At 37.2% G+C, this 121,896-nt stretch overlaps 1 protein-coding gene across 5 annotated transcripts; it reads left to right on the forward strand.

Moving 5' to 3' along the window:
- Window positions 1–15,715: 15,715 nt before the first annotated feature.
- MMS22L (MMS22 like, DNA repair protein) lies at window positions 15,716–121,530 on the forward strand. 5 transcript variants are annotated; one of them, XM_079781505.1, is made up of 25 exons: window positions 15,716–15,833; window positions 16,384–16,564; window positions 17,633–17,758; window positions 19,131–19,180; window positions 22,686–22,773; window positions 22,870–23,047; window positions 26,510–26,600; window positions 28,427–28,557; window positions 31,835–31,948; window positions 38,490–38,666; window positions 42,249–42,311; window positions 45,065–45,184; window positions 48,299–48,522; window positions 51,130–51,633; window positions 84,569–84,762; window positions 89,472–89,622; window positions 93,393–93,544; window positions 94,404–94,546; window positions 98,227–98,386; window positions 104,110–104,279; window positions 106,887–107,095; window positions 109,987–110,150; window positions 114,292–114,388; window positions 115,808–115,975; window positions 116,403–121,530. In XM_079781505.1, the coding sequence occupies exons 2-25, from the start codon at window positions 16,401–16,403 to the stop codon at window positions 116,512–116,514; spliced, it is 3,750 nt and encodes a 1,249-aa protein (XP_079637631.1). In that variant the 5' UTR covers window positions 15,716–15,833; window positions 16,384–16,400; the 3' UTR covers window positions 116,515–121,530. The 5 variants fall into 5 exon arrangements, 4 of the variants coding, with proteins under 4 accessions (XP_079637631.1, XP_079637634.1, XP_079637633.1 ...); XM_079781508.1 differs by having other exon boundaries at window positions 116,669–121,530; XM_079781507.1 differs by having other exon boundaries at window positions 15,789–15,825.
- Window positions 121,531–121,896: the final 366 nt, after the last annotated feature.

Genomic DNA, 121,896 nt, shown 5'->3' on the forward strand with positions numbered 1-121,896 from the left:
CTGGCTGAGCTTATTGTCAGTGCTGCATTGTGAAATTAGAATTTCTAATAAGTACTGCAATTTTTTTAACCCAATTAACACAGAGAACATCTTGAGACTGATTAGTACAATAAAAATTATTACCTTATTCTTTTGCTTCACAACAGCCAAATTAAATACTGTACTTAATTATGCAGCATTCATTCCTTCTCTGCTAAAAAAAATACCCTATCATTTTAATAAGAGTTCTAATATTTGTATGGGAGCTAAAAATATAGCACATGCATCTGTAGCTGTCTCTTTACAAAGTTTTTTTTAAGAGTCTAAACATCAGTATTATATCAGTGGTGGATTATGATGACACTAGTCTATTCTTAAACCAAATATTTTTACTAAAAAATAAACAGCACACACAGAATTGACAAAGTAACTCATCTCCCCAAATTGAGTTAAAATATATTGTATCTCTGCTTTTTTCTGGGCTCTTTAGAAGCAGATTAACGCAGATTTGCCCCCATTATGCTGGTTGTGATAGAGGCTGAAACATATATTTAAGAAAATTGAGTAGGTCTTACCTCAGATGCTCATTTAGCACACAGTGATCTGTCTCACTCCTGCCAGGCAAGTGGGAAAGTCCAGTTTATGCTCGGCATGATGATCCTACGCAGAGAGTGTCTGCTGCCATGTTAAATAAAGAAAATGATCATTTAAACCAGGGCTTTTGTCTCCCAATATTTCCTCCTGCTGCCCCTTTCAAATTAAAGCCCAGAGAGGCAGGCACATCTGGCGGCAGTCCCTGCCCCTGCCCGCAGCTGCTTGGAGAGCTCCCCTCTTCCTTTCCAGCTCCTCTGCATCCCCTTCCCCGGGCAACTTCAGCCCCTGAAATGGGGGAAAAGAAACGATGACATTGCAGGCAGAATATGAGATTGTTTGTTCAGCCTCTGTAGCCACCTCCTTCCTGTCTAGATATTTTACAGAAAGGGAATGAGAATGGGAAACAGCGAAGGTGCTCTGAAAATCAGTCAGACACAATGCAATAGGGAGATGGAGAGGAGGGAAAGGAGAATGAGAGAGCGAGAGTGTGTGTGGGTAAGGGGGGTGGCTGTCAGTGCAGATAAATCTGCATATGGAAATTAGGGTTATCCTGGGTACAGTTTTATTTAACTATGATCTACTGATTTTTTAATTAAACCAGAATTTTAGCAAAGGACGGAAAGAAAGAAAGAAAGTGAGTCTTGAAAGCAGAGAGAGCAACTTCTAATTCAATACACTTAAAATTTCATAGCAACTGCAAATAGAAGATCCAGAAGTTGTAGGAAAAAGAAAAGGAACCCAAGAAACAGGATGTTTTTTGGGTTTTTCCTTTGTTTTATTTAATATGCAAGAAGACCCCTCTGTCCTCCCAAAAGGAAATTGGGATAAGAATGTAAAGGATTTAAAAGGAAGGAAAAAAGAAAAAATATATATATACCTTTCATCATCTGGGTAAATTTGTCTTTAAATGATAAAAGAATCATATTAGACAAAAACATTGTCAAATGTAGGTAAGTGGCATTATATATGGAAACCAGTACAATACATTCTGCATTTTAATATCAGAGGTGTAAAATGTTTTTTCCTTAGAGAACACCTTTTACAGCTCTAACCCATGGCAAAATGCTACTTACTCGCTATAATCAGTCTGAGGATGTCACTGACACCAGCCAACTACTCTTTTGTGGTGCTGAGAGTTAAATAATGAGGCAGAGTGACTGAAAACTACTGGAGGTGGGCTGGTCAGCCCTCCACTAGAGGTGCTTGCAGGATAGCGATTTTGACCAAAAGGAAGTATGAGTTCATTCTATGTCTATAATCTGTGGTGGGAAATTTCATGGACTAGACTAGTATTTATTCACTCATCAAACAGTTATCAAACATCTATAATGTGGCAAGCACTGCACTAGAAAGGAGACATAAGATGAACACTGCATGGTTCCTACTCTCAAGGACCCAGAATTCAACGGGAAATTTTAATTTAAAATGAAATGACATTGCACTTTTATAAACAAAGGAGTGTTTGAGATAGTCTTGATTTGAGCAGTATCAGCCGATGTCCATCCCTCAAAGCTGAAGTCTCTATCCACTTGGTAGACTGAACTCTTCAAGACCAGCTCAGGCACTCTAAGCAAGTGACTTTGTCCCTTTGGACTTCAATTTCTTCACTTTTAAAATACCTGCTTTTAAATTTGCAATTATATGAGATAATAAAAGTAAAACAATACCTGTTCTCTGGCTCATGATAATTACTCAAAAAATAGCAAACAAATTTTCAGTTCAAATGGCACCTCCTTTGTGAGTCCTTCCCCAATATCTGAACAGGCTCAGAGACTCCTTCTTCAGTGTCCCCACTGCTCCCCATTATATTGTGTCATTGTAATTTTCTGCATGTCTGTCTCTATATGAATGGTTCTCAACCAGTGACCATTTTGTCCCCTATGGAACATTTTACAATATCTGGAGACACTACTAATGGTCAGAACTAGAGAACGAAGGATGCTAGTGCCAATCCCAAGAAACCAGATTTAGAATCAGCCTTTTGTGCTAAGATCCCTAGTTTCTTTTATTAAAAACCAAGATTTGGGTGTTAGCTGTGCTCATTGCCACACTATTTAACAGCCAATTTTCTCTGGACCTTCCTATACAAAACAGCCCAGCCGGCGTGGCTCAGTGGTTGAGTGTAGACATCTGTACCAGGAGGCCACGGTTAGATTCCCAGTAGGACACCTGCCTGGGATGCGGGCTCAATCCCTAGTGGGGGGCATGCAGGAGGCAGCTATTGATGATTCTCTCTCATCACTGACGTTTCTTTCTATATCTCCCTTTCTCTTCCGCTCTGAAATTAAAAAAAAAAAATTCAAAAATAAAACCAGAATACCTGCTCAGACATTCTCTAACCCTGATCCTAATTTATCTTTTTATAGCACTCACTTATATTTTGTATTTGCTTATTATTACCCAGCTGCCCCCCATTAGAACTTAAGCTCCATGTGGGTACAGCCTCTTGTTATTCACTGCTCTATCTCCAACACTTACAAAAATACTTGGTATTTAGTAACTGCTCAAAAAATATGTGTTGAACAAATGAACATACTTTTTTTCTAGGAAGATCGTTAATTCCAGAATTTTGGGGAAGTTCTTTTTTCCCAGTCCACATGCTTCAACCTCTACCCAACCTCAACATAATGTTTTTTCATGCTATGCCTCCCATTAAAGATAAACTCTGAACATGGTGTTAAAATACTAGATTATGCTTTCTTAGAGCTGTTTCATATATGTACAATCCCAACTATCTCTTTCTTTTCAGTATGACAGTTTACCTGTGATGTTGGTTTCCTATTTAGGGTGAAAATCAAATATCTTAGTTAATCTAGTTTAAGGAAAATGGGATAATTATTATACTAATACATAATTGCATCCTTGAATGTTGATAGACCACAAAAGGTACCAGAACTAGGAAATTTAAAAACCTTAAGGAGCCACTCAGCTCTTCTCTCAGCTTACTTTATTGTTTACGCTGTCTCATTTTTGCTATATTTGATTTCCTTTTCTCTGCCCACCTGGTCTTTCATTTGTACTTTTCTGTGTCTTTTTCTCCCCTATCTGTTGTCTGGCTTTCTCTACTTATTTCTGTATGTGAGAGAAGTTAGTTGTCCCACAGCTCCTGAATCAGAATAACTCAGATGAAGTGCATAAGCCAAAATATGCTAGGCCTTTTCAGTCCTCATACAAATCCTCATGAGAGAGAACCCTTTATCTGACCAGGGAGGCAGGGTCTTTTACCAAACACATGACTGCCAAGGACCTGGACTTCTGGGAAGTAAGGGAATAAGGATGGGGAGAGTAATATTCTTTTTTTAAAAAATATATATTTTATTGATTTTTTACAGAGAGGAAGGGGGAGGGATAAAGAGTTAGAAACATGAGAGAGAAACGTCGATCAGCTGCCTCCTGCACACCCCCCACCGGGGATGTGCCCGCAACCAAGGTACATGCCCTTGACCGGAATCGAACCCTGGACCCCTCAGTCCGCAGGTCAACGCTCTATCCACTGAGCCAAACCGGTCAGGGCAGGAGAGTAATATTCTTAAAGAAAGAAGGTTGTAATGAGCTGTGCAGACAATCACCAAAGGTTTCCACTGCAGCTAGAAATCAGATGTAAATAATCCAAAATCTCTGAAGTCTAATCACTGGCTGGAATTTTTAGAGTCAGGAGAATTCTTTTTTTCTCTCTAGATTGGTTTGGTAATTTCTAATATTCAAACAATATAAACATATGTAGAGTTAAAAACAAAAAATAAAAACAAAAAAAGTCCTCTCATAGGACCTCTTATAAATATATCTTACCTATATCTTATAGAAGGCCTGCTTTTCTTGACTAACAACTTATCAGTGCAATAAAAGCCATTCATGTATTTGGAATATAAGTTTTCTTTCTCCAAAGACCTTTTTCTTATTTCTTACTAGTAGCCCTGTGCATGAATCCGTGCGCCAGCAGCTCTCTGCGGGGCCTGGCCACTCTGCGCCCACTGCCCAGAGGCTCTCCGCTGCCCAGAGGCTCTCCGCGGCCCAGAGGCCCATCCGCGGCCGGGCGTGGAACGCTTGCCTCATTGCCAGGGCGACGAAGCAAGCATTCCTCCAGGTGGCTCAGGCTGCCCGCTCTCAGTGGCCGCCCCCCGCAGGACTGGGGGACTCTGGCGGGGCTGAGAGGACTGGGTGCCGCCATCTTGTGGCTATGGGCGCTGCCATCTCAGCGATGGAGTGACGGTTAATTTGCATATTACCCTTTTATTAGATAGGATTGTCCTTCAATATCTTTTTAGGCCCAAACAACAACAAAAATCGCAATCTACCTTCATTCCCATTTTCCAAATTTTAACTAGTAATTATTTTGGTGTGTAATCTCTGTGTATCCTTACACATATAACTTTTGTTGTGGACCATAAATGAGTTCATAAAACAAACTTTAAATGACAACTTAAAATATATCTTAAACAAGAAGTAACAGCAAGGTGGAATTATCTCTATTTAATAAATAAAGACAGAAATTAAATAACAGGCTGTTCGTATGACAACAGCTACTGCCTCCTTGATTGATCTCTGCATCCTCTTATTCAGTGTGAAAATTATGTTTGAGCCCTAGCTGGTTTGTCTCAGTGGATAGAGTGTCGGCCTGTAGACTGAAGGGTTCCAGGTTCAATTCCAGTCAAGAGCACATGCCTGGGTTTGGGGCTTTATCCCTAGTGGGGGGTATGCAGGAAGCAGCCCATTGATGATTCTCTCTCATCATTGATGTTTCTAACTCTCTCTCCCTCTTCCTTCCTCTCAGAAATCAATAAAAATATTTTAAAAATTATGTTTGACAGGTTCACCTATGGTCCACTGCTGGCCAAGAGTAAGCACCCTACAGCCCATCTTTCCAACCCACTGCAACTAAAAACTCCGAACAAGCAAATACCTGAGGATTCTGAAACTTAAAGAATTCCATGCAGAATAAAGAGGAAAGTCAAAATTTAAAGACCAGTGGGGTGATCATGAGATTCCTATTGTTTTTCCTTTATGTCCCACCTTTGCCCCAAGTGTGGACTGAATTGGGGAACTTCATCATGGGAATGCACAGCAAAAATGCATGAGAAACCCATCTTCCTTGCTAGAAAAGCAGGAAAAGAGGCCCCTTCTCAGCCCTTCTCGAAGCGCAGCCATTTTCACAGAGCTGTATTGTTATGGTGGAAGAAGGGTGAGCACCTAAAACTTTGAGTGAAAATCTATATCTTGGAATAGAAGAACTAGGAAAAGATGCTTTTATTGTGCAAAGCTAGAAAAAGAAAGGAAATTTACAATGAAAGCAAACAGAGAGAAACAGAAAATAAACCCCTAGCTGGTGTGGCTCAGTTGGTTGAGCTAACTTCTTTCATGTACCAAGAGATCTCCAGTTCAATCCCTGATCAGAGCACATGCAGGGGTTGCAGGTTCGATCCCCAGTAGAGGGCGCACAGGAAGCAGTTGATGGATGTTTCTCTCTCACATAGATGTTTCTCTCCCTCTCCCTTCCTCTCTCTCTCATCAGTAACAACATATTTTTTAAAAGAAAGAGCAGAAATTAATGGAATTGAAAATACAAAAGAATACACACAAGCCATACCCCAGGAGAAAATTAAAAATCATATACAGATTGGGGCCAAAAAGTAAGTTTATAGTTGCTTATATGGAAAATAATACAATAACTAATAAATAATAATACAAGAATAAACTCTGTGTTTCATGTACTTACAACTGTAAATCCTTTTGCCCACCCCTTCTATGCTAGCTGCAACAGAAGCAGCCCTTATAAACCATGAGGTGAACTTAAAATAGAGGCCACACATCGCAGAGATACAAGATAGAAGGATCCTGATTTCCTGACACCAGGTCTAGACCAATTTTATGACTCTCATGTAAGATGGAAAGATGCTTTTTGTTGTTGTTGTTAAGCCATAGTTATTCTGAGTTTTATGTCATTTGCAGCTTTGTCCAACTCAAAATATTGTAAAAATGTATGATAATATTCTCATATGAGAGGTTTTAGCTAAGATCTCAAGGATGAAGGGAGCCAGGCTTAGAAAAATCAAGAGGGGAGAAAAAACAGCTCTGGAATTAAGGCACAGCTTGTACAAACATTTGAGGCAGGAAAGAATATAGAGTGTAGCTGGGCTGGTGTGCGTGGCTCGATGGTTGAGTGTAGACCTATGAACTGGGAGGTCATGGTTTGATTCCTGGTCAGGGCATATGCCCGGGCGGGTTGCAGGCTTGATCCCTAGTGTGAGGCATGCGGGAGGCAACCAATCAATGATTCTCTCTCATCATTGATATTTCTATCTCTTTCTCCCTCTCCCTTCCTCTCTGAAATCAATAAAAATAAAATGAAAAGAATATAGAGTGTGAGAAGAACTGAAAGAAGGCCAGCATAGCTGGTAATTTGTGAAAGTGATGGAGTGGTACAAGGTAAGATTTTGGACAAAGGAAGGGGTCAAATCGCAAATGTGAGAGGTTTAGATTTCACTCTAAGTACAGTAGAAGGCCACTGAAGGATTTTAAGCAAGAGATTTGATCCAATTTGGGCCTCCCCTTCGCAGCTGCTAATGACTGCCCCCTAGGGTGTGACTTCCAGTGGCCCTTGTCTAGCCTCTGTGTTGATGTCACCTGAGCCCTCCAGGCATTTTCTTGGACAAGTCTCCTTTTAAGACACCTCAGGTCTGGCTCCCTCCATCTGGATCCACACTATTTATTCACCACAATGCCTGTATAGCTCTCTCCACAGAAAATATCTTGAGCTAAACAAAAAATTACCCAAGTTTTAGAAATAAGGCTAAGGATCTATAAGATGGATGGGCACCAGAAGAAAGGGAGAACCTGGTAACTAAAGAAAAAGAAGTTGTCTCTAGAAGCAGAGCAGGAAGCACTACACTGTTTTATCAGTGGGGTGAAATCTTTCTCCCTGGAGGAAGCTGCTTCTAAGATATAGGCAGATAATCCCAGTTCTTTTGCTGTGACACATTAAAGGTGAATACATATTATTTATTACTTATAAAAATGTAAAAGAGAATAGTTGATTTTTTTTGGAAATGTAGATATTATTCATGGGTGGCAATGGAGGTGTCAGCCACAGCTGGCAGTAATAATGCTACAAGAGTTTAGCCATCTTTGAAGTTAGGAAGCAGGCAGTCCATACAAGGCTACCCTCACTTCTGACTCCAATTGCAGGTTTGTGGGTTTTAAAAACTGCCCTCAGTTTTGATAATTTGCCTTAAAGATTCATAAAACTAAGTGAAAGATATTATACTCATAATTATGGTTTATTACAGGTAAAGGAAACAGATCAAATTAGCCCAGGAAATTATGCTAGGGTAGAGTCTGAGGAAGTAGCAAATGTGGAGCTTCCATTGTCCTTTCCCAGAGGAGCCAGGCCACTTTACTTTCCCAGTGTCAATTGTAACAATATGCATGGAGGACCACCAACCAGGGAAACCTGTTCAAGCCTCAGTGTTCAGAGTTTGTTTTTTTAGTTCAGTTTTTAAAAAATATATTTTTATTGATTTCAAAGAGGAAGGGAGAGGGAGAATGAGATAGAAATATCAATGATGAGAGAGAATCACTGATCGGCTGCCTCCTGCATGCCCCACACTGGGGAGGGAGCCTGCAACCCGGGCATGTGACCTGACCTGGAATCAAATTGTGACCTCCTGGTTCATAGGTTGATGCTCAACCACTGAGCCATGCTGGCCGGGCCCAGAGTCTTTATTAGGGCTCCATATCTAAGCATGATCCAGTGACTACCCACATGGTTGATCTCAGTCCCTAGGTTGACTATTACCACATGACTCAAAGGCTCACCCTAAATTACAATGTTGGTCTTTTGAGTGTGACCAGTTCCACCCTACACCATATTATCAGACTATTCAGTATGACCCAAGGTCCCCAAGCAAAAAAGGACACTCTTATCAGATATAACATTCCAAAGGTTACTAAAGATTACTTCCCAGAATCCAAGGGCAAAGGTCAGACCCATCTGTTTTTTTGTTTTACCAGGTTAAATTCTACATGTCTATCAAGGCTTTGTCATTTCAAGGCTCTCCTGGGGATAATCCACTTCCCAAACTCACTCAAGTGGTTGTTAGCAGAATTCAGTTCATTGTGGACTCTTGGACTGAGGGCCACAGTTCCTCACTGGCTGTTGGCCAGTCTGCCCTTAGTTTTTGCCACATGGTCTTCTCTAAAATGGCAATTTACTTCTCAAAGTGAAGAAGGCAAGTGAGAGTGCTAACAAGATGGAACTCACAGTATTTTGTAACCTAATCATGGAAGTGATATGCCATCACCTTTTTCTTTATTCTATTCATTAGTAGTGAGTCGTTAGGGTTAACCCATACTCAAGAGGAGGTTTCACAAGGGCATGAATACAAAGTGGCAAAATGATTGGGACCCATGTTAGAAGCTGCCAACCACAGTAAGCTTAGGGAAAGAAGACAGGAGATAGGGGGAGATTGATGGTAAAAACAAGAGGGGTAATTAATGAATCAATTGAGAACACATGCAGGAGGGGAGGATGCTAAACATACCAAAAAAAGAATGAGGATTAATAATGGAATTTTCTTGGGTTCAGTGCAGTTGTTAAAGTTCCATACAGTGTATTACATTACATTGTTAATTACCCTGAACAGCTGCATGAACATTCCTTTTACTATATAGGAACGGTGCTCCTCAACTAACTCAGCCTCACCATTGCTACTGAAGTAGTTATTTGAGTCATGATATCTGTGCAGGGAGTAGTACTTGGAACATTAGGATTTCATTATCTGTTGCTCAAAACCAGTGTAATAAAATAATGTGGGTTAAAAGAAAGTTAACTGAAGGAATTGTATACACACTTGCAATAGATATCTCATAGATATAACCTAATATTTTCAATATTGGGGCTAAAAATCATAAATGAGTATAACTATCTCAGTGTATCCTCAATGATGTCCAATTATATAAAAAGATAATTAGAATTGGATTTGATATTGGTCAGATTTTACTAAAATGCTCAATCCAATTCTGGTTTATGAGCAATTACTATAAAGAGGTAAAGTGATCATTGGTTTCATTTAAGGTAAGAAGAAATAGTCTTAAACCTTAAATAAGATCTCAATTAAAATGATGATAAAGTTTCTGAAATTGAGGATTTCAATCTTTGGGATATATTATATTTAGTTGAGTTTATAAAAAATTTCCCTACTCAAAGCATGACATTCATATTAAATTGTTTGATTTTCAGCGTGATAACATAATACTAAATAACATAATACTTATCAAAAAGATGGTTTGTAAATACATTTTTAAAAATCTTTACTGTTGAAAGTATTAACTAAGCCTCCCTCCCCCCCCCCCCGCCCCCCTGCCCCATTGACCTCTTCTAGCCTGGCCCTACCCCCACCCCAGGCCTTCACCACCCTATTGTCTTTTTCTTGGGTTATACACATATGCATACAAGTTCTTTGGTTGAATACATTTTTTTAAAAGTCAGAATGGGTTCACTAATATTAGAGCATTCAAATTCTATTCTATGTTCTGCCCTACTGAATGCTGTTGGAGAAAATCACAAAGCTATGCTAACTGAACTCTTAATATATATATTTTGAAAATAACAAATCTCAAATAGTCATTCAACAGTCCCAAACATTCCTACTACACTTTCCTAGTAAATGCCCTTTTCTACTTGCCAGTATGACGACACATCTTTTCTCTCCTCAAATCTCTAACAATCACTCTTTCTTCTCCTTTCCAGTTGATTTATCATAGAGAAATAGATGAAATAAAACAAAAACTACCTCAACTTCCAACCACTCAGTTCACCAACTTAAATTATCTTTATCTACATAATTTTCACTCTTCCTGTTACTGAAAACTTATCCTTGATCCTATTAAAGGGCAATATATTATCTGTGTAGTGTACAGCATTCCCTCTTGTTCTAAGACCTGCAGTCCTGCAATCACTCACCTTCTCTTCAGTATCATCATTTCCCTTTATAATTTATTTATATATTTATTCCTTTTATAACTGCCATAACTTCAAATACATGTTCTAATATTCCCTGTCTTCAAAACATCATCTCTTGATCCCCACATCTCACTCCTGCCATAATTTTTTGTTTTGTATTAAATAAAATTCCTGGGTAAAGTTTCTATATTTGCCGATTCACCTCCCATTTTCAATCCAATCCATTCCAACCTAACATTTTCCCCAACTACTCAACTGAAATGGCTTTTATCAACATTAGTAATGATCTACATCTTGCCAAATTCAATGGTCAATTTGTTTTATTATTCCACTTATCAGTGACATTTGATACAGATTATCCATTATTTCATAAAACACGTCTCTTTTTAAAAAATATATATTTATATTGACTTCAGAGAGGAAAGGAGAGGGAGATAGAGAAACATCAATGATGAGAGAGAATCATCGATTGGCTGCCTCCTACACAACCCCTACCAGGGACTGAGCCTGAAGCCCAGGCATTTGCTCTTGACTAGAATCGAACCCAGGACCCTTCAGTTCACAGGCCAACACTCTATCTACTGAGCCATCCGGCTAGGGCATGAAACACATCTTTTGACCTTCATGACAGTCATTACAAAACAGTACACACACTTTAGTTTTCTCCTGAAAACTGACCTTACATCTTGCCTTTCTTCGCTGGCATATCCCTGTTTACTAGTCGTCTGAGTATCTAAGTTTCATTGTTTTAGCACTTACCTAGGTTTATAATTTACATTTCAGGTTTATAATCTATATTGATTTCAGTTTTGTAAATAGTGTGATATAAAGGTCAAACTTCATATTTTAGTGTATCAGTATCTAATAGTACTAGCATCATTTGTTGAAAAGACTATTTTTTCATCATTGAATATATTTGCCAAAAATCAATTGACCATATATGTACGGGGATCTGTCTGTTCCTGGACTCTCTATTCTGTTCCATTGACTACGTGTGTCCTTGACCAATACTACAATGTTTTGATTATTGTAGTATTAGCTTTAGAAAAAGTCAGGAGATCAGGTACTTCGAATCTTCCAACACTGCTCTTATTCAAAATTGTTTTGGTTATTCTTAAGTCCTTTGCATTTCCATATAAATTTCTGAAAACATTTTTAAATTTCTTACAAAAGAATCCCATTGATTGGCATTCCATTGAACTTCTGGATACATTTCAGAATAAATCTTAATAATATTGAGTCTTCCAATTCATCATCATGCTACAACTTTCTATTTAATTTTTTAAAATTTCCCTGAGCAATATTTTGTAACCCTCAATATCTTGTATCTATTTTGTTAAGTTTATCTCTAAGTATTTTTGATGCCATTAAAATGGTATTGCTTCTTAATTACAATTTTAAATGTTCATTACTTGTCTAGAAACATACAATGTATTTTTTACATTGACATTGAACACTGCTACCTTGTTGAATTCATTAGTTCTCTAGAAACCCGTTTTCATAGATTTTTAAGGATGTTCTACATAAATGATTATATCACCTTGGAATAATGACAGCTTTCACTTCTTCCTTTCCAATCTGTATTACTTTTATTTCTTTTTCATACCATATTGTATTGGTTAGTACAATGTTGACTGGAAGTAGAAAGAGCAGACATCCTTGCCTTGTTCTCAATATTAGGATGAAGGCATTAATTTTCATGATATTAATAAACTTGGCATAGTTGCCATTTATCAGGTTAGGGACATTTTCTTCTATTTGTAGTTTGCCAAGAGTTTTTTTCATGAATGAAGGCTGAATTTTTTAAAGTGATTTTTATGCATATTGAAATGATAATGTGGTTTTCCTTTTACAGTGTTGATATAATGAACTACCCTGATTGTGCTTTGAAATTTGGACTAACCTTGTATTCCCAAGATGAACCTAATTTTCTTAGTATATGTCATCCTTTTTATGTATTGCTATATTTTGCTTGGTAAAAATTTTGCCTCTAGTTTGCATGTGATATTAAATTGTAATTTCTTGTCTTTGTCAAGCTTTGCAGCCAGTTTAATAAGCGAGTATATATTTTATGAGAAACAGAAGTTTTTAACTCAAAATGATAATTCCTAAGATGAATCTAGGCTATTCAAATTATCTTTTTTTTTCCTTTGGCAGTTGTCTTTCAAGGAAATTTATCCATTTCATCTATTTCATTGGCATTAAAATTTTAATATCCTTATCATTTCAATGTTTGTAGAATCTACAGTGATGGCACCTCTTTAATTCCTGATATTGGTAATTTGTGTCTCCCCTCTTTTGTATCTTGATTGGTCTGGATAGAGGGTTTTATCAATTATATTGATCTTTCAAAGAACCAATGTTTGGCTTCATTTATTTCTCCTATTTTTTTTGTTTCATCCCATTTATGTCTACTCTTTATTATTTCCTTCATTTTGCTTGCTTTGGTTTTATTTTGCTGTTTTACTTCTAGTTTGTTGGAAGTTTAAATTATTATTATTTTTTAAAATATAATTTTATTGATTTCAGAGAGGAAGGGAGAGGGAGAAAGAGATAGAAACATCAATGATGAGAGAGAATCACTGATTGGTTGTCTCCTGCACAACCCCCATTGGAGATCAAGCCTGCAACCTGGGTATGTGCCCTGACCGGGAATTGAACCATGACCTCCTAGTTCATAGGTTGACGCTCAACCACTGAGCCACATCAGCCGGGCTAGAAGTTTAAATTACTGAACTGAGTTCTTTTTCTCTCTAATGTAAGCAGTTAATGTTATAAATTTTAATGTTTTTATTTTCATTCAATTCCAAATATTTTCTAATTTTCCTAGTGATTTCTTCCTTGAATTAGAAGTGTGTTACTTAATTTCCATATATTTAGAGCTTTTTCAGGTATCTTTCTATTATTTATTTCTAGTTTAATTCCATTGTGATCAAACAATATCCCTTGTATGGTTTCAATCCTTTTAAAGTTGATGAAATTTGTATTATCACTCTGAATATTGTCTATTTTAGTGAATGTTTCATGTGTACTTGTGAAGAGCGTATTCTGCTATTGGGTTGAGACACCTGTAAATGTCAATTAGGTAAATTGGTTGGTAGTGCTGTTCAAGTCTTCTTGAATCCAAACTAATTTTCTGTCTACTTGATCCATTACTTACAGACAAGAATGTTGAATTCCTAGTCATAATCATTAATTTGAGTATTTCTTCTATAAGTAATAGTATTTTTCGCTTCCTGTATGCTGATTATCTATTACTGGATATGTACATATTTAGTATTATGTCTTCTTGATATAACTGACCCCTTTCTTTTTTTTTCAATATATTTTATTGATTTTTTACAGAGAGGAAGGGAGAGGGATAGAGAGCTAGAAACATCGATGAGAGAGAAACATTCATCATCTGCCTCCTGCACACCTCCCACTGGGGATGTGCCAGCAACCAACGTGCATGCCCTTGACCAGAATCGAACCCGGGACCTTCAGTCCGCAGCCCGACGCTCTATCCACTGAGCCAAACCGGTTTTGGCTAACTGACCCCTTTCTGTCAGATTCTCACTGTATCCTTCTTTAGCCTGGACTCTAACCCCTGAGGCTGAACTTTATAGATTACATCCTTGCCCTCTATTTTTAGTTCAATTTTGGCCAATGAAAGACACCAGTGGGACATTGGAATGTGCAGGGAGAGGTTTGGGTACTTAATCCTTTCAGTTCCTCACTGCTGGGTAGCAGGTTGGCAGTGGTAATGTTTCTCTATGAAGGCACTGTAGGTAGCTATTGGGTAGGTAGCTGTCTCTTACAGCACTAAATCCTCCTTGGGCTTTGGTAAATCCCTCCTTCCCTGACCCCTTAGGCCTAAGGGTCATAATGATTCTCTGATTAGTTCTGGTTACTTCACCATCACTTTTAGTTTTCGGGTAACTCTGTCCACACCTTTTAAATGGCTCTTTCAATCACCTCTCTCCAGTATGCCATCTGTTACCCGCTAGGGATTCTTACTGATGTAACATCTTATAGTACTTGCTTATTTACAGAGAATTTATGTGGTTCTTTCCATTTAACTCACCGGTTCAACTTAAGTGTGTCATTCAACATCAGGCACTTGAAGAAGGAAAAAAAAAGGGTCCATCTGGATGTTTTGAATGGAAGAAGACGTAATAATGACTATGCTGACCCAGTTCTCCTGAACTCCGGGCCAGGGCCCAATATTCTCCTACTGAGGCACTATTTCCTAGGCATTGCTGTAGATGACACCGTGTGTCATGCTAGTGATTCCCATGGCCATGAGCTTGGGCTACAGTGGTCCCCCAAAAAGCATGTCTCATGGTACATCAGGTGAGCATAACAGACCCATCACAGCAGCCCTAGGTTGTAATCAGAATAGAGATCATGCTGTGTTTTCCCCCACGTTATCCCATTTGTCAGGAAATTTACAGTATCTGGTTTGAACAGAGGAAAGAGTGATGGTAGGTTCCCGATGCAGGAACTAAACGCAGGACAAACTGTATTGTGGAGGAATGTGCCCTGGGGAATACTCAAATTATAGCAGCACCTATGAATGAGAGATTCTCATGTTTTTCTGGACTCTGTAGACAGTGATATACTGAAATGTGTTATCTCTGACTTAGAGGGAACAGTCTTCTGAGGAGTAGATGTTACAGAACACTTAAAAATGTTGCGAATGGGCTGTAAGTTTACGTTAAACGACTTAAACTTGTCCGGCTGTGTTGCAAAAAAAAAGTGGAGCAACAGTTTTCATACCAGTGTTTCCAGAGGCTGCATTAGCCTCATTCTTGCACTTGCCTGGTTCACAATCCAGGAGCCACAGGCATCCTCGATCTCAAGGAAGAGTTGGTGGCACCGCGCGGCTCCGGGTGTGAATGGCACCCGCTTCGGACTCACTGGAACCCAAGAGCTTTTCACAAACCCCACCGGGAAGACAGCCGCTGTCCCTAGGCGTGGATCACCTCGGCGCGGGATCGCGTCTGTTGCTGCGTGAGGCCCCGCCTTCCGGGCCAACGCACCAATTAAAAACGAAAACGGGGGGCGGGGAGGGGGCGAGAAAAAGAAAAGCCGCACGGAATGCTTGGCTGGAAGACTCTCGCGAGAACTCGCAAGCGCCGGCGGCTCCCGCGGAGACCTCGCGAGCGGACCTCGGGGGCGGGCTCCGCCGTGGCCCCGCCCCTCCAAGCGCGCGCGCTGCGTGGCGGGAATTTCACCTGTTTGGGTTCTGGACCGCATGGAGTCCGGGGCTGTGCTTGGGACCGCCGGGGCGCATCTCGGGGAGTGCAAGTGTGAGTAGGTACGACGAGCACCGAAGAGGGGGTGCCCCGGTGCGCAGGACTGTGGCTCCTCTCGCCAGGCTCCTCCGCGTGGATTCCGGGAGAGACTTGCTCCGCGACCGGGAGGAGTGGGGGTTGGCGCGGGGCCCTCCAGATCCCCCTTCCAATCTGCAAAGGAGCTTTCCCACGACACTGCGGGGCAACTGGCGCGGTGCGGTTTAATCACGGAGCGAAGGGTGCCGGTCCCGGCGGGCTCGGGAGGGGAAGCTGTATCTGCCCCGCCAACATTCCTTTCCTCTTGACCCTGTCCCGGGCTGCTGCAGGGTCAGACCGGCAGGATTTTAAGTTCCCGACACAGCCAGTCGTGGGTGCTTTCTGCGTAAGTCCTGACAGCCTTGATCTTGGGGAGTCGCTGGGGGAGAGTTGTTGGGAACATGGCTTCTCTGTTTTCTTTGTGCTGGAGAGGGGGGCGTTTTGGTAACTTTCTGACGTCACCCGCCCCACCTCCAGGAATCTCCTCGCAACTTTGGAGCCCTTAATGATCATTATAATGAACCTCACAGGTTTCAGGATATGAAGTAAAAACAATGGATACCTGTTCTGCTGCGTCGACGTACCTGACCGACAGCTTGGAACTGGAGCTGGGAACCGAATGGTGCAAACCCCCTTGCTTTTCTTGTGCTTTTGACCACAGAGGAGGAGGGAAACATTTTTCTGGAGAGTCCTACCTTTCCAGTGGAGCCCTTAAGCGGTAGGTAAAAAATCGGAGGCTGTTTAACCCTCATCAGATTTTTCCTTAATTCGTTAGGAATGTTACTTAAGATTTCAGGCAACTAAACTTTTATGTTGAAACCATCTTTTTTGTAAATCGGCTTGGTCTATCCGACAGATGCAAACTATTAGCTCTGTTGTTGGTTTTCGGGTTCAGCGAATACCTGAAAGATTTTGGATATGAAGGAGAACTTTCTTGCTACCTGATGTTCTCTTACTTAACTGCTGCCTCAGTTTGGCGGTATGGAGCTGGGTTTTAATTTTCCTTTTACTTAAAATGAATCCTGAACTTCCTGGGCTTTATGAAATGATGTTTCCTCCTAAAACGTGGAACAATATTTTGGAGCTTCTTAGTAATTCTAAGGAAGACATGCACATCTTTTGTTGCCCCAGTTCCTTCTAAGCCTGTGTATTGTTACATATAGAAGTCTTACTTAAAAAAAAATTCTTTTCTAATAAATGCACTACATTGTGTAAGTTCACAGGAATGTTATTTCTGAAAGTTCTTGCCTTGGGCAGTTAGTTATACCCACATTGCCATAAAACTGCTGTTATTGAAATATTTTGGGAATGCATTCTGAGGCAATTTCAGTCAGAAAGGAAATAATTTTTGTGGTTTTATAGTTGCACTTTGAGAGACCTAAAAAGACATTACCCAGTTTGATTATACTGTTCTCCAGACAGGGCTCAGAATAACTTTTAGCTATTTTAAAAATTAAATGTCCCCTCAAAGGATGAATTCTACATCTGAAGGCTACGGTTCAACACGGACAAAAGTATGTTCCTTAGACTTCTTTTTGTGTTTTACACATAAGTTACATTGCTCTTTAGTTATACCTTTTTATTGTATACAGGACTGGATTTTTAATATAGTCCTAGCTTTAGTATGCCTTTACTAGTATGGATGGTACCAAGGCATATCCTGACTTTATAATATCATCGCTGGCATGTCATGTGTAATAAGGTTTCCTAACATGTCAAAAAAGACATGCTATAGTATGGGACTTAGTATACTTTTCATGAGACTTAATCATAGTTTTCATTTCAGATTAATTTTGAATCTTGATCCTTTACCAACTAATTTTGAAGAGGATACAGTGGAAATATTTGGCATTCAGTGGGTTACTGAAACAGCATTAGTGAATTCATCTAGAGTGCTGTTTCATTTATTCAGGTATGTTTTTTAAATTTCCTTGGAGTAGAGATGCCATTGTTCACTTTTGTAAGTTACATTGCTGTGTGGTTTCTAATACTGATATTAACAAAAGCACCAGTAGAGTTGTGCTTGTTATTCACTTGATTATCTTACCAATAATAAAATTAACAGTAACATTTTATGGAGTAATGGTTTTAATGAATTGTTTTTTAGTGAATCTATTCTTTTCCAGAATCTTTATTTAACATCTTGTGTTCAAGACAAATATTTAAGGCTTTAAACTATATTATAGTTTTGGAAGAAAACCAAAGTACTTTCATTGCTTAATAGTCATAGTCTTAAATGATTTTGAGAGAATGAATTTAGACTTTCCAAATATATTTCAGACTGTATAATAGAAGTATGATTAATTACAATGATAAATTTGGACAACATTAAAAAATTTTAATGAAAAATTTCAAACATACACAAATGTAGAGAATAGTATAATGAACCTCCACCCCCTCAGTTACAATAAACATCAAGGTTTCATCACATTTCCTTCATCTGTCCCTCCCCTCTTATTTTTTTGCTGAAGTATTTTTAAGTAAATTCTAGGCATCATGTTATTAAATATTTCAGTATAAATTTTTTAAAAATACCTTTTTTCAAACATTAACAGTTTCATTATCACAATGAACACAGTTGAAATAATGTTTCATTTAAAACCTAGTCCATATTCAGATTTTAGATAATGTTGAAATAGAGTCAGTTATTGAGGGCAAATTAAATGTATCATATATGGTACCTTTAAATGAAAATGGAAAGGTGCAGGGATTTCTCCTCCTACCCTCATCCCATAGACCTTGGGAAGAGACATTCACCGTATGTGTGCCATGATGTGTGTTTTATTGGGAGACCAGGCTGAGTGAGTGATTCTCTGATTTTGAACATTATAGAATAAGTTGAGTCTTTATCTAGGATACAAATCTTTAAGGAGTTGAAAGGGAACTAGGAAGATGGCAAAGGAAGATTACTCTCAGGAATTAAGGTGGAACATTGTAAATAGAACTTTTCCTGATAACTCTAGTGTACCTTATTCCTTTTTGAACTCCTGGTGTGATACAGTTTAACATTTTATTATATAACTGTTAACCTAGGATATTTTATGTAAGTATCTTAAACTTCTTGAAGGTTTAAACAGTATCTCATTGATAGTGACATTTATGAGCTTTGATATAATTTCTGAGATATATGCAGCTTTTAATATGTTACTTTTATATTTTCTCAAAGTCTTTGCTACCTGAAGCTGATCCTCATAAACATTCATGAAGTATTGGGAACATTATCCATGTAATTATTACATGCTTTAAAGTAATCTAAAATTCTCACTTTACTTTTTTTAAATTAGGCAACAACTCTATAACTTGGAAACCTTATTACCGGCCAGCTGTGATTTTGGTAAGTTGTGTGTTTAAAGGCTAATTACAGTGAATTGCACGTGAGTTTTATGATGCATAATTGGGATATCATAATAACATAGAGGAATTGTTAGGTCAGAAGCTCAGGATACAGTGTATGACACTTTCTGAACACAATACAATTTTGTTGTAGCTGAGATTTACAGTATTTTTTCAAATCTAGGTAAAATTGATTTAAGGCTAAATATCTCAGAAATGAATTAGTAACAAGCTTTGGAGGTGGGGAGTGGGATAGGAAATCATAAGAGAAATAGTACTTGACCTTATACTATCTTCTTGCTCTTTTCTGCTTTCTGGTTTTTGTTTGTTTTTAACATTTAATGGATTACTGATTTGGGGCTGGGGGTTGGGGGGAGGCATTGATTATAGTTAAGGTAGTGAAAAAAATTGAAGGGCAGTCTTATAGTGCAAACCAGCTGCTGCTCTTTTCTGGCAGTTTTGGTGCAGTTTGTATTTAGAATTATGGCTCTGTAGTCAGCCTGAGTTCCACCCCAGGCTAATTGTGGGTCTCAAACCAGGTAAGACTTCTCACCTCATTGAGTTCTTGTGAGAATTAAATGACATAATGCAGGTTAAGTGCTTAGCCTAATATCTTATTAGTGATGTTTAGCAACTAAAGATTACCTGGAACACACTTTTGATCAAAGAAAGGTTTAGTGGCTTACTAATGCAAAATACTAAAACAGAACATCCTCCTCTTCCAGCTAACATGATTATTGCTTCTTAACTAAGTAGAACCCTCCCTAGACGCCCTTTATTTGTCTTGCCCTCTGTATAAAAATTAACATAATCATCAAATTGCCACTGCTTCTTAACAACATCCAATCCAGAACAAAGTCCTTAAACTCCTCCAAAACTCAGCCGGCACAAGCCCAAACCCTGTTACAATCCCCTCCCCACTCCCTCTTGTTGAGAGGCCCGAACTGTTCATGATGTAGATTTAATCTTTGCAGCTGTATCAGGGCTCTCTTAATAAACTCATGTAGCCAGCTTTGGCCTTCAGTCCTCACCAGAAAGCCCTTAGGTAGGGACACTTAAACCGAAGTGTATATGTTCTTTTCATTATGCTACCCGAATAGCTTTCCATTTGAGGCAGAAGAAGAAACAAAATAATGTATGTTTTACTGACCCCTGTTGTTAAATGTAGCTGTTGGTGTTATTCCTTTTTTAGAGAATGTTTGGTGTTGTGTGTTTTTTTGTCTACAGACATTATATTTGGATTTTTTTATTTTATTTTCTATTGCTATCCATATTTTTTTAAAAATCTATCTTGAACATAACGAGTATGTATGTGTATATATACATATATATATATGTGTGTGTGTATATATATATATATATATATATATATATATATATAGCTGTTCTTTTTAACTTTGTTGACTGTATATTCTTTCATCATTGTCATTTCTGGGCCTGTTTGTATTGATTGATTTTTCTCTTATTTCTGTGTTACAGTGTTCTGGTTCTTTGAAAATCTAGCAATTTTTTATTGTGTGATGGACATTGTAGATTTTACATTGCTGCTTTCTGGATTTTCGTGTATTTCTCTGGCTAGTATTAAACTGTATTCTGGTTTGCTGTTAAGTACTTATAATCCATTGGACCTTTTAAATCTTGGTTTAAATTTTGTTAGGACTCTTAAAAAGTAGCCTTTAGTCTAATGTTAAGTTAGCTCAAATAAGGCTTCTGAGGATTCTTTTTAGTGTATTATGATTTTTTAAATTTATTTCTGGAAGGAACTTGAACTGTTCTCTGGCATGTGTAAGCTTTGTAGGAAATTGTTTTCTGATGTTTTTACCTGGTCTTGGGTTATTTTTTTCTCATGCTTGAACAGATCAGTACTCTGCCAGAGATTCAGTGGGACCCTCTGTACATTTCCAGAGCTTTCTTTTATTTTTTTAATGTAGCTTTTTTCTTCTTTGGTACTTTTTCCCTATAAATTTAAACCTTATGTATCCTCAGCTCAGTGATTTGGGCTCTGTTTGGGTTCTCTCTCCCTGTGCTGCAGCCTGGAAATTGTATTTGGGTGGGAAGCTGGAACAGTCTTAGGACTTACCTTCTCTCTGGGATAGCAATCCTGCATTGCCTTGTTTCTGGTGTCTGAAAACCTTTTTTTTAATGTTGATTTTTTTGTTTTTTTTAGTTAAAGATGGGATATGGGTAAATCTGATTCCTTTTTCTCTATCTTGGCTGGATGCAAGAGTTCACAGCAATTGTTTGTAACAGAGTACTGCCTTTATGAACTGTGAATTGTGAAACTGAGGGATGATGTGACGTTTGTAGGTGAAATATAATTAAGCTATGAAAATGCCCTGTACTGTTTAACATGGAGATGTTTGCATAACATATCCTGTTGGTTTTGACAAAGCAGTGGTCATGTTTACTTATTTAAGTTCAAATTTAGAAATAAGTTTTGCTTTATGTGTAATAAGGTTGAGAATTTGTTGTCTTAATTTTCATCTTTTTTTTTCTGCTTTTGTTTAGTGATTGTCTCTTACTCATTTTTCTTTTAGTGATTGTCAGTGTTATGCATATAGTAATGTTCCAGGTAATTTTTGCTGATGTAGATGTTGAAATGAGGGGAAGATGGCATGGGTTGAAGTTGTGAGAAAGACAATATTAATACATCATTCGGGGCCTTATAAATCACTACAAGAAGTCTTTATTTCCTTCTAAATATAGTAGATAGCCTTTCATGGGGAAGGAATTGACATATATTTAAAGCATATTTTGTACTTAGAGTGTAGAGGGACAAAGGAGGAGAATATGGGAAGACCTGTTAGGAGACCTGTTGGAATAATTTAAGAGATTATAGAGAGATGGATAGTTTGAAGGTATATTTTGATCATAAACTTAGTAGGACTCTGATGAATAAATATAAGTTTTAAGGAAATGAAAGCAGTAAGAATGAAATACAGGTAACTGTTGGCACCAGTTGTAGTGAGTAGCAAAAACATGGGCATGAACAGGTTTTGGAAGAAATTATGGATGTATTATTTGCAGTGTCTGAGCAATCTAAATACAAGATGTTAGGCAATCTGACATGCAAGGTCTGGAGTGCAGAATAGAGATCTGGGTTATAGGTAAACCTTTTCAAGTCATCGTTTTGAAATAAAGGAACTGATCATACACACAGGAAAAGAGAAGAGGACTCAGGACTGAGTCCTGAGGAGCCCCCATACTAGTGGTAGGATAGAGGAGGAGGAGCCAGTGAAGGAGAGGCAAGAGAAAGAACACATGAAGAAGAAAGAAGACTGGCACTGTGGTGTCAGTGAAGCCAGGTGTAGTCAGTGCTACTGAGGGGCAAGTTACTTGTGCTCAGGTGGTATCCATTGATTAGGTGACCTTAATAATGGATTTTTGGGGCGGTGGTAAGAATTACATAGAAATCAGTGGACAAGATTAAAAGAGAATTGCTGCTTGTATGTCACTGCTAACTGATTAATTATTTAAGCTATGATTAACTTCTGTTTTGGTTTCAGGGAAGATATCAACCCTACACTGCAAAGCAGACAATATTAGGCAGCAATGCGTAACATTTCTTCATTATGTTAAAGTTTTCATCGTCAGGTAGGACGTCAGTTGAGTCTTTTGACTACTGCGTGAATTTTTGAGTATGTAATCATCCAGACTCTGGTGGCTTATTGTATCTAACTGTTTTTTTAGGTTCCTGACAGTACAGAATACTGAGAATCATGGTCCTGTTCATCCCTATGAGGCTTTGGAGGCTCAGCTTCCCTCACTATTGGTTGATGAGCTTCACGGATTACTCTTGTATATTGGACACCTATCTGAACTTCCCAGTATTAATCCAGGAGCATTTATAAGTCAAAATCAGATTCAGGTTTGCCTTATTTAATTTTTAGGTTATCAGTTTTTCTTCTTACAAGGATTATTTATTCAAGAATGGAGGAAATTAGTAAAGAACATAGCTCTTCCAGATTGCTTGAGTTGAAATTCTGGCTCCTCCTTTTATTAACTATGTGCCTTTGGGCAAGTAATACCTCTTATCTCATTCTCCCCATCTGTATAATTGGCATAGCTTCCTAGAGTTATTGGGAGAATTAAATAAATTAAAATGAATAAAGCATTTAAAACATAGTATACACTAAATCTGATAACTTCTCTATTCCAATTCATAACAGTGCAAATGTTTAAAAGTTTCAAATAAAATAACCTTTATTTTCTAAAATATGTGTCATCTTTCCTTTTTTTTAAGATTTTAAAATTGATTTTTCGAGAGAGAGGAAGGGAAAGGGAGAAAGAGAAACAGTGTGAGAGTGAAGCATCGATTTACTGCCTCCTACTCGGGGATCAAGCCCACAACCCTGGCATGTGTCCTGACCAGGAATCCAACCAGCAACCTTTCAGTGCACAGGACAGTGCCCAACTAACAGAACCATACTGGCCAGGGCTCCTTACTTTTTTATTATAGTAAAATTCAAGAAGATTACCTTGTAAAAGTTACACTTTCAAAACCACATTATTTTGTCTATTCTGACCTTTGAGACTTCCAGAATATGATTAAGATGGGTTTTTTTTGTTTTGTGGTTTTATTTAAATATGTTTTTATTGATCTCAGAGAGGAAGGAAGTGGGAGAGAGAGAGAGAAACATCAACGATGAGAGAGAATCATTGACTGGCTGCCTCTTGCACTCCCCCCACTGGGGCCCGAGCCCGCAACCTGGGCATGTGCCCTTGACCGGAATCGAACCTGGGACCCTTCAGTCCACAGGCCGACGCTCTATCCACCAAGCCAAACCGGCTAGGGCTGATTAAGATGGTTTTGACTGCCCTGGCCAAGTGCTTCTGTTGGTTGGAGTGTAGTCCCATACACCAAGAGGTTGTAGGTTCAATTTCTGATCAGGGCGCGTACCCAAGTTGCAGGTTTGATCCCCGGTCAGGAGGCAACCGATTGATGTTTCTCACTCTCTTCTCTCTAGAATCAATAAAAACATATCCTTGGGTGAGGTTTAAAAAAAGATTGTTTTGACTAATGCCCCTTTACCCCTACCTTTTATTATTCCATCTGAAGTTATTTTATTTTTTTTAAATTTGTATTGTAGCACAACCCAGCTTCCTGATATAATTAACAAATTCTCCAGAGAATAATGTGAGTTTAAGTGGATGACAAATTATGCTTCCCCATTGATTCCCTGAATTTTTAACCTCTTCCATTCTATTTGACCTCATCAATTTGAACATTTAGTTTTTAGTAACATATTTGTCAAAATGTAAAGTACAATTAAGTGTTTATATATTTCTGTGAAATTTAACAACAACAAACAAATATTGACTCTTTATAAGGGGTCAATATATCTAACAATAAAAGTAAATAGGGTTTCAATTGAACTCAGGTTTATATGTATAATCCATAGAAAGCATATAGGTAATTGCCTTTAATTATATCACTTAATAAAGACTCATAGGTAGATCTTGGGGGAGGGATAGTTTTTCTTCATTTTAGTCTTTATAAATTCAAATCATTTTTATTTTCTGGACATCCATTAAGTGGTTAAGAAAATAATATATCTAGGAGCAGAAATAAAGATTGTGTGCTCCGGTCCTCAAATTAGGTTTTGCCCTTCATAGGCTTTTCAGTTTAGCAAACTTGAAAAGATAGGTTATTTGAAGATCAGAAGACTGAATTTTTAAAGCAGGAGAATGTAGTCTTCAACACATAAAAAATAAATTATGCACTAAAATTCTCTTCTAAAACAACAGCAAAAACATCTTATACAATAAAAAGCATCTTCCAAGGTTTTATATATTTCTTCTATTTTACCAGTCTTATATATGAAAAGTATTGATTTAATTGGTATTTTCTGTTGAGTATGTTTTATTTAGTTTTTGGGGGGAACTTTTTAGAAATATTATTTGGGTATTATGTATTACAGATATTTTATCTTCAGCAATTAAGCTGACTTACTAGGTTAGATTGAAGTTTTTTATATAGTTATTTTTTCTTTTGTATCTGTGCTGATGTTAAAAATATACTTGTTTTTACATTTATCTATTTGATTTATCTTTTTTAAAAAAAATTCTGTGAGGTGGGAAATCTAACTTTAGTTTCTTACAAATGAATAAGTTAATTCTGTCTTATTAAATGACCCATGCTTATCACACTGATTTGGATACCACATTTATCCATTTCTCTTCCCTATGTTTGCTGTTTTTTATTATCTATTTTTGAGCCAGTATTATTTATTAACGTAGTGTTTTATTTTATTTGCATATTTGATATGGCAAGTTCCTTCTGCATCATTCTAGTTGTTTTACTAGAACATGTATCATTGTTTTTATTTATATATATTTTTAAAACATATTTTTATTGATGTCAGATAGAAACATCAATGATGAGAGAGAATCATTGATCAGCTGCCTCCTGCACTCCTCACACTGAGGATCGAACCCACAACCCAGGCATGTGCCCTGATAGGGAATCGAACCGTGACCTCCTGCTTCATAGGTCAACACTCAACCACAGAGCCATGCCAGCCAGGCCTCATTGTATTTATTTTTATAGTGATACTAAATGCTGACTGGGAGTAGGTTATTGATAGCTAAGAGCACTGGCTTTTTAGTCATAATTAGATTTGAATACTAATGTGAAAATTGAGAGATAATTTCTTTACCTCTTTTAACTTAAAAGGCATGACAATAATGTCTGCATGATAGTTTAAAGTTCTCTTGTTAACATTCTTAATAGGAGTTCCTGGGTATGACAGTTTTTAAGAAAATATGTTTTTATTGATTTCAGAGAGGAAGGGAGAGGGTGAGAGAAATAGAAACATCAGTGTGAGAGAGAATCATTGATCAGCTGCCTCCTGCATGCCTCCTACTGGGGATTGAGCCCACAGCCTGGGCATGTGCCCTGACTGGGAATTCAACCGTGACCTCCTGGTTCATAGGTCTATGCTCAACCACTGAGCCACACCAGCCGGGCTAAAAACATATTTGCTAACTAAAGTCTAAAACAAATTACATGAAAATAAGTGTTTTTAAAATTATTTACTGCTTTGCAGCTTTAGTAGAATCAGAAGTTGGTTGCAAGGGTCCTTTACAAATCTATTCAGCAGCCCCAAGGTGGGTCTGTCTTAAATTAGATGAAAATATAACCTATCCTGCTTTCAAAATCTCTAGTGAAAGGATCTTCTAATGAACAAGATAAAGGTTTTCCTTAAACTTAGTGGTAGATTAATTGATACTTTGTCATGGTGCTGATAGAGGGTTGTTGTGATATGCTATCAAGTACCTTGGTAACATATTATGAATTCTCAGTCACAGTTGATAATGTCATTCACAGCTTTTCCCACCATCCTGGCATTTATTACATCTCCACTTGGATATCCATTGGCTGGTGCTAGAAATTCTTCATATGCTTGGTGTAAAATTGAGTAAGTCCTTTTTCTAATCTAAACTATTATTGTTGTGGTTTTTTTTTAATTACACAAGTAATAAGTGCTTTCTGATTTTTAAAAATCAAATAGTAACCTAAGTAAAAAGTGAAAATCTCACTCCTTTTTTTCCAGAGATAACTACTGGAAACAACTTGGTCTGTTTATCTTTCTATACTTTCTATTAGTATATATATATATATATATGGAAACTCATTGGTAGGATTTTTGTTTTGCTTTCTAACCACAAATGCTGCTGTCATTGTTCTGTGTAGCTTTTTTTAGAGATTTGTTCATGTTCATGCATATAGTTTTACTTTATTCATTTAAGGGCTGTATGTGAAGGGTCTATCATAATTTATTTAGCCAAGTTTTTTTTAAGTATTTTAATTATTTCCCTTTTTTGATATTATAAATAATATTAAACTGACCATCCTTGTGTGTGTGTGTGTGTGTGTGTATATATATATATATATATATATATATATATATATATATATAATGTGTGTGTGTGTGTGTATATATGTATATACACACACACACACACTATATATATATATGTGTGTATATATATATATACACACACACATTGTTCAATATGTATACAAGTTATGCTGTGGAATAGATTCTTAGAATTGGGGTGGCATATTGAAGTTTTAATAATGTATATGCTCTATGTTGCTGTAGAGTAAATTTCCCCAATTTGTACACACTGTCTGTGAGCATTCCTTGCCTCATACTATTTCCAGTAATGGATATTATCAATTATTTTTCTTTTTTGCCAACAAATATGTGAAAAATGATACTGAATGATACTTTTGCAATTTCTTGATTACCGGTGAAGTTGAACATCTTCACATAATTTTATTGTCTCTTTATATTTTCTTTATTACTTAGTTAGTCATGATCTTTTGCAAATTTTTCCTTTTTTTATTAGTATAAGTTTATAACAAGATAGTAATCTTTTATTTCATATGTTGCCTGTTTATTTCTTGGTCTTGCTCTTTGGCATGTTTAGGTTCTATTTTTTTTTTAATTTTATTTTATTGTTTAAAGTATTACACATAGTAGTACATATATCTCCTTTTTTCCTCCCGATTGACCTTCCCCCCCAGTCTAGGTTCTCTTTTTAAGTTTAGCAATATTCTGGAAATATTTAGTTGTAAAGTAATTATTTAGGTTATAAAGACATCCATTACCTCAATATCTGCTTTTTAATTAATGAATAAATACAAAAATACATATATGTATTTATCTATGTATACTTATATATACATACACACACACACACAAATATGCAACGATGTACACAAATACATAATTTTTTTCTCTCAGGTGAATTCTGTATTTTAAGTATTTTCTTAGAGCAAACTCTGGTGGACTTACTCTGCTATAGGTACAAATTTTGGTATCTTACTTTTGTTTGCTTTACTTCATGCATTTGGATATGGCTACTTTATCATTGTTTGTTAAAAGAATAATGTTGTACAGGCTTTATTGGTTAGAAATGAAGGTGAAGAATTTCTAGTGTTTACCTTCTTTTTCAATTTACTTTTATTTTTTTCTCTTAAGTAATCTTGCATGGTTACTTTACAAAGATGGCCACATTAACAATAGAGAAGCCTATTGAATGGTAATTGGTAGGATTGAAACTTTTTTACATGATGTTTATCAGTGTTCATATAAGAAAGGAATTGTAAAATTTAACTTCTGCTTGCAAAAATTTGCTTTTAACTATATGTTACAGTCTTGTTATAACTTAAATGTGTACAGTAATTTTTCTCCTACTGTAGTTTTAAATAAAATTCATTTTATTACATTTTTAGAACATGTTGTATATGGTCATCAGTTTATGAATCTGGCAGGTGACAATTTAACCAATGTCAGTCTATTTGAAGAGCACTGTGAAAATCTCCTTTGTGATTTAATAAGTTTGTCACTCAACAGGTATGACAAGGTAATGCTTTAAGAGTTTATTTGTATTTTTGCCACTTAATGGCAATAGTCCTTAATCTATTTGATTTAAGCTTTAAGAATTTAATCTAAATTTAAAAATTATCTGAGAGTTTAATGGGAAAGAATTGATTTTAAACATTTAAAAGAGGCTGGAATTAGTGTTTTAGAGCTGTTTTAAGTCTTTTCATCTTGTCAAAAATAAATGAAAACAGGATGTTTATGATAATGACTGGAATTTAACTTTTGTTTACATAGGAGAGGCCAGACCTTTAATGATCTAGTATATTGCTATTGCATAATGAAAGAGATGAGTAATTAAAGTTAGTTGACAAGCTTAAAAGGTGGTTTTAGCCCTAGCTGGTTTGGCTTAGTGGATAAAGCATCAGCCTGAAGACTAAAGGGTCCCGGGTTCGATTCCGGTCAAGGGCACATGCCCAGGTTTCGAGCTGGATACCCAGTAGGGGGGCGTGCAGGAGGCAGCCAATCGATGATTCTCTCTCATCAGTGATGTTTCTATCTCTCTCTCCATCTCCCTTCTTCTCTGAAATCAATAAAATATGTATTTTTAAAAAAGGTGGTTTTAGTTGACAAATTTTAAGGATAGTTTTCATGAAAGTTCTGGCATCACGGTAGAAATTACTTGTTTTTACTAAATTGTATTTATATATAGTGTTTGATACAGACAGATTTAAAGGTGTTACAGTACACACTTATTTTCAAGTAATGGAAATATATAGATTGTCATCACTTATTTCCAATTACAAGCATAAACCTTACTAATAGAAAATCAGGATTTATAATTTTTTAAAATGTAGATTGTTTATATATTATCAATATCTTAAATTTAATCTACATGTTTATAATTAACAGGTATATATTAATCAGATATGATATAGTAATATCTTAATGTATTATGTTAGAAATGTGTATGTAATGTATGTGAAATAACATATATTATGAGTTTTAGAAGTTTAGCTGTTAGTATAGACAATATTAATATTCTCTGCATTATTTAGGGTCATTGAGGATACATTTTTTATAAAAATGGTAAAGCCCGGCTAGTGTGCCTCAAGGTTGAGCATCGACCCATGCACCAAGAGGTCGCTGATTCGATTCCCTGTTAGGGCACATGCCCTGGGTGCAGTCTTGATCCCCGGTGGGGGCCATGCAAAACACAACCGATCGATGTTTCTGTGTCATTGATGTTACTGTCTCTTTCCCTCTCCATTCCTCTCTCTCTAAAAATCAATTTAAAAAAAAATAGCAACAGCTTTAAAAAGAATATGGTAAAATTGCTTAACTTTTATATAGCCCTAATAATTGTATTTATTCTGACTTGTGACTATTTTTAGTCTCAACAGTGAATCAGAAGTTATTTTCTAACATTTTTTTTATTACATGTCTTTTTATTATGTCTGATGGATTAGATCAAAGTTAGGAAACCATGAAGCTGAGGTCAAATCTAACATACCCCCTGTTTTTGTAAATAAAACTTTACTGGAGCACAGCCTCATCCTTTTTTTTTATGAATTGTCAGTGGCTGATGCACAACAATGGCAGAATTGAGTAAATATACAAAGACTATATCATGAATAAAACTTCAAATATTTATTACCTAGCTTCTTATATACAGAACTAGAGGCCAGGTGCATGAAATTCGTGCATGGGGGCCGGTGTCCCTCAGCTCAGCCTGTACCCTCTCCAATCTGGGACCCCTCGAGGGATGTCCGACTGCCTGTTTAGGCCCGATCCCCGGAATCCCTCTCACAATCCAGGACTGCTGGCTCCCAACTGCTCGCCTGCCTGCCTTCCTGATCACCCCCTAACCGCTTCTGCCTGCCAGGCTGATCACCCCCTAACCACTCCCCTGCCTGCCTGATCACTCCCTAACCACTCCCCTGCCAGCCTGGTCACCCCCAACTTCCCTCCTCTGCTGGCCTGGTCACCCCTAACTGCCCTCCCCTGCAGGCTTGATCGCCCACAACTGCCCTCCCTTGCATGCCTGGTCCCTCCCAACTTTCCTTCCCTGGTGGCCATCTTGTGGTGACCATCTTGTGTCCACATGGGGCAGGATCTTTGACCATATGGGGGCAGCCATCTTGTGTGTTGGAGTGATGGTCAATCTGCATATTACTCTTTTATTAGATAGGATAGAGGCCTGGTGCATGGGTGGGGGCCAGCTGGTTTGCCCTGAAGGGTGTCCCAGATCAGAGTGGGGGTTCCCTTGGGGCGTGAGGCGGCCTGGGCGAGGGGTTTTCTGTGGTGGTTTTCAGGCCGGCCACGCCCCCCGGCGACCCAAGTGGAGGCCCTGGTATCTGGGATTTATTTATCTTCTACAATTGAAACTTTGTATCCTGGAGCAGAGCCAAGCCTTCTGCTCCCTCTGTGGTGGCAGCCATTTCTGTTGGGATTTATTTATCTTCTATAATTGAAACTTTGTAGCCTTAAGCAGAGGCCAAGCCAGGCCAGGGTGTGCGGAAAGCTTGGCTTCCTCCATCGCCAGAAGCAACCCTAGCCTCCTGCTCTCTCCAACTCTGTGGCTGCCACCATTTTTGTTGGGATTTATTTATCTTCTATAATTGAAACTTTGTAGCCTGGAGTGGAGGCCTCCGCCAGCTAGGGTGTGAGGAAAGCTTGGCTTCCTCCATCGCTGGGGAAACCCAAGCCTCCCTCCTTCTTTCTCTCTGTGGCCACAGCCATCTTGGTTGGGTTAATTTGTATGCTCGCTCCTGATTGGCTGGTGGGCGTGGCCTGTGGGTGTAGCGGAGGTGTGGTCAATTTGCATATTACTCTTTTATTAGATAGGATGTTTGCTGAACATTAGACTAGATCAGTGATGGTGAACCTATGACACCGTGTCAGCACTGACATGTGTAGCCATTTCTGATGACACGCGGCCGCATGCCGAGGATGAAACAGTTGCTGCTCCTGAGGATGAAACATTTGCGACTAGAGTCTTGGAGTTAGTTTTTTCCTCAAAGTGACACACTACCTGAGTTATGCTCAGTTTTTTGGCGAAGTTTGACACACCAAGCTCAAAAGGTTGCCCATCACTGGACTAGATAATTAAAGCAGAGGGTTGTTTAAGTTAAAAGTAAAATTCTGTACATTTGGTTTTACAATGGGAATTTTTAAAAGTTCATGAAATGGCATGTTTTTTATAAATAATTTTTTGTAAAGCATAAATTTTAAGACATCTAAATAATTATTATAAAATATTTAGAAAAATGTGTGGCATGTAAAATTCTGCTCTAACTCATTTTGGTTATTTTTTACAGGTTAGGCCTTTTGAAGCATTAACGAGTGACCATTGCCCATGCCCATGCATTAAAGAATTATGGGTTCTACTCATTCATCTTCTAGACCAAAGAAGTAAATGGTCTCTCTCAGAAGTAAGTTGTAAAATTGATGTATTAGTTATTGTAACTAATTATATTAAATTTATGCAGTGGTTTTGGCCAAAAAAATCTACAACATTCCTTCTTTATAAGACAACCAACACCACCAACCAGAGCATTAACTGAAGACTAAATACCTACTACATTTTTAACCCTAAATTGATAATATGAAATATCTAAGAGAAGTGTAAAATATGGCTGTCTTATTTTCTTAAGAGTTTTTTGGGGGGTTGTTGTTCTATCAAGAATCTGTTAGGCTAAAATACTTACTAATCCCTTCAGTAACTCAAGAAACATTTCAGTTAGGAAATGTGGCAGATTTAGATTTGGGAAGAAATAAAACAGGTTTCTGTTAATCAATTTTTCAGTATTATTTCATGGAGGGATGAAGAAAAGCACAAAGAGGAAGATAGGACATTTTCTTTCACTTCATTTTGAGCAAAGTCTTCATAATGGGGCTTTATTTAATTTCAAGTATTATCGATTAGGAGAAAAAGAGAAATATCCATAGGCAGAAGTAAGTATAAACAATTCATTGTGAAATGATACTTAAAATGGTTTATGTTATATGAATAAGTACTTTTAATATTTTATGGGTCTTTTAATTTTCCCAACTTTTTGCAATTTGGGGTTTGGTTACTGCTATCTAATTTTAATAATAACTATTTTTGCAGATTTACAAGTACTGTATTTATTTATTTATTGCTTTTTAAATCCTCACCTATGGTTATGATTATTGATTTTAGAGAGAAGGGAAGGGAGAGAGAGAAAAGAGATTTGAGAGATAACATCATTTGGTTGCCTTCTGTACGTGCCCAGACTGAGGATCGAACCCGCAACTTGGGTATGTGCCCTGACCGGGAATCGAACCCGCAATCTTTTGGTGTATGGGATTATGCTCCAACCAACTGAGCCACCCCAGCTAGGGTCCACATACTGTATTTATTCTGAGTTATTTTAGCAGTAAATTTACTAAATATAAGTAAAATAAAGTAAGTTTACTAAGTATAAATTTCTTATATTTTTACTTACTTTTGAGTAAGAAAATTTTTTTTCATGGTATTTTGAATTGTTAGTATAGTTCAGCTTTCTGCAAGATTTAAATATTACAAAGTCTTAGGGAATTTTTCCCCCCTTTGATTATTTGCCCAGGGTATTTTATTTCAATGACATGGTAAAAATCAATTTTCTCATTTTCTGCAAAGCTTCTTATCTTTATTATTTAAGAATTTTATATTTTTTAGAATTGTTCTTATTTTATAAATTTCAGACTTGAAAGTGTGAACCACACGTAGTGTAAGCATGTTTATACTTGTTATTAGAATTTGTCTAGATTTTAAACAGAAAAGTAGACATAATTTAAAATGTTAATTGTAGAAATTTGCGTAGTAACATATATAACCTAAATGATTTGTATGCTCTTCATTTTATGTAGTAACCATATTTGTTTGTCTGAAGCCATTTTCTTTTTAAAATACTACTAAAATTAAGTTATATTATTCTCAGATTTCAAGGCCTTATTTGACTTGAAAGTCAAAGTAGAAGTTTATATTCTTGATAGTAAGATAGTTTTATCTTCCTGTTAAAAAATATGTAATCTAGCATAATGCTGGGTATCCTGTATGAACCATTTTAAGTGTGTCAGTGAGCTTGTAGAAAGTAAGAAGTACTAAGGCCAAAAACTAAATATAGATGGGAACTCAGGTCAGTTGAACACTGAAGCTGCCTTGTCAATTTAGAGGCAGTTGCTGAATTGTATAAACTTGAACATTAGCTTTCATACATTATAAGGTACAAGACAATAAATCTCAAGAGTTTACCCAAGTCAGTACCCTACTAATAATATACCACTATTCTTAATTCTGAGTTCCCAAAAGAATGAACTCAAAACTCAAACTAAATTTGTAAGGAAAATTGTCTGTCTTTAGCTGTGGTGTATTGCAGTTTAAAGTTACGTATTTATTACTGCAAGCCAGTGAGTTCATGATGCCTTAGATGGTAATAAAAATTTCAAGCCAGTGACTTCTAAACCAGTGACAGTGTCTAATAGCCATGGAGAAGAGGTGGATGCTTAAACTCGAAGCTTCTATTCTAACCTCCTCCAAACCATAGAATAGCAAGAACAAATAAAACTACACAAAAAACATGTTGATAGCATAACTACAAGATAGGGATATTCAAAGTTGTAAATTAAAAGTAAAAGCCACCAAAGCTCTACTACAAAACTTTCTAGCAAGCAAGGGTAGTCAGAAAAATTGCTCAGAGGAGAGAAGAAGGGAGCTAACAGTAGTCATAAAAGTTGGTCTAAAACCATTGTCAGAATGCGAAAATAATGAAAAAGTTTCCTGATAGATCAGAGAACTGATTATAGGATAGGAACATTAAGAGTGTGTGCATTACATGAGGAGGCAATCTTTGAAGGTAGAGCTTCTGGAGAGTACAAATGCAAAAAGGAAGTGCCTCCTCTTTGCTGATTGAGTGGTGACAGTGACAGGAAGTAAAAGCAGAAAATGTAGGGTCTTGTAAAACAAAAGAGAAACAAACAAACAAAAAAAAACTAAAAAAGAAATAACTGAAACCCAATAAAGAATGGAATTTCAGTACATTGACAAAAGAGTGCTCCACTGAACTAGGAATCTTAAAATAGTCCAAATCTACAAAATGAAAGGAAGGAAACGAAACAGGTCTTTCTGAAGTTACTATAAGAAAATAGAATTGATATACTTTAGCCCATGATACCCTTTCTCCCAGAAATAACTATAAAGCAGAAGAAAATTGTAAGACAACACTTCAGATTGAATTTAATAGATAGCATTTGGGTCTGTAAAAAAAAAAAAAAAAATCGCCTTGAATGAGCTATTCCATTGTTGAAATAAATGACCAAAAGCCAGGAATGAATGGAGTAAATTAAATGCAGGAGAGAAATGGAAATAAAAATCATTTAGAATTGACTAAATTATAAGGTCCCTAAGGAGGATAGATCAACTGAAAATTTAATAAGGGGCATGTAAGAAAAGCAACCAAAGGAATAAAAGTGAGATAAAGGAATATAAAGGGTTAGAGAGAAAATGTTTGAAGTTGAAGATAGGCAAAGAATAACCGTCTGTTTAAATGGAGTCCCTGAAGAAGAAAAAGCGATGGAACATAAACTGACATTCAAAACAATGAGTGAATCCAAGAAAACATTCCAGAAATAAAGAACTAAGTCCACATATTGAGAAAACCTACTGATAACTGGAAAGATTAACTCCATGTAATCCATGCTAAGACATATAGCCTGCTAAAACTCTGACCTCAGACATAAAGAAAATGTCTTCAAGTCCTCTAGGAAATCTGCGAATCTTCCAGGCAAAAAAGACACAATAACTTATAATTGCAAAATAATGGGACCTGCACTAGACTTCTCAGAAATGACATTTAAAAACATGACAACTGTGGAACATGTAAAAAAACTCGGGAAACATTCCTCCTTAGGAGGACAGAGGCAGAGTCGGTGATCCAGAAAAGATCATCTGAGCATGCTGACACCCTGATCCCAGACATTTATCCTCTAGAACTGAATGGATTAATATGACACAACAGAAAAAGCCTCATCTTAGAAGCAACATGGTCCCACCTTTTACTCTGTGGAGATCATATGGACAACTATGAGATACTCTCTTAATAAAAAGCTCAGGACTAAGAAAAAGGGACAAAACCAAAAGGAAACAAAAATGTCCTAAACCAACAAAGAAGCAAGTTAAAAATTACTCTTTGCACTGACTATCTGACATGCAGTGGCTTTAGGGACCAATATGGATATGGATTAGCCAAGAAAGAAAAACAGAAAAATCATTTGAAAGCTTCAGAAGGAACAGGGAAGCTTCTATGTTTCATCTGCCTGGGAGTTCATGGTATCACAGAATGCTGATAGTAAGCTAAGGCTCATATAGGGCCATTCTTAGGAGGTCTCCAGACAGCTGAAAACAGATATTTCCTTTTTTCTATCTTACCAGTATACAAGGATTTAAAACATTCACAGTGCGACAATGCTAATTTATACAGTATACTCAGTTTGTTTTTAAAAAAAGAAATCATATCTGTGTATTTGTGTGTACACTAACATTCTTGCAGAGAGAAATATTTAATTCTCCCTACCCCATCCCTGGAATGAAGGCGGGAAATACTGAATGAGATTTGAAGTTTTCCCACTGAGAAAGGGACATTTTCTGCAACCAGACCAGTGTTTAAAAGATTAATGCTCTAAGGAAATTATCCAAAGGGGTGAGGCAGTTCAGGGTTATTAAGTTATTTCAGATGTCTGGGCTGCTTTGTGAAGGCAATAGGATGTTGCTTTTCGGTAACTCAGGATAAGAAGCAATTGGAGAAGTCTGTGAGAGGCTTAGGAATTTTGGGAAATTCACACCCCAAATTATGTGGGAACTCTTAAGAATGAATATAAACTAATTTAATCAAGGACATACTGTGTCCCAGAAAATATTCTAAACATGTAGCTAATACTGGATGTATCTGTATGAGTGTTTTCCTAAAAACCCAACCCTCATTATCCAGTAGATTTCAATTAGACTTCAATTCAATTTCCCAGAAGAGAAGGAAAACTAATTATTCCTTGAGTGATATTGCTTATGTGCCAGAAAGCAGAATGGGTGTGAGATTAAGTAAACTGTTCAAATAACCGTCAGAATATATAAAGGTGGGTTTCAAATGTAGATTTATTTGATGCCACAGCCCATGTTTTTTTTTTGTTTGTTTGTTTTTTGCCACATGATTATGTAAGGAAGTGCACGTTTAAATAGTTAGAAAATGAAGGAATAACTGAAATAATTTACTCTTTTTTGGGGGAAACAGACCTACATATATTTTATGTGCACTCTCATATTCCCAAAAGTGCCATGAATAGGTAGGGGACACCTGTGCTATACTTTGTGCAATATGATAAGAGTTTTGGGCCTGTACACATTATATTTCAGCTGCCATGAATATGTGTATATGTATATATGTTGCCACCTTTAAGCATCACAAACAGAATGTTGCAAAAATTTTCTGTAAAATACATAAATGCAAACAAAAAAGACTCAAAAAAGTTGAGATATTGTCAACAACCTTATGCCTAATGTGAATATATAAAGTGGACAAATACCTAGAAAAAAATCTTACTAAAAGGCATCAAGTGTTCAATGGTAAAGTAGGCAAATTGTTTTATCATATAGTCATATATTGGAAAATTCTGTTGAACTCTGGTTGCCCCCATTAACTTGGATGTATCTCAGAAACACAATGTTGAGAAAAAGGGGCAAGTTACCAAAGAATAGAAACAGACCACTTAATAGACACTTCTCCAAAGAGGACATAACCGATGGCCAATAGACATATGAAAAGATGCTCAATATCACTAATCATCAGAGAAATGCAAATTAAAACCGCATGAAATATCACCTGACACCTGTCATAATGGCTATCATCAATAAATCAACAAACAAGTGTTGGTGAGAATGTGGAGAAAAGGGAACCCTCATGCACTGTTGGTGGTAATGCAGATTGGTGGGAAGCTGTATGGAGTTACCACAGAAAATTAAAAATGGAACTGCCTTTAGACCCAGCCATTCTACTTCAGGGAATATATCCAAAGAAACATGAAACACTAATTCGAAAGAATATATGCACCCCTGTGTTTATTGCAGCGTTATTTACAATAGCCAAGATTTGGGAGCAGCCCAAGTGCCCATGAGTAGATAAGTGGATAAAGCCGTGGTATATTTATACAGTGGAATACTATTCGACTATTAAAAAAAAGGAAGTCTTACCCTTTGGTACAGCATGATGAACCTGGAGAGTATTATGCCAACTGAAATAAGCCAGTCAGAGAAAGACAAATACCATACCATTTGACCTACATGTAGAATCTACTGAATAAAATAAATAAAATAGAAACAGACTCAGGTACAGAGAAGAGATTGACAGCTGTTAGAAGGAAAAAAAGGTGAGGGGATTAAGCAAAAATACAACAAACAACACACAGACAACAGAATGGTGGTTATCAGAGGTAGAAGAAGGTAAAGGGGGATAAATGATGGAAGGAGAATTGACTTGGGGTGGTAAACATACAATACAATATACAGATGATGTATTATAGAATTGTACACCTGAAATCTAGATAACTTTATTAACCAATGTCACTCCAATAAATCCAATTTAAAAATAATAAAAACATGCATTAAAAACACACACAAAACAACTGGTGAAGCCAAAAATAACATGATTTGGGCTTATATACCCATGTGGCAAAACTTACAAAAACAGGGAAATGATTTATTATGAAACTCAGGATAATGGTTACCCAGGTTGGGAAAAGAAAAATACTATTTATGTTCTAATTCTTAACATGGGTATTTTTTTTTTTATTCTTTAAGTTTTATATATTTTATATTCTCTTTTGCATGTATAGTTCATTATAAAAATGGAGGGAAACACCCAAGTCAAAGGTTATTGTATCAGTGTCTATTTTAATTGAATCATATTACCTCTGTTTCTATAGTCATTTTGGAACTGGTTGAATAAACTACTTAAAACACTCTTTGAAACATCAAGTGAGCAAAGAAGAACTTCTGTGCCTGCAATCCAGTCCAGGGATCCATTAGGTTTTAGTTGGTGGATTATTACTCACGTAGCATCACTTTACCAATTTGATCGCCATGGAACACCAGATGAAATGGTAAGATTTTATTTTTTTAAAAATTTTCTTGTATGATCACTTAATACATATTTTTGGTAGACAAATTAGAAAGTAAGTGAACAGAAACAACAGCAAAAATCAGGTCATTAGCCTATAGAGATAAATTCAGTTTCTGAATCTAGAAGCTGTAGACCTTCCTGTAAACATCTTGAAAAAGCATAATCTTTATGTTTTTATTGTTTAAGAAAAGCAATTTGTAGAAGAGTTGGGATCTAGTCCTGGTTCTGCTACCAAGTAGTTGTATGACCTTCAGTGAATTACTTAAAACTTTCTGGGCCTTTGTTTCCTCATTTAGAGATCATGGGAATGGATTTTTGAAAGATTCCCTCTATTTCTAAAATCTGTAAGATTGCCAGAAGGAAAGCATATTTCTCCAGACCTACCTGTGAGGTTTTTTAAATCCAGATTTCTGGTTCTTAACTCTGGAGGTCCTGACATGTTTCTTGTTGACAGATTTTCTTCTTTTTGGAATATCAAACAGAGTCAGCTGTGAAATCTTCATGGAATCTGAGGGGCAGTTAGTGTTGACATTGTGTCAGAGAAATGGAAAGGGCCTCACGAAGTCCTCTAGATGATCCCCCTAGTAAAAGGCTTGTTAAGGGGATCTCAAGATAAAGTAGAGTCAGAAAGTGCTCTGAGAAGTTCACACAGCTTGGTATCAATGCATTTAAAAATTCTACCATACATTGAACAAGGTCAATAGAATGAACTTCTTAGAGAAGAATTGTATGTCCTTTGTTTCTGTACCTGAGTCTTTACCATGCTGATACACAGTAAATATTCAATAAATGTTAACATTTACCATTACTATAGTATCACTTTTATAGAGTATGTTTGTGGAGTAATAATGTTTCCCATCTTTTAATTACTAGAATATTAGAACAACATTAAAGAACTCAAAGACTTACCTATAATTCTAAGGTCTTTACTTAGCTTTTTCATTTCAATATGGACTGTGAAATTATTTGGTGTGGCCCTGCCAAGGCATTAGGAGTGAGTTAATTAAATGTTTGACCAAATATAGCAGGGTAATTTTTAAGTTGATAATTTTGTATGGCCCGAGAATGATGTTATAAATATCCAAATGACCCTTGGCAGAAAAATGGTTCCCCATCTCTGAACTAAAGAATTATCTAGGGTGAGAGGATGATATGAAGTAATAATGGTTAGTCATATGTTCTGCAGCAAAGAAATACCTCTGGTCTTGTGTTAAATATAGAGTTGTTTTCAGTTTTAAATGTGAACCATTTTGCCCTGAAGATGAATGTGAAATCCTTTACATTTTAAATAGGTTTCAATATAGTTAATTTTTTTATTTTAAAAGTTACTGTAAATGGACTTTCGCTATATGTGGATTTAAATCACAAAACTTGCCAAGTGTTTAATATAGGCCTATAAGGAAATTTGGTATCTCACTTCTCATACTAGAGGCTTTCAGTTTTCTTGTATTTCTGTTTTTCATGCTTTTTTTTCAACCTGGATGAGAGTATGCTATCCTCTTACAATCCAAATCATCTGTTTTAAAAGCAAATATAATTTACTGAGAAAAAATACCTTTGAGCATTGTAAGCTTCAGTTTAACAGAATTACCCCTTGCTCATAACATAGTATAGTCAGTCAGTCCAGCTGATGCTTTTCTTTGAAACATCTGAAATGATGAGCAGATAAAAGGTGTGAAATGTAACTTTAAAATGAGAGTTATACCAAGTTACCTAGTTCACTGGAAGTGGAGGGTGGGGGCTCTTTTACATTTCTGGTTCGTGGACATATCACCTAGGCCAGTGGTCGGCAAACCGCGGCTCATGAGCAAAAAATTTGGCTCTCAAAAGAAATTTCAATTGTCGTACTGTTGATATTTGGCTCTGTTGACTAATGAGTTTGCCGACCACTGACCTAGGCCGAAGTTCAAGTTGGTGTTTAGTTTTGATAGTGGGCTAAGAAATGTAAAACACAGTCCCAAATCCATGACTCCCTACTTTTGTTTTTTCCTCAGTGGAGTTATGTATAACTTAGTATACAGAAAAATATGCTGTAGCTGTTGAAAGTTAAGTTTTTCTATGGAAGAAATATCGGTATTTTGAGACATTCTCTTATTCAGATGATTTTGGCATGATATAGTTGCCATTCTTTCCTCTGAATTATAGCTTATTTTTGTTTTAGAGTATAACCACAATATTGATCCATAGAGTTGAAATTCTTTGGACAAAAATTACACTCCTTTATAATTCATGTGATTCAAATGCCTTGATAGAACATAATAATTGAAATATACTCATTCACACTATCAAATTGTGAAGCTAAAAACATCAACCCTGTCATGTTCCTGCCTGTTTGGGACTAGTGATACTGTTTTCTTAGTACAGAATGATAGAAAAGTAAATTGCTCAAAGCTGGGGGAAGGCTTGTTAGAAAAAGAAAATCAGTTGCTGATAACTTGGTATAATGGAAGGAACACTGGCTTTGGAGCCAGACCAACTTGGATTTGAGATATTTATATATATATGATCTTTCTGAGACTTAAATTGTGTTATCGTTGAAATGGGTAAGGTTTTCCTGAGGAAGTAATAATGTAAAGACCCTCCTTTTTGAGAACCTTTTAGGGCCAACTACTAAGCTTGAGGGGACAGTCCTTAAGGCTGCTCTCGTTTCTGACACCAACTGCAAGCTCAGGAATTCCCAAAACTATATCATTTACTTGGACTTACAGAACTTACTGAATGCTATTATACTCACAGCTATGGTTGTTACAGGGAAAGGATTTAAATTAAAATTAGCCAAGGGTACATAATGCAGAGATCAAGGAAGTACCAGATGGGGAGTTTCTGTTTTCCTCTCCCCCTGGAATCAAGACATGCTAGTTAGTCTCCTGGCATCACTGTTGCAGTGTACAGACTGAGTGTCAGTGGACTTAGTATCCTAGGAGAGGTCTGCAGGCTTTTTTGTTGGAAACGTGGAGTCCCTTTCAGTTTCTAGCCTTTGTGAAATATTTTGGCTCTGAGAAAGTTCTTTCTGGCTCTCTTCTTACTTCGGAGAATCTTGTAGATAGTTGATGTTTCTAGTAAATGACCATTACCTAAATAAGAGCACTGTGTAAATTTTTTCTTTATTTTCTGTAAATTTTTTAGTTACTTGTTTACTGGAGTAGACTGTCTTGAGGTTGTTATGCATAAAATGAAGGAAAAATTCTCTGGTGAGTAAAGTACCAGAGGAAGGAAGAACACTCAGGGAATAAAAACTCCAAAAAAATAAATAAATAAAAGCTTTTTTTTTTTTTCCCTGTTAGATTACATCTGATAGCAAAAATTAAATATTTGTTAAAATATAATTTTATAGAGGAACCACTGTTTAATGAAACGACTTACAAGGACTCTATTGAATTGGAATAGTTGTAAATTTTTCTACTGAGTCTCAACTAACTCTGCCCAAGTAATTTTAGACATTCAAGAAGTTGTAGTGAGGTCTGATGTTGGACAGAATATTTGTACTTCACACTATATCATAATTTTAATTTATAATTATAAGTTACTACTTTTGATGCAATAATATTTTCTCCCTTCCTAGAGACAAATGGAATCAAATTGGAATTTTGTAGAAGAACTGCTGAAAAGGTCCATCAATGTACAGGTATGTACTCACTTAAAATGAGACGATTTGTAGGCTTTGCTAAATTTTTATGTTACAGAATTTATTTGTAAGGACCAAGCAAACTTAACATGATTTAAATAACATACTTAGTTTACTTACTAATAACCTGTGATAGAAATCATCATTCTTTATCAATGAAGTATCAACATATAATAGTTCCTATTAGTGACTATCCTTTGAAGGTTTTTTAGTTTTAACACTGAGTTGCCCGTTAAAGGACAAAGATAATTATCCTAGTTGGTGACTTGGACAAAATGTATTTAAGAAAAGTAGTAGATGCTTCAAAACTCTAAGCCATTTCTTGACTGTATAATATCAAGTCTAGGAAACACGATGAGGGAGATAGCCAGTGGCATTGGAAATTCAGCTCTGTTCTCATCACAGCAGGAAGGGGACTTGCCTTGCTGAGCAATTTGTCTTACAGGCCTGAATCATACTCTAGCTGATAAGGTCCTAGTTTTTGAGCCTTCATTTCATACCTTATCATTTTTCTTTCTGCAGAGCTGTTAATGTAGTGCTTTGTGGCCCACAGGTCAGATTTGACCTCCTTTTAAAATAGTTTTAAATGTGCTGTTCATCACATCTTTAAACATACTGTATTGTAGTTCTATACAGTTTTGTCATACAAATTATTTATGTAAGAGTTTAAAGAAAAATTTTAGTAAAGAATTTTTTAAATTTGGGAAATAGATTACTTTTCGGTTAAAAATAAAGATTGTTAAAACTTGAAAAGGAATAACAAGAAAATATGGTAGTAAAAGATTGCTATATACATAGCACTCACACAACACACAGACATATGCACACACATTTATTTTATAGCCATATCTTTGAGAATCATTTTAATAGCTTGACATTTTCTTTTCTCTGTTATCTGTTAACTCTTAATATTTTTAGGTGAAACATATAAGTGCATTTAGTTATAAATTTTCTAAGTATGAGCTAAGATTTCTAGGTTAGAAATCCAAAGACCTTTACATACTTCAGTTGTATCAGAAACAAAAGAGCTATTATCCCAATTATTATAAAAGTTTTTGTTTATATTTATTTTTTCTGTCATTTTAATTGGCTTTATTCTTTGTTGTTTTTAAGAATATACTGACTTAGTAACTCAAGGTTTCTTGCATGTATTTTTTACTTCAAGAATAGGGAATCACTAAAAATGGTCATTGTTTTTTACAAAAGCTGTTAATCCAATCTTAATGCCTTAGCATAGGTTAGAAACCTCATAAGCTTACTTTCAGCTCTAACAGCATTCCTTAAAAGGCTGTAAAGGTTCATATGGATAAAAATCCATTTACCTATAGTGGTCAGGGACAGCAGGAGAATTTATCATCATCTTTTTTCCATAGAAAAGTTCTTTCTCCTGCTGCACTTCCTAAAAGTTTAAAATATATATACTCTGCCAATCCTCTGGTTTTTAAACGAGCAATTCTTAGCCTGGCCGAGGTGGGTCAGTGATTGAGCGTTGACCTATGAACCAGGTCACGGTTCCATCCCAGGTCATGGCACATGCCCGGGTTGCAAGCTCGATCCCCAGTAGGGGTGTGGAGGAGGCAGCCAATCAAAGATTCTCTCTCATTCATGTTTCTCTCTCTTTCTCCCTCTCCCTTCCTCTCTGAAATAAAAAAAAAAAAAAAAAAATTTTTTTTTAAAGAGCAATTCTTGTATTCTTACAAAGAATTTTACCTAGCCTGGTTGATGTGGCTCAGTGGTTGAGCATCATCCCATAAACCAAGTGGTAAGGGGTTTGATTTCCTGTCAGGGCACATGCCCAGGTTGCAGGTTTGATCCCCAGCAGGGGGCGTGCAGGAGGCAGCTGATTGATGTTTCTCTCTCATCAATGTTTCTCTCTCCCTCTCCCTTCCTCTCTCTCTAAAAATCAATAAAAACATTTTTTTAAAAGAATTTGACCTAGTACTTAAGTATGATCTTGGGATTTGTGTACATCTTAATTATTAAATCATTTTTGTTACCTCTTTCTGGTTTGGGTTTCTTTTCCAATCTCTGGGTTTCCTACACCAATCATGAAAGACCTATTGTAATCTATAGTAATAAAAGGGTAATATGCTAATTAGACCGGACATCCTTCAGGACGAAACCGGGGCTGGAGAGAAGCTGCCTGGGTCCCGGGTGCCTGCCGGCCCCGGAGGGAAGTATGGGTCCTGTGCTGGAGCAAAGTCAGTGCTGGCTGCTGGGGGAAGGAAGGCCTACTCTTGCACAAATTTTCATGCATCTGGCCTCTAGTTTTTAAATTGAGTTAAAAATAAAATTCAGTTATATAATTTCCATGAACCGAATATATTAACCTTTTGCACTCGGATGTCGAGTGTGACTCGACACGGTTAGCATCGGTAGCCGCTCTTTTTATACTCTTTGAATGTATCAATAATTTGAAATATAAAAAAATCCAAATAAATAAGTTTGTATGAAAAGAAACTCCAGTTTTTTATTCTACTGCCACGCTTTGTAAAATCTGGGGTATTTAAAAAATTAAATCCCGAGTAGAATAAAGGAATTGAGAAAAAAGCAAGCAAGTGCAAAGGGTTAATAGTCACTAAAGCATTTTTAGACATATACCTTTCTGACTTAGACTTTCTGGTCTGAAGATAATAGTGGGTATGATTTGGTGATATGTATTCATATTCTTTTTAGAAGCAGGTATCATGTAATAATAATATTCATGTTGCTATAGTCCATTTACTTCTTCACAATTTAAGTTTATTTTTTAGGATGGTATACTAGAAGAGCAATTACGAATGTATCTTCACTGTTGTTTGACACTTTGTGATTTCTGGGAGCCAAACATTACAATTGTCACCATTCTATGGGAATATTATAGTAAGAACCTGGTGAGTAAACAATATGAATTTGTACCAGGAATTTGAAGAATTTGTTCATGATATTTGAGGAATATTTTTATGGCTTAATTATGAATAGTTACAGATTTTTCTTAAATAGTTAATTTTTCAAAGTAGATAAGAATAGCTCAAGAATAATTTTATCTTTCACAAACATTATCTAGAGCATTGTCATAAGGGAACAGAGCATTTGGTGTCTCTTTTCTTAAGAGTGACAGTAAGCAAAGTAGCTGAAATTACAAAATCCGCCATTATTAACCAGTATACCAGAAAGATGTTTTTTTTAAATCCTTATTTATAAGTATTTTTTTAATAACTGGATTGTTTGCAACACATTGAACAATTAACGCTGTCCTGACTAATATGCAGTCTTGGCATTTGAGTAACCTATACGCTATTTGGACAAAATTGATAATACCGTGGAACTCCAGAAAAGGGAGTATCTGATCCAGTGTATGGACTTTTGGAAGACTTTATGAAGTCATCATTTTAAACTTGGCCTAGGGAATGAGTGGAATTTTCCAAATACGGAAGTAAAAGAGCATCCAGGCAAAAAGAAAGTATGAACAAATGTATGGAGATATGAAAAAAAATATGTTTATACCAGGTTTAAGAGTTCTGAGTGCTGGGTCTGAGATAACTGTGGAGAGAGAGAGGAAATCAGGACACTAGAGAGAAGGTAGTCAGGGGCTAGAGTATGAAGATACCATCCAGTTGAATTGTAATTTATTTTGGAGATATTAGAGAGCAAGAATGTGGCATACTAAGTATGTGTTTGAGAGTTTTTCTGAAAAATGGTGTAAATGAATTGGGGGCGGGTAAGTTATTAGTCCATTGTAGTAATGTATGCAAATAATGCAGTAAGAGACCTAAAATACAGATAATTGATTTAGAAAGGAGAGGATAAATTTTGAAGATAAAAATTTGAAAGATATACTTAGAGGATTTAGTTACCTGTAGTGTGTGCAGAGATTTGGAATGTTTGGTTTTCTGGATAAATAAATAGTGAACCCCTCAAGACAGAAAATAGAAATGGAATATTTATAAGTAAATTATAACTTTGGGTTGTACATAATGGAGCTTAATAAAAATGAGAAAAAAAAACTTTCTCTGAAGCATGATGAATTGAATGACTGAATCTAGTTCTGAGGCAGAATGTGTAAAAGGTGAGTCTAGGTTAGTATTTTGTCATAACTGAAAGGAAAAGGTATCAAAGTAAACTGGAGTCATGTCAAAAGCACACAGGAGCCAGCTTGAGGAGCTCTCATTACCCAGCGCTGGGTAAATTTGGGCATAAGAAAGAGTAATAACTGCTATGTATTAAAACATATCAAATACATTTAAAACCTTGAGTTTACGATGCTTTAGAAACATTCTGGAGAACAAAAAAGCCCTCATTCTGAAAACTGTAAATAAAGGAAAATGTTATATATATATATATATATATATATATATATATATATATATATATATATATATATACACACACACACACACACACACACATACACACACACACACACACACATACACACATATATATATATATTTTCTTTTAATATGTTTTTATTGATTTCAGAGAGGAAGGGAGAAGGATAGAGAGATAGAAACATCAATAATGAGAGAGAATCATTGATCGGCTGCCTCCTGCATGCCCCCCACTGGGGATTTAGCCAAGGAGTGATAGAATTAGTAAATCACTATTTTGTCCATCTGATGAAATACAGCATCTGGGCAGTGGTCATCAATGGCTGCTGAAACTGTTAATTACTAGTAAAGGGCTGGAAGGGATCACTAAAGTGGACAGACCAGGCTGACAGTGTGATCAGTCTTAGCATCAACAAGAATAGGCAGAACCTATGTGCCTTTTTACTAACTGCAATAGGAAGTACCTACTATTACCAGTGAAAGATTCTTAAAAAATTTGACGTGATCTAATCCTCTAGATACAGCCACCAATTCACAGAAAAGATAGGGGATACAAGAATACATTAAATGACACTAGGGAGATACAAGTGGCTAAGTTCAGAATATAGGAAATTATACACAGTAAATGATCCTATATAATAAAGAGGTAATATGCAAATTGACCATCACTCCAACACACAATATGGCTGCCCTCGCAAGATGGCCAGCAGGGGAGGGCAGTTGGGAGGGACCACGCCTGCAAGGGAGGGCAGTTGGGAACAATCAGGCCTGCAGGGGAGAGCAGTTAGGGGTGACTGGGCTGGCAGGGGAGGGCAGTTGGGGGGAGGGGGGGACCAGGCCTGCAGGGGAGGGCAGTTGGGGGGAACCAGGCCTGCAGGGGAGGGTAGTTGAGGGCGACCAGGTCGGCAGGGGAGGGTAGTTAGGGGTGACCGGGCCACCAGGGGAGGGCAGTTGGGGGCAATCAGACCGGTAGGGGAGGGCAGTTGGGGCAATCAGACCGGCAGGGGAGTGGTTAGGGGATGATTGGGCTGGCAGGCAGAAGCGGTTAGGGGCAATCAGGCAGGCAGGCAGGCAGGCGATTGTTTGGGAGCCAGCAGTCCTGGATTGTGAGAGGGATATCCGATTGCCTGTTTAGAAACATCAATAATGAGAGAGAATCATTGATCGGTTGCCTTCTGCACGCCCCCCACTGGGGATTTAGCCAAGGAGTGATAGCTTTATTAAGCTCCATTATGTACAATGGGCAGTTGAACATCTCTCAAGGGGTCCCAGATTGGAGAGGGTGCAGGCTGGGCTGAGGGACACACCCCCCCAATGCACGAATTTTGTGCACCAGGCCTCTAGTTGGATATAAAAATAAATGGTATGACCAAAGATTGGGAAACTTACAGAATAAAAGAGCTTTACATCAACCAAATGCAATGTACGGATCCTGTTTGAATCCTAACTTGGACAAACCAATTCTTAAAAAGACATTTTGGGGGATAATCCAGGAATTTGAATATTCCTTCATGTTCTGTGCTTTCATGGAATTTTTATTTTGGGGGGATATGTGGTAATGGCTGTGTAATTTTTGTGATTAAGATGAGTCAGACGTTTAATGAGCTAATTGGGATTTGCAGCTTTCCATTTTGATTTACTCAGACTTAATTACTTGTTTTCTTTTTTGGCTTTTAGAATAGTTCTTTCAGTATTTCTTGGCTTCCTTTGAAAGGCCTTACAAATATTAAGTCACCCTTGTCTATGCTAGAAATGGTGAAGACCTGCTGTTGTGATAAACAAGATTACAACCTTTGTAAATCCAGAAGTAGTTATACCATTTTCCTTTGCATTTTGGCAAAAGTCGTTAAGAAAGCCATGAAGAACAATGGTCCTCATCTTTGGAAACAAGTCAAAGGAAGGTGTGTACCATATTTTTCTTTATCATGTTCACTTGTATATTTGGAGAAGTGTTACTGTTTGTATTTTTTAAGTTAACTTGTGCTTGGAGATCTTTATAGTTCACACACTTAAAATGTATTTCTTAATATAGGACAGCAAAATACGGAGCTGTTTGAGCCTGCCAATTTTTTATAGTAAGGAACAAAATAGTATCTGTAACTCGTGGAGGATTTTAGTTTCTTATTTATTTCATCAGTCCTAAAAATTGAAATTTCATATACTATATGCAAGGATATTAGAGAACTGCTGTTTTTGTTTTTACTTAACAGAATTAATTATAATGTTATTATATAACTCATTGCTTCTATTTTATTAAAAACGCATTGCATACAAAAATAAAAACTGTCTCCAAATCGTACATTGCAAATAATAGATTCAGTCTCTAAATTCTGTGTTCTTTTGTGTCCCAAAACTTTGCATTCTTGAATGAAAACTAACCAGAGCCTAGTAGAACCAAATAACTAATGTTTTCTTTTGGGGCGTGTGCCCAGTTTTAATTTCTGCTGTGGTAAAATAAACTTTTGGTCACATTTCATGTACTCTTTTTTTTAGAGTTTTGCATGTTACATGAGTATGACTTTTGTCTTCCCGTGTACTATTTCCTTTGCCTGCTGGCCCTTTTTCAAGCTCTCTTTGTGCACACACTGCCATCTACCACTTCCTCACCTTGTAGGGTAGGAGTTCTCACAACAGAATACTTCTTATTCAAGGTATGGACTTCTCAAAAATCACTAAATGAAATTCCTACTTGATTTTCACAATGAATGATTCTTGCAAGGTTATAGTGATATAGTTTGGATTTTTTAATTTAGATTATACTTTTTTAATGGAAGCTTCTTTGTTAAACCGCTAGTAATTATGTAGCTCGGACAGTAGTTTTTCCCTTTGTTGTGTTTGTTAGTTTGTTTTTGAACCTTAATTCATTTTATAGAATACACTAGAGGCCCAGTGCACGAAATTTGTGCACAGGTAGGGTCCTTAGGCCTGGCCAGTGATCAGGGCCAATCTGGGGCAATCGGCAGGATGTTCGGGGGGGCCCCTGCTCGCACCCACCTTGGTTGGCCTGGTGCCGCCTGCTTGCTGGCCCTGTCCTTCGCCGCCACTGCTGGTCAGGGCCTGCAGGCTGGGGCAGCTCCTGCGTTGAGCATCTGCCCCCAGGTGGTGAGTGCACGTCATACCAACCGGTCATTCCGCCAGTCGTTCTGCCATTAGGTCAATTTGAATATTAGGGTTTTATATAAATAGATAATTCTCAGAGCTTTATTGCTAAAAGGAATCTTTGGAATTCATTCAATAACAAGTCTCTTTATTAGGAAACCAGAGGCCCAGTGCACGAATTCGTTTATTGGTGGGGTTCAGCTGGCCTGCCCGATGGGAGGCCATTGGGGACAGGGCTGGCAGGGGTGAGGACCCACGGGCGGTTTGCCGGCCAGCCCCCGCCCCCAATTGGGGTGAGGGGCTTGCTCGAGGGTGGGGCCAGCTGGGATGAGGGGCCGCGGGCAGTCCGGTCATTCTTCTATTCGGTCAATTTGCATATCACCCTTTTATTATATAGGAATAGGATATTGTATACCAAGCACTATAGTTGGTGTGATGGAAGTTTTAAACTTAATTAAACAGATCTTTATTTTCATAATATAATATCAGTTTTATTATTTACAAACTAGAAGCCCATTGCACGAAATTAATGCACTGGTAGGATCCCTAGCAGCTGACAGCTGGGTACGCCCTCCCTTCCCGCGGCCAGCCCCGCCCGCTGGTCGAACTCTTGGACAACTCCTGGTCGAGGGGATAATTTGCATACTACACTTTTATTATATAGGATAAACATTTAACCACTCTTGAACATTAATCATTTCTATCTTGACTTTACTAATTATAGAAGCTACAAAACTTAACAGTTTGTAAGTAGGATTCAACATGAATGATTTTTTTTCTAATCCCTTAATTGTTGAAAGAAAAGGCTATCAGTTATTAAAATTATATTAAGTAGTGTTGATGAGATTTTTAAATGGCTAGTCTTAGACATTTTAATAGGAACAATTTCTTTTTGTGAGTAGGTAAAAATAATTGTTCTAGCACTGAATTGTCTTAAGGTGTGTATATATATATATATATATAGCAAGTCTTTGTGAGAGGTAGAGTGAGAAAAGATTTAAGGAAAATTGTTATATAAAATTACCCTATTAGGATTTTTGTAAAGCACATCAAATTGTACTTAAAAGATGATATATTTTCTTATTTGTCAATAAAAATTTTGAAGGGAGGGTGATGGGGGACTAAAAAGAAGTTATGTACTCTATGCAAAGAATATTTCTACTGTACTTTGACAACACCCTGAATCCTTTGATTCACTTATAGGTGATCTGCTACATCATTGAAAAATTGAAAGGTCGGGGTATTCTGTTCATTTGTTTTCTAGGTAAACAAAGTGATATGGCAGCATTGTAATGAATTAGCCAAAAATTTATGGTAATGAGACTCATGATATTGAATGAAATGTTATTTTAAAAGATGAATTTTTGTGAATAAAAAGGTTTAATAAAACCAATTTTTATGTTTTACAGAATATATTCTAAATTCCATCAAAAAAGAATGGAAGAACTAACTGTAGTTGGTCTGCAGAACTTTTTCAACCTTTTTCTACTGTTAGCAGCTATTTCAGAGGTAGAAGATGTAGCAAGTCGTGTTTTAGACCTGCTGAATTTCCTCAAGCCTGCCTTGAAAACATCACCTCTCATTTGGAAGGGTCAGGCAGCTTTCCTCTTAATGTATACCCAGAAAAATCTGGACATTGGTGTTTTGGCTGAAAAATTTTCAGATGCTTTCCAGGCAAAAGCAAGGGAGTTCTTGTTATCTAAGAATGATGAAATGGGACAAAGACAGACTCTCTGGACACTTCTTTCCATCTATATTGATGGAGTTCAAGAAGTATTTGAGACAAGCCATTGTATGCATCCCTCCCATGAAAAACTGCTTAGTGATGGATTCAGTATGCTTTTGCCAGCTTGTCAAGAACCTGAACTTAGGACGGTATTGCACTTTCTACAAGCTGTTCTGGCTAGAATCAGGTATGTTTTCTAGTAATGTGCTTACTTATTAATTTGTTTAATATTGTCACCTGTGTTGATTCTATATTAAAGTTCTTTTTTGACCTTATCATGAAGTCCAAATGTAGAGAAAGGAGTTGGTTTTATTACTACATTGGCATAAATCAGTAGTTTTCAAACTGTTCTTTTAACAGTAGTTCTTTAAGAGAAAGCTTATGTGCAAACACATTAAACTTGGAGCAGCTCTAGTATAGTCCCAGAGCTATGCCTTTTCACCTCTCCTTTCCTTTCTCTTTCTCCTAAAAGAGTGTTATTACCTAGAGGTATGTTTCAGGTATTCTAAGCAAGACCTGAGCTCAAATCTGAAGTGGCTTTTACTGAAACATATGTAATTTATTGCCCATATGATTTCGGCCACATTGTACCATTAAAAAAAGTAAGTTTCTTTAAATATTTTGCTACACAGTTAATAGCCTCAACTGCCTCAAACACTCACAACTAAAACAATTCTGAGATTAAGATGGGATTGTTGTATTTGTAATGCCAATCACCTATACAAAACTTAAGTTTTAAGATCCACTTAAATTATACAAATGTGCAAATGCACTCAGATCTGCACAGTAAGAGAACAGTGGTAATGAAATATATTTTCTTTAAGGCCTTTTTTACATAGCACTTTTATCTTTGAAGTACATGTTCTTAACAAATTAGATGCTACCACTCATTGTAGTTAGTCACTGTCTCTGAAAAGTTATGTAAAAGTTATGTATAGAAATACTTTATTTTTTAAAGTATGTCTGAAGTTAATGAACAGACTGCTTTCCTCTTCCTAAGACCACATTACAAAAGTAGCATCTGTTTTTCAATGGTACTAAGCTTGACAACATTTCTAAATTATGGAAATTTATTTATTGCCAGTTTTATTGTATTTACTTAATGTTGGTCTGTGTGTTCATACTGATTAATCCACATGTTTTCATTCCTTATTAGATTTTATGCAGCATTACTGTTTATCTGCACTCATCAGTTTAGGTTCTAAAGGTTTATCCAGAGTTCTTGATCAGACAGTCACCCCCTTATCCCCCAGTGTCAGATATATTAAAGTGACAGTCTTAAAGCTTTCAAATTTTTGGACAGATGGATGGATGGAAAGTAAATGAATAAGCAACTTTATAAGAAGAAGCTTTTACTAATTCTGGATCTTCTCTATGAACTGTTTGTTTTTAGTCTAGTAGAGTTTATTAAACATACTTTCCCAAATGTCAAATTCATTTTGTTTGTACAATTTTTAAGTAAGTGGTAAGTAGTATTTCCCTGTGTTTCCTGGACAAAATTATAAAATTTGTACCACTATTTCTGGCACCATTATTGCTTTATTTATATTTGTCTGAATATATAAAACAGGTAGGAAGAGGATTTACTGGCCTAAACCATCCTGGTGATGAGGAACCGGTCATTCTGCCAGTCGTTCTGCCATTAGGTCAATTTGAATATTAGGGTTTTATATAAATAGATAATTCTCAGCCTCTGGCTGAGGCTTGGGCTCTGGGCAGGGACCCCCAGCTGGCTCCGATCGCCTACAAGGGACCCCAGCTGGCTCCGCTCACTTGACTCCACCCCCAGCCAAGGCCTAAAGCCTCTGTTTGAGGCTCGGGCCCTGGCCAGGGACCCCCAGCTGGCTCTGATCGCTCTGCTCCGCCCCCAATCAAGGCCTCAAGCTTTGGCTGAGGGTTGGGCCCTGGGCAGGGACCCCCAGCTGGCTCCAATCACCTCAGGGGACCCCAGCTGGCTCCGATTGCCTGCTGGGGACCCCCAGCTGGCTCCGCTCTTCCCCTTTGATCTTCGGCTCCAATCGCCCAGCTCCGACCATGGCCGCTCTCCAAGACTGCAGCCATCTTGGTTGGGTGTATTTGCATATTCGCTTCTGTTGGATGGTGGGCGTGGCTTGTGAGTGTAGCTGAGTGATGATTTGCATATTACTCTTTTATAGGATTGGTAAAAGAAAAAAATATGAGGTATAAGGTGACAAGTAAAAATTCCTTTTCCCACCTTTACTCCTATATTTTCAACTAAAGGTGAATTTGTCCCAAAGGAGACATTTCGCAGTGTCTGAAGGTTTTGATTGTCACACCTGGAGGCTGAGGGTTTGCTACTAGTATTGCCTAGTACCTAATGGGTAGAGATCAGGGATATTGCTAAACATCCCACAATGCATAGGACAGAACACACAACCAGCCTCAGTGGTACTGAGGTTGAAAACATTCATTGAGTTCTACTCCACAAAAGTAAAATGGTTTCTTATAGAACTTTCCAGATTTTTTTCTCATTTATAGGCTTAAAACACAAAAGGGATAATCTTTGTTCTTCAACCTCTTCACTTAGTATTTCCTCATTAGCTTTCCATGTGAGTATATGAAGCCTAATTTTTTTAGTGGCTGCTTTAGTATCTTATTATATGGATATACTAAACTTTATTTAACCAATCCCCAAATAATGGATATTTATATTGTTTAACATTTTATGTTATTAGAAACACAGTTTTGTTTATACATCTTTATACATGCATTTTCTGTGTACTTGGAAAGTATATCTGTAGATCAATTCCTAAGCGTAAATTGCATTTTAAATGTGGATGGATATTACCAGATTCCCTACAAAAATTTTTTGCACCAGTTTTCACTCTTCCTAATAGTGTAAAAAGAAAGTATTCTTCCTCATTTTTATTAGTGTATGGAGTATATTTAGAAAGCATGCATTCTAAGATATTAAATACAGGAGTCTGCTAAAAATGTTAATGGAAACTTGGTGATAGGAGAATCAAAGTTTGAAGAGGCTTTCGAAATGTAAATACAAAGAAAGTAATAAAATGGGAAATTAGTTTAAAAAATTTCATTTTCATTTACTAATTTCTTTTTGTCTTTAACCTCCTAATTGGAACTTGGTTGTTCATTCTTCAAAAGTGGTAACTAGAAACACAAGAATAATTCTTGCATTCTTTAAAGATGTTCAATTTACAAATACTATCTCATTCATTTCTTGACCAACCATATCATCCCTTTTCATAGATGAAATGAAAACTTGGAGACTTTTTATGACTTCCCTAAAATAAGGCCATTAAGTTTCAGAATTGGCAATCTGACCTAACCCACTATACCACAGCCACCTTCTTATACCATCCGTATAATAGCTCACAAATAACCAAACAGAAATTAATCATACCACTACATTTGTTTAAAAATTAAGAGATAATTATATGAATGAAATCTGTAAAATGTTGCAAACCTGAAAGTATTACCACTACTCATATAAAATAGGTTTACAATTGTGAGTACACAAACACAGTTTACTTTTGTATTATTATTATTATTTATTGTATTACTAGAGGCCCGGTGCACGAAATTTGTGCACTGGGAAGGAGGGGGCGGGAGAAAGAGGGGGTGCGGAGAGGGTCCCTCAGCCCAGCCTGCGCCCTCTCACAGTCTGGGAGCCCTCGGGGGATGTCCGACTGCACAGAGGCGGGAAAGGCTCCCGCCACCGCTGCTGCGCTTGCCAGCCATGAGCCCGGCTCAGGGCTTCTGGCTGAGTGGCACTCTCCCTATGGGAGCACACTGACCACCAGGGGGCAGCTCCTGCATTGAGTGTTTGCCCCCTGGTGGTCAGTGAGCGTCATAGTAACCAGTCGTTCTGCCGTTCCATCTGCATATTAGCCTTTTATTATATAGGATAGAATTTTTCATATGATCTATTGTAAATCTATTTTTGTTCCAACATGTATACTTCTGAGTGTTTTGCCTCTTATTTTTGCTACTAAAAAAAGGGTGGTTGCTTATCGGGGAACGTTAATTACTATGTTTTCATAATTTTGCAAGTTGCATATTTTTTTTACTGAGTCATTAGTTGGAAAAAATCAGAGAGGGATGTGGACACAAGTAAATCACATGTTATATATAATAATTTATCTTTGGTTTATTAGCACTATTATAACCATCTAGCTTTCACTTTTTGTAATAAAAACAAATATTTGCTCTTTAAATTTAATTTCATAGAAATCCTTTATCATTAAAGGAGTGTTGGAAAATATTGCTTACAAGTATCTTGGAAGCTATAAAGCATCTCTGTTAATCCATGGGGATCACTATTCAGAAGTACTGAGGTGTAGGAATCAAGACGACATAATGAAGAGTGTCAGTTATATAAGGTAAAAGTAAGTTTACATTCATGTTAGGAGTATCTTTTAACTAGAACGGGCTTGAGTTTATAGTTTGCTGTCATATTGAGCCGGGGGCAAGGAGTATGATGTTGATCTTTAAGACTAACCTATGAAAAAAAAGATGTTTATGTTGATATTGCCTAATTCCTTGCACAAATGTTTATTTTTGTTTTTTATGCTGTTCAACTGTGATTGAAAACAATTGCTGTAAATGCATATCAAATCATGTATAACATTCATTGTCAGAATTGCAGATTGATTTTAACAGAAGGAAGTATGAGGTCAGTGTGTGAATAAGAGTGGTCAAGTAGTGTGCAGGTCTTTATTAATGCTGTCACAGTTTAGGCACTGTCATCTTTTAAATTTCTGAAGCTATGTAGTAATTTGCACACAGTTCTTCAATGAGACTAATTATAATATACTAGTAGCCCGGCACATGGATGAGTAGCTCGCTGCCCCTTGCCTCAGCTGGCCTGGTGACTCACCTCCGCTCATAACTCTCCGCCCTCCTGTAGCTCTGCTCACCGCTTGTAGCCAGTAGCTTGCTGCCGCCCTCCTTAGCTCCCCCCGCCCCCTCCCTCCCATAGCTTGCTGCCTTGCCCCCTCCTGTAGCTCTCTGCAGCCCACTTGTAGCTCACTGCCCCACCCTCCTGCTGATCCGTGATCCGGTTGTTACGCAGTTGGTCGTTACATTTAATGGCATAACAACCATTTGCATATTATGTCTTTATTATATAGGATAATAAGAGGGGCTGTGACTTACACAGTTTAATTTTATTCCATCAATCTTTAGCACTTCCAAGGTAGATATTGTCAAGGCAGACTTCCTTTCAGTTTGGAATCATTTGGGGAAAGGCCCCAGAGATCATTCAGGATTATTTACCTTAAAGGAAAGAAGGAAGGATGGGAGACAGAGAGGGGAAACAGGAGAAAAAGTCCTTCAGGTATATGATCATAGATATGTGTTCCTAATTTCTTCACCCAAATCAGGAGCCTCATTGAAGATCTTTCCATGGGAGTCTTTTCAGTATGCTATTAAATTATTACTCTTAATATTATTAGAAAGTACAAAAACAGTTTGGATATTTGTAAAGCATAGATTTCCCCCCCTTTTTAAAGTTAAGAACACAGCTAAATTCTTTGAATTTTGATTTAGACAGGGAAGATGGGTTACATAGATTGATGATATTTATTCCAGGCTGCATCCCTGACAAGGGAAAGAATGAAATACTTTACCTTAGCAATCTCTTCTGTTTTCAAATTCAGGTGGGAATAGGTACCAGTCCTTGCATAAATATGTGTGCAAGATGTGTGAGTCTGTATGTTGAACAGGGTAATAGTTTTATAACTGTATGACAGAGAAATTACAGGTAGGCAGGGACTAAGATCACTGATTAAGGGAGAAGCGGCTCCCTCTAGGCTGTTAAGAAATAATAACTTCATATGCCACTTTCCGCTAACTGGAGCTGATGGCTCACCAGAGCATTCTTTATTGCTGATTAAGTAGCATTATGAAAATACTGACTTGGTTATGTTAACTAAATGCCTCTGTGTGTAGAACTTCGAATGTCAAATAGTTTTAGCAGTCATCTTTAACATTTCACATTACCTTTCTGGAATCATATTTCTAGTTCTCACTTGCTGTTATTTGAGGTTAATGTAAAAATGCCAGTCTTTCATTTGTGGAGTTAGGTGTAGCCAAAAGCTTTTCTTTAATTATATCCATTCATGCTGCTATAGTTAAGGGTCTGTCAGCATTTCCATTATAAACCTCCATTTTCAAGGTTTTATAACACAGCTATGAAAATTAGCTTTGGGCAAAAACTTGACATACAAGGTCTCATGAAATTCTCCCTCTTCCCCATCCCCCTTTTTCATTTTTACTGAAATAAGGGTGAGTGATTTCAAAATGCCTTTGGCATCTGCAAATATCATTTGGAGTTTAAAAAGAAACAATAAATTTTCAGGCTTTGTATCTATTTGTTCTACCACTTAAAGGGGGTTGTGGACTTATGAATTAAAGCCAAATGGATATTGATCAACTGATAACCTATTTTGTACTAAACAGGAGTCTAGTTTCAAAGAAATCTAAAGGCAGTTGAAACTTACCTAAAATGTTAAATGTTGAGGCTAAGAAATAGTTCAAAAGGAATTACCTTTTTTTGATACTCTATTTACTCAAGTACAACTTCTTAAAAGATTAAAACTCTTTTTCCAGGCTCCAAAATACACTTTGAAAATAAATATATTTTTAAATCCCTTTTTTTCTTTTCCCTTGAGCCTACAAGGTCATCTGTTTGTTATATATTTGTTTTGACATTTGGGATGGGTGTGTGTGAGAGTATGCATGCATAAATATCTGTTTATTATTTCTCTCAAATATTTTCCATGTTCTGTAGTTTTGGTTATTTTAACCTTTATTGTATGGTATAATTTATTCAAGACAAAAATTTTTTTTAACATCTTCAGTGAGAGAACTGGGGGTTGTCTAAGTAGGGAAAGAGGTGTAGTACAAAAGGAAGTAGTCTTGTGAGGGTCTGCTCTATGCCAAATAATTTACATGATTTTTCAGGAAAAATGGAAAGGAAAGTCTTGACAGCATGCATGCCTTTTCCTTCTTTTGTTATTGGATGCACTATTAGTATGAATGGGTTACAGCTTTTAATTATTGAAGAATAGTTTACTATAATACAAATTTGAAACTGGATAGGATTTTTTTTTAAATAATTCAATTGTGAGTTATTTGCATATAGTTTTTTTAGTATATCCCAGATTGTACATGCTCATGTGCAGTTTCTTTATCATCTATATCTTACATAATAAAAAGGTAATATTTAAATTACCATCACTCCGCTACGCCCATGATTGGGCCAGCGGGAGACACAGGGGGCGGGACTCGGGGTGGCTGGGGTGGTGATTGGGCCGGCAGGACGCTGAGCTCGCGTTGCCAGCAGCGACACGAGCTCAGCGTCTGCGCCATGGCTGTGCTGCAGCACAGACAGGCCTCTGGGGTAGCGAGCCGGCGTTTTGGAGGTTTGGAGGCGGCGGGGGGTGGACGGGCGGCGCGGCTCCCCGGGGAGGAGTCTGGCGGCAGTTGGGCCGCAGGAGCACGTGGCAGCCCCAGCCTTCCTGGGCGGGAGGCAAAGGCAAGACCCTGGCCTGGGCTCCGGCCGCAGGAGGACCACGCCCCCGCCCCGCCTTGCCCTAGGAGCCCAGGGACTTCGGAGCTGCCGACCAGCGGACAGACAGCTTACACGTGCATGATTAAATCATGCACTGGGCTTCTAGTATGAATATAAAATGAAAACTTCCACTACTTCTTCATGCTAGTTACATAGGAGTTCTTTGGTAGCTGTACTTCGATAGTGGCTACTATGGTGGAAAGCAGATCTCTCAGATAGCACTGACTTCGAGGATGCACCTATCCAGAATGTGGATTATAACTTCTCAAATGCATGCTTGTTTTCTTTATTTACTGCTTTTTTATTTTATGTGAACAATATTATTCTTTATTCAAACTTACCTTGAAATGTATGCTTGTCCCTGTGTCCCTAGTCTTGAATATTCTTTCTTCCCTTTGAATTTTTTTTAACACTTTCTAATGGCCTTTATTGCTTTCTACATCATGTTGTGATTGTTTTTTACAGAAGATAAATTTATTTTTTAAATTTATCTTATTGTTGAAGCATTACAGCTGTCCCCATGTCTCCCTCTCCCCCCACCCCCCATTGACCCTCTCTGTTTCACCCCTCCCCCTCTCAAAGCTTTCTCAGCACTATGATCTGAGTCCATGGAGAAGATGCATATTTATTAAATAAATTATAATTTAACAAATCCAGCTAATATTTATGAGTGCCTACTAAGGTAGCAGGCATTGTAGGCACTTGGGGTACATCAGTGAACCAGTTAAATGCAGCATATCTGGAATTCACTCATGCATTTATTATATGAAAGATATATTGAGAAAATAGAGCAGGGTACTTACTTAGATGAATGTTCATTCCAAACATACATCTTCACCATTTCAAAAGTATTTTACTATTTCAGTTACTCAGCATTATTTGATAATGATTTATACTTGTTACTAAATTTTAGCTGCTTATCCAACAGTTCTAGCCAATATTCACATGAAAATATACAACAGTATCTGTGCAGCCAGGCTATAGGTTTAATGCATAATCCGAGTTTCACGGCATGTTTATTGCCTCCTAAGGATTACTGGGCAGAAGGGACCTCCAGAGAGATGCCAGGAGTCCATTCTTCTCAATTAATTGAAAGATTTGGTATTATTGAAAGATAAAACTCATGCCTACTCTAGCTGAAAAAATTTGGACCATTTTTATTATTTTATTTCACCAATTCAGTAGTTATCACCAGACTGTTCTCCCATTGAAATATGGCAACACATGGAGTAAGGGGCCTTTGAGCTTTTCACCTTGTTTTGGGGAGTTTTGAGAACCCCTCCATTGAGGCTAGTTCTAAAGGAACACTTTGAATCTAAAAGTAGAGATCATCTGTGTTTAGATTGTATTGGAAGCAAGGTCTTTGGGAGAGAAAATTGAAGTAATGGAGTAGAGGAAGTATCAATAAAATAATTTAAGACAGTCCCCAGAATGGAAGATTTTTTTTATTAAAAGGGCCTATTGAGTGACTCCAGTGCAATGTAAGAAAATAGACTCACATCAAGGCACATCGATGTGAAATGTAGAGTGCTGGGTACAAAGAAAAGGTACCAAAGTATCCATGGACTTCTTAGTCTTCACCTTTCTTAGTCCTCTATATTTTTGTATTTACTATATTTCTAGTCTTGTTATCTCCAGATATAATCTAGGTCAGGTCTAATATGTAAAACCCCATTTCTCAGTAATTACAAAATTAAAGAAAAGAGACGAATAGAGCTTTATATTAGACTAGTGGCCCAGTGCACAAAATTCGTGTATGGGGCGTGTCCCTCACTCAGCTTGGCCTGTACCCTCTCCAATCTGGGACCCCTCGGTGGATGTCCGACTGCCGGTTTAGGGATCGGGCCTAAACTGGCAGTCGGACATCCCTCTTGCAATCCGGGACTGCTGGCTCCTAACCGCTCGCCTGCCTGCCTGATCGCCCCTAACCACTCTGCCTGCCAGCCTGCTCACCCCCAACTGCCCCCCCTGCTGGCCTTCTTGCCCCCAACTGCCCCCCCTTGCCGGACTGATCACCCCCAACTGCTCTCCCCTCCTGGCCCGATCACCCCTAACTGCCTCTACCTCTGCCCCGCCACCATGGCTTTGTCTGGAAGGATGTCCAGTAGGTCTCCAGATCTAATTAGCATATTACCCTTTTATCATCATACTAGAGGCCTGGTGCACGAAATTTGGGGTCCCCTCAGCCCAGCCTATACCCTCTCCAATTCGGGACCCCTCGGGGATATCTGACTGCCGGTCTAGACCGGCGGTTGGACATGCCTCTCACAATCCTGGATGGCTGGCTCCTAATTGCTCACCTGCCTGCCAACCTGGTCGCCCCCAACTGCCCCCACCCGCCCCCACCAGCCTGGTCACCCCTCACGCGCCCCCCACCCCCGCCGATCTGGTCACCCCAAGCAGCCTCTGTTCACTTGTTTGGTCGTCCTTCACTAACCACCCTGCCAGCCTGGTCGCCCCATGCAGGCTGCTTGTTCAGTCGTTTAGTCATCCCTCACTAACCCCCCTGCTGGCCCTGGGCAGCTGGGCAGCCGACATCTGAGGCTTGCCTGCGCCTTGGGCCGGCCCTGGGCAGCGGGGGCACTGAGGGGACTGGGCACTGCCATCTTGTGGCTGTGGGCAGCACCATCTTTGAGGGCGTGACAGTCAATTAGCATATTCCCTCCTTATTGGCTTGGGCGCTGCCCTCTGTGAGGGCATGACAGTCAATTAGCATATTCCCTCTTTATTAGATAGGATTACCCTTTTATTAGTATAGATAGAGGCCTGTTGCGTGGGTGGGGGCCAGCTGGTCTGCCCTGAAGAGGGTCCTGGATCAGGGTGGGGGGTCCCCTTGGGGGGCGAGGGGCTTGGGGCAGTTTGCAGGCCGGCCACGCCCCCATCGGGGTGGGGGTCCCCACTGGGTGGCGTGGCCAGCGTGGGTGAGGGGCTGAGGGCCATTTGGGGGCAGTTTGCAGGCTGGCCAAGCCCTCGGCTTTGTCTGGAAGGTCTCCTGGTCTATTTTGCATATTACCCTTTTATTAGTATAGAACAGTGGTCGGCAAACTCATTAGTCAACAGAGCCAAATATCAACAGTACAACGATTGAAATTTCTTTTGAGAGCCAAATTTTTTAAACTTAAACTCCTTCTAACGCCACTTCTTCAAAATAGACTCGCCCAGGCCGTGGTATTTTGTGGAAGAGCCACACTCAAGGGGCCAAAGAGCCTCATGTGGCTCGCGAGCCGCAGTTTGCCGACCACGGGTATAGAAGATTTTCTTTTGATGATCACTTCTGGTTTTAAGAAGTAGGTGAATGGAGCTTTATGACCTCTGATAGTTGTTTTTTAAGTTTGAAGTTACTGAAGATCTGTTTTTTTCTGAGATGAAACAAATCCACCTCTTACAATTAGAGAGGGAAAAAAAGGGAAGGGAGGAGTAGAAAAAGAACACTGAAATAGAAATCGGGATGAAAGGACAAGGAAAACCAGAATTATACTCTGTAAAGGAAACATGTCATTCTTGTGAAGTGTATCAGCTCAGTTGTTTAGGGAATAGAAATGCCATGAATATTTTCTGTACCAAGCACTGGAATATTTCTCTTTAGCAAATGGTAATAAATCAAAAGATGTTGGGGTGAGGTGAAAGCTACTTTCCCCTATCTTATTTATGTCACTATAGTTCCTTGTCTGAACCCCATGGTTCACAATAGGTATTTAGCCCCCCCCCCCCCCCCCCCCAGATCTTTGAAGCTTTGGATGAAACTCAGCAATGAGTTTGTACGAAGGTATCACTACTTTGTTCTTTCATGGCACCACACTGCTCTGCTTCTTCAACCAAAGACATGTTGTCATAATAAATAGTGAAGACTGGCAAATCCCATTCGTGACAGGATTGCTAAAGTTAACGCGCAGCTGTAAAAACAGCTGAAATTGTCATTTCAGTAAGTGGACCCAGGCTAAGGAAATGAAGATAAATTGCTATTGTGGCTTTTGGTTATAAAAGGGAAATAGAGGAAACAAGTAATAATTTAAGCTTTTATGTCTAATAAGTGTAGTGCTACTAGATGTGTTTTTTAATGATGTGATATGTCAGTGAGGGAAGGAAACCTATCTCTTAATTATCCCATTAATTATTTTTGGATTAATAAAACCTCCAAAGGCACTATAAATTGTAGAAAAGTATATTCATTATAGTTGTAAAATATTTCTAGGTATCCTCACCATCTTCTGGTAATTACTCTAAAGTTATTTTCTTTTAACTTGTGTTTCTTAGCATCAAAGTACCTATTTGTTTCATGATATGAATTTACTTTTGCCACTGTATGGCCTATAAGAACAATTCCTTACCTTTCTCCTTGTACCTTGTGGAGTAGGGTGAGTAATTGCTCTGTTTCAAATTTTATTTATATTTTAACAAAATTGAGAACAAATATAAAGAGTGAAACTAGCATTTGGAACTCTTCATTTCAATAGTTTCTTCTTTACCTTACAAGATATATATTTTTCTCTCTTTAGGATATCTCTTGTCAGATTTAAGGCTTATTTAAAATGGAAAGAAAGCTGGAGCAATTTTCTTTATTCCATTTCAGTCTCCTAAGGTCTCTTTCCCCCTGGTGAGCTCATAGCAACAGGGGGGTTTAAGGGAATTCAGCTTTCTGCAAATTAATGTCTCACATCATGAAAATTCAGGACTTTTTTTTTTTTTATCTTGAAAAGTAATACAGTGAGTGCGAGTATTATTTCTTGCCAGCGGGTGGAAGATGAATGATTTTGTCACAGTTTTACTGCTTGATGAGCAGTGTCCTGAGGGTCAGGCTTAAGTCTGTGTCACTATGCTGCTCATTACTCTTGAGCTAAATAAGGGCTGATTGGATCTAAATTGCCTAGCACATGGGCCACAGATGAGCTCAGTGAGCAGGGGATGACCTGCTATTCAGTCTGGGAGTAACCCCGGTGTGCAAATGCGGCATTAGAACACCGTGGGAGAATGAGAGGCTACCGGCTGCTGCCAGCAAAAGAAATCTAAATGTAAAAACTCTTTGATGCTGTGATGTTAGAATTTGAAATGTAGGAAGTGACAGGTTGATGGTACTTATCAGCTTTGGCTGGATTAGAGAACAGTGTCATCTTGCTTATATAATGACAGAAGAATGAAGCCAGCAGCTAACTACTGTGCAGGGGAGAGCCGCCACTGTTGCCTCCGCCAGTCCTTGCTGCCTCCTACTGGCAGTTTTCCTGGAAGCCAATACAGGAGAATGAATAAAAGCCTCCCCAGTGGACATCCAGGAATTTGGGACTCTGGTCATGAAAAGCTGCCCATAGTAGGATGCAAAGAAAAGTCTATTATTTTAGAGCATATTTAATAGCAGGTGGCTTAAAAAAAATCATTATTGGAAAACTGGTTGTTTTAGAATTTTCTAATTTACCAGGAGTAATCCATTTATGAAGTGAAACTACCCAGAGCAAGAAACCCCGGTCTACTCCTCCTGGAACAGTGTTCTTTCAGGGGGCCTCAGTTGGGTTGGTTGATCTCTCACTTATGTATTTTTATCAATAATGGCATTTTACTAACAACTGATCTTCAAAATCTAACAAAAGATTGCCAACCACAGTGTTAGCACAGTTTGAAAGATACCTGATAAAAATACAAAGTGAAAAACGCCCCTGATGATGTAACTTATGCTGCATAAATCTCCCTCTTAGGGGAAGGGATGGAAGGAAAAGGTTTCTCACACAAGTCAAATTATTTTTAAAAAAACAAAAAACCAGAACAACCCTATGATATGAGACCTCTTTTGTTTCATTTTATTCCTGCAGTTGTAATGTCTTTAAAAAAAAAAATCAATATTAGGCTATTATGTGTTTGTGACATAAACTTTTAAAATGTAGACAGGCTTATTTTTAAAAAGTTACTTATCTCACCTTGCTGAGAGAACTACTATTGATATCAATGTTCCTCTCTCTGTGTGTCTCTCCCCTTCCCTTCCTCTCTCTCTAAAAAACAATGGAAAAATATCCTCGGGTGAGGATTAAAGGTAGTTATATACATGTAAATAATACAGAAATGTATGCTGCAGAACCTAAAAGTCATTCCCTTTCTAAACCTTCCTCCCACAGAAGGAACCACTTTTAACCCTGTGGAGAATGTTCTTCTAAACTGCTGTTGCTGCTGCTTTTATCCACAGTACTTCTTTTACCACCTCTCGTAATTTAAGTAGGAAAAATGAGATTGTACCTTGGAAATTTCTACAACTTCAGTTTTTCTATGAAAGATCAAAGACATCTCTGTCTGCACAAGCATTGTATAAGGCTGCATAGTATCTTATTTTATAATTAGAGGCCTGGTGCACGATTTGTGCACGGGTGGGGTCTGGTCACCCGCCCCAATGGGTGCCGATTGGGGCTGGGCCGGTGGAGGGGAGGGGCCAGTTGGCCGCAGCAGTGCGTATCATAGCGACTAGTCGTTAAGGTCGCTTGGCTTTTATATATAGACTAGAAGCCCGGTGAACGAAATTCGTGCACAGGTAGGGTCCCTAGGCCTGGCTGGCGATCAGGGCCCATCAGGTTCCCCACCTCCTGGCCTCCCCGCCTCCTCCTTCCCTCGCCACCCGCGTGCCATCTGGGGCCTCCCTTAGCACCCACGTTGGCCTGGCGCTGCCCACTCACCTGCTCCACCATCCTGCCACGGTCCTGCTCTCATCGGGGCCAGCAGCTCCTCCACTGGCGCCCGTTGCCAGTGCCGCGTCGCTGACACCTGCCATGTTCTGCGCTGCCCCCTGCTGGTCAGTGCACATCTAACTCCTGGTCGGTCGAACTCCCACCCTTGGGGACAATTTGCATATCAGCCTTTTATTATATAGAATAAACCTTTATTTAACCCCAGTGAACATTGAGGGAGCTATAAGCTATACATGATTTAAAATTGGCTTGGTTCTTGTACCTATCGGATTTTCCAAGATCCTCATGAAAATTTGGGTTGCTCAATTTATTTAACTGGGATATTAGTGGTGGTTCAATTTTGTAAGTTATTAATATATCCAACACCAAAACCAGCAGAACAAATTTCTACTTCTGCAACTTAATATGTGTGAATTATATATGGAATAATTTCTTGTGCTAATAGTAAAATATATTATTTTATTTTTCAAAAGGCTGCAAATGTGAGTTTTAATCCTGACTGCCACTTTCTTCCACCTTATTCTTAAGTCATGTAATTTTTTTGAACCTCAATTTGTCTAATCTGTAAAATGTGTATAATAATACATATTTAAGAACTGGGTTGAAGAATACAAGAGATAATATGTGTCAGGTGTCTAGCAGAGTACCTAATGATGGTTATTTTTCTTACTGTTGGTCCATTATTTCAGAGAAGTAAATGTGTAAGTAAATTTAAGATCCAGAGTTTCTCTCCAAATTAAAATTTGTTATAGCTCCATTCTGAAAGAGTTCATTGGTATCCCACAAAAAGAATATTGCTTATCCTTGAAATAAAAGTACTAGTATACATTGCTCTACTTTCTTGGTCATGTCCCTCCTTACCTAGTTTTTTCTTTCGGCTTAGAGAATTCTGGCTGTATTGATTTTGTGCCTGTGTCTGAAACAGAAAACTGTATTTTTAAGTCAGTACAGCCTTATTGAGAGCCCAGTAAGTACCTGTTGTGGCAGATGTCGTGCTGGTGTTGGAGAAAATAGAGACACATAAAATCAGATCGCTGCTCACCAGTGCCCCACAGTGTAGTGAGTCAGACATATAAACAAATAAAATACACTGTGATCAATAGACAAACGTTGAAAAGACTCTTCTTAAAACTTTTCTTTGTCATTTACAGAATTTAACTGAGATTTCCCTATACAAAATAAAGTTTGTGGTTATATCGCAAAAAGTCAGCCACACTACATCACATAGTGATTGGTGGCAGGTGTGTTAGAAGGGCGCTATTAGGAATCTTTAGCAGGTTGTGCTTATGTAGATAGCAGCTCAAAAGTTGTTTTTGAATCTTTAACACAGTCTCTTTTTTTATTAATAAAAATAATAACCTAGTCACTTGTAAACATATTAAGGTCTTTAATAAATTGTTAATTAAAGCACTCTCATTGATATATATTTCTACATTTCTTTCTTCTTTCACATTTCTTTTGTTTGACATCTACTTTTTTCCTATTTTCATTCTCTGAAACTTTAATGTTCTCCCCCTCCCCCAATTTTTTACTTGTTTTATATAGCATGCGCAAAATAAATAAAAAATTAAAAAGACTTTATTAAGCGCCAACTTACAGTGCTAGAAATATTATCAAATATTTTGACTTTGGCCAATAATTGGTGATCTTTAGTTACACATTGAAAAACAACTTAGTCGTTAAATATTGAGGTGGCTACCTTGTACATGATTTTTTTTTAGATAGAGGCATAATAATCAAGTATTAGTTTATTACTCAACAACATATTTGATGCTGAGGCAGTTTGAGTTCTCATTTTCCTATGCTTCAGCTGGGAAGAAAGATTTGAAGAATTCCAGATTTTAAGTAAGTAGGTTGAGTGGGAGAATGGTAGGTGAATACTTAGGCAGATATTTTTTGGATGCTTTATGTGGACTTTTCTTACCTGGTACTAGGTAGGACATGAGAGAGGCACCAGATATTCTCTAGCTGAAGATACATGATACCACACACAATATAAAAAAACATTAAGGGAAATTGTAGTAATTTAGTAAATGGGATTATGCAATAACATTTATTGAGCCTTACTAGTGCAAGACACTTCTTTGTGTGCAAAAAGATATAGTCTCTTCTTAGGGAAATAACTTTTTAGTAAAGACAAATGTAAATGTAGTATAGTTCAAAGTGAAAATTAATGAATACTACTAACATAAGGTATGTCATTCATCAGTGGGAGAAAGGGAAGAGAAGAAACGGGATGAGAAAATTAGGGAGGATGTATGAAATAGATGGCATGTGAACTAGGTGTTGTAGGAGAAATAGAATTTACACTTGTAATAAGGAAGGAGACTGCCAGGAGAAAGGATAGGAGAGGGCTCTTGAAGGGGGGATATAAGAATGGCAGTTATATAAGTTGTTGAAGGGTGGGAAGAAAATGCTAGGAAAAGAGAGTGAGCAAAAAATTGGAAGTTGGAAGGGGTTAAATGTTTTTGGGGACTAATGAAGAATTACTCTGATGAAAGAAGAGGACATGCACTTTAGTAGAAGGACAAGACCAGATTATGAAGGGCTTTGAAATTAGGACAAGAGTATAGACGTGGCCCGGCCAGCATGGGTCAGTGGTTGAGCATCGACCTGTGGACTCAAGGGTCCCGGGTTCAATTCCCGGTCAGAGTACATGCCCGGGTTGCCGGCTTGATCCCCAGTAGGGGGCATGAAGCGGGCAGCTGATCCATGATTCTCTCTCATGGATGTTTTTCTCTCCCTCTCGCATCCTCTCTCTCTAAACAAATCAATAAAAACATAAAAATAAAAAAAGATTATAGATGTGGACAAGGAGGAAATCAAGGACTGTAGGTTTTAAATAGAGGGACGTGAGAACAGTACTTTAAATACATCATGTTTTCTTCTCCCCCCACTGAATCATAAGCTCCTTGAGAAAAAAATGTTACCAGGTACTTTTAATCCCCCTTCCTGAAATATTCCTTGATTCCTTCTCTGTCTGGGAAACATAATTCCTTTCAGGTGTGTGTGAAATACGCATTTCTCCTGTGAAGAGTTTCCAGGCTCCCCAGGCAGAGCAAGTGGCTTCCTCCCTGGGGTACCCTGTACATAGCTGTTCATCTCCTTTGCTAGAATGGTATTTTTTGAGGTCAGGGAATATAAGAAGACTCTTTATATATTTATTTTCAGCATTAGGTATCCAGTTAAAGTGCCTCATATACAAGGTTGCTTAATAAAGTCTTTATTGAATGTATGAATGATAAGTACATAGATAGTTCTGGCAGATTTATGCATGATGGATTGAAAGGGAACTTGAGGCTAGGACACCAGGTAGGAAGCCATTGTGATTAAAAAAATAGTCTACTAATCCAGAAATATATTTTTTAAAAAAACTGAAAGTAATTGTAATGATACATTGTGGTAGGAAAGCGTTGTATTAAAAAGAACTAAAAGTAATTTAAAAAGACAATATGGTAGGGAAAGAGTTTAGAAGTCTGGACTGACTGATAAAGGGAAAAAAGAAAAAAGATGATCTGATGGCTCAGGATGGTGCTCTATAGTCAGACCATAATATTTAAGCAACATTTTGAGCAATTAGGGAAATTTTAGATTTGGCTAATTTTTCCAGACTGCTAAAATTTTTCGTTAATCCTGTAGTCTAGGATTTCTCTCATTGGTGCTGTTGACCTCATTACCCTAAGGATGTCAAAATAATATCGTGTTGTTCTGTCTATTTCAGCCATATAAATATAGTGACTTCATATACGTACACAGTTCTCTTCTTTGTGTTATGTCGTTTTGGAGGGGATAGTCTACATATGAGGCCTAGCTCTTCATTTTGGTATTCCTTCAGCAAGCCAACTATGTATCTGTTCTCTCTTCAATAAGAGAAGGTCCTGTGGATCTATGGGCAGGTTAATTAAGCCTTGGGGCAGTGCTTGTTAAAGATCTGATGAATAATCTCCCTGTGACTTTAAGATGCTGGCATGACCACTGTATTACTCCTAACCAAAAGGGGGTGCAGGGGAGCTCAAGTGAGCCCTTACTTTTTAGCTTCTGAAAGTTCCTTTTTGAAATGGTTTCATGGCCTTTAACAGATGGATACATTTGTTTGGAAATAGAGTTCCCACAAATACTACATTTTTGACTCTAGCTTGAAGTGCCGTGGTTTCACCTGTGCTAAATAAAATACTATAATTTTAAAGATACTGGATGTCTTGGACTGTACTTGTCTTTAACTTAGCATTAGGTTATTTTTTATTGATTGATGGGAAATAAAGAACTCCAAGGAAATGTTAGCACAATTTAAAACTTTTAAATTACTGCTGTATTAAATCTTTGAAAAGAGTAATTTTAGATAATTGTTATTCCATCTAAAATCTAAAAGTTAGATAGTATCTAACCTTATCACACCCCTTGTATAAGTTTGGCATGGTCATGATAATGGATGTTTAGTGGGGGTTTTTTTAACCATTTTTATGCCACATTGATTATTTTATTCTACTTATCCCTTACCCCCTTTAGAATACATCTAGATGCTTTATTTTCTTTTGAGGCAAGTTAGAAATGAAGTGTTTAGAGTTTTGGTTTGGTTTGGTTTTAACAAAGAGAAAACGCCTTTTTCCCTTCCTCAGAGTATACTTTGATATGTATATAGTTTGATTTATGACAAAAATTATGATCTATGCAAACTCCATTGAATTTCTTAGTCTTCTGGAAGATTAAGAATATAAGGATATAAAATAGAATTTTATTTTATTGCTAGAGGCCCGGTGCACGAAATTCAGCCTGGCCTGCACCCTCTCACAGTCTGGGAGCCCTTGGGGCATGTCCGGCAGTCAGACATCCTTAGTGCTGCCTCAGAGGCTAGAGAGGCCACCGCCACTGCACTCGCCAGCCATGAGCCTGGCTTCTGGTTGAGCGGCGCTCCCCATTTAGGAGTGCACCGACTCCTAGGGGGCAGCTCGGACATTCAGTGTCTGCCCCCTGGTGGTCAGTGCACATCATAGTGACTGGTCCTTTTGCTGTTCGGTTGATTTGCATATTAGCCTTTTATTATGTAGGATAGTTCATTGTAAAAAATGTGTTAATGTAGTGCTTATATTGAAACTTTTAGTTTTGGTAATAATGTAAGTCCCCTTTGGAAAATGTGAAATGTAAGAAATGTTTTCCTTTCACTTTACTGCAGGTGTCATGTGCATGCACATGTGGGGGTTAGCAGAGACCAATTTTGAAAACTCTAGCCACCTTTTTTCTTTTTTTACCTTTTGTTGAATGTATTCTGCAGATTGTGCTTCTAGAAAGGTAGCGGGGAGTGTGGTAAGAGAAAAGTAGAGGAATTAAAAATCATTCCAATAAAATGGTTTAATTTATGCCTCTGCAGTTAAGCAGTGCTCCTGGTTAACAGAAATACCCTTCAGCTACACAGGATTTTGAAGGGTTGGAGGGCACTCATTTGCACATAAATAGCCATTAACTGATAAATTCCCAGAGGTCTCCTGTTGCATGTTGGTGGTTCTGACCTACTTAGCTAGCTTAAATTTGTTTTACAGAATTATTATAATTTTATCCTTGGTACTTAAACTTTGTGATTAATGCATGCCTCACAATACAATTAAAATATAATTACACAGTTTTGCAGTTTTCTATTGTGTATTATTACAAAGATCTGGGTTTTGCAAATATTAAAAGAGTTAAGATTTCGATATTTATCACTTTTGCTGTTATTATGTGATTATGTTAAATGGGACCCTTTTATGTCTGAAGAATGGATTAGAGAGAGGTGAATCATTAGATGCAGCATTTTTTTTGCTTGGAAAGGATTGGAACAGTTAATGAGTGATCACTTTAGTGTGCTATCTAGACTGACAAGTCTTAGATATTCTTGATTAACTTTTTCAGATGTTTCTGAAATGCAGTAAATTATTTACACATTTTCTTTCAGAAATAATTTTGGGGTAAATTTGGAAGGCAGTAGAAAGCACCAGAGTGGGACTCCATGTATCTGAATTCTGCTGCTGACACCTGCTTGCTCAGTTAACACACAAGAACCCATGTTCCTCAGGGTCTGGGTCCTTGCTGTACAGTGAGTAGTTTTGAGTAGAAGGTAATGGCAAACTAAAGTGCTACTGACCGGTTCTGGCCAGTGTTCTATTTTTGTACAGTCGTTGAACTGTAGGAATAGTTTTTACATTTTTAAAGGTTTGTAAAATGGCAAGAATGTGTGGTACCATATTTGTCCTGCAAAGCCTAAATACAAAAAAAATTTTTGTACTCCCTGACTTGATGTTCCATTGGGTTCCTCTGAACTATTGGAATTCAGCTTTAAATGATTTATTAGTTGATTAATTTTCAATGCTGATTTTTTTTTATATATAGCCCTGAACATCTGTTTTTGGTTTCATTTCTTTTATGTTTACTTTGTATAGTAACCTGTGATGTGATAACTAATATTTGCCTCTTCAGTGTCCATTATACATCCAGTTGTATTCTTTTAAATTTGAGAGTGGTGGCTGCTTTCTAAAGCTTTATAACTTGAAGTTTAATTTTCTATTAAAGGAAATTTCCAGTAAAATGAGATAGTAAGGGGAAAGAAACACTTTTTTTGAAATACTTAATACTCTCATTTTGGAACTTTAAAAGTTGTGTTCTGTTTTATGGAAAAGTTAAAAATAAATGTTAATATTATCTAATAAACTGCAGAACTCTCTTCTATATAATTTTTTGAATATCACTTTTGGCCAGCATATGGTGTGTTCACAGCAAGGCTTGGCCTTCTCCCTGGGTTATTGAGCATGGAAATGTGGCCATTGTTAAAGCTTGGATGTATTTGAGCAGTAGTCAGCTGTTATATCTGAAGGAATTCAACACCACATATTGTTCAGTTGTTAATGTGCATTAAAGATAATGAGCTAATTAATTTTTTTATATCATTGTTATTTGATATTGTGTGGGGAAATTTGGGCCCTTCAAGAAAAAATGGTTGGTCAGAAATAGGAGTTGCTTTATAAAGTTGGCCTGCAATCATCACATTTCTCCAGAGAGAGAATGGTTACCCTGTAATAATCAGCCTAATGAATTCAGAAATCCATTGATTGTCCCAGCTCTGGGTAGATTAGGTAGAGACTTGCTTCAAGGAGTGGAATTTATGAAATGTTTACTGCATCCAGCAAGCAGAGCCGCTATAATACAGCTGCCTCCTCAGTGGTTTGCTTTGATCCTGTGGAATGAAAGGACAGGAGGATCAGCTCAGGTCTAAATGAGATTACAGCTGGTTCTGCAGCTTATCTGGTCTATTGCCAACTAGTGTGGCTTTGCAAGTCCTAAGGGGTTTACAACAGAAACTGTTTATTGAGTAGCATCAGTTTACTCAACACAAGCAGGCTAATCCTTCCCAGCCTCAGCATGTTGTAGAATTGTGCAGGAGCCAAACCGAAAGCTGGTGTAGCCAAACCCTCTAGAGCCCTTTGTCTCGCTCTATATTGATTTTTTACCTGAGTTAAAGGCAGTAAAAAAATAAAACCAATAACCAGTCCTATTGTGAGCAAAAGGTTAATCTCACTTAAAATCTTACAAAAAACATTTGTTAACCCTAGAAGGGACAACCTTCTTCCTTTTTTTTTTTTTTTTTTGACTTGATAGTCAAGTGGGATTTTCTAGTTTTGAATTTTGAAGAACAAGATAAGAAAAACAGCTTAAAAGATCTTGCTAGGCATTCAAGTTAAATGCTTAAGTCTCTTCTAGTATTACTATAACAGATCGCTTTGTGTATAGACTATAGGATGATTTGTCTCTAAATAGTAGGCTTTTGCTTTATACCCATTTTGTACACTGCAATCATTTGTTTTAATGTGGCAAACAAAATGCATGAAGATACAGCTAGAAACTTTGATTAAGGAAAAGAGCTCAACTGTCAGGGTTAATGACCAGTAGTCACTTTGCCTGATGATCCCTTGATTAGTAATATATTTCTTTAATGAATAAAGACTGGTAAATCAGGGTATTATAAAGATATGCCTGTTATAAATAATTCTTTGTGTGTTTAAGTCTAATTTCACTTTTATTTGGTACCTTCTAAAACCTTCAGTTGTACGATTTTAATTACTACAGTGTCATTTCTAACAAAGATCCTCAGTATGGCTGATAGTAGAAGATGATTTGGAGTGAAACAGACCTGGGTTACAATTCTATTTTTTGTTACTTGTTGATCAAGTTATGTAACAATTGAGTTAATTTTTTCACCACCAAATTGCAGATGATATAATTTACCTTGCAGTATCTAATTAAACCAAATTAGAAAATAGTAAAAAGTAACACTGTCTCTGTGGTTCCTCAGGATCCCATGGCACTGAAGATATATGCATGGGATCCCTCCCGTGATGTTAGAAAGGATATTTAAAGGGCATGATATAGTAATCATAAGAGCTGTGCTCTGTATACATAAATCAGAGATGCCCATTTCCATCTTTAAAGGTGTATGATCTTGGGAGGCAGATAGAGAAGTTGTCAGGTAAATATCTTTCCCTAAGCTCATAGCAGTAGCCATGAGTATAAAATCTAGTCTAGTTCAAATTTTCTGAGAGGGCCTGAATAGTAAACTGTTATTTAGGATAGGTGGATGAGCCATGTATTTATGAAAGGGACTGCTTGAGTGATTGATTACTCGGTTGCTTCATACAAAGCAATATATTTGTGTGGGTAAATACTGTCAACTGTATTAAGTACTAAGTAAAAGATAAAGGTAAATTATTTAAGAAGAGTTCGGTGGTCTCTCAGTTTACTTTCTCCTAATTGACAATGAACATGTACCCTCACCTATATGTAAGCACAAACCTGTTACTATGGAAACATTCGGAGGCTTTCTAAATGTACTATGTGATGGAATCAGCTAAGACTGATGTTTATCTTAAACACACAGTTTGTCCAATATTTAAACCTAATGGACAAGATGTGTACCAGTTGAAAATGTAATATTTATCCAATCATTTCTATTCTATCAAGCCTGATTCTAAAGCAATAGGTTGCACTCATAGAGTAATAAATTTTTACTGCATTTGGAGATAAAGGCTATTGGTGGTGATTGCTTAAACTCTTTTTGCTCAATCATCTGAATGGTGCAAATCAAAGCATTTTGTCAGACTGTGAGAAGTTTCACCTAGATATTGCTTCCCACTCACACAGGTCACCCTATAAATTATGTTCACGGTTTTACAGCATAGCTGGTGTTGGAAGTTAAATTGATGCCCACTGGTGGAACTCGTAAAACATTTTCCTGTTAACACGACCAGGCAGAGTTGACATTGTTGATGGTGGATTTGATCTAATAAACCATTGGTTCTAGCATTGATTTTTACTGTGTTTCAGAGGTGATGATGATACAAGTTTAGTGATCAACAGTTCTTCCTGAATGATAGAAAATTAGTTCTACTGTCTATATTACCGAATGCTGACAAGAGGAGGAGTAGGGGTTTCTTGGAGCCCAATATAGTCTCATGTTCTGGAAGATGATGAATTATAGGAGCAAACTCTTTAACTTGATGTATATTTCTCAAAGAAAAATACTGATGTTTCTCAAAAGAATGTTATATATCATCTGTTGGAAATTTGGAAATAACCTTGCTATTACCTTATAATTCAGATACGCAGGTTGTGCTCTTCTTTCAGAATCTTTGACACGGATGCTTTTAAGCTAATTATCATTTCTGAAAGGAAAGCAGTCTTACATTTGGTTACCTTTTTGTGTGTTTCTCTGTTGTCTAAACTTTTTATAGGAATTTAAGTTTCAGCAAAGGGTTTTTAATTGTGAAACATAGCAACAATAAATTCAAACATTTTTTTCCCCCACATGAGTAAATTTCAGGGGTTAAGTTTCTTTTGTTGGTTGTAATCAATGGGGACTATATTAAAATTTATTTTGAAATATTTCTTCTTTGGTCATAAAACTATGAACCATTGATCATAAAGTTTTATTATTTCTTGTTTGAAGTAAATTAGTTTTTCCTATTTCTAGTTAAAATTCACAGGATGCTAACAAAGTCTTACTATTTTATCACTGTAAGCAAGGATCTTTCTATTTTTCTCTCTCTTTTTTTTTGTGTTGTGTTTGTTCCTATAGTTTTGTTGCACATTCGTACTCAATTGGTGATCTTTCTGTAGTTTGGTTCCATTTTATGAGATACCCTAGATCTTTTACTCAACACTTCTTATCCCAGCATATGTGTAAATTTTTTACATGAGGTGTGTGTTTTTGATGTGCAGATAAATGTTATCAGCTGTGCTATGTAGATGAAACCTGTCATGTACAAATAGCATGTATCAAGCCCCAAGCATGCAGAACCAGATAAATCGGCTCATTTGCTGAAGCCTTGCAAAAAGAAATTAGTAACATAACAATCCTTTGAGACTCTCAGCCCTAATAATGGAGCTTCATAATAATCCCCACAGATCATTGACTCAATGGGTAATCTTTTAGGAGAACTTTCTTCAATCTATCTTTTCTTCCCTTTTAAGGAATTAGAATAAAAATAAACAGTGCAAATAGCATCTCTAGAAAGAAATGTGTGTATATCTAAGTACCTGGAATAACTAAATTAAAATTAAGAAATTTATTGACTGTTAAATATAAATTTGTTTCAAATAAGTTTAAACTTCTATTTCTTTTTGAAGATTACTCTTATACATTGACTAGTAACAGCTTTTTCTTTATAAAATTCAGATTAAACTTTTAGGTTAGTGTATTTGATACACAGATGTTACACTGGGTTGTTGGGGACAGGAGAAGCACAGAGTAGGAAAATAAAAAGGAGGGAGAAGAGGATTTGGGATAAGAAATCTAGAGGAATCATTTAGGTTGTACTTAGATGTTAATAAGTGGTATAAGAAAAGTGACAGATCTAAGTGGTAGGTTGCAATTCATTTGAGATAGACCTTTTTAAGACTCTTGTGAAAACTATAGTCTCTTTTGTCATAAAAATAAACACATTTACACATATGCAAACTTTACACATAATTTCCATGGTTATAAACTTCTAGGACTTATTTCTATACCCCAGGTTTAGAATTATATTACAGTGGTAACTAAGCTATTATTTCTATTAAAATTGGTTATATTTTTGATGAAGAAAATTCTTTCTAAAATATCCCTAGGTACTTTATGACTCTTCGTTTGACTGAGTTTTGAACTGAAAACAGTCACTATTAGAGCCAAAGATAAGATTTTTAGCTCCATTATCACAATTGGCAGTGGTTAGTAGTGTCTGATTGTTTTAATTTACTGCATTTCTTGAGTGTAAGGAAATATTGAGGATGCAGAATGCTTAAGAGGTTTTAGAAAAATTATTTATCAAAGAATGTCACTTTTCCCAATGCATTAACTATTGTAATTATACATTGGGACGATCTGTTGACTTAGAAGTGGGTTTGATTTAAATGGAGGGAAAAGAGACTAGACATTTTCAGTATTTATTGAAACACCTAGTCCATTAAGGTAAATTACAGAGCAAATTTCACTGTGACAGGAACATTTGGGTACATGTATTTAAAGAATCAGTCAACATTACCATTAGACGCTTTCTTTTGGGGAATTTATTACCACCAATTAGGAAAAAGTGCTCACAGGTGGAATTTAGACCTAGAAAACTTGTGGTAGAATATTTTACCTCAAAAAGTGTTTTGAGTCTTTACCTTTAATAAAATGATCTTGAATTCTTTTTGAACCAAAAGCACATTCCCCCACAGAGTAACTGAGCATGTGTAGTAAGGTGTACTGTAATGATTGCAACTGTAATTAGCGGATAGAGCTGACTGTGTGTAACCGTAACTAAATTAAAATTAAGACATTTATTGACTGTTAAATACAGTTTTCTGAACAAGTATATATTTTTATTTCTTTTTGATGATTTTGACGATTGATCTTATACATTGACTAGTAACAACTTTTTAAAAATAAAATTCAGACTTAGTTTTTCTATTCAGTTGGTGTACTTGATTGATACACAGAAAAGTGAGATGGTGAGAGTTAAGCTAGGTTGTGGAAGATGTTTTTATTAATTATCTTTAAGAGATGATCTCAGGTTCATAAATATATTACCCTATATCTAGGGGAAATTTAAATGAAACTTGCTTATAAAAATCTACCAATTATTAATGAAATGTGAAAGCAACAGAACTGTATAAAATTTATTAAAAGCAAATATGATACTCAGCCTAAAATGCTTCAGTACATGCTTGATATGGGTGTTTTGGGGGACAGGAGAAGAATAAATTTAGTAGCTTTTTTTCAAATGATTTTTACCTTTGCAATTCATTTGTCCTAAAACAAGTATAGAATTTCTGAGGTTGTTGTAGATGGTTCCTAGGAGCCTTAAAACATAGCTATTTTGTTTTAAGTCTGCCTTTGCTCTGTTGCAGATCTTACCCCTTGATTATACTTATAATGAAAAGTATTTGCTTCCCTCTCCCCATTTGTGAATTCCCTGAGGTCAGATATATATCTTTCTCACCTTTTAATCCCTAATTGTTACATAGTACTTAGTATATAGTAGATAGCCATGACAAAACATAGTGGCATAAAATAGCACAACAGCAGCTCTTTTATTATGCTCACAGATTCAGTAAGTCGGGAATTTGGAAAGCCAAGGACAGCTCTTCTCTGCCTCAACTAAGATGATTCTGTCTGAGGGTAATTCACAGGGCTGGGGACTAAACCAACTGAAGGTAGAGGATCCAGTTCCTCTTCACTAACATGTTGAGTGTTTGAGCTAGAATGGCTGAAGACAGGCTTAGCCAGGACAGTTGACTCAAGTACTATCTATTTTTGAAAGAGTGTTTTCAGTGTAATTGTACTTAATACATGGCATTTCAGTTCTCTAAGACTGAGTTTTCCCAGCAAACAAGACAGAAGCTTCATGGTCTTTTATTACCAAGCCTTGGAGTCACATAATGTCATGTCTGTTGGTCATAGCAGTCACAGATCTCCTAGATTCAAGGAGTGGCAAAGAATTTGTGGCCATGTATAATGGGGGGGGGGGGGGGGGGGAACAACGAGAGAGAGAGAGAGAGAGATTGGAGAACTCTGTTCTAAAATAAAGGCAATTTTTATAAACTGTTCACATTATTGCCTGTGTTGCAGATAAATATATTCTGATTTTTTTTTTTAGCCATCAGTTCCTAAGGATTTTTCCATCTTATTTTTCTTCTATGCAAAATCTATACCTAACTTACTATTTTAGATCCAGTGTATGTGTATATGTTTGCTCAATTATAGTTAAAAAGGAAGAAAAACATATTTGAAATCCCAAAAGACTAGTGTGATGACTTTAGCATTTTATCTAATACTAGAGGCCCGGTGCACGAAATTCGTGCACGGGGGTGGGAGGGGGTGTGTGTCCCTCAGCCCAGCTTGCACCTGCTCCAATCTGGGACCCCTCGAGGGATGTCCGACTGCCCCTTTAGGCCCGATCCCACCGGACATCCCTCTAACAATCCAGGACTGCTGGCTCCCAACTGCTCGCCTGCCTGCCTTCCTGATTTCCCCTAACCGCTTATGCCTGCCAGCCTGATCACCCCCTAACCACTTCCATGCCAGCCTAATTGATGTCTAACTGCTCCCCTGCCAGCCTGTTTGCCCCCAACTTCCCTCCTCTGCCGGCCTGGTCACCCCTAACTACCCTCCTCTGCAGGGTTGATCGCCTCCAACTGCCTTCCCTTGCAGGCCTGGTTCCTCCCAACTGCCCTCCCTTGCAGGCCTGGTCCCTCACAACTGCCCTCCCTTGCAGGCCTGGTCCCTCCCAACTGCCCTCCCCTGCTGGCCATCTTGTGGTGGCCATCTTGTGTCCACATGGGGACAAGATCTTTGACCACATAGGGGCAGCTATATTGTGTGTTGGAGTGATGGTCAATCTGCATATTACTCTTTTATTAGATTGGATAGAGGCCTGGTGCATGGGTGGGGGCCAGCTGGTTTGCCCTGAAGGGTGTCCCGGATCAGGGTGGGGGTTCCCTTGGGGTGTGGGGCGGCCTGAGCGAGGGGCCTGTGGTGGTTTGCTGGCCGGACACACACCCCAGCGACTCAAACGGAGGCCATGGTATCTGTAATTTATTTACCTTCTACAATTGAAACTTTGTATCCTGGAGCGGAGCCAAGCCTCCTGCTTGCTCTGTGGCTGGCAGCCGTTTCTCTTGGGATTGATGTATCTTCTATAATTGAAACTTTGTATCCTTGAGTGGAGGCCTGGGCCCGCCAGAGTGTGTGGAAAGCTTGGCTTCCTCTGTTGCCAGGGAAACCCAAGCTTCCCTTCTGGTAGCCATCTTGGTTGGGGTTAATTTGCATACTCGCCCTGATTGGCTGGTGGGTGTGGCTTATGTAGCAGAGTGATGGTTTATTTGCATATTACTCTTTTATTAGAGAGGAACTAGAGGTCCAGTGCACAGATTTATGCACTGGTGGGTTCCCTCAGCCTGGCCTACGCCCTCTCACAATCTGGGACCCCTTGGGGGATGTAGTAGTGTGCGAAGGGGCAGGCAGCCGGAGAGGAGCCCAAGCCCAGGCCACACCGCTCCCGCTCATCCCAGCCCCGCTTGCGCCTCCCGCCACTCAGTAGCGCTGCCACAGCTGTGCTCACCAGCCGTGAGCCCCATGTCTGGCACCTGTTGGTCAGCTGAGCGGTGCTCCCAATGTGGGAGCACACTGACCACCAGGGGGCAGTTCCTGCATTGAGCGTCTGCCCCCTGTTGGTCACTACACAACATAGCGACCAATCATTTGGTCGCTTAGGCTTTTATATATATAGAAAGATGTGCACATTTTATCGTGAGACTTCTTACAGAGATGATCTTACCTCCGAAGTGCCTCTAACATTAAGGACAAAGATCCTGGATCATAACTCAAGATCTTACCCATGTGATATTCTGCTAGCAGGCAAACTTGGAAACTGACTAGTTTTATATTGAGACCATTTCTTCTACCCACATACTTGCTATTGAATTTGGTGGTGAGTTTCTGGAAATGAGTGCCTAAACTGAATATAAACAGAACAAGGTTATGTGGCATTACACCTTTGGAAATGAGTTGTCACAGTCAAGTGGTGATTGCTGTCTTGTTCTTTTAGAAATCCCTAAGTCATACCATTCATCTGCCTAGAGTATCTTATAGCTGTAATGTCAAAGGGCTTCAACCAAGCCTAAATGTGGTCTTTACCCTCAGTCATCTTGAGGTGCTGTAAAACTTAAGTCTGAATTCTAGCATGATAATTTCTCTTTGAATCTTTGTGTTAAGTTCAGGACTATAACTTGTTGACCATAGGTTAAACTGTTCCTCCAGACACAGAATAAATGGCAGAAACATAACTTTACCTAATTCATAGGGTGAGAAATAATTCTTATAAAACACTTAGCATGATGCTTGGCACATGGTAAATACCAATAAATGCTGGATGTTGCTATTGTTTCTGTTATGTGAGCTGCAATTTGAATTGAGACATTTGGAAAATTTTATTTTCTACTCTACTATATTGCATCTTTTAGAATGTAAGTGGGCTAGTTATGCATGTATATTTCCTTGTGTGTTTTTCCAACGTGATTTTAACCCATGGTAAGCTTGTCTTTACTCACAACATTTTGCCAAGTGTTGGGAGAGTTTACATCTCTTGTGATACCTTTTTTCTTTTTTTACCTGAAATCACATTTCACCTTTAGTGCTTTCATATTTTTACTTTTATATATTGAGTTTTACTTTTCTACTGTTTGTAGAAGAATGTAGAAAATGGTTTGTAAAATAGCCATGACATCTAGAACTATAATAGATTCTTTATAGATTTTATATGTTTTGTGTTTTCTTTAATAATGTTACCACTAGTGACAGAGCTTCTTTCAATGTGTATGTTTTTATCAATGTTCCTTCAGGAGGTATGCAGCCACATCTAATATAATAAATGTATTCTTCTGTAATCTTTGCGTAGTTAGTTTTCTGGTGCAGAAAATGTGATTTAAAAAAATTACCTATGACTGCATGGGTATTTCTAACTGTATTTACTATAGTGCAGAAATTTGATTCTTCCCTCAGATCCACATTACAGTAAATCCTTGGCATTTCCTGCATTTGCCTCTCTCTGATTTCTTCATGTTTACAGAAATGATTATAAGGTCTTAAACATCTTTGTATTGTGTTACAATAACAGATTATCATTCTTCTTATTCAGACTGACACTGCTTGAGCATACAAACCATGGAGCAGGTAGTATTTGCATATTCCAGGATATATAGCTTCTTTTCAAACCAAAATACTAAGTGGATTGCACATTTCTAAAACAAGTCTGTTTTGGGGTCAGTGTCTTGTACTTAATTGGAACTTGTTTTTGCTGTGTTAACTCTTACATTGGAGAGTCTAATTGCTAGCTTTAATTTTTTAACCAAGGGGTTTGTGGGTTTTTTTCCAGAGCTCTGAATCAGATCCCCGTAGTACTCTTAGTTATACTCCCTTGTACCTCAACATTTTGTTGTGGAGAGGTCAAAAGTGGTTCAGCTTTGTTGCCCATTTTAAATATTGCCTTGAGCCCTAGCCGGTTTGGCTCAGTGGATAGAGCATCACCTAAGGACTGAAGGGTCCCAGGTTCGATTCTGGTCGAGAGCATATACCTTAGTTGCAGGCTTGATCCCCAACCCTGGTTGGGGCATGGGCAGGAGGCGGCCAATCAATGTGTCTCACATTGATGTTTCTCTCTGTCTCTCCCACTCCTTTCTACTCTCTCTAAAAATCAATGGGAAAATATCATTGGGTGAGGATTAACAAACAAACAAATAAATAAATAAATACTGCTTTTCAGTGCATTTTTCTTTGTATCTTATAGTTTTTCCCCATACAGAATTCTGGTATTGCTTCTGGCTCTTTGCAAGGCAAACCTACATAGGGCTTTTCCAGCTTCTTTTCCTAGGCTTAATGAAATTTTTTTCAACTCAAGTAGGGAGAGAATTTATCAGTATTTAAAGTGTGCGTGCACGTGTGTGTCTTAGTGCATAAGCGTGTATCCTTAGTGTGTAAGAGAAAAGTACAGGCTTCAGAATCATATTTATGTTCAGATTTCAGGGCCAGCCCTTCTTATCCATGTGACCTTGAGGTACATTATTTTACTTTATCATTTATAAAGAGGATTAATGATACCTATCTCATACAATTGTTCTGATTTTTACTTAAAAGAATTTCTAGCACATAGAGGATGATCAGAAATGATACCCCTTCCTAGGGAATAGGTTTTAGTTACTGAAGAAAAGCTTACTTATTCAGAAATAATGGGCAAAATCCATCCTATCCAAGTATAAGTTATTTATTATCATTTGAAACCAATACTTTGAAAAAGCTATAAATGGGCTGTGCAAATGAAGGTATTATTTTATTTAGACTCTGGTGTGTTGAAATGTACTCATGAACTTTGCTATATTGATGCAGGCAGTTGAGTTAGTTGCCAAATGGATTTTAGTGGTTTGATATTCATCTTACTGAAAACTAAAGGACCTGAAATGGTTCTCTAGCCACTAGTTCAAGTTGAAAGCATGCCAGGCAGGTTTTTACACAGAGAGAATATACCAGATATTTAGTTAGCTTTTCTGAGAACTGCTTGCTATGATATTCTTTCCTCAGGCATTTGTATGCTTTTTCTTTTTCTTTTTCTTTTTTTTTCAGTACTTGAAGTAGTATTAGATATTACCCAAGAATTCCAGTGTAAAGTGTCACGGAGTCCAAATGTTGTATAATTGATCATTATAATAATAATATTTGCTTATGTGTAGTTACATGAAAAGGACTAAGATGTGATCTTGCAGCAGTTAGATCTTTTTGTGGAATTGCTTTAGGTACATGTACTAGTTAATTCTGTGTTTTCTTTAGTTATTTCATATGTCCACTTCCCCTAGGTAAATTGATTTAAATCATCAGGAATATGGGATTAATGTCATATCTCTTTGTTCAAGTACTAATTATTTTTAAGTGAAATTCTACTACTTTCAAAAAGTCTTCTTCCTTAGTTCCATCAGTTATTTTCACTGATTTTTCTTTAATTGAAAAAAGAACATGTAAGGATGGTATCCATGCATTTGTGTATACTCTCAATTGATATAGCAGTAATATAAACAGAAACAGGAATAATATCATAGTTGTGCATTTAGTTTTAAATAACCATTATTAATTGCTGGGCATATTGCATAAATGCCTTCTACTCCAGATTACTATGAAATATCTTAGTATTTCCTCTTCTTATATTTCTGTCTAAATTTTCAATTGAAATAAACAAAAAAAGTGAGCAAATCATGAATCAAAATTTGAGACAGTACTGAATTCATGGTTTGCTATTTTATGGAGAATAACTTTCTATTGTTTGTTTATTGCTGTGTGCTATGTGAAAATGACTGGATCTTTTTAGACCACGGTGCTAAGATTGTGTCCTTCACAATTTTGTATAATAGTACAAGGCCTATGTCTTTTCTAAACAAGGAAAATATTTTAACTTAGAATGCCACACGTAAGCCAGATATACTTACTTTCCTCTTGGTACATCAGTGTCCTAAAGCTTTTAGGAGAAGATGGTTTAAAAAATTGTTTTCATGTCTAGATTGTAAGTAAAATCACTTGTCACAGTGAGTTGCAAAATGCAGACCTTCATTCAGAAGCTGCCTGTTTCTCATTTAGATCTGACACATTAAAAAGCATATAATTAATGGTTGACATTAGTAATTAACATTAACTTTATGGTGCTTAATATGCCATCATTCATCCATCAAATAACCAGAAATGCATAATGTCTTAGCATAAAGCTTTTAATTATATAAAATGGTCCTTCAGTTTTCATGTGGTATAAATGTTAAAAGTCCAAAATGTATTTAAAGATTTTCATAAGCGTTTGTCAGATGTTAGCTATATTTTTGTTTCTTTTTAGGAATATGCATCAACAATTGTGTCAGGAACTTCGAAAGGAAAATGTGGACCTAGTTGTGCAGTCTTCATTGTCGGCTAGAGAGCGCCATCTTGCTGCAGTTGCCAGTGCACTGTGGAGACATTTCTTTTCATTTTTGAAGGGTCAGAGAATGTCACAAGCAGTGCCTTCCTCGCAACTTGCAGATGCTGCTGCAGGTCAGCTTTGTAATTTGCTAATTAGTTTCTCATTTTCCAAACTCTGTCAGTTTTTCCTTCTGTTGTTTGGTAACGAACTTATTTTATAACAGTGTAATAAATACTTTGACAACCAGATGAAAAGAATTACATTTGGCTTGTTTATTATTTTCCTCTTAAAGGTAAAAATTAAGTGGTTATTTGCTAAAGATAAGATAATGTTCAATCTTAAAATTATTGAATGTAGATAAACTTTTCTTATGCATGCAATATTTGGAAAGTAAATAGCGTTTGATTTATTCTAGTCCAAGTTATTTATTTTCAAATTATATGTGTTGATATCTCAGTATCAACACATTGTGTAAAGAGCAAAAGAATGTAGCAAGAGTTCCACTTCAATACCAACTAGGTGAAATCAGAGTGATGTCAAATATATAGAACGTTATTGTTCTGATTCTATTTTATGTTGTAATTTTTACTTGATTTGATTATTAACCTAATGACATTTTAGGCTTTAAGGGACTCTGAATCCTATGACATTGTAAGCATGAATTTGAATATATGTGCATATATGCAGTTTTCTAAGAAGAGGGTTCAAGGGATATTTTGCCCACAATATGTTAACAAGGACTGGAATAGACAGAGATCAGTATGGTGACTGTATGTCTTTAAATGCAACTTATATGAAGGTATTTAATGTATTTTATTCTAATGCTTTAAAAAAAACCTAAGGTTTATTTTATTGTACCCTTGTGCAGATTTTAAAAGATCTTGAATTCTGGTAGCACTTCCATAATTAAAACATAAACAATGATAGATTGAAAATTTCTGACAGGGCAACGGTTTTCCAACTACTGTAATGTCTATGAAAACAGATATTGATATTCAATCAGTATAATCAAAGCAATCATTAGTAACCGATGTTACTTATCTTCCATTCATCATCCCAGTGAACAAAAATGATAGCACACAAGTTTAGTGCTGTCCTAGGTGCTGAAAGTAAGTGGTATATAAATGTAAATCAAAATTTGTGTGGGTTTGGAGTTTGTTTTGAAATAAAGATAGGTTAGGAGAGAAAATTTTCCTGCATTAAGAAAAACACACACAAGCAACAGTTGATGAATATGCACTTTTATTGCCATTCGGAAAATACCAGTAGGAAAAGGACTGTAATTCTTTTTCTCAGGTATAAGCTACATGTTCTCATGGAGCTTATAGTCTAGTAGAGGAACAGAATAATCAATAAATAAGTAATGTAATATGTAATACGATAATAAGTGCTGTGGAGAAAAAGAAAAATATAGAATAGGCTAGGGATAGGGTAGGCCAGTGGCAGGTTCTACTTTTATTTATTTTTTTTAATATATTTTTATTGATTTCAGAGAGGGAGAGAGAGATAGAAACATCAATGATGAGAAAGTATCATTGATTGGCTGCCTCCTGCATGCCCCCTGCTGGGGATCGAGCCCACAACCCAGGCACATCCCCTGACCGGAATTGAACCCAGGACCCTTCATTTCTCAGGCTGAAACTCTATTCACTGAGCCAAATCCGCCAGGGCTGTACTTTTAAATAGAGTAGTCAGGGAGGCCTGAGCAAACCTAACGGAGGAAAGAGATCCATGCTATGCAGAGGCAAGAGCATGTCTGGTGTGATTTAGGAACTACAGGGAAACCATAAAAGCTTGTATGGTTCAGAAAGGGAGAGAGTAGTCAGAGATGTGATCAAGAGGTAATGAGAGCTTGCCCCGGTTTCTGTGGCTCAAGCTAGTTTGTATTCTACCTTGTATGCAGTTATAAAGCCTTTTGCTTTACTGAGATTGGAAACTGTTGGGAAGTTTTGAACAAATGAATGATATGATCCCTCTGGCTGCTAGACTGACAACAGACTATAGGAAGGCAAGGAGAGAAGCAGAGAGGCCATTTAGGGAACTATTGCAACAGCACAAAAATGAGCAGTTTGGGCTGAAGTGGTAGCATAGAGGTTGTGAGCAGTGGCCAGATTTCCAAGCCAAAGGTAGAGAAAGTATTTTAAAGGTAGAGCTGACAGAATTTTTGAAGTGGGTATGATATGGTAAGCAAAATAGATAGAGAATTCCCTGTGTGTGCTGAGATGAGGAAGATTGTGGCAGGAGCAGATTTTACGAGGGCAGACTAGGATTTTGATATTGGACATAGACATATTTTTAATATCCATTAAAATTCCAGTAAGGGATATAAAGTAGGCATGTGGATGAGCCTAGGCAATCCAAGCAGTCCAAGCTGGAAATTTAAATTTGGAAACTACTGATAAATAAATAGTTGGTAAAGCTATGAAATAGATTAGATCACCTGTAGAGTTAAGGATTGGTGAAAGGGAAGTTTGAGGAAAAACTTCAGATTTGTAAGGTACAGAGTAACCAAGAAAGAAGACTACAAACCAAGGAAGTGTGATGCCCTGGAAATCAAATGACAGCATTTCAAGGAAGAGGAAGTGATCAGTAGCTCAGATGCTGTTAATGGGTCAAGTCAGATGAAGCAAGGGAACCGGTCCTTGGATTTAGCAAGAGGGAGGTCACTAGTGACCTTGAAGAGAAGAGTAGTTTTTGGTGTGGTGCAAAGGCCTGATTGAAGATGATTCGAGAGAAAATGTGAAAATAGGAATGGCAGACTGCATACATAGATAAATCTTTTTGAGTATTGCTGTTTACAGGAAGTAGAAAAATGGGGATGTTAGCTAGAGAGAGACGTGGGGTCAAAGAGGTTCTTTGATAACCTGGGAGACATTTCAGCATAATGTAGACAGGAATTTCTGGAGTGGGGAGAATTGATGGTGCCAGAGTGTCACTTGTTTTTCAGTACCCAGGGGAAAGGGGATCCTGTGGAGGACTTGGCCTCAGATTATCTGTAATAACAGAAGAGAAGGCAGAGTAAATGGGCCCCTGATATTAAAAATATGTCTATGTCCAAATGGGTGACGGCTGGGTAGATGTGGTGGGAGCTTGTGGTAGTTTTCCTCTGATGTTTCTCATTTTTCTGTGAAGTAGTATTTAACGGTATTAGCTGGAAATGAAGATGGGGAAGAGAGAGGGTTCGCAGTAGTCCTCTAGGAGAAAGAAAAAAAAAAAACTGAAATGAACTAGAGCAGTGGTCGGCAAACTCATTAGTCAACAGAGCCAAATATCAACAGTACAACGATTGAAATTTCTTTTGAGAGCCAAATTTTTTAAACTTAAACTTCTTCTAACGCCACTTCTTCAAAATAGACTTGCCCAGGCCATGGTATTTTGTGGAAGAGCCACACTCAAGGGACCAAAGAGCCGCATGTGGCTCGCGAGCCGCAGTTTGCCAACCGCGGAACTACAGAAATGTAGGAATCCGACCAGTTCTAAGGGCCCACGTAAAGTTTGTAATTAAAAATTTAAAGTGACATCAGTCAGCGTGGTTGCTTACCAGCCATTTACTGGTGTGGATCCGTGTAGGGAGAAAACCAAGAGTTGAAATTAAACAGGTGGTGTTTTTTCCAGGCAAGTACAACAAATCAAATGAGAAGCAAGGGGGTTGATGGTATACGCAAATGAGTACAATAATGGGCCATGCAATCAAGCTGCCTAAAAAGGGAAAGGAAGGCACAAAGGCAGTGAGGAACAGGATAAAGGTAGGATCAATGAATTTTAGGTCGTGGTGGAATCAAAGACTTGTTGGGAGTTGAGAACCTACAGGAGGCGAGTTGAAAAGCTAGTTTGGTGCCTGAAAGTGGGTTCCTCAAAAGTTGAAATTGTGGAGAGATTGTATTTATTGTTAATGCCAAGGTCTCTTGGTATCACCATGGGAGATAGATTCATTGAGGGAGAGGATTTCAAGAAACTGAAAGGCCAGGACACTGGGAGAACCTCATCAAGGATTATGATGAGTGCTGTTAGTATGATAGTCAGCTACAATCTTCAAGGAATGAGGGTAGATGACCTAGGAAGCAGTAGATAAACGTAACAAGGAGAGTTAGTGGATGGTATAGTCTGATGACATGAGAACCAAGGCTAGAGGTTTTTGGAAGGAGTAAGGGAAAGTATTTTAGAAGCAGCAGTAAACTCACCCTATCTGTAGAGCAAGTTGTATGAGAGGTTTAGGAGAATAAATAGCCATCGTTTAAGAACGCTGCATGGAGCTAGCTAGTGCTGAATAAGGAATTTATTGACAAACATAAATTAATATAGTACAAATTAAGTTGGCGGATTCCCTGGAAATCACAAAATAAAGTATATTTGTTTAATATGGTTAATTAAGGGTTCTGAAGGAAGCATAGTGTCATAGATGCTTTGTAGGTCAAGGTTTAATAGAAGAGAATGTGCAGTGTCTAAGGTAAGAGTGAACTCTTCATCTGTGGCAGGTGGCAAGTAAATTAGCCTGATTGGAGAAGAGCAGATGCCAGAAATAGTTTTCAAAATGGGTTTTTGAATGAGGAAGGCACATTAGAAACACCCAGTTTAGAATTTGCAAATTGAGGGAGCCATTGTAGATTCTAACAGTAATGCTGAGATAAATTATCTGAGCCCTTTCTTAGAGATCTAGATGATTACAACAGAAATGTCTTTGAAAATATGAGTTTAGTTCAGTTTTAGCTTTTTGTTCTATGTTTCTAAATATGACATTTATTATTTAGGGCTAATTTTTTTATCACTATTGATATAATTTTGGGAGGGCAAAAGGTTTTTTACAATTTTTCACCACAAGTTTCTCTCATTTTATATCTAGATTTTACTTTGCTAGCAATGGACATGCCCAGCACAGCTCCGTCAGATCTTCAGCCTCAACCAGTTAAAGCAATGATACAACTTTTTGGTTGGGATGATATCATCTGTCCTCAAGTTGCAGCAAGATATTTAAGTCATTTCCTCCAAAACAGGTAATTTTATTTCAGGTATTCACATTAATGTATACCCATGATAGATTAGTACACCAGGAAAGTAAAAAATTTCATAAATAAAACCTGGTCTTTACTATACATGCTCTCATTTTGGCAGTTTCTTGCTTTTAGATTTATCAGCATTTTGACCAGGGGTCTTCAAACTTTTTAAACAGGGGCCAGTTCACTGTACCTCAGACCGTTGGAGGGCTGAACTATAGTTTAAAAAAAACTATGAACAAATTCCTATGCACACTGCACATATCTTATTTTGAAGTAAAAAAACAAAACGGCAAAAACACCCGCATGTGGCCCGCGGGCCGTAGTTTGAGGACGCCTGATTTTGACAGTAGTAGTAGCAATAGAAAAGCTAACTTATGTCTCATGACCTGCTTTAAAACAATGCTACTGGCGGGTGTGGCTCGGTTGGTTGGAGCACCATCTCGTGCACCAAGGGGTTGCAGGGTCAATGCCTGGGTTACGGGTTTGATCCCTGATCAGGACGAGTGCAGGAGGCAGCCAATCATTGTTTCTCTCTCACATTGATGTTTTTCTTTTCTTTTTTTTTTAAAGGTCTATTCTTTTTTATTTTTATTTATTTATTTTTTTTTTTAAATATATTTTATTGACTTTTTACAGAGAGGAAGAGAGAGGGATAGAGAGTTAGAAACATCGATGAGAGAGAAACATCGATCAGCTGCCTCCTGCACACCCCCTACTGGGGATGTGCCCGCAACCAAGGTACATGCCCTTGACCGGGATCGAACCTGGGACCTTTCAGTCCGCAGGCCGACGCTCTATCCACTGAGCCAAACCGGTTTCGGCAAAAGGTCTATTCTTTTTAAAAAAATATATTTTATTGATTTTTTACAGAGAGGAAGGGAGAGGGATAAAGAGTTAGAAACATCGATGAGAGAGAAACATAGATCAGCTGCCTCCTGCACACCTCCTACTAGGGATGTGCCTGCAACCAAGGTACATGCCCTTGACCGGAATCGAACCTGGGACCTTTCAGTCCGCAGGCCGACGCTCTATCCACTGAGCCAAACTGGTTAGGGCATCACATTAATGTTTTTCTCTCTCTCTAAGGCAATAGGAACAAATCCTCGGGTGGGGGTTTAAAAATAACTGCTTAAGCCCTTTTTCAAAACTGTTTTTGTGATACTTCCTTTTTTCCGTCCTGAAATGACCTGTCTACACTCACCATTGTGAAAGAAATTACACATTGATATTGCTGAATCTCTAGACACTGGTATGTTATTGAGATTTTAGATTTAATGATAGCTTTCCTTTTGACAGCTAGATTTCAAAGATTTGAGTCTTAACTTGGATGATGATTAATAAGACACATTTCCACCATGAACATTGGTTTCCTTATCTATAAGTATCTCCTGCCACATTGCATAAGAGATCTAAGGAACCCCAGTAGGAAAAATTATACAATAAATAAGGTTAAAATAGAAATAGTATAATCAGGAAGACTTAAATAAGAATATTAATATGATAGAAAATAAAATAATCTAAGAGACCAGTCAGTGAAAATGAGTGATTCAGTGGTAGATATTCTCATGAAGTCATTTCTCATTGGCTTTCAGTTGTCAAGTAATGGAGTTCAGCTTCGATTGGATTACTTTTAACTTGAGAACTCTATAACAACAACAAACATATTTATTTAACACATTGGCTGAAATTATTTTAGTTTTACAATAATAATAGTGTATTAGTAACAATTAAAAAAATTGAAGTGCAAAGATAGATGTTAAATAGCTTTGGGAAGGTTGTACAGATAATAAGTGACCAATCTGAGTTCTTCTGTATTATATACTCTTTTTATGACAACTTGTAATGAAAGTATTTTATCTTTTTTTTAAATATACTTCTATTGATTTCAGAGAGGAAGAGAGAGGGGAAAGAGAGAGATAGAAATATTAATGATGTGAGAGAATCATTGGTTGGCTGCCTCTTGCATGTCCTCTACTGGGAATCGAGCCCACAACCCGGGCATGTGCCCTTGACTGGAATCGAACCTGGGACTGTTCCGTCTGCAGGCCAATGCTCTATCCACTGAACCAAACCAGCCAGGGCCAAAGTATTTTAAAACAGTGTTTCTGGAATTAGGATGTACAAGTATTTTTAAAATTTCTGACTTTACATAACACTTTATAGTGAGCTTAAGATCATCCTTACCCTTTCTATGCCCACTTATAAAATGATTAGAAATCAAATCATCCAGGCCTTGGGCTTTATAGAAAGAATTTTTTTAAAAATCTGTCAGATCTTATTTTGGGATTATTTAATAATGACTGCCTCTGTGGTGGGGGAGCAAGAAAGGAAGGGACAGGAAGGCGATTGATCTATATATACACCCACACAGAAAACATCTTTAACTTTTTTTTTTTACCTATGTAGGCATGATTTCTTCTCTATTTACTCTACTGTTTATTTTGTCTACTTGCCATTTCCTTCATTATTCTCTCAGCTAGCTAGTTATCAGCCCCTTCCTTGCTTTCCCTCTTTAACTATATTCTTTTTTACCTCTTTCCCTTGGCAAAAACCCTACACATAGCCATCAGTGGGAAAAAGAAAATTAAATAAGAACATTACAAATGAAATCAAGAGTACAAGGTGGGCAAAAAAAAGAATTTATTCTTGTACTAGAGGCCCGTTGCAGGAAGATTCCTGTAAGAATAGGGCTTCCTCGGGCCTATTCCTGGAAAAATAGGGCTTCCTGCAGCCAGAGCGAAGCAGAGAAGGGAGCGAAGCCCGCTAAGGCGGGCTCTGCTCCCAGCTCCGCTGCCTCGGCTCCGCTCCTGTCTCTACTGCCTCGGCTTGCTCCCTTCTGCAGTGCTTGGCTTCCTTCTATGCTGTCTTCAGTCTTCACTCCACTCCTGTGTATGCAAACTAACCACCATCTTTGTTGGGTTAATTTGCATACTCGCTCTGATTGGCTGGTGGGCGTAGCAGAGGGACGGTCAATTTGCATGCTTCTCTTTTATTAGTGTAGATTATTATTTACTAGAGGCCAGTGCATGAATTCGTGCACCAGTGGGGTCCCTTGGCCTGGCCTGGCCTGTGGGATAGGGCTGAAACTGGCTCTCCGACATCGCCCAAGAGGGTCCCAGATTGCGAGAGGGCACAGGCCAGGCTGAGGGACCCCACTGGTGCACTATCGGAGCTGGGGAGGGACATGGGAGGGCTCCAGGGCATGTCTGGCCCATCTCGTTCAGTCCCGATTGGCCAGACCCCAGCAGCAAGCTAACCTACGAGTTGGAGCGTCTGCCCCCTGGTGGTCAGTGCACGTCATAGCAACTGGTCGACTGTCTGCCCCCTAGTGGTCAGTGCATGTCATAGCGACTGGCCGACCAGTCGACTGTCTGCCCCCTTGTGGTCAGTGCACGTCATAGCAAGTGGTTGAGCAGCCTTAGCATATCATTAGCATATTACGCTTTGATTGGTTGAACAGATTACTGGACGACCGGACACTTAGCATATTGGGCTTTTATTATGTAGGATTGTATTATTTTTCATAAGGACACTGGAAACCTCCTTTTGCCCAACCCTGTATTTATCTACAATATCTTACTGTGTGTATCTGTAGTGTTCATTTTCAGCAGTGTACGTCTGCATTAGTTGCATTTGTCTTTGAGGCCAACAAGTGGGGAATGTTTGAATGTTTTTTGTTTTTTTTTATTCCTAATCTCTTATACTCCGGGAACGGAATGATGCCAGGTTTTATTTTTGTTTTTAATATCAATCCATTTATCTTTCAGCATTTTATGTGAAGCACTTTCTTATTCAGGCTGTGTATCTTTTCAAGCCTTAACTATAAGATCATGGATCCGTTGCATTTTGCAAATGTATGTAAAAAGCCTCAGTTTACCTGATGATTTATTAATTGATATAAATCTGGAACAGACAGTTGGTAAGTATTGCAGGTGTTGTGCTTTCTAGTTAGCTAAATATATTTAAAATTTTCTGTTTTGTTCCGTAAATTAAGAGAAAAATAAAAAAAATATTTGTAATTAACTATGAATATAAACAAAAATTTATTTCCTTTTGCAGCCCATTTCTTTTTTCCTGATATTTTCCTATTACTATATATGATAATTTCTCTCCTGTAAAGATAAAAGAACTTGTTTCCTTGGAAGCCAAAAAAAACCCCACAAACTAACAAAAAAAAAACACCTTGCTCTCGGGTGACAACCATCTTTTACCTTGAAGAAACTGATCACAAAATAAAGTGGAAATATGAAGTAAATAACCAGATATCACACTGTGAAAACCCTAAAAAGAAAAATATCCAATTATGGATAATTTTCTCCCATTTTATTAGATATTTTGCTTTGCTTTTGCTTTATATTTAGTCATCGAGTGATATTTGTGCTTTTTTTTTTTTTTGCTTTTTTTAATATTTCCATGCAGTTCTGGTTGCCTGTAGGGCATGCCTTTTCCTAACGCTGTTCTTTATGACCATTTATAAATTGCACAAAGTGTGGACTGAAAAATGCTCCAGACTTACTTTGATATGTTATTACATCAGTTGGCTTTACATGAATAACTTCTTTAGGGCTGTGTTGTTCAAACAAGTACATGTTTGTTTTTAAATAAAACCTTTCCTTAGTGACAAAAAATTCGAAGTTTTTAATTATGTGGAAATTTGAATTTAAAGGAAAGCATGTCATAAAGTAAGAATACTACATTTCCTGCTTATATTCATATACATATAAAATACAAATTTATATAGTAAACCTTATATAAATGTCGTTACTTTATTTTAACAGAAAAAGAGTACATGGAACAGTTGTCCGAACTGACAAGGTTGCTGTTTAAACTCTCAGAAGTAAAGAATATTTTCTCAGAGGCTCATGTTGAATATTTACCCACCCCAGAAGACCCTAAAAGAGCACTAATTCAATTCCTTGAGGTATTTTTCACTTAATATAATTGTCCAGATCAGATACAGTCATATTTCCAAAAACCTTGAAGTGTTTATACTGTTTTTCCTATAAAAGGAAATCTTCTAAATTGAATCATATTATTGGGTGCCCAATATTATGAAATTCTGGAGAAGTAAAAATAATGGATCTAAGGTATAGTATAATTCACTCTTAAAGGCAGAAGAATAACATTTATGAAATATAGGAGGAAAAAATGCTACATATAAGCCTTACACCTTACACTAAAGCTAACCTAAATTGTAGGAATATCTTATTGTTGACATTGTTGGATAACAATATTCTTTAGGTACTTGGGAACTAAATTTTCTTGTATATGGTTCATAATACTTCTAACTTACTGTTTACTATCCTCTCTAATAAAATGGTAACATGCAAATTAACCATCACTCCGCTACATAAGCCATGCCCACCAGCCAAGCCACGCCCACCAGCCAATCAGGGCGAGTATGCAGATAACCCCCTCCAAGATGGCTACAGCCACAGAGAGCAAGGTTTCCCAGGTAACAGAGGAAGCCAAGCTTTCCATAGCCATTGCAGGCCTAAGCCTCCACTCAAGCTACAAAGTTTCAATTATAGAAGGTAAACAAATTCAAACAAATGGCGGCAGAATGGAGCTTGAGAGAGCAGGCCAGGGTTGCTAGCAGCAACAGGGAAAGCAAAGCTTTCTGCACACCCTGGCCGGGCTCACCCGCTTAAGGCTACAAAGTTTCAATTGTAGAAGGTGAATTAACTGCCACAGAAATGGCTGCCACCCCGGAGGGAGCAGCAGGCTTGGCTCCGCTCCAGGCTACAAAGTTTCAATTGTAGAAGGAAAATAAATTACAGATACCAGGCCTCCGCTTGGGTTGCCAGGGGGCGTGGCCGGCCTGCAAACCACCACAGACCCCTCGCTTAGGCCGCCCCACGCCCCAAGGGAACCCCACCCTGATCCGGGACACCCTTCAGGGCAAACCAGCTGGCCCCCACCTGTGCACCAGGCCTCTATCCTATCTAATAAAAGAGTAATATACAGATTGATCATCACTGCAACACACAATATAGCTGCCCCCATGTGGTCAAAGATCCTGCCCCCATGTGGACACAAGATGGCCACTACAAGATGGACAGCAGGAGAGGGCAGTTGGGAGGCACCCGGCCTGCAAGGGAGGGCAGTTGTGAGGGACCAGGCCTGCAAGGGAGGGCAGTTGGAGGTGATCAACCCTGCAGGAGAGGGCAGTTAGGGGTGACCAGGCTGGCAGAGGAGGGAAGTTGGGGGCAAACAGGCTGGCAGGGGAGCAGTTAAGCATCAACCAGGCTGGCAGCAGAGTGGTTAGGGGGTGATCAGGCTGGCAGGCAGTAGTGGTTAGGGGCAATCAGGAAGGCAGGCAGGCAAGCAGTTGGGAGCCAGCAATCCTGGATTGTGAGAGGGATGTCCGACTGCCCGTTTAGGCCCGATCCTGGTGGGCAGTCGGACATCCCTCCAGGGGTCCCAGATCGGATAGGGTACAGGCTGGGCTGAGGGACAACCCCCCGCCGTGCACGAACTTCGTGCACCAGGCTTCTAGTCCTGTAATAAACAGTGTACATTTTACAGTAAAAAATTTTAATCTCTTCAGTATAAGCAGCACCTACTTCATGTGATAATGTGATTGGGGCTTTAAAATTCAATCCATTTGTTCTGTCTCCATAAAAAATAGTTCCAGTCAACATTTTATTTTTAATTATTAATTTTGTAGGAATCTATGTGATAGTATTTGCTTTATTGCCTAGTTGAGGTTATTAATGTGTTTGGATTTGCGTCTCTCTAAGCTATTCATAGTAAAAGTTGATTTATTTTCCCACAAAGAGATTGGTTTTGACTGCAGTGCAAATAATTAAAACCCATAAGCTTTTTTTTCAAATGTGAAATCTTCCATTGGTTTTCATTAAGTTAAAGTACAGTTTTATGACAATTAACAATGTCATATAAATCCTAAAAATACCTAATAATAGTACCTGCAGATATAAAATACACATTTTTGCCTACTCGGTGTAGCTCAATGGTTGAGGTCACCGTTCGATTCCTGGTCCGGGCACATGCAGGCTTGATCCCCAGTAAAGGGCATGCAGAAGTTTCTATCTCTCCCTCTTCCTTCTTCTCTGAAATCAATAAAAATATATTTAAAATAAAATAAATACACATTTTTGTTCTGTCTCTGATTTGGTGGTTGATTGGATCTCAACCTGTAATTAATTAAATATTTGTGCTAGGAATCATCCTGGACCAGAAAGGGAGGTAGAAGTCATGCATTCCACTGACCATTTTGAAAAGCTCTTTTAATTTAATCCAGTCCACATTAATTATTCTCTTGGCAACCAGTAAATAATAGTTGTGTGCTAAATGCTGGATAGATAGTACATGTTAGGATTACATGATAGGATAACATAGATAGTACTATGTTAGGATTTCTTAGAAATTTGAAGAACCAAAAGAAGTAGTCCTTGATCTTAAAGGACTTATCTGAAAATATGGAATAAACACAAAGGTTAAAATAATAATATAAGACAGTACAGTATATGCTAAGTGCTAATTAGTTGATAGATCAATCAGTAGATTAAGAATTCAGAGCATCTTGGTATAAGAAGTTTGAATTTTATGCCACGAACAGTGTGAAGGCTTCATACATTTTTAAGTAGGCCTAATTTGATTAAATGACTTTTCAGGAAAATTAATAACAATTGAGTAGATTCAGGGAGCATCTGAAAGCTCTTTGACTTTAACCACCTGTCTCTCCTGCTCTCTGCGTGACATCATCATGACTTTCCACTCTCTTTTCTCCAAGTGCAACATCCTCTCAAGGTCTCACTTGATTACCTATCCACCTAGACTATATCTCTGAGGGTCTCACTTCAACTACCCTTACCAACACCCTCAGAATCATCTACCTTTTGTTTCTTGGTCAGACCTGCAAACACTCAACCTTGGTTTGGTGCAACCGCTTACATTCTCTCTGTCTTATCTGCTGAGAGCTGCAGTAGAAAAATCACCTAACTGTATATATCGGTACCATTGTGTCCAGTTCAGGTCATTGAATTCCACCATAAGTTCCCAAAAATAGTTTGAAAACTTTAGTACTCAAACCTTCTAACCCATCTCTAGCTAGTCTTTTTGTCTTCCATTCTTTTTGTGCTTATTTTCACCCTTCCTCCGTTTATTCTTTCATTGATTTCCTCTTCTTCCCACTTCACAGGGGGTCAATTCATAATCTCAAAGCTGAACTTTATAGAAGTCTTACTTGTAAAAATTTGGTAACCTGACCCTAGGTCTTCTTTGTATGAATTTGGGGATTTTGAATTCCCAGTTTTATGCTAAGATATTTGGAAGTCTCTGTGATTTTGGTTATAAACTTCTTTTACTTCTTTTTACTAATATTTTGCTGAGTCAGATCTTAAATGAATAATCATTGGTGAATTGTGGTGTGTTGTTTTTTTTTTCACTTTAACCTGTATTTTAATTATAAAAAGACAATTCTTAGTTGCATTTTAATTACTGTGAACATTTATTGAAAAGTTAAGGATGAAGGCTTAAATATAAGGTATGTGTCTAGAGAGAGAAATTACCTTTATTTTTAAAAGTCTATACTTTATAAAACTTGGAAAGCTAAATCATGTTTTCCCTTATTTATAGGCTGTTGGTATAACTTACAAGAATCTGCAGAAACATTCTGATAAATCTGCCATGGTCAAAAAGTCCTTAGAATACCTTGGTGAAATATTAAAATATATAAAACCTTATTTGGGGAAAAAAATTTCCAGTGCAGGGCTGCAACTGACGTATAGGATGATGGGTATGTATTTCTGACATTATTAAAACTTCGTGAGGTTGAGTCTTTTTCATGATGGATAGGAATATACTAATATAGTAGCTAAATCACTGTTCTCCTTACAATCATAAGAATAATCTGAAAGACAAAATAATTCATGTTGGCTTTCAAGTGCATCTCTGTCTTGCCCCACCTTCCTTCAGAACTTTTCTTGTTATGCTTGTGTTAATATTAAAATTAATTATGATCAATACAGAAAATATGCCAACACCAATTTGCCATCAATAGTCTGTTATGAATCCTTACATTGTGAATACCTAGATAACTAAAATGGACTTTCTTTTTAGTGCTTACCTATAGTTTGTTAGGATTTGAAATATCAGAAAACCATCACTTCCTTTTATTTTTATGGTTTGCTCCCTATGAAGGAGGTCAGGAAAGAATTTATTACAGCACTGAAGATATTTATGCTTCAAACCTTGTTTCTCCCAACATTATGTTTTCTTTTTTCAAAAAGAAATCTTTTTCTGTGCCCGTTCTGTAATAACAAAGTGCATCCTTCTTTAAGAAGTCACTAATTTGAATACCTTTGTTCTCTAAAATCATGTTGCTAACCGAAAATAGGAACTAGATAAAGAGAAACGAGAAGGATTTCCTCAGAAGTTTTTATGCAGAATTGAAGGTGTTTTATTTTTCTTATTTCTCTGTGGCCAAAACCTTATATCTGTTCCCTTTGATCTTGTAAACATATGAATAAAACTGATTTGGGCTGTCTGAAACTTTTTATATTTGTTGTAAAATATAAAGGAAAATTTGAAATGTGTAAATGTGGATGTTTTAGAATGTAGTGAAAGCTGTAGTAGCAATTCAGGCATCTTAATTTCAGAGAAAAATATAAGTGAGAATCTGTCATAAACTTAACATAGTAGAATGTAGATTAATAAGTGTTTTAGCATTTAGGCTTATACTTTATTAGTCTGCCAAGCTAATATGATTTCCAGGTATATCTTTATTTTTACAAAATATATAATAGACTTAACCAGGAACTGCAAAATCATTTTTGGATTGGTGATATGTAGACCCACAACAAAAGTCTCCTGATGAAGAAATGAGGGCCTTGTTTGTTTTGTTACAAGATTGTTTTTAATTTATTGGTGGATTGATTTGTGTTCTTTCCTTTTGTCTAAATCTCATAGACTGGGAATAGAGTATACTGCTACAATATTGCCCATTTAACTTATTAGATATTAGGAACAGATAACTTATTGTCTTAAAGTGTTTAGAACAAAATGGAGAAATAGAAAGTTTAAACCTGTTCTAAGTTTTCAGGACTGGCATATAATAGCCTCTTGAGAGAAAAGGAGTGAATCACTGAAATGTTGTGCCTTACATTGCCAGTTCCTGGCTGGGAATACTGCCATTCACTTGCAAGGTGCAAACTTTTGATGAAATCATACTTCAGATTAAGGCATCTGAGGTCTTCATTGTAACTCAGTGATTTTTTTTTTTTTTTTTTGAAAAGGAGAATTGATCAATAAGTAATATTTTCAAATTTCCTCCTCTTTATATCTTTTTGTTTTCTTTTGTTTTTCACTAGAGGCCCAATGCACAAAATTTGTGCACTTGTGTGGGGGGCGGTGCCCTCAGCCTGACCTGCACCCTCTCGTAGTCTGGGACCCTTCGGGGAATACCTGCCTTCCAGCCGGCAGAGAAACATCCCTCTTGCAGTCCAGGGCTCTCGCAGTTGGGGACCCTTCGCTCCTTACCATCCACCTGCAGTGGAGGCAGGAGAGGCTCCCTCCACCACTGCTGCACTCGCTGGCCATGAGCCCAGCTTCTGGCTGAGCGGCACTCCCCCTGTGGGAGCACACTGACCACCAGGGGCAGCTCCTGCGTTGAGCATCTGCGCCCTGGTGGTCAGTGTATGTCATAGCGACCGGTCATTCTGCCATTTGGTGGATTTGCATAGTAGAGTTTTATTATATTGGATACTTTATATTTTTTTACTTTGCTGTACCCAGGCCTTTCCTTTTGATCATCCTTCTTTCTTTGGTAATTCTTCCACTTTTGTCTTTGTAATTGAAATTATTCCCCTGTCCCTTCTATGCCCAGCCCAAGAGTACCAACTTTCCTGCACCCCCAGGAGACCTGATCTCCCCACTGTGCTTCATCTGTCCTGATCTTATGACGTTTTTCATAGTTTGACATTTATTGTACTTATTTGTGTACTAAACATGGCTCCACTAAATTTTAAACTTACTCATGGTGTTGGTCATATTTTTGAACTTTTTATTCCTATCATCATGTATTTTGAACAAATAAGAACATTTACTCTGTGTTGGTGTTTGTGTGTGTGTATGTGTGTGTATGCATCATGCACTGGAATGGGAACTGGGGATGCATCAGTTAAAGAGCTTTTGCAGTGTAGGAGATGACATATATACTAAATAAATGTGTGAAATTTATTTAGTATATATGTCATCTGGAATTTAATATTTTCTGGAATTTAATATTATTATAAACCTAGCTAATAGGACACAATGCATCTTTTTGTCTTTTTATTTTATTTTTTTACAATACACAAAACAAATCAATTACCAGATTGTAGATATAAAATAATTAGCCATTTACATGCAATAAACATTAATATTTCAAGAAAAATTATTTTAAATGTACTATTATATTCAATAAATATTAATATTTCAAGAAAAAAGATTTTAGATATAATAATATTACCAAAACTGTACTAACATAGGATAATATCACAAAAGTTGTCGGAAATATTAAAAATCTGCAAATAACAGAATTACTTCTATTGTATTCTAAGATTTTTTTTTCCTCTGGCTCTATATTTGTTCATCAGTTTATGTTGTTCATTATATTCCACAAGTGAGTGAGATCATGTGATATTTATCTTTCTCCAACTGGTTTATTTTGCTTAGCATGATGCTCCCCATGTCCATCCATGCTGTTGCGAATGGTAAGAGTTCCTTCTTTTTTACAGCAGCGTAGTATTCCATTGTGTAGATGTACCACAGTTTTTTAATCCACTCATCTGCTGGTGGGCATTTAAGTTGTTACCAAATCTTAGCTATTGTAAATAGTATGCTCTTGCCTCCTTTGTAAAATATTAATTGAGCATAATGGCTTGGGTCGATTTCTGGGTTCTCTGTCCTGTTCCATTGATCCATATGTCTGTTCTTGTGCCAGTACCAGGCAGTTTTGAGAACAGTGGCTTTGTAATACAGCTTGATATCTGGCATTGTGATCCCTCCAACTTTGTTCTTTCTCAGGATTGCTGCAGCTATTCAAGGTCTTTTTTTATTCCACATGAATTTTTGGAGAGTTTGTTCTAGGTCTGAAATAATCCTTTGATATCTTAATGAGGATTGCATTGAATCTATAGATTGCTTTGGGTAGTATGGACACTTTAATGATGTTGATTCTACAAATTCATGAACATGGTATATTCTTCCATTTGTTTATGTCTTCCTCTATCTCTTTTTTCACACAAGGCATTTTTTAAATGTTCCTAAATGAGCAAAGTTACTTTCTAACTTTACATTTAAAAATATATATATTGTAATGATCCCACTTAACTTTTTTTTAAGGCATAATACATGCATACAGCAGAAAACAAGTAAATACGTAAGAACTCTTATAGTGCAGCGTTTTTTCAATCGTGGGAGTATGTTCCTCACAACTTATCTGTATTTTCCGCTTCATCAGTAAATAAGTAATATTTCTATAGCCAGGAAAATGACTTGTGGGTTTGGTTTTTTTTGTTTGGTTGTTTTTGTTTTTATTTTACAAAGCTACGCTGTGTATTTAAACTTTCCCCAGACTTTTTTACTTTAAATGTTTCTCTTTTTACATTTTTACTACCACATGCACTGAAATGTTCTTTGCTGAAACTTAAAAAATAAATAGGGGTCTATGACAGCAGAAAAGCAAATGTGTCACCTCTGCCTTCAGTGAACTCATAAAACTTAAAAGGTCTTCAGAAGGCATTGTGACCATCGCAGAAGATGAAATACGAGTTCCGATGATGCGGTTTTGGTTGGAAGGTCCTTGTTCTTTATAAGTTAGTACCTGGGCGACACCCAAGAGTGATGTGAATCATTTGAAATGTCGGTGATGATGGCAGTTCCCTTACGGGTATATTAATGTTCGTCAGAGTGTTAGTTCTTCTTACATGGCTGTCATTCTCAAGTTTTCCCCCTACTGGAAAAGTGAGGAGCAGCCAGCGTTATTTAAAATATTGCTAAGTGAGCATTGTGTTTCTTTATGATTGATTATTGTATTTCCTTTTACAACAGAAGATTAATGTTGCTGTTCGTTGTTCTTAGAAGTGATTATTGGTTAGGGTGTTTTTTTTTAAATGTCATTATACTCTGCTATAAGCATATTTTTGTATTCCTTCAGAGGTTCAATTTTAAACTTTTTGTTTGAATTTTATCACCTTTTTTGCTTTCTAAGATAAGATAAAATATAAAAGCTTCTGCAGTACATATACCGCTCCACTATTTAGACAAACACTTAGTGATCTTTTAAATTTATTTTTTGTGTTGTTGTTGTTTGTTTTTCAGTAAAGGGAGACCTCAATAGCAATAATACACTCTAATGGGAATTGTAAATCTGCTTTTAATTACTTTATTAAACAAAGGCTACTCATTTGTTAAGCTTTACTATCTTCAAATGTAGCAATTTACAGACTCCCAGTATTAAGGAACCCATAATATATTTCAGGTAGTAAAGAACTCTGTTTCTCTTCTTTCAGAATTAAAATTTAAACTCACTATTTGTTCATATTAAACAATTGAAAGTTAATAAAAACTGAAGTTCAAGGAGGTCAAATAATTGCTTCAAGGTGTTACAACTAATCATTTTTTCCTATCTTAACTATTTAATTATACCTCTTGTTGCAAACTGGTTTGAGTCAGCGTACAAAATTGTAAGATCCTATATAATAAAAGGCTAATATGCAAATCGACCAAACAGCAGAACAACAGTGCACTCCCATGGGGGGTCGCGGGGGGGCGGCGGGGAGCGCTGCTTAGCCAGAAGCCAGGCTCACGACTGGCGAGCGCAGCAGCGGTGGTGGGAGCCTCTCCCGCCTCCGTGGCAGTGCTAAGGATGTCTGACTGCTGGCAAGGCGCAAGCCAGGCTGAGGGAACCACACCCTCACCCCCACCCCCCTGTATACAAATTTCAGGCACCGGGCCTCTAGTAAAAAAATATAAAGAAATAAGGGTATGAAAAAAATAAATGTGGAGTGCATGATGAAGCTCAGGGACAAGTAAGTATGCACATGAAAACATAGTGTATTATCTCACAGTGTTCTTGAAGTTGCATTGTATTTGCCTCTGAGTTTCCTAGTAGCCAAAGCAAAGATAAATCTTACTAATTGCAACATTCAAGTTATAAATGCACATAATGTATACTGGTAACCAAATCACATTTTATGTAGTGTGTATGTATGTGTTTATGTGTATGTGTGCATGTGTATATTAAATATCAGTTGCTCAGGAAATCTGTGTTTTTCTTGGCCCAGAACTCGTGAGAGAAATTTGTCTTTTTAGTAAAATACATGACTTGACAAGGTTTTTTTGACTCATACTAAATGTTTCTTCCTAGTGCATACTTTAATTTGCTCATGTATGCTTTAAATATCAATTTTTAGAGGAATGACTAAATTTTCTAATTAGAAGATAACCATAGCTGCTGTTACTGCTCTTCTCTGTTAGGAATTCTTGTTAAATCCTGGGCACAGATCTTTGCTACCTCTGAAGCCCAAAAATTACTGTTCCGGATCATAGATTGTTTACTGCTGCCACACTCAGTGTTACTGCAAGAGAAGGAGCTGCCTGCACCTCTGTTGACTGCAATTCAAAAGAGCCTGCCTTTGTATCTCCAGGTATAGTAAGTGTGGCTGCTTAAAAGTTAAAAAAAAGAAACTTTGTTTTAAAGCAGCTTACTAACTGCACATTTAAAACCTGCATTGCCATCTCAATGTATGTGTGTACATGGGGCACTTCCATTTAGCATGACTTTAATTCCTTTTGTGTTTGGCTCTGAAAACAAAGATGTAAAAGACAACATTTCCACCCTTGAAAAGCTTAAAGTTCAGGAGGATGCTGATTACCATAGACAATTATAATAATGTGCTCCATATTTTTCTGAGAGGCCTCCTCCTTTGTCTGTCACCCAGACTGGGATGGGGAGAAGTGAGAGAAAAGACACTGTACAGGATACTGTTTGTCAAAGTGCAGAGTGGGTAGGAGTTGAAGTTCTATTTTTGTCAGAGGGAACAGCATGGGAAGGGCATGGTTTTTGTGAGAAATAGGACATACTGGGGAAAAGCAAATAATTCTGTGGGGGCTGGACACTCATATAGGAGGAGCCACATAATGGGGGTTTTCTGTATCTATGCTAAGAAGTTTGGACTTTTTCTTTTACATGGGGACTGTTGGTGGATTTTGAGTAGAGAAGTGGTAGTGACATATATTTACATTTTAGAACGCTGATTCTGGTGACAGTATCCAAGGTAGTTGGTGCAGAGCTTAAATTGGAGACTTGGGAAGGCAGTAAGGAGTACATTATCTGAAGGTTTTGAACTAAGGCACTGAGTATAGCGCTCAGTAAATTTCAGAAACATTTAGGAACTCCAATCAGAAAGACTTGCGAAGTAAGTATTATGGAGCAACAGAAAAAATAGAATACTTTCTAGATTCTATAGTGGCTGCTTATGCAGGTGGTGGTGCTACTGAAATGGGATATTCTGGGATGAAGATAAAACTTTCTGAACAGCATCAATTTGAGATGCTGGGACTATCTAGGTCACGATGTTTAGCAGGCACTTGGAAATACTGATCTATCATGCAGGAGAAAAGACTAGGCTGTACTTTGTTATTCTTTAGTATCTGATAATAAAGGTAAGTGCTTTTTAATTTGGGCACTAGCAAGGGAAGCTGAGGCGGAATGGATTTTGATTAGGTAATAAGCAGTCTCTTCCACAGATGGATTTTTTAAACAGATTTTTATTATTTCTAAGACATTTTCAGTTGACTCTTTAATTTTGTATTCAGAATAGCATTTAAAGCAAAGTTTAGGGTGTCTGCTAGCAAGATAAACCACTGCCAATCCAGAGGGGAAGATGCGGGCAGGGGAGTTATAAACCACAGGAGAGTCTGGTGAGCTTGTTCCATGTGGCCCCCTTAAACCAAAAGTTGTAATTCATATCTTGAATAAGAATTCTTATAAACTTCCAAAGTTGTAAATTGAAAAATTTGTTGAATTATCCATTTGGCAGAATTGACTTGGAGCTATAGCTTTAACTTCTTAAAGGTACCTAGCTCTTTCCTTCATAATTTTTAAAATGTATCCATTTATTATTTCATCTTCTGATTTAATATGCTTTTCCTTAAACAAAACATTAAAGAAATGGGGTAGGAGGTGCCCATTTTTTTTAATTGTTTATTTAATTGCTAGTGTTTTAACAGCTCTAGGCTATTTTTCATTACAAATAACCTTTCAAAATTTCTTATCGGGAAAATATTTGTAGCTAAAATGTAGACAAAAACATTTCTAATTATTTCTCTGGGGAAAAAACATTGTGAATCACAAAATACCAAATTATAAATGAACTTTTAGATCATAATTTATTGTGTTGGTGATTATACTTAGTAATAGGGGATATTTAGAAATATTGACAGAAAAAAATTGTTTCCCAGGGTATTGGTTTAATTGTGTTTGTATTTATCAAATACTATAATCCATATGAAAGTATTTTGTTAACGTCTATAAAAAGGGAAGGGATTAAGTCAACAGACATGTGGTATGACATTGTGAGTTCCGTATGACCTTGATCAAGCTCTTAACTCCTGAACTTCAGTTTCCTCAGCTATAAAATTGGACCTACAGTAATACTAACTCAGTGGTTAATTAAATGAAGTAATGAATATAAGTCACGTGGTACAGTGACTGACAAATGAAAACCTCGAAATAAATGGTCATTCTGAGTCATAATCTTTTGCATTTCTCTCCTTTTGTTAATTAAAAAAAGTATCACCTTTATTAATATGGAAGATTTTTAGCGTAAGTTTTGCCTTACTCAGATAACTGTAAATGATGAGTGCCCTATATTTTAAAAACTGCCCTAAAATACGTTTTATAACTTGGTAAATACACATATATGCAGTTTAGTGTGGTGGTCAAGTTTTCCGAGAATGAAAAGAAGGAAGCTTCCTTTGTCTCCTACATTTCTCTCCTGCTTCATTTGTGCCCCAAAGACAAGTATGTGGTTAGATACCACAGCAGGGGTATTACCAAGCTTAGCAACTCCCTGAACTTCATACAAACATTATCTATTGATAGTGGGCGGTGTCCTTGTTGGTTGTGGTAAGTTAAAAATTCAGACAAGAGTATTAATGTGGGTGACTAAATTAGTAAGTTCCTAGATATTTTTTTGCCTTTTGATATTTCTTTGTTTTGTTTGTTTGTTTGTTGTCTTTTCCTCCCGTAGGGCATGTGTATCGCATACAGTCAGTCTCAAAATGCCTATTTGAATCAATTGCTGGGGAATGTTATTGAGCAGTATATTGGACGGTTTCTTCCACCTTCACCACAACATGTTTTAGATCTTGGACAACATCCTGTTTTGTTGGCACTGAGAAACTCGGCCACTCTTGCACTGATGCCATTTCTAAAGAAATGCATTGTACAAGTCATAAGGTACCTCTAAAAGTTAAAAATAAGCTGTATTTACAATTTATTAATATCTATTGAAAAGAAACAAAGTATTTCAAAACTATTGGCCTCCCTTAAAACACTAGTAGTTTAGAAAAAAATTTTTCTGAGAAGTATTATCTAAGATTTTACTAAAATGATTTTTACATATGCAGACAATGTTTTTTTTTTTAAATATATATTATTGATTTCAGAGAGTAAGGGAGAAGAAGAGAGAGAAATATCAATGATGAGAGAGAATCATTGATTGGCTGCCTCCTGCACGTCCCCTACTGGGGATGGAGCCCGCAACCTGGGCATGCGCCCTGACCGTGAATCAAACCATGACCTCCTGGTTCATAGGTCAAAGCTCAACCACTGAGCCACACCCACTGGAATAAGACAATGTTTTTGCTTGTTTTTTCTACAGAACAATTATTTTCTTATATATGTCTTAAAGGTTTAGATATTTACTTTAGTTTTTATCAGAGAATTTATACTATACACGATACAGTAATTATATTTTATAAAAGATAATAAATAAGTGAAAATGATTGCTAAAAAGGAAAGCTATATGAAGTATTATTTTGTTAGCCTATCCTCTGTCTAATAACTCAGTGTTATTATTAGGCAGATGAATACATGAAACTTCTAAGGCTTTCTACTAAACTCCTTACCTTTTAACTACCACATTAGGAGATTCAATAATAGGATTATCTTTTCTTTGCCTTCATAAAGTATTTAGCTTCATGTGAAATCAGTTTTTAAAGTTTAAGATGCTATGGTGCTATATATTCTTGTCTAAAATTTCTTTTCTCTTTTTAAATGACCTGATATTTTTAATAAACTGATATTATCCATCACCTCTTTACAGAATTCGATGTTTAAAATCTGTTCTTTCTTCCAACCATTTTTTTTGTGTGTGTGTGTGTTCCTAGTGTTCTATTACTCAAGTTTGGAAGTTTTATAGTTTTGTTCCCTCCCCTTTGCCGTCCTCTGGCAAATGATTCTTTCCTTCCCTTCTTTTCACATCTCTCTTTCCTTATCACATTATACCTCTAAGACTATGCCTAACTACTTTCCCTATCGGCTTTTCTCTCAGCCCAGCCAAAATAGTGCCACCAGATTACTTTTTCTGAAATATTGTTCCATTATGACACTTTCCTGCCCCCAGACCTTCATTTCCTCTTTTTTTTTTCTTTGCCTATGGAATAAACTTCATACATGATATGTCACTAACTTTTCCATGGCATCTTATATAAACCCTAATGAGATTAGTTTATTATTGCCCCTCCAAAATGCTTTGTAGTTCTTTATGTTACATCATTTTCTCCATGAAAATGCCATCCATCTGGACTAAATTCCACATAGGCATTGTGAGACCTACACCTAACATGTCAGTGTACCATGGTGTTTCTGTAGGATTCAGTTCTCAAAATTGTCGTATTTTGCCTTACTTGTATCTGAATTCCCACCAAGATGGTAGTAGTACTCTACCACTGTGTGTGAGACAGTGTATAAGTAGCTTTAGTATAAACCCAATGACAAGTGCTGAAGTGAAGTTAAACCCTTAAGGTCTTAAAACTGTTTTAAAAGCCTAGTGATGAAGACCCTGGCTGCTTAGTAGCTGACTTTTGTATTTGCCTGTGAAAACATTTTTCTCATGATTTCTAGTTGATGGCCCAAAATATAACAATTCTTTTTTCTTTTTCTTTTTTTTTAAGTACTCAGGAAAGAAAGAGAGATTTCCTCCTATACCTTCTTCCATTGCATGCTTCTTTATTCCTGTACTTCCCAGTATTCCTGAGAATTCTGGACTTATTATTCAGAGCACCTATCACACTATATTATGATAGCCTTTTTTCTTGTCCAGCTTGTTCACTGGACACCGAGCCCCTTGCTTTCAGAGACCATATTTTACTTCACTTTACATTCTTGTCCTTAGACTTGTACCTGGTACAATATAGGTACCTAATAAACGTCTTTGACAAAACCCTTGTTCTCAAAAAATGAATGAATCTTCTTAGATGTGAAATTTGTTGGAAGCCACTATATGGAGTAGAAATGATGGAGATAGTTTCTGTTCTTATGGGGTTTATAATTCTTAGTGATTTCTATGCCTCCTTTTGGCAAATTATTATTATTGCTTTGCAAATATATATAGATGTCTAGCTTAGATTTTGCTACATTTGACAATTTTTCATATTGTCTAGACTTTTTAGAAATTGAGCGATCCCACTTTCATTGATTCACCTAACAAATGTACACTGAGCACCTGTTAGGAGCTAAGACTTGTTCTAAGAGGTAGAGATGTACACATGAGTCAGATAAATTACCTTGATGATCTTGGATGAATTCTAATGCTAAAATGTGTCCTGCTTTGAAAGAAGATATTAAATCCTAAATTACCTCTCTGATTATTTTACTTCCGAAAAGAAGGAAAGAGGTAAAGCTAGAGTTGGAAGCGAATTCCCAGGACAGTCTTCTTATTGAATTGGGGGTGGCGGAGACCCCTCCCAAATCCCTAAATGATGTAAGGAGAGATTTATTTATGCAAATTTGTTGCATCATTAAAGAGCTGGTAGAGGAGTTCAGGCTTATATTAGAAAGGAAAAAAAAATAACAATTACAATTTTATTTGGATTAAGTTCATTTTAAGGCCAGGTTGCTTTAAATTTAGTTTATGTCTGTATTCAACATTGGCCCTTGTAGCACACCAAAAGAATGTGTAGTCATTGCTTCTTAACATTCTGTGTGTGGTAAAATATACTTTTTAGAAATTGTGGTTTATTAATTTGTGGGAGGTAAAATTTGCCAATATCTATAAAGTGTATGTCATTTGATTCTGGTCTATTGAAACAGAACAGAAGAACAAACAAAATTGTACTTCTTTTCAGGAAATTCTACTTGGAGAGTAAACGGATCTTGCTTCCTCCATGTTTAGCATCCATCCTGGCTTTTATCCTTCAACTCTTCAAAGAAACTAACATGGATGTTTCTGAGGTTGAACAACTCCTCCCTGGTGTCTTAAAATGCTTGGTGTTGGTCAGTGAATCCCAAGGTGAGTTTGAGTTTGTTATACTTTTCTGTTAATTTGAAAGTACTTGTTCCTATCAGTTAAATTGATAGTTAAAAAAGTATTTGTTTATGTTATATATCAGTTTGTATTTATCATGGCTAAAGAACAAACATCAGCCAATAGCTGAGGTTGAACATGATAAATGGTTAAAAATTGACATGTTTCAGTCTAGTTTAGTTTTTCCCAAGGCAAATAATCTACTTAAGTGCTACTTCCTCTGATTAGACTTGTTAAGTTCTTAAAGAATATTTGTTAATCTGACTCCAATTATTAAATATATCTTGTTAAATATTAAATTGTGAGAAGTCAGCATACTTTCTCCTATTCAGGTTTCTGCTAGAAGATCTAAGCTAACTTCTTGGGTAAACCTGTAAGGATCCTTTGATCCTATTCCTTTTGTTTTCAGTGTCCCCAGCCTTATTGTCAGTGATCTCTTTAAAACACCATTTATTTAATCCCCACTGTGAGTAGCATACTTTAATAAGCTTATTAGAAATATGCAGAATAGTAGCCATAGCTCTATGCTGAAGGAATTTTAAAAATGTAAATAGAAGGCTGACGTGTGTGTGTGGTGGGGGGGGGCAGTGTTTATCATTATAATGTGATTGTTCAGGGCAGGGCTTCTCCAGTGCTTCTACCTAAGTACTTGTAACTGCTGTGATAAGTGAGTACAGTGTGTATCCTCAGGAATCTGAGGGCAGGGCCCAAAGTGGTAGCTAAAAAGCTCAGACACCTCTTTGAAATGTTCTGTTTTACCTAAAAAATTGTATGCATAATTTGTTTCATCCTCATTTTAATAATTAAAAATGTTCTTTTTGCTCCCAAGCTTGGTTTTGTGGAAATTGTTATGTCTGTTAATTTAGAATACCCTTACTTCATAGTAACATCCCTTCCCTGAAGAATGCCCAGATGGGCCCCAGACTTTTCTTTAGAAATTTTGTTCTCATTGAAAATTTGTACATACTTTTAATTTCAGTGAATGCTTGTTGTATTGTGCAATACAAAATTTCTTGAGACAATAGATAGTATAAAGTTTTAGCTAGCCTCTTATTTTGATGATAGTAATATTTATTATGAAGAAGACCATAGTTTGGAAGGTGAATTTTGCCTCTTGATATCTAGTGTAAACTAATTAATTTTAGACTTGTAATAAATAATTTTAAAAAGTATTTATTTGAGTAAAAGGAACTGTAGTTCAAAGACACAGATTCAAGTAGCAATCTAAATTGTGCACCACCAAGACAAATTTATTTGCATAAAGTTGGGAACATGGATGGGAACTAGATGGCCTCTCCTCTTGGCATGCCAAAAGGAGAGGCCATCTAGTTCCCATCCATGTTCCCAATTTTATTTAAATAAAGTTTTCAAATTGAGCAGTTCTGATTGAAGAGAGAGGAAACCAGGTTTCCTTGAGGTGGTTGACTCAGCATAATAAAAGCAGGACGCAGTGCAGGAAGTCGAGAGTTCAGTCAGAGGTTCTTCCTGGTAATAGTATGTGAGGATCCACTGTCAGCAAATGGCTACTAGACTTATTATTTATAAGATCTGGGCCCAAGGGTGACCCTAGGGAGTTCATCTCAACAGCTAAATTCCTTCTTGAGGTTCACATCACATGCATCTTTCTTCTGGGGTCCACACTAGCTAGTGAGTGCTTGACATATTCAACATAGTTGGAGTGTGGGATTCTCTACCTCCACATTACTGTCTTTGTAACCTTGAAGGAGAACGAAACACAGATTTGTGTGCTTAGCTCAGAAAATTCTGACTCTTTTTGTTGTCTCAGTGTCTAAAAGGACAGTTTGTACAGTCACAAGAGGTATTACTAAATGATTCAGCAAATCCACTCCTTGGTAGGTGCCCAAGAGTATTTTAAATACATGTCCGTTCTACAACCTGTACAGAGAGCTTGATGAGTTCCACTTCTTCCATGACAATATAAGGAGCTCTGCCAACCTGCTCCTCAACAAAACTGGTGAAAATTACTTAAAAGAAATCATTAAAGTCTCCGGAAATAGCCGTAAGGGTATATAGCAAATGGAGAAATCTTTAAGAAAATCTAAAACTTGGTTTAGATTTTCTTAAAGAACAGCAAGAATCTGTGGTACTTGAACCAAGACCACTTCTTCCTTCTTTTCCGCCAGCACAGTAAGACAGAAACTACTCCAGACTGGTAAATCCAAGAATATAGGGCTCCCTCTCTCCCCAGCTTCCAGTAGGGTCCTGTGAGAGGCAGGCTTCCAGCATTTCTCATCATGACCCCAAGCTAATGTTATGTTTCAGGCAAGTACAGCTAAGAAGTGGGGGCTCCATTCTTCTGCTCAGCCCCCACTCATGGGATGGTTGCAGTACATTGAGTGCGACACCACTGAGAATACAGGGGTGCCAATCATTCTTGCTGCAGCTTAGCGGTTGCATGCCAAGAGAAGCAAGCTGAGGGGACCTGGTGCAGCTGCCCCTCCTTCCACAAGCGCTCTTCTCCTTGCAGGATTAGGATGGGACAGTGTTATTGAATATGGGCTCTTCTCCTAAAGTGGGTGTGTCACTCAGAAAGTAGTGGGCACTGTTGTCTCTGTCCCAGCACCAGAGCCATGCCTCTGAGATTGTGCATGGAACTCTGAGTCTCTCCCAAAAGAACTGATTTCATTTGCAACACAGTGTGAAAAAGTTCAAGCCTAACGGTACTGTCAAAAATAGTGGAGTTCGTGATGAAAGGCAAAAGGTAGAAGAATAATGGACTCACTGGACTATAAGATAATCTGTAGGCCAGCCAGTTTGGTGAGAGAATTGGTGAAAGGGACAGCTGGTTAGAGCCCTTGGGTCAGAACAGATCTCAGACACTGATCTCAGTGATTTATCCTTTTTAAAAAGCCTGAACTGGATTAGATCAGTCTATGAAGCACTTTATGCCCCAGGGCATTATTGAAAATAATAGCATAATCAGCCAGCAATTAGTGGAGTTTAACAGCTGGTGTCAACATGGGAAGGGACAAAGAGAACACTGTCGAAACCACTGTCCTCCAATGTAGACTAGGCAGACCTAAGGTTACACCACCTGAGGAGCAGTTTTAGAGGCTTCACACAGGGGAGCAGGAAGAAGGCAGAAGTAGACTTCGCTAAAAAATGTCCACTTTTCAACAAAAAAAATTACTCCACTTTTCAACAAAAAAAATTACAAGACACAAAGAATCAGAGAAGTGTGATCCATTAGCTGAAGAAAAAAAAAAGCAGGCAATGGAAGCTGCCATTGAGAGCAATCAAATACTGGATTTAATAACAGACAAAGACTTCAGAATAGTAGAGGAACAGAAAACACAAGACATTTAGAAAACAAAATGTAAAAAGGGTGATGTAAATCCAACTATTCAATAGTGACAATAATGGAAAGGATTGAACAATCTAATGAAAAGAGAGATTATAAGAATGGATTTTTTAAAAAGATCTAACTGTATCTGTAGGAAACACTTTCTACATTGTTTTTCGATTTTATTAAAAAAAATTTTATGTACAAGTATGCAATTTTAAAGGATTTGGTTAAATATTTAAAGAATATAGATGTCCTTTTGTGACTTTGCTGTTTGAAAGGAAGTTAGCATCAAATATAGTTGATTTTAATATATATATATATCTTTGACTAATTTTAAGTGAAGGTAAGTTGTTGGATTCTAATTGGCTACTTACATATTTGTTAGTGAGTGGGAGGAGTAGGCTTTTGAATTTTAAAAAATCTGCTCACCTGTAAATCAGCTGAATTATTAAAGGCTGATTTAATAATACTTTTGTCAGTATGTAACAGTGCTTGCAGGATTAGGATGGGACAGTGTTATTGAATATGGGCTCTTTACTAAGAGAAAGACTTATCCTCACATGTATTTTTTCAGGGATAAGGTTGTAGAAAATAGACTAAAGCTTTTTATATTTTCTTAAAACGAGAGGGAGATAGATTGGGAGATATACTTTTGAAGAAAACAAAACCTCTTAATGATTTCATTTTGAGAAATAACAGGAAAGCATACACATACTTTAAGAAAACAACATATTTTTCTAAGTCAAGCGTGTTTATAAAAATGAGGATCCAGCTGGTCAATTCAGACACAGTGTATAATGCTGTAATTTTTCCTTCTAGTTAAAAGGCTAGCCACAGAGAACTTGCAGTGTATGGTGAAAACCTGCCAAGTGGGGTCAGAAGGAGAACCTGCCGCCCAGCTGACTGCAGTGTTTAGGTAACTGGAAATCATGCCAACTGGCAAGGAGACTATTGCCAGCCATTTGACAGCCAACATGTTTTTTAAATAACTAATTATCCAAAACATAATGTGTTACTGCTTGTTTATAGTATTTCAATTATTGTATTTTTGGCAGTAGTTTTGTTGCATTGTGTTGTTTTATTAAAAAAGTAAAGGTGCATGCTCGTTTTGGCAGCATATATACTAAAATTGGAACGATACAGAGAAGATAACATGGCCCCTGCGCAAGGATGACACGCAAATTCGTGAAGCATTCCATATTAAAAAATAAAATAAAATAAAGGTGCCAGGGAGAAAGATAAGTGAGCTACTTCAGATTACCTGTGTATTTAATAAGGAAGATTCTTGCATGTATTTAAGAGGAAAAGTAGGAAATGTGGGTCATGATGACAGGAGCATAGGCCTTCAGAGCTGCTCAACATTTCCTCAGGATCCGGTGTAGACATACACATCATGGGTTTCTTACTTGCTTAGATTCTGTTGACCCAGGAGGCTCCATTACTTTTCTTTGGTGAAGCATAGACTGTGTGGGATTAGATCTGTCATTTGTTCACAAGAATAACAATGTAACTTGAATTTTTTTTTCCTGCCTTGCTTCCTTTGTCTTGTGCTTTGGGGGGTGGGGGTGGGGGCAGTATTTTAAGTATTTCTTTCTCACCGTTTCTACCAGTTTACCTTTATTGTACATATCTCTACCCTAGCACTGCCATAATAAGCAATTTAGAGTCATTTTCTTCATCTGTGTTGGATCTTTGATTCCTCAGTTTTTGTTCTCATCACATAATTGGCACTTGTCAGGTGTCTAGTTTATTTAAATTGTGAGCACTTGAAATAAATAATGGATTTGTGAAAACTAAATCCCTAGAAGGAGAAAAAGAATTTAGATGAATAAGGATGCATGTTTGTTATAGGGTTAAAATATGTAATTCTAATTTATAAAGGCCTCCTATGGGCCTAAAGTCTCTTGTTTGGTTCCAGAATATAAAAACATATTATGAATAACTTGCTTTCCTTATAAAAATATGTGTTTACCTAGAGATATGAAGAAATTTTTTAATATCTAGGAAGCCAGACTTGTTTTTCTCTTAGTCTCTTCCACATCTTTACCACCCAGATTTCAACATACAGACTAGAGCAGAAAAGTCCCCTCCTGGGATCCCAACTCTTCCCTCTTCCTCTCGGTGCCTCTGTTTTTTTCTCAGCTGACACTGAAATAAGCAATTTCTGTCCAATTTTAACTGTTATTTTCTTCTTATTCTTAATTCTAGATTCTTAAGGTACTCTTACATAAAATGATCTTTCTTGTGTTCAGGTTATAGCTGATTACCATATAGATACCAGCCCAAGGAATTGATTGCCCCAGAAGTAATACTAAGTAACTTGATTTACTTTCAGGCATTTTATCCAGGATTATGGTATGAGACACGATAATCAGATTTACAGCATTTTAGAAACAGTAGCAGCATTGGACCAGCAGGTTGTCATCCACTTGATTCCTACCCTCACTCAGTCTCTGAAGGATTCAGAGCAGAAATGGGGCCTTGGCAGAAATATGACACAAAGGTATGTTTGATAATTTGATTAAGTTCTTTTGGGCATGACTAAAAATCTAGATTCATTTTCTAGAAATGGCTTAGTTTTCCATTCCCAAAAATATGGGGTGTATTTAATTGAAACATGTTTTAGTGCTATGATTGACACATCCATCCACACACATTGTTCTTTTCAAAGTGACCACCCTAGAAAGCTGTCTATTTCAGCAGTGCTGCTATTGCTCAAAACACATGTTCCTCATGGGGAAGTGGACGGGAGAGCCTTGTGTGCCTTGTTTTTGTATAAATTCCAGGGTGGCAGGTCAGTCCTTTGAAGGATGCTTGATTTACTATATCAACTTTGTCATGTATATCCAGTTAATAGGCTGAGTGCCCCAATTAGATAACAATGTTTTTGGTAAAAAATAGATAAGGTTTTTTGTTTTGTTTTTTAATAGGTTTACAACCCAACTGAGGATAGTGCTTGAAATATTCAGGGTAGTGCAACATTGTGGAAATACGCCTGTAGTTCCTAAAGAGATTGTCTTCAAGGTGTCAGCCTCATACTGAAATTCATATGTCCCAAAGTTTGTTAAGGAATCAAAGTACTTTAATCACATTGTGGGAGTGTGTGAACAGAGTCAAGCAAGTTCAGTTTGTAAATACATAAATGAAAAGTAATGGAAAAGGAATAAATCTATCTGCCTTCTTTTCTCTTACACAGGAAAGCCTATAGCAAACTTTTATCTCACTTAGGACAAGTGGGACAAGATGAGATGCAGAGACTGGAAAATGAAAGCAACTGATATGTTTGTGATTCATCTTTTTTATTAATTATAACTATCCTAACCCAGGTCGCATCATTCTGACCCCTTTTAATTAATTGTATGCTGTTCTGTTAAAATTATTTTCTAGGATCTTTTTCCTTACATACCTGGAAGTATACTAAACATATAAATAAGTAAATAAAGGTTCATTAAGTGTGTTTTGGAATCTCTGGAACTAAATTAAAGAAACTTTTTCTAACTGGGAGTGTTACCTGTGTATAACAGTATACACTGGTTGATCCATGGACTTTTTATTGTAATGTGACTTTGTGTCTTGTGACTTGTTTGTGTTTGTTGAGATTTTTTACAAGTTATCAATAATAATAGAAGTGTAATATGCTAATTAGACCGGACGGCCAAATGACCTTCCCATGGAAACCGGGGCTGCGAGGGCCAAGCCCCTTGCACAAATTTCGTGCATGAAGCCTCTAGTGTTCTAATAAGATACCTTCATACGTTTTTTGGAAGGGGGGAGAGGGTTAGGAGATAGAACTGTTTGTTAATCATTATATATATAATATTATGTGTGAGGCAAGTTAATGATTAAAACCCTTACCAAACCTACTTAACTCTGTGAAGAATGAGACCAAAAATCTGCCTGAATGATTGTACAGATCATATATAAGTGTGTTTTTTGTTGTTGTTGTTGTTTTAATTAAGCCAACAGTGTTTAGGTAGATTCCAACAGTTGCGATATGTTGTTCCCTACTCATTATTTCTTTGACAGTTGTCATTAACAGATATATCAGGAAGAAGATAAACGATAACCTATAAGGAGATGATAAGTAATAATATTCTGGAAAATCTTAATATTACAAATTAACTGAAGAGGTCTGAGAAGTCAGCTGATTTATCTCCTCGCTCTTCAATTAGAGCCTTCTATAACTTAGCATCTTATATGTTTACAGGGGACCAGTTTAGTTTCTTTAAGCAGCTATTGCCTCTTAACTCTTTTACAATCTCATCCAGATTTATTTTATCAGTTGGGCTCTTGACTCCTTTTCGTGGTAAGCATTATTTGGTAAAAAGAGCTCTGGTCCTAGTGTTTGGAACCCACCTGGGTCTCAAACCTAGCTCTGCTTTGTGACCTTGAGCAAGTTACTTAACCTTTCTGAGCCTCGGTTTCTTCATGGAGAAAAAAAGAATACTGCTTTTCCTATTTTACAATGTTCTGATAAGATTCAGTAGAAGAATGTATGTGAAATATTTGGTGACCTGTATTCTGTTTGTACATGCACAGATATGATTACTGTGTTATTTATACACAAAGGTAAAAAAAAAAAAAAAAACCTCTCAACTTTGTTCCTCTTTCTTTAATGTACTGGATGAACGATCCTACTTTTTTTGCGATGTTTTCTTAATTTCTTTCTTTCTTCTGGGACTCTGGTCTTTATCATGGTTCTATTCCTTGAAGAAAACATTTCAACTCTTTTCTGGTTCAAAAAGTATTTTAAAATTGCAATGTATTGCAATCAGCAAAATATAGTTTATAGCACTCTCCTAATTGTAATCTGAAGTCTAAAGAAGTATCTGTTGTTTTCATAATATACAAATGGTCTGTTTTTCCCCCAAATCAGCTGTCCTTCAGTGAAATGAATGAAAGTCTCTTTGCGGTCACTTAAAAGACTTCGTAGCAATGAATTTCTTTTCATTATGATCATTATGATAATGACTTGTTAAACTATTTTATCTACTTAAAGTGATGCTTTTAAAAGAGTTTTATGTATAGGTTATATATTTTTATTTTCTGAGGGAGACTGATAACGATATCTGAGAATCTTGCTCCTTAGAGTATGAAACTTAAAGGATAAGAAAAGCTGCTGCTGAATCATGCATTAGGGTGAATAACTGTGGATACTAAGAATAACTAAAGTTTATACTTAAAAAATCAGTTGCAACAAAAAGTCTGTAGCAATTGCCAAAACCGGTTTGGCTCAGTGGATAGAGCATCGGCCTACGGACTGAAGGGTCCTGGGTTCGATTCCGGTCAAGGGCATGTACCTTGGTTTTGGGCACATCCCCAGTAGGGGGTGTGCAGGAGGCAGCTGATCGATGTTTCTCTCTCATCGATGTTTCTAACTCTCTATCCCTCTCCCTTCCTCTCTGTAAAAAATCAATAAAATATATTTTTTTTAAAAAAAGTCTGTAGCAATACAGGTATATATATGTTTTTTATTTATAAGGAACATTTTAAAGAAGCTGTTTTTCTTTAATAGAAGAAAAAAATTATGACTCAGTTCCTTTTCTTTAAAATCTTCACTGGCCCTTCACTCATTACTATAACCTTATCTTTTTCCATTCCCAGACTTAAGAGTACCTTATAACTGCTTCCTTAACATCCATTTTTCCCTAAGTACCATTATCTCTGAGGCTACTGCTCTACCAGTGTGATGGAGTGTAAAGAAGATGATTGAGGCACAACAGTGTGATGTAAGTCACTCTCTTTAGGTGAAATCGGAAAGTACGTCCTCATTTTTCATGTTCTTTGGCCTCTGGTGGCATATTTTCTCATCCCTTCCTCAGGGAAACTGCTCCTTCCTACATGTACTGAACTTGGAGAGAGCACCTTCACATTCTTTTTTCATGTCCCAGTCGTAAGATCTGTTCTTCACCTGTTCTGCCTCAACATTCTTCTTGTAGTCTGTTGGTAACATTAGCTCATAATTTTCTTTCTCATATCTATTTCTTGGGCTAATTTCTCTCTAAATCACTCCTAATTTGATCCTCCTGAAATTTCTAGGCAACATGTCAGGCTGCCCTTGTCACCTTATATTCCAGTCTACCTGTCTTTATTTTCTACCCAGGTAAGACACTGTTTTCCCAAGTTCCTTAGCTGTGAAACTTCAGAGGCAGCTTGGATTCGTCATTGCTCCCACTTTCAGTTGATCAGCAGCAGAGGCTCTTGCTATTTTTTTCCACTCCATGCATCTCGGCTATTTTTTCTTTTGAGCATCATAATCTCTTATCTCTGGTCTCTTTTTCTGCAGTTAATCCTTCTCACAGTTCTGACATTAGTGTTCCTAAAGTACTACTTTCCTCTTGTTACTTTTCTGCTCAGGGCCTTCGAATTACTTCCCATAGTTAGTCAAATCCTTCAATCAGACTTTCTACCATCTGACTTTACCTTTTCTGTTCAAACTTACCTCCGGCAGAAGACTAGACTATCTTAGACTGTCTGAATGCCATGTTCATTCTATACTCAGAGAGTATGCCAGTCAACTAATTTTTGTGAACTATTAGATGGAGTGTAAAGAAGATGATTGAGGCACAACAGTGTGATGAAGTGACTTTATTAGACATTCAGATTTGGTAATGATTGAATGTTTTTAATTGAACATTTAATGTTTCCATGGGGGAGAAAAAAATGGAGTATTGACTTATTGACTCTATACAAAAAACATTTGATATTGAGTTCATTTGCATTAGAAGAATTTCATAGTTTAAGACTTTTTTATCTTTACCTATTCCTAGCATATTTTCTTCTCAAGTATAACTATTTCTACCTGGGCATCTATGTAAAAAAATTAATTAGTTGTAGGTTATTGACTTTTATATCTTTACTTATTCCTAGCATATTTTCTTTTCTTCTTAAGTGTAACTATTTCTACCTGGGCATCTATGTAAAAAAAAATAATTAGTTGTGGGTTATTAGACTATGTATATGTTCTGTCATTGTTAATCTCTCTCAGGCTTTATCACAAAACTTTAAAGCTACTTTGTTGTTAAAGAATTACATGGATCTGTCTTCATGTACTGTTATGGTCTTTGACAGTTTTTAATTTTGTGTTCCCTTTGTTAAGATTATATGTTACAGTAGGGTGGGGGAGTAATGGTAAGATATGTACACATATAATACCTCAATAAAAAAAAATTTAAAAAAAAAGATTATATGTTACACAAAAATTGATAATCCTCTGCAGTTGGAAGAAGCCTGTATGAAACCTACCTTCTTTAAATACTAAATGTTACACAGCACTTGTGTTTTGAAGATAAAAGATAGGTATCATAGGAACTTCACTAAAAGCTGTATTATCAGTACTAAACCACTGCTCTTTGAATGATATACTTTTTACATAACTTACATTTTCCAAAAACGGATGTCCTGTCTACTCCTCCTACGGTTAAAAATATTGCCTTGTCAAGTGTATAGTATACCCATGTAAATAACATGCTTTGTTAGGTGGTTGATTTGGGAAGCTAAGGAGCACATTCTTTTACATATTTAATAATATATGAGACTTGTATTTTGATTCTTTGATATATATTGGTAAGGTTACCAAAATCAGTACCATATGATTGGAATTGACCATTTTCTGCTTATTAAAGTTTTGGTGTGCTAATAGTTATTTGATTATGCATTTGCAAATTGTACTTATAGAAGAATTCTGGGCATTCTTGTATTATAAACATGTTTGTAAGTTATTTTGTGCATATATTAAGGATATGTAATAAAAATGTATTTATTTAACTTAGCCTGTACCCATGATTATTCAACTTCCCTTTTTATGACAGATTGACTACTTGAAAACCAAAATAATTTCTACTTTCTACTATTGCTTTCATACTCTTTAGTAAAACACTAGTTTTCCGGCTATTGCAGTGTCTGAAGGGAATACAGTATTCATCTAGTTTAACGAAGAATGCATGAAGAGAAAAAGTGTAAAAAGTACCCTAATCATAACCTAACTGGCATTATGTTATTAAGGACCCAAGGAATTTTATTGCATTTTACATTTTAGAGATTCATATCTTTGCTGGCTTTTCCTCCCACACTAAGAACACTGCCAATATCTATGTAGTACTGCTGCTTTTTAAAAGTAAAATACTAAAATGATGCTTAAATAGTTGAAAGTTTCATGATCTATGGAAATTCAAATTGATAATTTGAATATAAAAACAATATGGTCTTTAATTTTGAAGAGTGAAACTAGAAGATGAATTGCTATAGAATAGTACACTTAAAAGGAAAAATATGTTTGAATAGTTTCAATGGAATTTGGTTATCTGACCAAACATAGTTTTTTTTCCTTTATTAGCTCTTACTATTGATGATTTGAGGGAAAGGATCTAATTATAAGTGATCTCTGAGTTCTTTTTCATTTTTAGGGGAGAGATGTAGTAGTTT

Source organism: Cnephaeus nilssonii (assembly GCF_951640355.1).
Source record: "Cnephaeus nilssonii genome assembly, chromosome: 9".
Classification (NCBI taxonomy): Eukaryota; Metazoa; Chordata; class Mammalia; order Chiroptera; family Vespertilionidae; genus Cnephaeus; species Cnephaeus nilssonii.

Coding starts and splice junctions, on each gene's coding strand:
- MMS22L (XM_079781505.1), top strand. CDS start 16,401: ATGGATACCTGTTCTGCTGCGTCGACGTACCTGACCGACAGCTTGGAA. Junction 16,565..17,632: donor TCCAGTGGAGCCCTTAAGCG/GTAGGTAAAAAA, acceptor TTTTCATTTCAG/ATTAATTTTGAATCTTGATC. Junction 93,545..94,403: donor AAATCTGGAACAGACAGTTG/GTAAGTATTGCA, acceptor TTATTTTAACAG/AAAAAGAGTACATGGAACAG.